Source organism: Loxodonta africana, chromosome 12 (genome assembly GCF_030014295.1).
Source record: "Loxodonta africana isolate mLoxAfr1 chromosome 12, mLoxAfr1.hap2, whole genome shotgun sequence".
Taxonomy (NCBI): Eukaryota; Metazoa; Chordata; class Mammalia; order Proboscidea; family Elephantidae; genus Loxodonta; species Loxodonta africana.
This window is the reverse complement of record NC_087353.1, coordinates 88142423-88254355: the sequence shown is the minus strand read 5'-3', so window position 1 is coordinate 88254355 and position 111933 is coordinate 88142423. Positions and strand designations below refer to the sequence as shown.

Here is a 111933-nt window from a genome sequence, read left to right as displayed (position 1 = left end):
GGTTTTGTTGTTGTTGTTTTACCCCATAGGATTTTTTTGCCTGTAATCCTTATAGAAGCAGACCCTCAGGTCTTTTCTCCTGAGGAGGGGCTGGGTTCAAACCACCAACCTTTTGCTTAGCAGCTAAGCACTTAACTGTTGTGCCACCAGGGCCCCCGAATGCCCTAAGCGTTGAGAATCCACAAAAAGTTCTTGCAGTGGGGGTGACTTGACCCCACTTGCATTTCCAAAAAGGCGGCTCTGGCAGCTGCGTAGAGAATGGGTTCAAGAGGGGGCTGGCTGGAGCTGTGGAGCCTGAAGAGGCAGGTGAGAGATGGTGGTGTCTGTGCTAAATCAAGGCAGTGGAGACTGGACATGAGTGGAATCAGGAAATTTCCAGGAGGTCAAAACAACAGTTCTTGCCAGCTAACCTAACTGAATCTCATGGCCTCATGGTTGCAAATATTCTTTTTTTTTTTTTAAATTTTTATTTTTTATTGTGCTTTAAGTTTACAAATCAAGTAGGACTCTCGTACAGAAATTTATAAACACCTTGCTATGTACTCCTAACTGCTCTCTCCCTAATGAGACAACACACTCCTTCCCTCCCCTATTTTCCTGTCCATTCGGCTAGCTTCTGGCCCTGTCTACCCTCTCATCTCCCCTTCAGATAGCTGCAAATATTCTTATCTCCATTTTCCAAGTGTGGAAACTGAGCTCTGGAGAAATGAAGTAACTTGCCCAGCAGAAGAGCACAGTGCTGATTCCAAAGCCCACGACATCAGGTCTTGTGCTGTGTACTGCTGAGTCCCCCAGTTCTGCAGTGGCACCCCAGGCTGTTGGGGTGTCTGAATGAGGAGGGTCCCAGTCCAGCCATAGCAGTTCTGCTTTTATCATAAATGGCAAATCTACGTAACATTTCAACAGAAGGGGTGGTTTTGTCACTTTAAAAACCCCTGTTGCAACAGATATTGGTGATGGTTGCACAAGATAATGAAAGTAACTGTACACAAAAAAAATATTAAATTGGCAAATGTTGTGTTATATACATTTTTATGACAATAACTTAAGAAAATACCGTTGGCTCCCTCTGCACACACAGGGCTGTACTTTGGCTGGTGGGTTTGAGTTCAGATTTCCTGGGTCCTACCACACCCAGATGCCTAGAAACATTATGTTTCATTCCTTTCACCTTGGTAGCCCCCCACTATTACCTCTGTGGCCAGGGTGCCTGGCTTTGCCCCTGACAATTGGCAGAGGTGCCTGGGCCAGCTCATTCTCGTGTGCTGTCTAGCTGTGCACCAGGTATTGAGGGAAGAAGTAGTAAAGCCCTTATGCAGTGCCAGGGACTCCTTCTGCCCAAATAGGGCGGCATCATGAGACACCAACAGTCAACTCAGGAAGAGAGACCCTCTTCTTATGTCAAATCCAAGGTCACAAAGGATGCCCATCCCAGACCCTGATCCCCCCTTCCTCCATAGCAGGTTTACAGAACAATCACCAGAGTGGACAGAGCCAGGAAATGGTTAACCCAGGGCAGAGCAGCAGAAGACAGTTGACCCATAGCCCCTGTGGTTGGGCAATGGGTCCTCTGAGGGCTGCTTTTGCTGACCTCCTTTTGATGCCACAGGGCTGGGCTGTCACAGTTTGACTCTTGCACACAGGTGGGGGTTGGGGGCTTGTTTCCTAGGGCTACCCAGACCCAGTGCCATTGAGTCAATTCTAAATTACCACAAACTGGGTGGCTTAAAGCAACAGAAATGTATTCTGTCACTGCTCTGGAGCCTGAAATCAAGGTGTGAGCAGTGTCATACTCCATTTGAAGACTCTAGGGAAGAATCCGTCCTTGCCTCTCCCAGCTTCTGGTAGTTGCTGGCTTGTAGCTGCATTGCTCCAATCTCTGCCTCCGTCTTCACATGGCATCTTCCCTCTAGGTCTCTATCTCTGTGTGTCCTCTCCTCTTCTGAGAACGACATCAGTCATATTGGATTTAGGGGCTCACCTTAACTAACTACATCTGCAAAGACCCTATTTCCAAATAAGATCACATTCTGAGGTTCCAGTTGGGCAGAAATTTTGGCGGGACACTATTCAATCTAGCACAGAAACTCAACGTAGGACAGGAACGGCACAGGTGGGAGGGAATCACTGGGCTCTGGGCTGTGGGGAACCAGGAATGGGCAGGCCCAGAGGGTTTGTCACTTGACAGGACCAGCAGCTGCAGGCACAGATGTGAAAGACTCTGGGATGTGGAAAACACCTGGGACTTATCCTGAGACCTGGAACCTAGTTCTGGCTTCTCTGTGTGCCCTTGGGCACTTCTCTCACCCTCTCCGGACCTTAGTTTCCTCATTTGTAAAATAGACAGGGGAGACTGCATCAGCACAGCCAACGGTTTTTCTAAAATCAGAAATCCCTATATGTGTGGGTCACATGATTTAAAAAAAAAAAAATCAGTTTTTTAAAATCAAGCAGGTAGTTCATAGACATTTAGGTATTGGGTTTTTCACATACATAAGTTGGGAAACTTATGTTTTTCTTTTACCAATAATCTTTCATGATGTCCTATGGTGGAATTAGCCTTGAACCGCTTGACATGATAGGATTAACATTCAGCTTAGATGCTGATGTCTAAGAGACCCCACTTGGTTAACTCAATTCCAACAGCAATCCCCCCCGCTTCAGTGTGAGACTAGTGGACTGAGAAGTTCCAGTGGAATCCCAGGCAGCCTGTAAGCTGGGGTCAGGCAGGTGTATTTGATCAGCTTGGTGCTCAGGCCTAGGGAAAGGATTCCAGTCAGAGCACCCAAGGCCAAGAGGTTAAGGTGGAACTGTTGGCCCCTGGTGCTAGAAGACTGAGGAGAGGAGAGGAGTGGCAGCGAGAAGAGGAAGTGGCAGGGCACCTTCTGCCTACCCAGGGAGGGAAGTGGGAACCCAGTGGAGGGGGAAGGAGTTGGTAGCTAAGGGTGGATGGGCCTAATGCTTGCTGGCCTCAGCTGCTTCTTCCCACCTGTCCACTGCCTCTGCCCTGGTGGTCCTGTGCTTCGGATTGAAGAGGGGCCCTGGAGTCCAGAAGCCTGGCTTTTAGTCCTGACCCTTCCTGTTAGTGTTTTATGATGTGGGGAAGGCCCATACTCTCTCTGGATCTCGGTTTCCTCATCTGCAAAATGGGAGTCTTTTACAGCCCTGGCCTTCCTTATGGTGGTAGCAGAACAAATGAGAGAATGGACTGGAGAGCACCTTGTCAATCACAAAGCTCTCTACAAACAGAAGCCATGGCCGCCATTAAACAATTATGTAACCCGCTGACTCAGAACTGTGCTGGGTTGGCTTTTGTCCCCGACTGGAAGTCAGAGAACTGGGCTCCGTCACTTACCTCCCAGAACTTACTTTCCTTGTCTGACAAATGGGTAATAGCTTTTGTACCCCAGCTTCAAGGAATTGTGAGAATTACAGAAGGTTATGTAGGTGCCGGAGATCTAATGTGTTGTTGTTCATAACAGTAATAGCACAGAACAAAGTTCATTCTCCTGGCCTGCACTTGCAGAGCCTCTGAAATCTGGCAACACCCTCCTATTGTAACCTTATCTCTTAGCAGGGACTCTGCCTGCCCAGGTTGTTCTCAAGGATATGGCTCCTTCCTTCCTGGGCCTCTCGAACCATACTTCTCAGCATTCAGCCATGCGCCAAGCTAACTGTGCCTAAATTAATGTCTCCAGGGGACTGCCCGCTCTTGGAGGACACTGGGTTGTGAGCATCTCAGTGACACAGATTGAGTGTCGTTTCATGTTTCCCAGCACTTGGTGCAAAAGCAGATACACAGTAGGCACTCCACAAATGGGAAATAGTGTTTTAAATGTTTCTGATATACTCACACATCGCACCCGGCCCAGGAGTGGTCTTATAGTTAAGGTTCAAAACTATGATTTTTTAAAATTGAAAGCGGTAAGAAGTCTGAAGTCAGGGAATGAGGTCAGTGACCCTGAATCCTGGGGAAAAAGAGCCAGCTGCTTGATGAGGAGTTGTCTAGGCGTTTGGCAGCAAGTCAGCCTAAGTGGTGGACAGACGTTGGGGTTACAGGACCTAAATCTTGTATCAAGGTCTCAGCTCTGTCATTTATTAGCTGGATTCCTTGGGTTTAAGAACAAGCTTCAATTTCCCCAGCAAAAGAAAGAGATTCCCGCTTTACTGACTCGCAGCGGTGGTGCAAAAATCAGATGCCATGTGTGGAAACCACAATACAAATTTTTATTGAAATGTGTGAGGTCAGAGCCCTAAGGATTCTATTACTTGTCGATTCCTCCAGTGGTTCCAAATAGGGACTGCAGAGGGCACTGTAGCCCCGGAGCCTGTTGCCCAGAGGGGAATTTCTCCTTTGGGTCCGCCCCTTCACTGTCTCCGCCCACCACAGCTCCACCCCTACGCGATACACACTAGGCAAATGCTCTCCAAACCCCAGCTCGACCTGCGCACAGTTTCTCCGCTTGCAAATTGCAAAACGTTCTTTCCCTTTGCGCATTTGCGGAAGCCCGGGCCATTTCTCTAACTTTTGTGATATGAGCATGACTGATCCCTATTATAGGAGAATGGCGAGTATTGGGGTCCAGGGATTTTTGTGACATCTTTTGCTGTCTGCGCAGGTCTTCCCTGGGTGGTACTTCCTGGCTGAGACATTACTTCTGGGAAGGAACCCGAAGTCGGTGGTCAGAGTAACGGGGAGAGTTACAGAAAAGTAGGAATTAGGAGTGGAAGTTGAGCTAGTTTGGTCTGTGCGCCCCCTTCAGGGGAGTAAGGGAGGTAGGGGGTTATGTGGGAAAAAAAGGCAAATGAGGGAAAGGGTGAGCGCTGGGGAAAATGGGGGCTCCTGTTCTCATGGCCTTGGACGGGTTCCTTTACTTCTTCTGTAATATGGGAATGAGAGAAGTAACTTCCTAGGGTTGGATGAGGAATAGTGAGGTCGTATGAGTGAACCGCCTAGAACAGCAGAGGGCACGGAGCAAGGGCTCTCCACAAAGGCAGCTCCCAGGGCACAGCTGTCTCCTGCACCTTCCTCCACCATCAGGGAGGAGCACTAACGGGGAAGGCCCAAGAAGGAAAGAAAGCAGCTGGGTTTAGAGGGGGCTTGTGTGCTTAGGTGGGAATGTGGTATTTAGCAGAAGGGACCCCTGAAAGAGGCAGGAAGTAATAAGGGACTAGTGGCCAGTGTTGGCAGCTGATACCACCCCCCAAAGGGAATCCTCCTCTTGGCTCTTGTTTCCTCAATGGCAGCAGCGGCTCACTAAAGGCTTGTCCTGGGCAGGGTTGGCAGCTGCCTACTGAGGAGCAGCCTTGAGTGGAGACACCTTATTGACCAGCGCGGGCAGAGCTGTGGCCTCAGGCCCAGTGGGGTCAAGAGGTCAGCCAGGCCATGTGAAGCGGCACGTAGGGCCTGACCCCCTCCACCCTGAATCCCCAGGCCTGCTGCAACTATCGGGGCAAAGCTAAGGAAATAGGGGGATCCCAGGGAAACAGAAAAGCCAAGAGATGTGGTGGTGGTTTCAGTTCTTGCCAGTGAGATTGAAAATGCAACACACTGAGACCCCATGAAAGCCAGGGGCCAGCCCTCATCCCATCTTCACGGCTCCCACCACCCCCTTGTCCAGTTGGCTTCCTGCCATGGGAGTCCCCCATCAGGCCTGAAGAATTCATGGCTTGCCACCTAAATTCCCCAGTTCATCCTGCCCCTGCTTAGTAGGAGCCAAAAAAGGTACTTTCCCTCCAAAGTAGGTCCTGGCCTCCCAATACATGCAAGGTACTGGGGTGAATTTAGGTGTCTCCCCAGCATGGCTCTGTCCCTGAGTTTAAAGCTGGTCTCCTCACAATTCCTCCTCTCCAGGGCCTCAGGATGCCCTGTGACATCCTTCGTTTGCACAGTTGAGCTCTGGACAGTTCTTCTGGGCCCTGAGATGTCACCACTGGCACTGGAGTGTCCCTTGGACAAGCTGGCACTGACTGGATAGCCCCTTGAAGGGGGTTGGGAGTGGTGGCAAGGAAGGCATGGCACAGGCAGCGGTGGTGATCGAGGTGGTGGACGTGCCCAGGGTCAGAGCACCTGGTCACCTGTCCCCTCTCCTGCAGGCCTCCCCTGTGTACAGCTTCAGCTTTCCCCGGAGGAAATTGGAGTAGATTCGGAAAAGTTTCCACAAAGTATCCACGGTGAATGTTTGGAGTGGAGCAGCAGAGGCTGCATCTGGAATGGAGATGGCTTCCTTCTGCCAAGGAGATAACGGGAGGTCACCACACTGCCAGGGACCCCAGAGGGAAATGGAGCTGGGGACAGAACCAGGGGGGTGTAGAGAGTACCAACATTCCTTGGCAGGGCCCCTTGTCTCCATTTTACAGAAAGGGCACACATAGTGTAGGGGTAGTCCACTCCTACTCACCTGGGCTCCCAGCGCCCGAAGCAGGGAGGTGAGGCTGCGCAGGCCGCTAACGGCTTTGTCCACGTGGAGCCGCAGGGTCCCTGAGGGCTGGGAGGAGTTGACAAATAGGGCTTGGCCCCGAAGGATGGCTTCTGAGAGCACAGCCAGGCCCTGCCAGACTTCCATGGCCTGCTGGCTGACCTGGAGGGACCAAAGACAGCTGGCTACACCATCCCCTCTGCTCCCCGCCGCCATTGCCCCAAGCACTAAGCTTAGCAAACAGCAAGTATGCAATAAGGTTTTTGAATGAATAATGGAATGAATGAATGGACTCTGTACAGCTCTCCTCTCTGCTGCTTCATTTCTTCTGTCATTCTCCCTCCCACCCTGATCAGGTTCTCAAAATGAGCCTCCCCAAGAGGAAGAAAGCATGAACTAACCTCCATTCTGTTCCAGGCATAGAAGTTAACCTTGGTGTCTGGGACGGTGATATTCTCACTCAAGCTGCAGTCTTCAGCACAGCCCATCTGAAATGCACAACTCTGGGGCTCAGGGACCCAGGGCTCCTGGCACCTGCCTGCCCACTGCAGGGCACCTTCCCGGTATATTTGGGGGGCCACTATCTTTGTCATAGTTATTGGGGGTCTGGCTTCCCCCTCCACCCCGGGACCCAGTGCCAGGAAGGAGTCCAGGTTCCTGGATCCAGAGGAGACACCTGCCCCCCTAGAAAAAGGTCTGTGGAATATGCTGGCGAGGGCCTCACCGTGGCATTCTCAGCCTCCTTGGCCTCAAGGATGTACCTCTCCAGGACTCGATTGTCACAGATGAGGCGTGAGGGGGAGCCCAGGACTGGGAGGCCCAGAGGAAGCAGCAAGAACAGCAGAAGCAGCAAGGCAGGGCATTCTAGAAAAGGGAGCCAGGTGAGCCAAGCTGAGTGGGCTGCACAGGGTGGAGGAAGAGGGGTGGTCTAGAGGGGCAGATTCACACACCCTGCTCCGCTGCCTCCAGCCCTTCCCTCTTGACCCCAGCGTTCCTGGCGCTCAGGTTCTGCCTCCCTCGCCTTCATTCAATCGCTGCCTCGCGCACACCCCACCCCCCAACTACCGGCGTCCACTTCTGGGGCCAAACTTCAGTCCTGGGTTGACAGAGGCTTCGCCTCTGGCAGCTCCGGGTTGTTGCTCCAAGACCCAGGTATCAGCTTGCTCCCCACCCAAAGAGCAGACCCTCTTCTCCTGGAACCCGCTAACCTGTCCCCGTCTCCAGGTCAGACTTCTGGCTTTCACAGGGACTGCCAACCCCTGCCACACGTGCAGGCTGCCCCACCCCCTCCCCCTTCCGGGCTCCTTGGCATGTCGTGGGTCCTTGAACCCAACCACCTCCTGGTCAATAGCCCCCGCGGTAAATCCCTAGGCAAACAAGGGTCGGGCCAGGCGGGCCTGAGCCGAAGGGACAGTCCCCCAGCCGGCGAGTACTCACCGTGCACCCCCATCTCCGTGCCTGCCTGGACCCCTCAGCGACCAGGGGCTCGGCCGGCACCCTTGCCGGGAGCCCTCATCCCGGGAAGTTCGGAGGGGTAGGGCCAGCCCCACTGGCTTGAAGGAAGGGGTCACTGTGCAGGGGGCGCAGGCACGTCGCGGCTGCCTAGCCAGGGGTCGGAGGACAGCGAGCACAGTGCCCCTGGCCAGGGTCCGGGAGGAAGGCGCGGCGAAGCGACCAGCCAGGGTTGGCTCGGGAACTCTGCGGCTCCAGCCGGGGGTCGGGGCTGTTATCAGCATGTGTGCGTGCGTGTGTGGGGGTGGGGGTAAGGGTGTGTGCGTGAGGGGTCGCCAGAGGTGGGGGCCACTCAGGGTCAGAGCAAGGGGCAGGACGCCTGGGTCCGGGGCTTGCCGGGGGCGGGAGCGAGGGCTGCTGCAGGCGCGGGTGCGGCCTGGGTCTGCCCGCAGGACTCCTGGGTTCTGGGAGCGGAAGGCAGTGGGGTGCGCCCCATCGGGTGGGCTGAACGCCGGTGCCTGGGAGAGGGGCAGGCTGGGGACGGACTTCTCCCCTTGGGGGTTCCCAGTTTGGGGCAGGAGCTCAGAGTCCCTGTCAAGTGGCTAGGTCTGGAAGCCCGAAGCTGCTGGCAGGGCCAAGCCAGTTGCCTTCCTTCTCACAATTCCAGTACATGTTTCTAGAAGCCGGTGTTGCCTGTGTCAAGGGATTTGACCGGGGCATATTGAGCAAGGAATTTAGGGTCCTTCTCCCCATCTCTCACTTTCTAGGACCCTGAAACACAGAAACTTAATTTTGGGGGTACAGAACACATAGTATGCAGGGGACACATGCTCTTTGACATGTTTTTTCCACGTTTGGCATAGGTTAGCCTGCATCGCAAGGTTCTTAAGAACCCTGCAGAGAGGTACCCCCAAGTGTAATGAGAGTTTGGATTTGCAGCCAAACCTTTGTGGCTTCTGGTAACCCCTGAGGCAGGGTATAAGCTCCCTGGACCGGGAGTCCAAAGCTAGCTGGCCTCTCAAACCTTGGAAAATGGCCTCAGACCCTGTACCTCAGTGTCCTCACCTGTCAAATGGGTGCAATGAAAGTATTAGCCCCACTTTACACAAGTTTCATAAAGAACAGAAAAAGTCCTATGAATACAGGTGTCTAGGTATGTATTCCTTTACTATCTACCCCATTTCACGATATTAGAGATATTTTATTCATGCATGCAATGCCTACTTTGTGCAAAACACTTGGCTACACACTTGGCAGGGCAAAAAGATGTGTTAAGACCTAGCTCCTGCTCTCCTGCAGTTCATAGTTTATAAGTAGAGATAACATGGGTACACACTGCAGTGTATAAAGAGTCACGTGTACAGATCTGAGCTGTAAGAATTTGGAAGAGCCAGCACTCACCTCTAGCTGGATGAATCAGGGAAAAATTGATGGAGGAAGTGACAAACAGCTCAGCCTTGAAGGGCAATAGGTAGGAGTGGGAAGGCAGTAGGTAACTATGGAAGAGGTATGAGGTGGGTTGGAAGGGGATTGGTTTAGCAAAGTGAATGGAGGGCGGGGCATGCTAAAAAGGAGTGTGGAAATTAGGTCAGAGCACTGGTTAGGGAGGGGCCGGGTTGTAAAGGGCCTTGAATGCCACTCTAAAGAATTTAGATGTGGTTTGGAAACAGCGGGAAACATTCATTCAAAAAATATTTATGGAGTACCTACTCTTAAGGAATCCCTGGGTGGTGCGATTGATTAAGTGCTCGACTACTCACAGAAAGGTTGGCAGTTCAAACCCACCAAGAAGCATCTTGGATGATCTGCTTCTGAAAGGTCACAGCCTTGAAAACACTATGGAGCACAGTCCTACTCTGGTGTTTTTACCTGCTCTTGGCCAGGCACCTGGGGATCAAGTATCAAATGAAACAGACAAGAATCTCTACCTTTATGGAGCTGACATTCTAGTGGGGAAATAGAGAAACACAAAAGTGAATAAGGGATAAATAGAGTATACCAAATGACAGTAAGAACAAGGAGAAAGGTCATTGAAGGGGAATCAGGAGTGTTGGGGAGGTTGCAATTTTAGGTGAGGTAGTCAGGGGAAGGTTGGAGGTTCAAAGCTACCTAGAGGTGACTCGAAAGAAAGGCCTGCTGATCTATTCCAAAAAATCAGTCATTGAAAACCCTATGGAGCAGTTCTACTCTCACACAAATGGGATCACTATGAGTCAAAATTGACTCAATGGCAACTTAAAAAAAAAAGTCAGGGATGCTACCATGAGAAGGTGACCTGGACAAAGGCCTGTCGGAGGTAAGGGAAGGAACCATAAGGTGTCTGGGGAAAGAGCAAGATCAAAGAGGGGTTCCGAAAGATGAATGGGAGTGGGGGCAGACAGAGGAGGCAGGGTTGTGAGCTACAAGATTCCTGGGGTGGTTCTGGCTGGAAGTAACAGGGACTTGACTTGGCCCAGAACCTGGCTCCCCTGCCCTCCACCTCACATTGTTCCTGCTCCCTGGGCTTCTCCCCGAGCCTGATGCCCTGGCTCCTGGGGCTGCATGCCCCCCTATACCCTCTGATCTTACTGTCCCTTTCTGAACCCAGGCGCCTCCCAGCTCCGCTCTGACCTCGGAGCCAGGTTCTGCTCCTTTCCCAGAGCCCAGCTGTGGGACATGCACACGCACGCTCACGTCCACACACGTCCGCGTGTGTGTACTGCCCGAACCCCGCCACATCCCCAGTGCTCTGCTCTCCCGGTCCCCTGGCTCCTGCGTCACTGCCCTGACCTGACCATGGAGATGGGGCCAGGGGCAGTTTGGGGTGTGGACACAGTCTGAGGAAAGGGTGGAGGAGAGGAGAGGAGGAGCCTGCCTCACAGAAACTTGTCAGGCCCAGAGCAAACCTCTCAGGCCCCTAATCCCCCTGCCTTCCAGAAGGGAAGGGAGATAGGCCATAAGCACCAGCCCCTAGATGCTGAGGCCTGCTAGAGAGGGGTGGCATTGGGGCTTTTGGAGAGAGAGCTGAGACTGCAGCTTGGGCAAGAAGGGATAGGAGAGGATCTTGGTCCACCCCACACCCAATCCCTAGGTTGTAGCAACCCTGCTAAGTGGACAGAGATTGGTCTGCGTTCCAACTTTAACCCAGGTGCTCTTGGCTGCTGCCCAGCAGGGTCCATTCATCCTTTCTTGATGGCAGGGGCCCTCTGATGCCCACCATCTCCTTGCCCAATGCCCACACCATCTGCCTGCTTGTATTCCTCTGGCATGGCACTAACCCAACCCTCCTCATTGACCTCCTAGTCATTCCCTACCCTGCCGTTAAGGTAACTTTCCCACTGAACAGCCATGTTTGCATCATGGCCCCTGAGCTGGAGTCTGCAATGGCTCCCCATTGCCTCAGAATTAAGACCCTCCATGTTCTGCCATCGACCTAACCTTCCAGCCTATTCTCCCACTTCACTCAGTCTCACTCGCTCCATCCCATGGACTCAGTTAGGCAGTTTGTAGCTCTTGACCCTTGCTCACTGTCTTAGTCATCCAGTGCTGCTATAACAGAAATACCACCAATGGATGGCTTTAACAAACAGAGATTTAGTCTCTCACAGTCTAGGAGGCTAGAAGTCCAAATTCAGGGTGTGAGCTCCAGGGGAAGACTTTCTCTCCCTGTCAGCTCTGGGGAAAGTCCTTGTCATCAATCTTCCCCTGGTCTAGGAGCTTCTCTGTGCAGGGACCCTGGGTCCAAAGGACACGCTCTGCTCCTGGCACTACTTTCTTGGTGGTATGAGGTCCCCTGTCTTTCTGCTTGCTGCTCTCTTTTATATCTCAAAAGAGATTGACTCAGAATACAATCTAGTCTTGTAGATTGAGTCGTGCCTCATTAACATAACTGCCTCTAATCCTGCCTCATTATCATCATAAACCCATTGTCATCAACTGGATTCTGACTCATAGGGACCCTGCAGGACAGAGTAGAACTGCCCCATAGGGTTTCCAAGGAGTGTCTGGTGGATTCGAACTGCCAACCTTTCGGTTCGCAACTGCAGCTCTTAACCACTACACCACCAGGGTTTCCTATTAACATCATAGAGGTAGGATTTACAACACATGGGAAAATCACATCAGATGACAAAACAGAGGACAATCACACAAAACTGGGAACCATGGCCTAGCCAAGTTGACACACACTTTGGGGAGACACTATTCAATCCATAACACTCACTCTGGGCCTTCCACATGGATTGCTCTCCCACACAATCTACCACAGTTCTTCAAAGCTAAAATCTAAGCACTACCGGACCCCTCAGCAGGAAGTCCTGTCTCTTTCCTTTGCACTTCTGTCAGTCATTTATGTACTCATTTTCCGCCTCTTACTGCCAGGGCCACCACATACAACTGTCAAGGTTGAGCCTTGCACAACTCCAGGGGGCACCGTTCATATAGACGCTGATGGGAATGGTGCCCTCTGGGGTCAGGCAGTGCAGGTGCCATGCTAATCAGAGAAGAGAATGAAGAAGGATATTTTATGGAAGGTCTTGTCCACCTTGTCCTCACCAAGCACCCAGCATGCTGCCTGCTGTTGGTCACTGCTCATGGGTGGAACTAGATTATATGGTCCCTCTACTCCAGACTCCTTAGTCAGAGACCACGACAGGGCGAAGAGAGACACTCATGCTCTGAGAGCTTGCTGGAACAATGCCTGCACAACTTAGCTCTCTGGGATCCCTGGGCTTGTGAGGCCTCCACCCACTTTCTAAGCAGGCAGCCACTGAGACAGGGTCTGAAAGGGATATCGTGACAAGAAGGTGGTGGTGGTAGAGACAGGCTCTGTTGCATGGATTCCTCCTGGCAGCCAATTTGGATTGAAAGCCCAAGGAAAAGCAAATTTACAGCCCCCCTGAGCTGTCCCAGACTCGCAGGCAGCACCAAGCTCCAGCTGCTTGCAGTCGGCTGGAGGAAGGAACTCCAGGCCTCTCCTCCCTCCTCCTTTCAAAGCAATGGCTTCTCAGCTCAGCTTGGGAGTTCAGCCAGTGGCCCAGAAGACCTTCTGTGCTGGGAAGTGAGGTGGCCAGGGCTTCGAAGGGTGGGATGGGGGAGGGCTTCCTGGCCCTCGGAGAACTGAGAAGGGAGCAAGATGCTAGAGAAGGGATTCCTGCCAAAGAACCAAATGAAAGTTTGGGGAAATTGAGGCAAGAGCTGTCTCTTGGCCACAAAGTAGCCATGCTGGAGGTAGAACCAGATACCCGAGCTTCTGTTTTCAGCAAGCAGCTCTGTGGCCCAGTGGCTTAAAGGTCTCTTCCAGTGAACAGACAGCCTGGATTGGAGGCCTCAGCTCTGCCACTTGCTAGTCTTGTCTTGGACAAATGACTTTATTTCTAACACTGTTTCTGCAGAACGAGGATGGTGAAAATGATAGTAATTGCCTCCCAGGGCTACCAGGGGATGGTATAATGCCTGGTAAATGTAATCTATCAACACTAGCCATTATTACTTCACTCCCTACTTCTTTATTCCATTTTTCCTTTCTTTGGAGGTCTGGAGACCAAATCTCCAACATATTCTTCAGCCTTCCTCCAGCATCCTCCATTGTGCCCTCTTGGGAGCCGGAGACAGATTTTTGGCACCGTATCTCTGGTATTGTAGCTTCTCCCACCAAGCAACTCACTGAGAAAAGTCACTGAAATAGTGGAGTGTGAACAGGGGTATCTATAGGCATATATGTTGACCGAACTTTGAGAAAATTGCTCCTGAACACAGTTGAATGAAATGGTAGGGGCAGAGGTAGAGGGGGAAGAGGGGAAGCGACGTATATCAGGACAGCCTCAAACTTAGCAGTGTATTCAAATTCTAGGGCCAACCAGGGATTTCTAAGCTTGCCCCATCAATGTGGGTTCCCCCTGGGGAGGCCCAAAGAATCCCCAAAGACCTTGGACTGAATGAGCACTTTAGGCCCAACCTAGAGAAGCCCTGAGGCATATGGGGTCACGTTCCTTTGTTACTTATCTCTTGAAGTCCCCAAATGTTTGCCTCCTTGAAGGAGGACTCGGGCTTCCAGACTTACCAGTTACCTCCACTTGAGCTCCAGAAACCCTTGCCCCAGTGGGGTTTCTGTGTAAAGTATCAGCCCACATCCTAGGAGCTCTAGCTCACAAGTACCCCTAAATATTCCTAAGCCCGCTCCCATATCATCCAACCTATATCAGAAGACCAAACCAAAACCCACTGCCATTGAGTCAGTTCTGACTCACAGCGACCCCATAGGATTTCCAAGGCTGTAAATCTCTACAGAAGCAGACTGCCACATCTTTTCCTGATGAGCCACTGGTGGTTTCGAACTGCTGACCTTTTGGTTAGCAGTCCATTGCTTTAAGCACGGCCCCACCAGGGCTTCTTATATCAGAAGACAGAGCTGGTAAATTGCCCAGAGTAGCTTTCATATCCAGTAAAAAATAAAATTAGAAAATCCTAACTTAAACAAACCAAAACACTACTTGCAATATAAACAGGAGGAATTTTGTTCTCTCAGGTAAGGTCTTCCTAGGTGTGCTGTTGTGAATACAAATGTTTCTTTTTGTTTCCATGAGGCTCAGTGACTTTTGAGGATTTTGCATGAACTCCACTGGGCAGCCCTATAGGCTCTTACCTCCCTTCCTACTTGAAGGAATATAGTCCAAGATCTAGTCACAGGACATTTATTGCAGCCTTAGAGGTATACTTAAACATCCATATTAAGCAAATATTTACCCAAATTGTTCATGGTTCACTGAGAATTGACAAATCACAAGGACCTATTGTTTGACCCCATAAGCATCCCTCCATCTGTAAATAACGAGCTCTTCGGCTCATGTCTAAGTTCATGAACTAGCACATAATTTAAGTACTTTCACTTCTGATCATGTCTTAGTTCATGAACCAGCAAATAATTTTAGTACTTTCAGGGAAGTGTATTTTTCTTGCAGCAAACAAGATTCATAGCCTTTGTGTTGGAAGGGACCTAGGAGGTCCCATGAAGGTGAAGGTCCAGCCTCTGCTTGCATACTTCCTGTGACAAGACATTTGGTGTTTCTCAAGGGAGCAGAGGCTTGTAATGGAGTAGACAACAAGCTGTCCTTCCACGCGCCCATCCATGCATTCATCCATCTCCTCTTTCATTCATCAGATATACTCACTCGTTACTGTAGTGGGCAATAAAATCACCTCTTCTAGAGGTTAGCTCATCAGTTTTATAACTAGAGAACAGAAAATTTAGGATCAATCAGGGACAGGCTTTGTAAAAAACTTCTCCCTATTACAAAACAACATATGACCATTGAAAAAATAGAAAACACCATTACACGTAAGTTAAAACCTCCCATAATGCCTTCAGGAAGATGGAGTCTTAAGTGACCATCTTCACAGACTCCTTTCTTGGAGGGATAACCTTTGCTTCATCCCAAGTCTCTGTAGAGCTGGTCATCTGTTCCCTGTGGAACTACATTCAACATAAAGCTATCATCCAACTCCTCCAGAGGTTGGGGGGTTTGTGGAAGACACCTGTCTTAGTCATCCAGTGCTGCTGTAACAGAAAAATCCCAACTGGGTGACTTTAACAAACAGAAGTTTATTCTCTCACAGTTTAGGAGGCTAAAAGTCCAAATTCAGCTCCTGGGGAAGGCTTCCTCTCTGTGTTGGCTCTGGGAGAAGGTCCTTGTCATCAATCTTCCCCTGGTCTAGGAGCTTCTCAGGACAGGGACCCCAGGCCCAAAGGACGCTCCCAGCTCCCAGCCCTTCTTTCTTGGTGGCATGAGGTCCCATCTCTCTGCTTGCTTCTATTTCCTTTTATCACTTGTAAGATAAAAGGTGACGCAGGCCATACCCCAGGGAAATTCCTCTTACATCAGATTGGGGCTGTGACCTGAGTAAGGGTGTTGCATCCCACCCTAATCCTCTTTAACGTAACCTAATCTTGCCTCGGAAACCCTGGTGGCATAGTTGTTAAGAGCTACGTCTGCTAGCCAAAAGGCAGGCAGTTCGAACCCACCAGGCACTCCTTGGAAACCTTATGGGTTCTACTCTGTCCTATAGGGTCACTATAGAGTCAGTATCAACTCAACAGCAATGGGTTTTTTGTATTTTTTAATCTTGCCTCATTAACCATAGGCAGAGATTAGGATTTACAATGCATAAGAAAATTACTTCAGATCACAAAATGGTGGACAGCCACACAACAGTAGAAATCATGGCCTAGCCAAGTTGACACACATTTTTGGGGGACACAATTCAATCCATAACACAACTAATCATTCTTCCCCAACTCTTGACCAAGTACCAGAACTCACCTAGGACAAAGTGCCGAGATGGTCCTAGGAGAATCATTACCCCATCTAAACTGGGGCCTGTCCTCTTCCTGGGTAGGCAAGTGACAATTAAAAGTCTGGCAGAACTAATAACCTGGAACTAGGAACACAAAATCACATTCTTCCTTTTTCCCCATCCCATTAAGAGGTCTAAAATAATTTTTTAACAAAATGGCTCATACTAACAACAGTTGCCAACATTTATTGAGTCCTTACAATTGCCAGAACAGTTCCAAGCACTACACAAAGTGTGTTTATAAATCTATCTGTCCTGCTTCTTATTACACTCTTAATCTCTTTAGGGCAGGACCAACGGTTTATACCTCTCCTGGCAGGTCTGGCACCTAATATAGACCCGGACATCCAAGCTAAAAAAACCAAACCCATTGCCATCGAGTCGATTCTAACTCATAGCAACCCTACAGGGCAGAGTAGAACTGCCCCACAGAGTTTCCAAGGAGTGCCTGGTGAATTTGAACTGCCGACCTTTTGGTTAGCTGCCTTAGCACTTAACCACTATGCCACCAGGGTTTCCATTGGGTCCTCAATAAACGCTTACGGATGGCAAGCAAATGTCTATACTCTCCTCCAACCTAAGAATTTGGATTTGAGTTCTGGCCTCTGGCGATCAGTTTCTGAAGTAGGAGGTCATTTCCCACTCATTGTGGGGTCTGCAACTGTTGAGTAAAAAGAAGGGCGGGGAACTGCATTTGGACACAACCCTTACCTCCATCCCCTTCCTCTGTGTCCCCAAGCTTTGATGGAAGTCACTTCAGAGAACCAGTAGACCGGAGAGGAACAGAGGCTGCAGTGGGCCTCCCTACAGAGAAGCGGGATTCCCTGCCCTCCCACCTCACACGGACTGCAGGGGATCAGAGACCCTTCCCACACCCCCTACCCACCCCCACATAGTATAGGGTGAAACCCAGACCCTCTCTTCCAGTGGCAACATCTAGTGGCTGTTTTTGCAGACCTGCCACTGAGGGAAGCCCCACTGGCAAGCAGTGAGTGAACATGGAGTAGAAACAACAAAAACTCTGGGAGAGGGAGCTGCCAAAACAAACCAAATGCAAAAGGGCTGCTTGCCACCACCTCAGCTGGGCCCAGGCCAGGAGCACAGACAGACAAGAACACATACGTGCAAAGAGACACATAGTTCCACCCGGCTCCCTGCTGAATCCCCACTCTGCTACTGGGGGGCTCCAAAGCAAGGGAGCCCTGCAGTCAAGGCTGATGCGGGGGGAGGAGGTGGCCTCATAGAGATCTCTCCAGCCTTGTCTCCCTCAAGCGTCCCCAGTGCCTCCTGCTTTCTAGCCACCCTGAGTGTCCTTTCAGTCCCAGAAAACATCCTGAACCCTCACGTTTGTGCATGCTGATTCCTCTGCCAGATATGCCCTCTCCCTTCTCTGCCTGGCGAACTCCTATTCATCCTTCAATACTCAGGTCAAAGGTGAAATGTGGACCCCCCCCCACTAGGCAGGTGGCTGTTTCCTTCTCCGTATTTCTACATCATGGCTACCTGTACTTTTTATATTACACACTTCACTTATTCACAAAAATTGTGCGTCCATCTTCCCTATTAGATGGTGAGCTCCTTGAAGGCAGGGATCATGCCATCTTATACTCATCTTTGTATCCCAGACCCCAGCTCACGCCTTGTTCACAGCTGGCACTCACCATGGGTTCAGCTGTATGAATGAAGCACTGGTCCTTCTGCAGAGTCTGCTTTCCCAAGTTGCTGCCAGTCACATGAAAGTCCCTCATCAACAGTAATACACAAGGCAGAGGAGTAAAGGTGAAAAATTAGGAGCCTGATCTTCAGACTTCCGAACCAAACTACCTCCAAGAACACTAGAGTTAATACACCATTACTAACCTTTAGATCAGAGTTGTCAAGCTCTTATGACCTTAATCAACAGTAAAAACAATTTACATCATGACTAGTACACATATGTACTTATAAACATACGCAGATGCAACTGAAAAAGCTGCATCAAAACACCACTTGCCCTTTTCATTTCTTTAAATAGGCTGTGATCCAGTAAATCTATTTCAAGACCCACAAATGGGTCACTGCTCAGTTTAATAAACATTGCTTTAGATGACTCTTGTTTGATAAATGTGAAAAATCAGAGGACTCCAGAAATAGCCAAACAAAAAAGTATTTACTACCTGTGTGCCCAGTAATTATTTTGGGGGGGAAGGGTGGGGGAGGTTCCCTTTCTTCTACCGTAGCCCAGAAGGGCCTGACAGGCTCTAGACCACAGCTGCTCAGAATATGGGCCCTACAGCTCCAGGAACTAAATGAAGCAGTTGGTCCTTCCCCACCAGAGCCTGGCACAAAGAAGGCCCCAACAGTCTTAACATTGCCTCCTTCATCCTTAAACCCTTTTCTGTGCTTGGGAACCATGATCATATCACCAGAGAGGAGTGGCCAAATGCTTCCCAAGCATACAACCATCCCAGCTGCATTTCAGTGGGTGAGCATATGCTTCCTCCTGGCCTTCCTGGAAGGAGGAAAAATCTTAAAGCAAACATTGGGATTGCAGGCTGCTGCATCTTGTACTAGTCTGTTTTATGTTACACGGTCGCTAATACAATTTATGCTTTCTGTGAAGGCAGGGACCATCTGGGTTTGCCTTCTGTGGCTAAACCCTCGTAAAGTTTCCTGCTCTTCCCTTCCAGGTACTCACAGGGAAGAGGCAGTAGCAGTGGGGTGGCAGGACACTAACACAACTTGGTACATTTTATTGTGTCAGATAATGGTTTACAGACCACAGAGACTCAAGATAACACCCTGCAGGAGCCCAACAAGAGACCACGCCCTCCCTCTCAACTCAGTCCTTTGGGCTGTGAGGGACTAGGCCTTTTCTGGAGGTCCATGACAGTACTCGGTACAAGGAGAGTCACATCTGAGCCTGGCTGTAGAGGTGGTGAGTGGATACGAGGTCCACCTTCCCTTCTGTTACTTGGGTGTGACCCTGAAGACACGGATATGGATGGCTGAGTTGTTGCGGATGCGGACTAGCGGTTCGCGTGTATCAGTTTCTGGTTCCAGCTCATCCACAAGCTCCACGGTGGAGGTATTGGCGGCCACCTCCAAGGACCCGAAGCTGCCTGCCTGCAGCTGCAGCGCAATGTTGATGGCGCGATTGATGGCTAGGCCTAAGCCGTGGATATACAGCTCATTGCAAGCGTTCTGACCCCGTGTCCCTCCGTTCAGCAGCTTCTGGCAGCGGGCCAATTGGGCCTTGAAATCAGTCTTCATGTTGACGTAGATGTCATTGGGCCTCCGGGGCAGGCGGTGGGGAAGCCGCTTCCGAAGGGTGTACTCCACTGGGTCCAGCTCCACCTCGACGGCTCCTCGGTTTTCTGCCATCTGTGTGCCCTGGCACGGGAAAGGGGCGGGATCAGAGATGGGTCACCAGCAGCTACGAAGCCGTTCCTACCCCGAGGATGCACCCGGGAGAGGCGCACATGACGTCCCTTTCCCTCCAGCCTCAGTCCCCTCCCACTTACCACAAGCTCCTGTAACTCCCCCACCCCCAGTTCTTATTCATTCATTACATCGCCCCAACCTCACGCCCCTCCAACGTTCCCCTTCCCCGGTTCTTCCGCGCCTACTCTCTTCGTTCCACAGTACCCTCCAAGCATACGCTGCCCGCTCTCAGCCGGGCCACTCAAAGGTTACGCCGACCCGCCCAAGTAGAGGGCGCTGCCCGCAACACGCAAGCCGCAAAGAAACGAAGAGAAGGGAAGAGGCGCGCAACACGCACGCCAGGTGGCAGGCGCCCCGTCGGCAAAGGGCTGCGCAGTGCGCATGTGCCCCCGGCCCCCGCGCGCGGCAGGCCAGCGAATCCACGAATCCTCTTCTCCCTCTCCCGTCTCCCCGCCCCTTTTCTGGCTATCGCGGGATGTGTTTGAGTAACGCGAGGCTTCCGGGGGGAGATGGGATCTACCACGTGTACACTTCGAAGGCGGGGCGGGGAGGGAAGGGGAGTGTCCCAAGACTAAGCGGGGGGCGGGACTAGAAGGGGGAGGGCCAGCTTCTCCAGGCGAGACTACACTCCCGGTTCAGCAGGGGTCCCAACCGGGGGCAGAGGAGAGACGAGGGGATTTTAGGAGCGCGGAGGGTGGGTTTCTTCCCAAAGATCGCAGGGAGGGGGGTGAGTACAGGAGAATGTGGTTGTGAAAGCGCCTGAAGGCAAGTCGGGGCAGTCCGATGTGGGCAGAGTTGGCAGAGCTGACCTCCGATCCAAGGTCCGCTATGGCCCAAAGACGGGCGGTGGGGGTGGGGGGGATTTAGAGTCAAAGCCAGGTCCCTACCTGGCCGGAGGACACCGGCCCGGAACTACCCCTAGGATTCATGGGTACCTGTTCCTCTTCGTTATTTTTGTCGGGCTGACTCCCAGGCCAGTCCTTGGGGCCCCAAGCTGAAAGCCGTAAGCCAAGGCTTCACTCCGATCTGGTCTTCGAATTCGGAGGGGTCAGGACGGTTCCCCGGGGGCACGCTGACCCACCCACATCCCTTAACCACCGCCCACTGGCTCTTTGCTGCCTGCGACTGGGGAGCAAGGCTCTGCGCCCCCTGGCGGAGGAGGTGGGAAGCAGCGCGGGGGATTCTTGGCTCCCCAAGGCCAGTGGGAAGGGTTTTCTGTCCCTGGGGGTAGTTTCTCTGCCCAGATCAGTGTAGTTTCTGGAGCGTTCTCAGCAGAAAGAGCGCTGATATTGGGTTAGACCTGCACTGAGCACCCGGAATGGAGCTCTGCTTGAATTCCCCATCACCGAAATGGGAGTGATAATTCCTGTCCTGCCATTGAGTTGCTCCAAAACTCAGTATAACTTTGAAAACTGTAAGCATACACATGTGAGTTAGCATTTTTGACCCCCAGCCACTCTCTGTTTGCTCAGGATGGTGTCAACCCCCATTTGACCAGATGTTGGAAAGAGGTCAAATTCCTGAAAACTTTGTTCCCAGCACTCTTTCAATTCTGTAATTCTCCTTTTGGTTCAGATTCTTTTGCTAACCACAAACTTGGAGTTTATGCAGTGGGGAGAGCTGGGAGGAAAGGTTGGCTCCAGAACTTATGCTCTTGGCCACAACACTGTTCTGCCTCAGAAGTAACATCCCAACAGGGTTTTGATGGATAAGTAGGAGTTCAGGCAACCAAGGAGTTTAAGTGCATTCAGGAAACACTGAACAGCATTTTAAGAACAGTGGAAGCATAATCTAAGGTTCCACGTCAAGAAACTAGAAAACTAAAGTCAAAGCAAGAAGATAGAAATAATAAAGATAAGAGCATAGTGGCATAGAAAACAGAAAATAGACAAAATCAACCCAAAATCTGGTCCATTGAAAAGATAAGGAATATTGATAAACCTCTAGCAAAACCAATCAAAAAAAAAAAGAGAAGCCACAAATTATGATCAGAATTGAAAGAGGAAGATAGTACTAAAGTTCTCTTAGCCATTAAAAGGATACTAAGGAAATAAGGAGGAAACCCTGGTGGCATAGTGGTTAAGTGCTACAGCTGCTAACCAAAGGGTCGGCAGTTCGAATCCACCAAGCGCTCCTTGGAAACTCTACGGGGCAGTTCTACTCTGTCCTATACGGTTGCTATGAGTCAGAATCGACTCAATGGCACTGGGTAAGGAAATAAGGAGCTCTGGCAGCACAGTGGTTAAAGCACTCAGTTGCTAATCAAAAGGTCGGTGGTTGGAACTCACCAGCTGCCCCGTGGCCTTGGAAACCCAATGGGGCAGCTCTGCTCTGTCTGACAGGGTTGCTAGAAGTTGAAATTGACTCCACAGCAATGGGTTAAGGGAATACACCCACTCCTCACTTGCTGACCTGGATGGGTTCCAAAGACCGGGTCGTTATTGCAAAAATAGGCATTACTTGAAAATGGAGGCAGACTACATCATTATGTAACTGCTAAGTTACATCATTACATAATTATCAAACCACTGAGAAGCATGCGTGGCCCAGCCAAGTTGACTCATGACCATCACAGGCAGTATTAGTCTCGCCTTGTACTTCACATTCGTTACTGCCAGATGTACATCCTTAATGTGCAAAATAGATAGATTTTTTACTATTATCATAAAAGCAAAGTGTTGGATAATGACATAGTCGATACTAAGGAGTTGGTGTAATATAAACAATTCTCCGAACACAAATTGAACAACTTATATGAAACGGTCCAATTTTTAGAAAACCACAAACTACCAAAACTCATCCAAGATAAAACAGATAATCTGAACAGTCCTATAACTATTAATTAAATCCATAGTTAAAAACCCTCAGAAAAAGAAATAGCAAGGCACAGATGGTTTCACTGGTGAATTCTACCAAAAGAAGAAATAACATAAATTCCGCACAATCTCTGCCAGAAAATAGAAGAGGTGGGAACACTTGCCAACTCATTTTATGAAGCCAAACCAGACAAAGAGTACAAAAAAAGAAAACTACAAACTGATATCTCTCATGAACAAAGACACAAAAATCTTCAACAACATGTTAGCAAATCAAATCTAGCAATATATAAAAAGAGCTATACGCACCACTGGAACCCCTGGTGGCATAGTATAGCATATAGCTACTAACCAAAGGGCCAGCAGTTCGAATCTGCCAGGTGCTCCTTGGAAGCTCTATGGGCCAGTTCTACTCTGTCCTATAGGGTCGCTATGAGTCAGAATTGACTCCACGGTACTGGGTTTGGTTTTTGGATACACACCACCAAGTGGGGTTTATTCCAGGAATGCAAGACTGGTTCAATATAAGAAACTAAATCAATTTAATTCACCATGTTAACAGGCTAAGGAAGAAAAACCACATGATTATATCAGTTGTTACAGAAAAACCATTTAACAAAACTCAGCACCCGTTGGTGGTAAAAACTCTCAGCAAACAAGGAACAAAAGGAATTTCGCCAGCCTGGTAAAGAGCATTGACAAAGTTAACATCATGCTAATAACGAAAGACTGAAAGCTTTTCTCTTAAAATCAGAAACAAGGCAAGGATGTTTTCTCTTACTACTCTTAACCAACATAGTGTTGGAAGTCCTAGCAGTGCAATAAGGCAAGAAAAGGATACAGATTGGAAAGAAAGAAATGAAACTGAATCTATTTGCTTATGACATGATTGTATACATTAAAAAATTCTAAGGAATCCACCAAAAGAAAAACTCCTAGAACTGGTAAATGATTATAGCAAGTTCACAGGATCCAAGATCAACTACAAAATCAATTGAATTTGTATACATCAGCAATGAACAATTGGAAACTGAAATAAAACAATACAATTTACAATCACTCCAAAAGAAGAAGGAGGAAGAGGAGGAGAAATACTTAGGTATAAGACTAACAAAACATGTACAACATCTGTATGCTGAAAACTACAAGACACTGATGAAAGAAAAAAGATCTAATTAAAGGAAGAGGTATGTCATATCTATGTATTGGAAGACACAACATAGTAAAGACACTGATTCTTCCAAGCTGATCTGTAGATTTAATGCAATTCCTATAAAAATTCCTGCAAGAGTTTTTGTAGGTATAGACAAGCTTATTTAAAATTTTACATGGAAAGGCAAGGAAGTAAAATAGCTAAAACAATTTTGAAAAACAAAGTTGTTGTACTCACACTACTTGATTTTAAGACTTACTATATAAACACAATAATCAAGACAGAGTAGTGGGATAGAAAGAAACATCCGTGGAACCAAATAGAGAACCCAGAAACAGACTTATACAAGTACAGCCATCTGATTGTTGACAATGGTGCAAAAGCAACTCAATGGAGGAAGGATAGTCTTTTCAACAAATGGGGCTGAAGCAACTGGACATCTATAGCAAAGAACTGAACCTCGACCCTATACAAAAATTAACAAAAAAATGGTAGTATATCTAAATATAAAACTTAAAAGTATAAAATTTGCAGGAAAAAGCATAGGGGAAAAAAATCTTCATGACCTAGGCTCAGGCTAAGAGTTCTTAGACATGATACCAAAAGTTTTTTTTTTTTTTCTTTTTCATAGAAGCAAAAAGTTGGTAAGTTGTACTTTATCAAAACTAAATCATATGCTCTGTGAAAGACCACATTAACAGGATGAAGAGACAAACCACAGACTAGAAGAAAACACTCACAAATCACGTATCTGACAAAGGACTTGTACCCAGAATATATAAAGAACTTTCTAAACCCAAGAGTAAGAAAACAAACAATCCACCAGAGATGTGAAAGACTTATACAATGAAAATTATAAAACACTGCTGAAAGAGGTTAAAGAAGATTTAAACAAATGGGAAGTTGTTCCATGTTCATGGATTGGAAGACTTAATATTATTAAGATGTCAATACTACCTGTGATGGTTACTCTTATGTGCCAACTTGGCTAGGCTATTATTTTCAGTGGTTTGGCAGATACTGTGTACTGTAATCACTTTCCACTCTGTGATCTGATGTGAGCAGCCAATCAGTTGAAAGGGGAGTTTACCTGGGGGTGTGGCCTGCCTCCACTATATAAATGGACTTCTGGTAAAACTGTCTCTCAATCCTGCACTCTTCTCATTGCCTGACCTCCGGTTCTTGGGATGTAAGCCTTAAGAAGTCTCTGGCCTCCTAGCCAAAGCAGTAAGACAAGAAAAACAAATAAAAGGTATCCAGATTGGAAAAGAAGAAGTAAAATTATCTCTGTTTGCAAATGATATGATCCTATATATAGAAAATCCCTATGAGTCCGCAAGAAAACTTCTAGAGCTAACAGAGGAATTTAGCAGAATTGCAGGGTACAAGGTCAACAAACATAAATCAGTGGGGTTTCCATCCACCAGCAATGAGAAATCTGAAAGGTAAATTAGGGAAACAATTCCATTTACAATAACATTTAAGAGAATAACTAGAAATAAATTTAATCAGGGATGTGAATGATTTATACAAAGAGAAGTATAAAACACTGCTGAAAGAGGTTAAAGAAGACTTAAATAAATGGAAAGATGTTCCATGTTCACGGATTGCAAGACTTAATATTTTCAGATGTCAATACTACCCAAAGTGATCTATGTGTTCAACATAATCCCGATCAAAATTCCAACAGCCTTCTTTACAGAAATGGAAAACCAACCCTGAACTTTATGTGGAATAGCAAGAGGCCCCAAATAGTGAAAGCAATGTTGCAAGAGATGAACAAAGTATGAGGACTCACACTTCCTGATTGTAATCAAAAAAGTCTGGTACTGGTATAATGATAGGCACGTAGACAAATGGAATAGAATTGAGAGTCTAGAAATAAACTCACACATTTATGGTCAACTGATTTTTAACGAGGGTGCTAAGTCCATTCAATGGGAGAAAGAAGAGTCTCTTTAATAAATGGCACTGGGAAAATTGGATTTCCACACGCAGAAAAATGAAACAGGATATGTTTCACACCATATGCAAAAAGAAATTCAAAATGGAATAAACTAAATGTACAAACTAAAACCATAAAATTCTCAGAAGAAAATGTAGGGGTGATGCTGTTGGGCCTAGCTTTTAACAACGGACTATCTAATAGCAAAAGCACAAACAGCAAAAGACAAAATAAATAAATGGAATCTCATACAAATGAAAAACTTTTGTTCATCAAAAGGCTTTACCAAAAATATGAAGAGACAATCTACCGACTGGGAGAATATCTACGGAAACTTTATATCTGATCTAGAAGCTAGTATCTCAAATATATACAAAACTTCAACAACTTAGTAACAAAAAGACAACCCAATCATAAAATGGGGAAGGGACTTGAATAGACATTTCATCAAAGAGGACGTTCAAATGATCACCAAACACATGAAAAGATGCTCAATGTCGTTAGCCATCAGAGAGATGCAAATCAAAACCACAATGAGATTATCACTTCATTTCTACTAGGACCTCTTAAGATTAAATAAATAAATAAAAGATGTTGGCCAGGATGTGGGGAAATTGGAACCCTTATCCATTGCTGGCAGGAATCCAAACTGGTACAGCCTCTGTGGAAAAGTGTGGCAGTTCCACAAAAAACTAAAAATAGAACTAGCATATAGCCCAGGAATTCCACTCCTAGGTATATACCTGAAAGACTTGAAAGCAGAGACTCAAAGAGATAGTTGTACACCAATGTTTATTGCAGCACTATTCACAATAGCCAAAAGGTGGAAACAACCTAAATGCCCATCAACAGGTGAACCGATAAACAAAATATGTTAATACCTACAGTGGAATACTACTCAGCCAGTAGGAGAAATGCAGTCTTGATACATGCTACAATACGGATGGAGCTTGAAGACATTAGGCTGGTGAAATAAGTCAGTCACAAAAGGACAAATATTGTATGGCCCCACTTATATAAAAGGATAAGAACAGGCAACTGTATAGAGACCCAAGTTTATTAGTGATTACCAGGGGTAGAGGGAGAGGAAAAGGGGGGCTATTGCTTGTGGAGTACTGAGTTTCAGTTTATGGTGATGGAAAAATTGCATTGATTAGGGGTTATTGTAAGTGCTGTCAATAAGTTGTACACCTGGAAATAGTCGAATTGGTAAAAGTTGTGTGACATATATTTGCAACAACAACAACAAAAAAGTAGCTGTCGAGGCTGCTTATGTACAACCAAATACCTCGTGGGATTTGGTTCCTTGGTTTGGAGGTCATGGTTTCGTGGGACATCCCAGAATTGGGTCTAATAGTGTGTTTAGTGCTTCTGTTCTACCTCCTAGTTCATCGCATAGTTCCCAAGTCTTAAAACCTTGCAAGTGGCCATCTAATGTACAACAATTGGTCTGTATTCATCTGGAGTAACACAGGAGGGAAAGTCAGGAGTAGGAAAAGGAAATGGAATGTATGGCTAATTGCCTCCATGAACAGCTGCCTCCTTTGCCACGAAACCAGAAGAACTGGATGGTGCCAAGCTACCATTACTGAATATTTCGATGAAAGATTCCATAAAAGAATCCTGATCAAAAGGGGGAAATGCTGCACAGAGTTTCAATTTTTTTATGGACTCTAGACTTCCTGGAGCCACGGAGGCTGGATGAACCCCTGAAACAATTGCTCCAAGATAATCTTTAAATCTTAAACCAAAAATATCCCCTGAAATCTTCTTAAAATCAGACAATAGTTTAACTTACCTAGTAAAGAATGTCTGCCTTGAGCACTGCGCTCTCTCAAGATTTATCTACATGGGATCAAACTGACAACAGCAACTTGAAAGGTTAGATAGGAAACTTAGGGGGCAGTGAGTTTATTAATGGGAGAGGAACAACTCAGAAAAGGAGAGTGAGAACGGTTGTACAACCCAAAGAATATAATCAATGTCACTGAACTGTACACGTAGAAACTGTTGAATTAACGTGTGTGTATATTCTCAAGAAAATAAATAAAATTTTTGAAAAGATTGATTTAGCTATTTAGGGTCCCTTGCCCTTCCATACAAATTTGAGGATGGGCTTTTTCATTTCTGCATGGAAAGCTGTTGGAATTTTGATGGGGACTGCAGTGAATTTATAGATTGCTTTGCATAGTATTGACATCCTAACTATAGCAAGCCTTCAAACCCACAAACATGGAATGTCCTTCCATTTATTTAGGTCTTCTTTGATTTCATTTAGAAATGTTTTACAGTTTTCTGTGCACATGTCTTTCTCCTTCCTAGTTAAAATTATTCCTAGGTATTTTATTAGTGGAAACCCTGGTGGCGTAGTGGTTAAGTGCTACGGCTGCTAACCAAAGGGTCAGCAGTTCGAATCTGCCAGGCACTCCTTGGAAACTATGGGGCAGTTCTACTCTGTCCTATAGTGCTGCTATGAGTCGGAATCAACTCGACAGCACCGTGTTTGGTTTTTTTTTTTTTTTTTTGCCTATTGTAAATAGTAATGTTTCCTTAATTTTCTTTTCTACTTGTTCATTGCTTGTGTATTAAAAACCCAACTGCTTTTTGTGTGTGGTCTGTCTTATTAACAATACACCTAACATTTGCAGACCAGTTTACCCCTAATAGTGTGCTTTATTGAGGCATTCTCTCTTCCTGTCCTCACATCAACTCCACCAAGTGGCTATTATCCAAATATAAAGAAAGTTCCACGTTGTTTGGGGTTATGAAATTGTCAGGCGTACTTTTAACTTTAAAGCACTGTGACAAGTGCTTTATGATACAAACCACCCCAGACAGAGAGGTTAACCAACTTGCCCAAGGCCACAGTCAGTACAGGATGGAAGCAGCGTGGGAGTCCTCACTCTGAGCCGCTGCATTTTCTAGCCTGTGAGCAAGCAGCTTGCCTGACCACATAGAAGGAGCAGTGGATAATAGAAAGCTGCTGTTCCAAATCCCCGAAATATTGCCACCCTTGTTACGTAGGCCGATCAGAAAACTTAATTCATGGCCAAAAGTAATTCTGAATGTAATACATTAATGTTAAGGCCCACTGTGTCTGAAATAATTTACTACAAGCACAGTTTAGGGACATGGCAAATTGAGTTCCTTTACGCGGCCTTTTGCTTTGGTTCTTTGGGAAAAACCAGCTTGGGAGATTTTCCCCCTTAAACTCTTTTTCCTAATTTTTCGGAGAAGCAATGTGGGCGGGGGCTCCCAGGTTATTTTCTACCCCAAACGGTGTATTACTTTTGCCCAAGGGATCTTCTAGGTTAATTGACATTTCCTGGGTAAACTGTAAAAGCAACTTGATGGTTTGATACTTTCGCCTGATAACTAACAAGACCTGAGTTGATTGACATTGCAGGGGTTGACTGAGGATTGGTTGAACTGGTCTGATGAGGGAGGCCTCGCCTTGTAACTGACAAGGATCAGGATATATAAATGGCTGAACTGCAGAAGTTTTGAGAGGCCTCCTGGAAGAGAGAGGGAGATACTGGCTAAGAGCTGCCCAACAGAGAAGCAGAGCCACGTGGGAACTGAGTGATCTTGAAGCTGCTACACTGGCTGGGGTAGTTAGCAGCAAAGAGGCCTACTTCTGAACAGTTGCTATGCGGGCGGTTAACTGGCCCAATTAGCAGCAAAGAGGCTGAAGGCGGATAGCCTGAAAGCAGAGCACCCAACAGCAGAGAGGTCCAACAGCAGAAAGTTGCTGCTAGCAGAGCAGCAGCTAAGAAAGCTGACTAGGCTGTTACACTGGCTATGAGCTGGGCCAGTTAGCCATGGAAGAGCCGATGGCAGAGAGGTCTGACGGTACAGAGCTGCTACTAGCAGAGCAGCAGCTGAGAAAGCTGAGCAGGCTGCTATACTGGCTATGAGCTGGGCCAGTTAGTGGCAGGGAGCCTGACAATGGAGGGGCCTGCAAGGCAGAGAAGACAGCCACCTGGCAGAGAAGCCACACCCAACTGATCACTGGAGGCCTGTGTGTTTCCTGACACGGATCCTGCGTTCTTGGAACTTCCAAGCTGATACGGTCCTGAGTTATATAACCTGTTAACTTTCCTAATAAACCGCATAACTGTGAGTATGGTCTGTGAGTTCTGTGAGGCCACTGCAATAAATTATCAAGTCCTGCAGAGAAGTAGAGTGTCACGGGGGGAGTGGCTGGTGTCAGAAATTATGGAGAAAGTGGGGAGGCAGAGTTATAGCTGAACCTCCGCCCCACTGGAACCAGTTTTGTGCTGATCCTGTTTCTTACTCCTCAGGAATTTAGACAACTTATGAGGCTTTGCTTTAATCAGGAGCCCTGGTAGCGTGGTGGTTAATAAATCAGCTGGTAACCAAAAGGTCAACAGTTTGAATCCACCAGCCACTCCTCGGAAACCTTGTGGAGCAGTTCTACCCTGTCCTATAGGGCTGCTATGAGCCGGAATCGACTTGACGCAACAGGTTTTTTTTTGTCACTTTAATGAACTATCACCACATTGCTCAGGCTGTGTGTCTTTTCATGGTATTTGACACATGTTTTACAAGTGTTGATATCCAGCTAAATATAAACATTGGCAATTTAGGTGGGTGAAGTCAGTCTCTGTAATAAACTGATTTAACAACAAGAGAGTCCTTATCTCTTTACATTTCATTGAAGGAAAACACCACAGATGAACCTGGCATTATAAAAAAGGCAGAGATTGGCTGTTAGTCTTGAGACCTCCCTTTTATCTCAATTAATCATCTTAACTAAATCTTTGTTAAGTTCAAACGTTTGCAAATTGAAAACAACCCAGATCAAGACATTCTACAGCATAGCACCTGAATAAACAAAAGTATTTTAGGTCCAAGTGACTGTTTTCATAATACCGGATGGGAGATTCACAGTTCAGATTTAATTGTTTCCTTCCTCAAAGAGGCAGCCTATACATTCAGTGTCATCAGAAACAGCCCTCCCACTTTAGAGTCGGGGAGATTAAATGACTTGCAAAATGATACACAGGGGATCCTGCGCAATCGCCCCAACCTTCTACCCTGGAATCCAGTGTGCTGTCCTTATTATGCTACATCCACAGTGGTTTCTACTCTCAAACGCAGACTTTCACAGCAGCATTCCAGCCCCTCAACTTAAGTTTCACTTCATTTCTTGTTCAACTAGCGGTTCAGGATCCTCTGCTCTCATCAGCGCGGACTGTCACTCTTCACAAACCTACACACACTTTTCCTACCAGTTGCCATTGAGTAGAACTGCGCTCCATAGGGTTTTTATGGCAGTGACCTTATAGAAGCAGATGGCCAGGCCTTACCTCCAAGGGGTATCTAGGTGGGTTCGAACCACCAACCTTTTGGCTAGTAGCTGAGTGCTTAATCATTTGCACTACCCAGGAACTTCTGCACTTTTCCTAAATCTATCCAAATCCTGCCCTTCCCACCAGATCAGCTCAAACAGCCAGTGTCCTGGCTGCTTCCACCCCACAGAGACCCACCCTCTTTCTCCCTGTATAATCTCTTTACCATAGTTTACAATCTCGTTTGCTTATTAAATTGAGAGATTAGGCTGCTGGTAACTTCAACCACCTAGAACATAACTCCAATCCAGAAAAGTAAACCACCAACAAAAGCTTTTAAGTAGAAAAAACAGTGGCCATACACTTATTTTATTCTAGCAGTTCTCTGACTCAAGCTGTGTTCTGCTGATACACATTTTCATAGTGTTAACTGTCCTGAATATTGCGTTTCACAAATCACATTAAACCAGAAGCCCCTATTAGCTAACATTTGTGGAGTGTTTGGCTTGACGAGTACCATGCTAAATGCTTTAGGATACAAACCACAAAAGACAGGTTAACCAACTTGCCCAAGGTCACAGTCAGTAAGGGATGGAGTCCTTATTCTTAACCACTGCATTTTCCAGCCAGTAAGCAAGCAGCTTACAAGACAAGCAAGACAACACAGAAGCAGGAAAGCCAACAAAACTTAAAAAACAGACACTGCCTGGACTCTCTGTTGACCCCAAACTAAAACCATTCCCGGAGCCAAATCTTCAGACAGAGATGACTGTACTGTAAGACATAAAATGATACTCCCGAAGACTGTGCTTCTTAGTTCAAGTAGATAAAAGTAGATACGTGAGACTAAATTGGCAGTTCCTGTGTAGAGGTGAGATGAAAAGGCAGAAAGGGACAGGAGCTGGTTGAATGGACACAGGAAATACAGGATGGAAAGGAGTGTGCTGACATAGGGATAGCAACTAGGGTCACATACCAATGTGTGTATAAATTTTTGTATGAGAAACCAACTTGAGCTATAAACTTCCACTTAAAGCATGCTTAAAAAAAAAAAAAAAAGACTAAAACTACAGTGCACAGAAGCAAGAGGGTGCTTACTGAAGGAACAAAGGGCCTTCGAGATCACTCCTGAAGTCCACATTCTGTTAAGGTACCACACAAGGGACTCAAGTTCCAAGTCATGAACTTACTTTCCCGTCATGAAAAGGATTACATTGTGTTTGGTAACAGCTGTTTTAGAAAGTGGGAAAGTAAAGTCTACATTCTGGAATGACTTCCAAAGAAAACGACGAACACACACGCAAAACTTTTTCATCCTAAAAATTTCAGCGATTCGGAGGAGTCATTCTTGAAAACCTCTTTTTTAAACAAACGAAGTTTCAGCCTAACGTCTCACATTTACATAGTAGTTTGTCTCTTTCCAAAGCTTTCACATTCACCTATTTAAATTCTTACAGCAATCAATGAAGGGAACGCGGGGGTGGGTGGTGGGAACAGCATTAACACCCCTCTGTAAAAAAGACGGCACTGTTTGTTTTTTTTTTTTTTTAAATAAAAAAGAAGCTGGGGCTCGAAACCTTCAACTCATTCGCCCGAGATCTAGAAGCTGAACCAGAAACTCCAGGTCTCACAAGCCACTGCCGCCTGGGACTGTTTCTAAGTGATGAGGTTCTTCGCTTATTTCACATATCCCAAGATGCATAATGCACATTTCTCGATTTTGTCTCTTTCAATCCAGGCGGGCTTCCTGAAGGAAGCCGACTGGTCAGGAATTGGCGAAGATGCCACTAGCCCTGGTCTCAGTCCCGAGGGTCCCGCGTCACGTGCCGGGGGTACCCCCGGGAGCTCAGGGAGAACCCCGGGGGCATCCCCCCGCCCCGCCAGCAGCAGGCCTCACGTCACGTGACGAGCCAGGCTCCCGGGTCACGTGCCGGGGCGTTCGGCGGGGCGGGCGTCAGTGCCGCGCCCCTCTGGACACGCGGGGAGCGCGCGAGGCCGTGCGGGGTCCGAGCCCGCGGGAGCCGCGGAGGGCGGTGGCGGCGACGGCGGAGGGGGCGGCCCCGCGTCCCCGCGTCCGCGTCACGTGGTGCGAGGCGGGCAGCCATCTTGCTACAAACACAAACAGAGAGGAGCGGCCGCCGCGGGAGCGCCAGCGCCCCCTCCCCCGCCGCCGCTGCCCGCCCGCCGCCCGCCCTCCGCGCGCCGCCAACGCCCCGGGACCGAACCTCGCGCCACCCGCCCGCGGTAAGCGCTCGGCGGCTTCGTGGACCCCGGCCCGCAGCCGGGCCTGGGGCAGGCCCGCCCCCGACGCCGAGGCGGCCGCGCGGAGCCTGCGAGAGCCAGAGCGCGGGCCGCCGGCCGGACCCTCCCCCGTCTCCTCCCCGAGGTCGCCGTCGCCTGCCCGGTGCGTCCGCCCTCTCGGCCCCTCCCCGACGCCCGCCGGCGGACCCTCCCCCGAAGCGGGCCGTGCCCCCGCGCGCCCTCAGAGCCCAGGGCCCTCCTGGCGCCGCTCGCCCTTCACCCCGCGCACCTGGCGCCCCCTCCCTGAAGGGCACGTTGTCCTCCCCGGCCCGGCCCGCCTCCTCCCCACCCCCGCGCTGCTAACGGTCGCCCCTTCGGGCCCTTCCCAAATTCTGCCCGGGGCGGCGAGCCGATCTCCCCCGGGGGCCTCATCCCACCCGCTCGCATCCTCCGCCGGGCCCGCCGAGGGGGTCCCCGACCCTAATGGTCAGCTCTTCACAGAGCCCGTGCTGTGTGACTGGCGCTTCCTGGAGATTTTCCCCAACACGCCTCGGTGTTCTTGTGGGAATCAGCTGGGCCTTGCGGGGCTTAAAGTCCAAGCGTTCATGACTTTGGAAGCCTTTTCCCGTAATCAGACATCTCGACTGGTTCTTCACTAAAATTTCCTTTCAGCAAGCGACGTTAGTGCTTGGTCATTGGGGTCTCCTTCCTCCCAGTTGCTTGTCAGTATTAAACATCTTCTTTAACAGAGACTCTTTAATCCTTCACCAAGCTAGGCCCTCACACGCACCTCCTCAGCCCATCTCCCCTGATGCGGCAGCTCCTTGGCCACAGCCCCTCAGGTTTTGCATTTTTTCAGGTAACTGCAGAGAGACCCTTATCTTTATCACTTTTTACTCAGTCATTACCAGAATTCCCAGTAAGCTTCCAGGTTTCTTCCATCGAAGTGCTTGGCACTGATAGATGCTAAATGCATACTTGGCTGGCTCTTGCCTCTGCCCACCCCAGTTTTACTCCTCTCTTGTTTCTCAAAGTCCTGTTTTCCCAAAGTTCGTGGGCTTCCCCCCAGCCTCTCCCACAGCCCCTCCAGGCTAACACGCCAGTTTCAATTTACCCGCTGCCCCTTTGCCTTGGGAAGTGAAACCATCAGTACTAATAGGCCAGTCCTGGTCTGCTTCTCCCAATATGAGTTGTCTTTGATTCTTTCCCATTTCTACTCTTCCCTTTGCAATCCCAGGCCACCCACTCTCCACCCTAGCTCGTTTTATTTCCTAGATTGTTTGGGTCTGTGTCCCCATTGTCATGTAACTGGGAAAGGTTTGGGGGCAAATCCGCCCTCTCCTCGGGGGGCAGGGGCCTGTAAGGTCTCCTATGGTGACTGAAGTCAAGAGAGTTGAGTGCTTAGACTTCTGGACTAGCTTTTTCAGCTAGTGGGTGCATTAGTGTTGTGTGTGATGCGATGGATAAAGGACCCAGTTTGGCCTGACTTTTACATCTGTGGTTGGAGTTTGGGGTAGAAAAAGTAGCCATATTTAAGAGGAGAGAAGGTGAGAAGAGGCTGCGTGAGGGTTTAAAAAAAAAAAAAAAAGTCTGACAAAATAAAAATGGTTTTAAACACACAAAGTATGCCTGAGCGTTTGGGACAGTTAACTGTTGCTGGGTGATCCATCTCCAGTCTGGGATGGTGCTGAGGGAGGTTGGGAAACCCTGTTGAGCAGCTGCAGCTTACTTTCCTTATTTTCCCTGGCTGGAGCCCCAGACTGAAAAAGGAAAAGTGTGAAAACACTCTAAAAACTGATAAATAGTATACAAATGCCAGGTGGCATTATTATTTACCATGAGGGCTTAGAGCGTAGAGAGCTGGGGCCAGCCAGAAAGAACACAGGCTTGTACGCCCCTTTTAAGCCTCACCGTTCTCACCCAGTGGAGAATCTTTCCATCCTGAGAAAGGGCCGAGTCACCTTCGCAGACTTGGGGCTGGGCGACTGCTCCAGATGCTGGGAATTTGGAATTCTCCTGTTAATCGTGGTACCATGCTGTGCCAAGGGCCACTGCTCTGGATTGGGCCAATTTTAGAGGCGATGGGGTGTGGAAATAACGGTCTTTACTTAGTGGGTATCGGGACCACTTGTTTTTGGGTCTTTTCCTTCTCTTGAGTTCTGAACTCTGCCAGGCTTCCTTCTGTCCCCTCCAGCCTGTGTGAGGACCAGTGTATGTCCTCTCTGCTAATCTCCAGCAGGGGGCAGCCTTTTAATGGCAGTAATTCCCATGCTAGAGCAGTGAGCAGATGCTCTTGGGTATTGTTGGTAGGTGCTGTCAAGTCAGTTTTGACTCATAGTGACCCCATATGATGGCAGAACTGCCCCATAGGGTTTTCTGGGCTGTAATCTTTACAGGAGCAGGCCACCAGGTCTTTCTCCACCAGAGCAGCTGAATTGGTTTGACCCACCCAAGTTTGGTTAGCAGCAGAGCACCTAACTTTTGTACCACCTGAGTGTGTATTGAGGCCCAAGAAAGAGAAGAAATGGAAGGATAGGGAATGGGCAGATGTCGTATGTGGTAGGCATACTGAGGCAGTACAGAGAGGTAGTGGATAAGCTGGAAGGGGCCATGTGAGAAAAGCCAGGAAAATGTAAGGCAGAAAAGAATGCGGTCCCTAGTTTTCTGCTGTCTGTCTCTCCAGCTCTGGCCTTCATAGGAAGGGGATCCAAATGCTTTGTTTGAGAGTTTGTGATAGAGAAACTTTTTCCCCCTTTAAGCTATTTTCTCAAGGCTTTCTCTCCTGGGACAGTATCATAAGGGAAGGATTTTCCCACTGTTCACAGGAGAGAATGAACTGAGTAAATGTGGCTTTTGTCCTTTACCCTTCCTCATAAACACAGAACGGGCATTACCTGTGTTCACACGGAAGAGGAGGGTTTCTTAACAGTGGCACACTTGACTTTTGGGGCCAGATAATTCTTCGTGGTGGGGGTTGTCCTGTACATTGTTCAACAGCATCCTTGGCCTCTACCCACTAGCAGCCAGTAGCAACCTTTTTCCCAGTTGTGGTGATGAAAAATGTCCATCAAATACCCCCTGGGGAGCAGAGCTGCACCTTGTTTTGCGGGGGGGGGGTGCCATCTGTGCTGCTTGACAGTGGTTCATTTGGTCTGAGGAAGGATCAGGCAGCCATCCAGCTTCTGGGACCCCAAACCCCTCTCTGGCAGGTCCTAAAGACTTGAACTTTGACTCCTAGCTTCTCCCCAAGAAGGTGGGATGGCTTTGGCCTTTTCCTGCCCAGGGGCTCTTTGTCTCCCCTGACTGCCTCCCTTGCCTCTGCAGTTTTCCTGCTTCTCATGCTTGTTTAAGCCACTTTTTCTCTGCTTGTTGCTTACACCAGGACAGAAGGTGAAGGCAAGAAGCAGAAAGCACTGAGGAAAGCTGCTGTTGCCACACCCTGGGAGTGTGGGGGGGGTTCCCATTTTTCTGTTTCCCTCTCGCTGCCCCTAGCCAGTCCATGTCTATAGGATGAGGTTTCATCGCTTTGGAAGACAGGGGCTCTTCTAGAGCAAACTGGCTAGTGAGGAGTCTCAAACTACCTCTCTTGAGGTTTGTTACGAAGAACATGGGGTGTTTTTTTTGGAGTGGGGAAGACTTAGGCACACAGTAGGTTCCCCCTGAATATCTTCAGGGTTGTGGAGTAGAGAAAGAGTTAGCTTTACTCCGTTTTTCTGGGAGACCTCCTTTACCTCACTGGAAGGAAGAACTTTTCGACAGGCTTGGCCTCTCTGGTGGCCTTGTGAGGTGTGGCACGCGCCACATGTGCCATCACCAGAAACGTCCAACAGAGGCTGTCTGTGGAAGAGATGCCGCTGCTGAGGGGAGGCCCGCCTCGCTCTAGCTCATCTCCGAAAGCTGCTTTTCACCCCCAAGTGCTGCAGTTCTGTGTTTGTCACGCAGTTTTACTTTGTCTTCCTACTGTCGGCCATAGATAAGACAGCCTCTTTCCTTCAAAACCTTTGATGAAACCCTTTTCTCCTTCTTCCCAGGATTAGCGAGTCTTGGAGTTGATGGATACAGTGGTGGAGATCTGCTCCAGCCTCCCTCCCAGCCAGTGACGGAAGCTCTTGCCTAGCTCTGTGAGACACCACCTTCACCTCTGCTCAGGCGCCAACGGGGATGAGCCTCCTCCCATGAGTCTCCTCTGTTGTTCTTTAGAGGGACAGAGCGCTGTTGCTGCCTCTTTTGATATCGGCCTCTTCTGATATCAGCGATAAAGTAACTGATTTTATTTCTACTTTGTGATGGGAGAAGCCGTTCCCCAGCTTTTCTCATAATAACGTGGTTCACTTCTTGGATATTTTCTTCTACTTGTCATCGGCTTGTCCTGGGGCAGGGGGCTCAGGTGTTTATTCCTGTTTGGTGTACCTGCCCCTGGATGTGTCGGCCCAGGCTTCCCTGCCTGGAGCCTGAAGTGTGTGCCCCATCCTTGGTCCTGGGATAGTCTTCCCCATCTCCCTTTTAGTGGGTGTCTCCCCAGGCCGAGTACCTGCGCTCTAGCCACCAAATAGCCAACCCTGATTTTTTTCATATGGGAAGTAGTTTTGTCCTTAGATTTATTTCTCATTTTCCTCTCCGTAATTAACCTTTTCTGGGGTGGTTTTCCCTTTGAATGGTTCTTTACTTGTTTTTATCTCAGTTCTGAGTGTCTATATGTACTTTAGCCACTTTCCTTAGCGAATGCTGTACCATACTTTCTATCTCAGCCTTCAAGGAGAATGCTGATGACCTAGAGACTATGCTTGGTGGGTTCTCTGGCATACCTCTGGCATTTGGCTTCTTGCATGTCCGCCAGGGACCCTCAGTGTTGGCTGAATGAACTAACTGCTCACGAGGCAGAATGAAGGGGGACAGAGATGAGAAGGACCGGGGGCTGTGGTCTTCTGTGCTGGGTATCAAGCAGCCTTCAGGCAGCCTGTGGGCTTCTCCACTTATACAGGACAGGAGGGCCAGAGGTAGGGAGTCCCATCTGACCCATTAATGTAACCCACCTCTTCCCTTTGTTTCTGCTTAAGGACCTTTACCAGTTGTGAAGGTCCCTCCCCAGTCACTGCTGAGGTCAAACTAGTATCCAGTAGCTTGGGAACCCTAGTTCACTCAGCACAGGCCCCGCCTTACTTGCTTCTGGGGCAAGGCTGCCAGGTAAGTCTGAGGCAGAGGGTGGGAGAGATTGGTACCTGCATGGAAGCCCCTGCAGAGGCTGGAAGGAGCTTGAACTTCCCTGTTTTCTCCCTTTCCCCAGGTCTTTCCCCCGTATTGACTCATTTCTGATTAACTCATGGTGTGAGTTGCCACTTGCTGGCTCAGGTGAGTCCTTTAGAGCCCAGGTGGCCCACCCCCCAAGCCTGTCGCCTGTCCCTGCCAAGGTGCCGTACCTATTTCTGACCTTCTAGAGGTTCTCTGGGCTGCTCTTCTCTAAGGTCCTGCGTCCCCTATACCTCCACAGCTATTGGAGAGTGAACGCCAGGTTCTCTCTCTGCTTATTCCCTCCGACCTCGAGGAAACACGCCCAGCTCCGCAATGGCAGCAGAGACCCTCAACTTTGGGCCTGAGTGGTGAGTCACATGTGCTCTGGGTGGCATGGAGAAGCAGGATGAAGAATACGGCTACTGTGACAGCACTCCTTCTGCTTTTTCTCTGTACCTTTCCTAGGCTGAGGGCCCTTTCCAGCGGGGGCAGTGTGGCATCCCCACCCCCATCCCCTGCCATGCCCAAATACAAGCTTGCTGACTATCGTTATGGGCGAGAGGAGATGCTGGCCCTCTACATTAAGGAGAACAAGGTGGGTGTGTGGGTGGTGGGCACAGGAGGTATATGACCAAGTGGCTTGTTTAGCCTTAGCCATGGAGAGGGCCTAGGAGCACATGGTTTTTCAGCACTCCTGCCCTAAATGACAGGTCCCTGATGAGCTACAGGACAAGGAGTTTGCTGCGGTGTTACAGGAGGAGCCACTGCAGCCCCTGGCATTGGAGCCTCTGACTGAGGAGGAGCAGGTGGGGCCAGGCGGGGGACCGAGGCAGCCGGGTCCTGGGAAGGCGGCAGGCTGCAGTCGAGGTTGGGTTTGGGGAGGAGCTGGGACTGACGTTGGGAAGATAGATGGTGGAGCTTGAGGTTCTGCACGAGGGCTGGGGAGTGGTTCGGTGCCTGGGTCCTCACTCCCACCCCTGGCTCCCTCCTCAGAGAAACTTCTCCCTGTCAGTGAACAGTGTGGCTGTGCTAAGGCTGATGGGGAAAGGGGCTGGCCCCCCCCCAGGTGGCACCTCCCGTGGCAGGGGCAGCACAAGAAGCCGAGGTAGAGGGGGTTAAGTGTTGTAGGGGGTGGGCAGAGGTGGTGCCCGTGGTTTTGAGGTGTGGCACAGTTATCTGGTGGTTTCCCATCACCTAGTTTTCTGTACTGATCTCATGCCTTCTTCAGGCCGTGGCCGCGGTGACAGCTGCTTTTACCAAAGAAGCATTGAAGAAGGCGATGGGGCCTTTGGACGGAATCCCCGGGAGATCCAGCGTAGCCAGAGCTGGGATGACAGGTACGGGCTGAAGGAGATGTGGCATAGAGGCAGAGCGGAGAGAAACTCAAGGGTTTAGGTCCTGGAGTCCCATGGAGGGAGGCTTGGGTTTTTGTCATGAGAGGGGAACAGTGGACTTAACCAAGGAAAGTCCTTGTCAGCGATCTGTGTGCCCTCTGAGCCCTTGTGGTCTCATTCTCCCCCTTTACTTTATGATTCTCTTAGGACTCATTTGTCTCTGTGATCTTCTCTTCTGTGCCCCAGTGGGTTCCTTTCCCATAAGCTTGACTTTTCCCTAGTTTCTGCTGCCCCTCCCATCTTCCACCTTTCTCGGGCACAATGGACGAGGTGCGCAGAGATCCACAGTTTGAGGCGGGGGTGGGCAGCAGTGCTTTGACCAATGCCTTTACCTCCTGCAGGGGCGAGAGACGGTTTGAGAAGTCAGCAAGGAGGGATGGAGGTATGGAGGGAGGTGAGGGTGGTGTGCAGGGCCTCAAGGTCATTGTGAGGAGGGGACAGGACTGAAATGGATGATCCCAGTTAGGGAAATGTTTCTTGAGGGGGGTGGGGCAGGAGAGCCTGGAGCTGTGCTCTTCATTCACCAGCAAGGTTTGATAGATAGTGGGAGTCTTTTGGGTATCGTTCCTTCCATCCTGCTAATAGTACTGTTTTTCCCCTACCCCCGACTCCAGCACGATCTGGGTTTGAGGAGGGAGGGGCTGGTCCTCGCAAGGAACATGCCCGCTCAGATAGCGAGAACTGGCGTTCTCTACGAGAGGAGCAAGAGGATGAGGAAGAGGGCAGCTGGAGACTGGGGGCAGGCCCCCGGCGAGATGGCGATCGCTGGCGCTCAGCCAGTCCTGGTGAGATTGGGGCCAGCTGTGCATTTGGGAGGGGGGAAGAGCAGGAACTGTCCTGTGAGGATGGGCTCCTGTGGCCAAGAGTGGGGAGCAGACAGCTTTCAGGAGTGGGGGTGGTAAGGCCGCAGTCCTGGAAATGGTAGTTGTTCCTAGGGGTATTCTGGTGGGCAGCAGAAGGGTGGAGACTCTGGCTTGACTAGGATACTGACTCTCCTCCCCCTCCAACTTCTCCTGCCCAGATGGTGGCCCCCGCTCTGCTGGCTGGCGGGAGCATGGGGAACGGCGTCGCAAGTTTGATTTCGATTTGCGAGGGGATCGAGGAGGGTGTGGTGAAGAAGAGGGGCGGGGTGGGGGAGGCAGCTCTCACCCTCGGAGGTCCCGAGGGCCTGACGGCTTTGATGACGACAAGGACGGGCTTCCGGAGTGGTGCCTGGACGATGAGGATGAAGAAATGGGCACCTTCGATGCCTCTGGGGCCTTCTTGCCTCTCAAGGTATCTGTGAGGAGGCGAGGGAAAGATTTTTATTAGAGGTTGGTGGGTTGATTTGAGACCTCTCACTCACACCCAATTTCTGCCTCTTTCTCTTCCCATCGTATCGCCTAACACCATGCAGAAGGGCCCCAAGGAGGCAATTCCTGAGGAACAGGAGCTGGACTTCCAGGGTCTGGAGGAAGAGGAGGATGAGCCTTCAGAAGGGCTAGATGAGGAGGGGACTGAGGCAGGTAAGCCTTCAGGGTAAGAAGGAGGCACAGCAGCCTTGAGCTAGGCCGGCTGGGCAAGGGGTCCCTCACCAGGCTGAGTACTGGCTGCCCAGCCACCTCTACAATAAAGCTGCTTAGAAACGAGAGGAAAGCAGGTGCTGACAGATACGGGGGAGGAGTCTGGAAACAACAGAGCTCTGTCCTTAAAGGCAGCGTCTCAGACAGAAGTCACACATAATCAAAATGACTTGTGAGAACCTTTTAAAGAACTGGTATTACACGGTATTGCTACGTACAGCTCTGTACAGTGATGTGCCACATGCGTCGTGTGTCCTGCATTGTACAGGACAAAAGAGTAAGTGAGCAACGTTGGAGTCTTTGGTGCTGAATGTTGGTTGAATTGACCAAAGTTAAATGGGCGTGAGATGGACCCAATGCCCAGAGACCTGAGCTATGGCCACAAATGGAGGGTTTGTGGTAAATCATTTTTAAGGCCTTATAGCTCTTTGATTTTGAATTTTGGTAACTACTCTTTCAGGTGGGAAGGAATTGACCCCGCTTCCTCTTCAGGAGAAGTCGTCCAGCTCCCCGTCCCCACTGCCCACCTTGGGCCCACTCTGGGGAACTAATGGAGAAGGTGATGAAGCTGTGGAGAAAGAGCTGCCAGCAGCAGAAGGTAGACAGGGCAAGGCCATTCCCTCTGTGTACACTGGGGTTGGTGGAGAAAGTGCTCCCTCCCCTTGTGCAAAGGAGAAGCACAGGACATTTTGTTGGCTAGAAATGGCTAAAGCCTGTGTTTCTGGATCGATGGTGGATGGGGGACTATCTTTGCCCCATGCCACCTTCCTTTTTTCACTCCTTCTAGGAGACGATATGAGAGGAATCCAGCTAAGCCATGGGGTGGGCTCACCCCCTGGCCCACCCGGAGATCTGGAGGATGATGAAGGCTTGAAACACTTGCAGCAGGTGTGAGGGGGTCCTAAGAAGTGCTAAGGCTCCTCCCCTGCAAGGGACAGCCATTCGTCCTTCTGTCCCCGTCCCTCCCCCAGATTCCAAACTTCTCCCATTTCTGTCCTGCCACATCCATGACCTGGGCTGACCCCAGCTGCAGCCCTATCCCGACGTTGCTGTCATTGGGTGGCTGAGGCAGATCTTTCTTTCCGGGCTCCCAGGAGGCAGAGAAACTGGTAGCCTCCCTGCAGGACAGCTCCCTGGAGGAGGAGCAGTTCACAGCCGCCATGCAGGCCCAGGGCCTGCGCCACTCTGCAGCTGCCACGGCTCTCCCCCTCAGCCATGGCGCTGCCCGCAAGTGGTTCTACAAGGACCCACAGGGGGAAATCCAAGGTACTTGTGGAGCGCAGGCAGGAGGCAAGGAGGGGAGTGCCAGGGAGGCCATTCTTACGCAGGGGTATGAGGCTTGCCTCCTGGCCCCAGTGTTTGTTCTTCACCCTGCTTCCTGTCTCCGTTGGTCCAGGTCCCTTCACAACACAGGAGATGGCAGAGTGGTTCCAGGCTGGCTATTTCTCAATGTCACTGCTTGTGAAGCGGGGCTGTGATGAGGGCTTCCAGCCCCTGGGCGAGGTGATCAAGATGTGGGGCCGTGTGCCCTTTGCCCCAGGGCCCTCGCCACCCCCACTGCTGGTAAGCATGGGAAGGAAAGTCTGGGGGACCGGGAATGGTGGGGGGTACAGAGCAGGAGCAGGTGAAAGCTGCAGGACCTCGGCAGAGCTTGTCCTGCCCTTCCTCCCACTGTTCGCACTGGCAGTGCTCTCGCCCCTCGCAGGGAAACATGAATCAGGAGCGGCTGAAGAAGCAACAGGAGCTGGCGGCAGCTGCCTTGTACCAGCAGCTGCAGCACCAGCAGTTTCTTCAGCTGGTCAGCAGGTAGGGGGGTCTCGGAGGGACTTGAGATTAGGGTAGGGGCACTGGCTGGGGTGTGGCCCTACCCACCCTTCCGCTGTGTCCCCACAGCCGCCAGCTCCCACCAAGTGCGCTCCGGGAAAAGGCAGCTCTGGGAGACTTGCCGCCGCCGCAGCAGCAGCTCACAGCGTTCCTGCAGCAGCTCCAGGCTCTCAAACCCCCCAGGTCCGTGGGCCAGTCGGTCTCTGTGGGCATCCCTGTGTGACTGTGTCTCTGTACAAGACCAGGGTATGTGAAGGGGCAGATGGGGAAGATGAAGAACGGATTTAGGGTCCTGAGAATCAATGGTTTGCCTCTCAGAGGTGGGGACCAGAACCTGCTCCCGACGATGAACCGTTCCTTGTCGGTGCCAGATTCAAGTCCCCTCTGGGATGTACATACCTCAGCCTCATCACAGTCAGGTGTGTGGCCGGCCAGACCCCGCCCCCATCTCTCCCAGTTCCTTGCCCCCGCCTATCTAGCTCTCCCTCCCTTGGCCAAGTAAACAGGAGAGACCCCATCTTGAATTCTTGACGCTCCCACCTGTCTTGGCAGGCCTCCTTCCCTCCCCTGGCAGTCCCAGGATGAGTAGGTTGCCCCACGTCTGTCCCTCACCTCAGTGCTGCTCTGTGCGACTTTTATGGGTGAGGAGCCAGACGGCTGGACAGGACCAGAGGGGCTGGAGTTCCTCCTGAAGCTGCCTTTGCCTCCTGCAGGTGGTGAGGCCAGTCTTTGGGACATACCAATTAATTCTTCAACTCAGGGTCCAATTATAGAACAGCTCCAGCTGCAACATAAAGTGAGTAGGCGTTTCTGGGGCTGGAGTCCTGGGTGTCAAGGGCTGGACCAAGGTGGAGTCCCTAGGCCAGGTCTCCCAGGTCTCACATTTAATCTTGTTGACAGTGTCAGTTCCAAGAGCGCAGAGAAGTGGAGCTCAGGGTGAAGCGGGAAGAGGAGGAGCGGAAGCGCCGGGAGGAGAAGCGACGCCAGCAGCAGCAGCAAGAGGTTCAGCAGAAGCGGCGGCAGGAGGAAGAGGAGTTGTTTCGACGCAAGCAGGTGGGGGCCCAGCTGAGCCCCGTGGGATGGCCGTGCTTGGCTGAGGCCGGCTGCCGTCACCTGTCTCTCTGGTTCAGGTGCGGCAACAGGAGCTGCTGTTGAAGCTGCTGCAGCAGCAGCAGGCGGTGGCCACAGGCCCCGTGCCCCCTGCCCCCAGCTCCCCACCCACACTCTGGGCTGGCCTGGCCAAGCAAGGTCTCTCCATGAAGACGCTGCTCGAGCTGCAGTTGGAGGGCGAGTGGCAGCTGCACAAGCAGCCCTCGCCTCGGGAGCCGTCGCGGGCCCAGGCCCCCAACCACCGTGTGGTGAGCAGGCTGGGCCCTTCCTGTTGACTGGGAGAACCTTTTTGGGCCCTCGGGAACCCTGTCTGGTCAGCTTCCAGTTTGATATGGGGGAGGGGGATCACTGAGCCCAGATTCTTCCAACCAAGGCCCTGGTTTCTTATCTGACTTTGAAGGATCCCTTTCTCTGTAGTCCTCACCTCACCCACCCTCTGCCACCTAGACAAGCCTCCCTGTCTAGCTTTCTTGGGTACCCTTGTTTGGGCCTCCCTGACTTCCTGCCATCTGTAACAGCTTGGGGGCCTGAGTACTGCCCCGCTGTCTCAGTGGGTAGCTGAGACTGGGCCGCTGTGGGGCGGGCCGGACAAGAGCGGGGGCAGCAGCAGTGGCCTGGGACTCTGGGAGGACACCCTCAAAAGTGGTGGCAGCCTGGCCCGAAGCCTAGGCCTGAAGAACAGCCGGAGCAGTCCGTCTCTCAGGTGGGTGCTGGGGCCTGGAGAGTCACTGTAGGTCAAGGGGTGGAAGGATATGGAACACCTGAGCAGATGTGTTGTCTCTGAACCACTCCCCTTTCGCCTCCCCTCAGTGACTCGTATAGCCACCTGTCAGGTCGGCCTGTGCGCAAAAAGACAGAGGAGGAAGAGAAGCTGCTGAAGCTGCTGCAGGGCATCCCCAGGCCCCAGGACGGCTTCACCCAGTGGTGTGAACAGATGCTGCACACGCTGAGCACTACCGGCAGCCTGGACGGTACTGGCAGGTGGACCCTGGAGGCTGGCTGGTCTGGGGTCAGGGGTCCCAGACCTGGGTCAGGTGGGCCCTGATAGCCCCATCCCGCCCCATAGTGCCCATGGCTGTAGCGATCCTCAAGGAGGTGGAATCCCCCTATGATGTCCATGATTATATCCGTTCCTGCCTGGGGGACACATTGGAAGCCAAAGAATTTGCCAAACAATTCCTGGAACGGAGGGCCAAGCAGAAAGCCAGCCAGCAGCGGCAGCAGCAGCAGCAGGTAAGGTTTCATAGACCCTTGGCAGGTGGGCAGAGGTGGCCCTGCTGCCCTCCCTCTTACCTTCCCTCTCTGATGCCTCGCAGGAGGCTTGGCTGAGCAGTGCCTCCCTGCAGACAGCCTTTCAGACCAACCACAGCACCAAACTTGGCCCTGGGGAGGGCAGCAAGGCCAAGAGGCGGGCACTGATGCTGCACTCAGACCCCAGCATCTTGGGTAAGTTTGGGGCTGCGGCGTGGAAGGAGGCTCTTTGTTCAGCACAGAGCAGAAGTCTAGGGGACAGACCTCCAACCCAGCTTCCTCCCTGGCTTCAGGGTACTCCCTGCATGGATCTTCTGGTGAGATCGAGAGCGTGGATGACTACTGACCAGCCCGTCCCACCAGCCGCCTGGGCTGCAGCCCAGGGGCAGCGGCAGCAGCTTGGACCCTTGGGTCTCCAGCCTGCAGGCTCCCCACAAGGAGCATAGGAGGAGGCAGGGGCAGGGTCCCCAGCACTTGTTACAAACCACACGATGCACCTTAACTCACCCACCACGAGGCACTTTACAGATTGGGGGGAAGGGGTTTTTTCCTTTTTTTTAATTTTAAAGAACATTGAAGAAAATGTTAGGAGAGACAAAAGAAAAAACAAACTAGACTCTAAGCACCTCTGCCCATCTGGAGATAGTGGGGGTGACAATGGAAGGTCCACAGAGTTTTTTTTTTTTTTTTTTTTTTTAAGAAAAAAAGAAAACGAGAAAAAAAAGACTGAAAGAAAAAACACACTGTTGTTTTGGGGCAGTGGGGGACACAGGCCCCTTGGATCTGTCCTGCCTTCCCCCCCCCACCCCCCCGAGGCTGCACTTACCCTCCCTGCCCCTGTAAGGTGGGCCATTGGGGTAACTGGAAGCTGGGGGGCCAGCAGTTTGCACAGCGAGGCCCCCTCGGAGCCCCGCCTGCCGGACCCGCTGTGAACGGCTCCCTTGTTGCTGTGACTGTGGCGGAGGTGTCCAGGGTGGGGGCCAAAGTAGCCCCTTGGCTTTGCTGCTTTGGGGAAAAGTTGCACAAATTGGGTGAGCTGCCTCTACTACCCAGGCCAGGATCCTGTGCTGGCTGATGGGTAGATGGGACAGGCCAGGCCGGTGCCAACCTCATCTGGCTGTTGGCGGCAGAACTCTGACTCTGGCCCTGGTGAGGGCTTCCCCCACCACTGCCATTTGGGGGGAGGGCCTGGGCATGAAGCTGAAAGCCCCAGCTCCCTGCCTTGCCACATGAATGTATTCTTGGGGCCACAAACCTCTGCCTCACCCCTGAGCATGGAGAGGTGGGAGCGGGTGATTCCTCCAGGACCCAGAAAGGTACCACTTAATGGATTGAGTTGTTTCTCCTGGAAGGGGGCAAGCAGAGGGGTGTAGAAGGGCAAGGGAGGGGGCAGCTTGGGGCTTAGGGTTACGGGGGGGGTTGCCAGGGGTTTAGGTGGCATAGGGAGCCCCCTCCCCTGCTGCCAGCTGTGTGGAATGTGGACCACTCAGCTCTGCTCCAGCCCCCTCTGTTGACCAAATGGGAGAAGAGTAAGTGACCTCTCCTTCCCTCCCTGCCCCTTGACAAGTTCTTTAATGTTGAGTGAAGTTGGGGGTTAGAAGTGTCTGTCTCTCCTAAGTCAGGGGTAGGCTGCCCTTTCTATTCCTCACTGACTTCGAATGCCTAATCACTTACCAGGTTTGTCTCCATCTTTGTTTTGGTTTCTCATTTAACTTCTCCCATCGACCTCATTGCTCAGAGTGCAGTATTAGGGCGATGTTCTGCCACTGCCTCCCCTCCACGAATGTATTTCTCCTTCCTGCCCTGGAGAAATGGGGAGTGGCTTCTCCCCCATTTTTCTTTCCTAGTCCGACCCGAGTTTTTTTTTTTTTTTTTGCACCAAAGTGGCAACTGGGTCAGTGTTGGGGGATAAAGCTGGCCTTGGGGGTTGAAGGGCTCCCTCCTCCTGCTTCTCCCTGGTTTCAACAGTGTTAACGTCCGTGAAAAGACAATATTCTCTCTAAAGCAATAAGGGGGTGATGGGCCGGGGGGAAATGTCTTGCTGCTGCTGGCCCCCCAGCTCCCCCTTTCCTCCCACCAGTATTTGGTGGCATTAGAGGGGTGGGGGGACTACTGTTGTGACTGAATGTAACCCCCCATCCCTGCCGCAGCCAATGCAGGGGGAGGGGCATGATAACTCTTCCTGTCTCTTCCTTCCCCTTTCCCCCAGCTGAAGAGACTGAACTTTGGGGGCCCTTGAGCCTGGAGAGGCCTTAACCCTGTGAGGAAGTGTAGGGGGAGCCCTCTCCCATCCCCATCACCTTCTGAGAGTGGTCAATGTTTACAAGCCCCTGAGCCCCCCAGCCCAGGGACTCAGACTCCATTGCTGTCCTTTCCGATCCCAGTCTTCCTGGGCCCTGGCTGCTCTCCAGCCCTTCCTGGGGTTGGGGTTGGCACAGGGGTCATTCTGTATTCCCTTGTCGGCCTTGTCCCCGTTCCTGCCCACCCCCTCCCTGCGTGATCTCCCTTTCTTGTACCTGCCTCTGTAAATACCCCCTTCCCCCCAATAAAACTTGGTGTGTGTTCTTCCTCTGTGCCTCTCTTGCTGTCTTGATTTGGGGAAAGGGGACACCAGAGGTGAGGTGATGAAGGCTGGGAACTAAAAGCTATGGGCAGGGGCAGCTGTGGACAGCCAGCCTAGGCAGGTGAGAGATCAGAGGGCTAGGTGTATTTAAGAACATCTGGCTTTGCCTCCGCCTGTTGGGTACTGCAGCTTTGGCCTGAAGGAATGTGGAGCTTAGGAGCTCCCCCGTGACCCCCAAACGTCAGACAGCAGAAACCAAAGACACAAGGGTGGAGACCAGGTACAGAGTTGGAATTGGTTCCTTTATGGAAAAACTGAAAATATAATAAAAATTAAAATAAAACCAGTTTTAAAAAAGCCAGCCTCTGGAGTTCCCACCTCCTGCCTCTGGCCCTCCAGAGGGGTGAGGCCCCAACTCCAGGGCAGCAAAAGGAAGAGGGCTCTCTGCCCCTCCTCTTCCCCCATTCCATCCCCATCTTTATCTCCGCAGTGGGGGCCCCGGGAGGAACCAAACCTGGGTGGGGGAGCAGGGACCCAAGGCCCCATGGCTCGCCGGGGAGGGAGGCTTGGTGCACCCAGCCCCAAAGCTCCCGGCCTGTAGTGTGGGCATGGGCAGGGCCCCTCCCGGCCTGGGCCCAGTTGGGGTTGGGACTGTTAGTTCCAGATCTTGAGAAAGGAGTCCCAGGAGCCTGTGGCCACAGCCATGCCATCATCAGTGACCCCAAGGCAGCTCACACGGTTGTCGTGGCCAGCGAGGACACCTGTAAGGGAGGGCACATCAGAACTGACCTTGCCTGACTTCCCCAGCCCCCCCACCCTGCCCACCACCCAAGCCTCACCTGCACGGTCGCCCTTCATGGCATCCCAGATGTTGCAGTTGAAGTCATCGTAGCCAGCAAGCAGCAGCCGGCCACTGCGTGAGAAGGCAACAGAGGTGATGCCACAGATGATGTTGTCGTGAGAATACATGAGGAGCTCTTGGTCAGCTCGTAGGTCAAAAAGGCGGCATGTAGCGTCGTCAGAGCCAGTGGTGAAGGCGTAGCCATTGGGGAAGAACTGCAGAGCAGGGTACCAGCGTGAGATGAGGGTACAGGGTAGGGCCAGGAACTTGGGAGACAAAGGACCCACCTAGCTCTGGCCCCAGAACTTACGGCCACAGCATTGATGTCGGATTCGTGGCCAATGAAAGTCTGTCGGCACATCGAGTCCCTCACATCCCACAGCTTGATGGAGGCATCACAGGCGCCTGACACAAAGGTGCGGCCATCGGGGGCCAGTGACAGGGACATCACATCTCCACTGTGTCCTGCAAAACCCACCGTCTGCTGGCCTGTCTCAATGTCCCACAGGGCACTGGAGAGGTGACAGGAAGAAGGATCAGATGGAATGAAGGAGATTCCCTGCCTCCCTACCCCTCCACCAGGTGAGCCTGGTTCTCATAGAAGTCTCTGTGGAAGGAATCCTGGAGCCACTAGGTCACAGAATCCTGCTCTTGCCCCAAGTCAAAGAGCCTTAGCTGGGAGAGGGGACCCTCCCCCACCCCCTTTAGGGCCATCAAGAGAGGGAGGCTAGGCGTTCAGAAAGAAGACTCTGCCCTGACTTCTCTTCAAAGTGTATATACTGCTAAGGACTAAGGCCAGTGACCCCTGAGGCAGTAAGTGCTGGTTAGCCCAGACACCCCAGCAGGGCCTTACCAGGTGGTATCCCCGGAGCTGGTGATGATTTGGTTGTCATCCAGAAATCGGCAGCACGACAGGTATCCTGGGGAAAGGGGCTGGTGAGCCAGGTCTCAACAGGGAGAGCAGTGCAGCCCCTCCCCAACAACAGTGCCCATGTCCTGCCAGACTCCTCTTACCAGTGTGGCCAGGCAGCTCCCGGCTGACCCTGACATTGCCCTCACGGGTCTTGAGGCTGTAGATGGAGCAGATGTTGTCCAACCCCCCACAGGCCACAAAGTTCCCTGAGGGTGCGTAGGCACAGGTCATGACCCAGGAGGAGCGCAGTGGGATGGCATGAACCTAGGGAAGAGGGGCAGTGCCAGGGTCAGAGCCAGCTAGGATCCTGCAGCCCAGCCCCATCCTGCCTCAGGGACTGCCCTACCTTGTTGGTGGTGTAGCTGTCCCAGATGATGAGCTTCCCATCCTGGGAGGCGCTGACCAGCAGCCTGTTGGAGAGCGGCAGGGGAGAGGAAGAGGGGTCAGGGCACGAAGCCCTTCTCTGGAGGCAGGATACCCTCCCACTCCCCCTTTTTGGGGGAAGCTCTTCTGAGACAACTTCCAGCAGCAGCCCAGGAGTTCCTGTTGGTATAATCCTTGTTTCCCCAGAGCTGGTGGGGATGTTTGGGAGTCATGATCTTCCCAAACGTCCTGTATCCTGTATGTCTTCCAGAATCTTTCAGGTTGCCTTTCACCCCCACACTCTGCCTGCTATAAAGTCAGCCCGGGAATACAGAGCCCCAACACAACCACACACACACCTTGAGTCTGTTCCCCAGTGCATGGCATAGATTTTTGCCAGGTGCCCACGGAGGGTCCTCCGTGTCCTCATTTGGATTCTCCCCACTGGGTCCAGCCCAGCTGTGATCTGGAGGTTGAGGTGGAAAGTTCAGAGCGTTTCAGGCAGGAGGACCCCATTGATCGGTATGCCTCAAACGATAGCTCCTCCCCTAAACCCCAATTCCAGCCCCGAGTTTCTCTCACCTGGGTCAGTGTTGAATCCCCACATGCTTTTCGGGCATCCTGTAAGAGATGGCAGGGTGAGTCAGGAGAGAAAAAAGGAGGAGGGAGAGAAAGAAAATAGAAAAGCAAGTGAGAATGAGACATTGAGAGATTAGGGTACTGTCCTCCCAAAAAAGCCCTCACTTGGCCCACTGCAGGGCACTGGACAGAAGTGCACACAAACCCCGGGGCCCGCTCAGCCTCCCCACCCCAGCCTGCCAAGCCCTCACCCGGATCTGGTTCCGGAGCTGCTCGGCCTCCTGTCTCAGTTGCTCCAGCTCACTCATGGCGCCGGGCCCGTGGGGCGGGGTTGGGGGCGGCTGGGGGCCGCGGGACGGGGGCTGGGGGAGGCAGCTCCTCGCCGCTGGCCCGAGGCCTGGGGGATACAGGGCTGACGTCAGGCCCCAAGGCCGCCGGGGAAGAAGGGGGGAAAGGCGGGGTTGAAAGCCGCCCGGAAGGGGTAAGCACCGGGAAGGAGGGGGAGGGGGCAGCAGCCAGGGCCGCGGTCCCAGGGGTAGAACCCGGGTCTCTGGAACAGGAGAAATGTTGCCGAAGAACGGCAGACTTCCCCAATCTTCCTCCCGCCCCCCGGAAACAAAGCGGGGAGTGCAAGAGGAAGCGCGGGGGAAACCCCTCCCTCGGACAGCAGTCCTGGCGGGACAACCGAGGCAGGAACTGGGGGTGGTGGTGGGGGGGGGTCTCTTCGAAAACAGACCTGGTGTCCGCCCCAGCCGGTACAGGCACCGCCCTCCAAGCACCTAATTTAAAAAGGGGCGGCGCCTCTCTAAATTCACCCCCACGCGCCGCACACCCTACACATCTCAAGCTTCGACTGGGGGTAGGGGAGACCGGAGGGGGAAGCTGGGCTGCTCGTGGAGTTGCCTAGGCAACCGTCACCCGGACTGAGAGCACCTCATTGGTGAAGTGCCCCCACCCTAGCCCCGTTGCCAAGGCAACCGCATCCGCCGCAGAGACCTGTAGAGTGGGTGACCCCACCCCCGGCCCCGTCGCCCCCGCCCGGACCAGCCTCCCGCCCCTCCCCAGAACCGGCCAGGGTAGCTGTTTACAGGATTTGAGAAAAGCCGATTGGGCACTAATAGGTTCGGGACGGCTCACCCCGGATAATCTCCGGGCCGGCTGCGCCCCATTAGCCGCCTGCAGCGGGTGGGGGCGAGGGCAGCAAGCCGCTTCTCTCTCCCGGCGCCGAGGCCGCCCGCCTCGCCGCGCCCGCTGAAAGCCCGCGGGAGTCGCTCTCGAGTAATTAGGGCTGGGAAGAAAGGTGTCCGGCCCCGAGGCACAGAGCTGCTCTCTCCCAGGCGCCGGCGGCGGCGGGCGGGCGGCCCCAGGCGACCCAGCCCCTGAGCCCTGGGTACCCCAGGAGCCCATCCCGCAGGCTCAGCGCCGGAGCCCCTGGGGCCTGGTTGGCCCTGCTCCAGGGCCCGGATTCCGCCCCCCAACCCCCGCCGCCCTCGGACACCTGTGTGATCTGGCCATGCACACTGCACTCTGCTGACCCAGACGTCCCCCACCCAGCTCCCACTTCCCCCAGGCCCTGGGCGTTCCTCTTCCCCACTGACATTTCCCCTCTGTAAATTCAGCTTGCTACGCCAGCGACCGGGGATGCCCCTCAGGAAGAAAAAAAAAAAAGAAGGGTGGCAGAGGACCTCCCCACAAACTCCAGACAAAGCCCCTTACATCGGCGAGCAGCCCAGACCTGGTGGCAAGGCCAAGGGCCCCGGGCAGAAGAAAGCAGCAGGCCAGGAGGAAGCCGCTGGGGGCGGGGACGACTCTCCCACGCGTCAGTCCCCATCACCCTCCAGGGCCCCCGCAGTAGACCCCCATTCTGGGGACCCAGCAGTCGAGGCCCCAAATAAAAATGGGGATGCCACCGCCTCCGCAGGTCCGGCGGGGCGAAAGGGAGATGACAGGGGAGGGTCCCCGGATCCGGCAGCTGGAAGGCGCCGGCCGCTGCCGCGCTGCGAGGCGCAGTGGGCCTGGCTCTCCGGCCCCCACGACCTCCATTTTGCCCAAAGAAAGCTGGGGGGAGGGGAGGGAAGGCCGCCTGAGAGGTAGGCTTGGGGCGAGAACCAGTAAAGGGAATTGGGTGCCGAAGTCTCGTAAGGTTTAGGGTAGTGGAGCCAGAAACCACTGGCAGAACCCAAATCGGGGGTAGGGTGGAGACGAAGGGAAGGGTGGCCTCGCGGCCTTGCTTGCCTCTTCGAGGATTCTGGAGTTTTGCGAGACGAATGAATACCGGAGGGCGAAACAGGAGGACACGGGGGTGCTACCCAGGAGCAGGCGAGAGGGTGGTGGTGGTGAGGGAAGGGGGCGGGACGGGGCCCATAGGAAGCCCCTAATTTGGCCCCCCAACTTCTGCGGAAGAAAGAGGCAGGCGGGGCTAGGAAAGGGTCTGGGGTCCTGCAAAAAGCTGCTGATAATGCAGGGAGCGCGTGCATTATTAAGGGGCCAGGGTCCCCCAGTTCCCCTTCCGGGTTTGGAAGCGACGGGGCCAGAGGAAGGGAGGGTAGGTCTGGGGAGTTACGTCCGCTCCCAAGAGGCTAGACCGGAGAGACAGAAGGAAGAGAAATTCGCCCAAGGGAATTTGGGGCTGGGGGGAATGAGGACTCCTTTCGTCAGCGGAGGTACCTGTGGCGGTGGGACTCTGCGAAGGGGTCGCTAGAAGAGCGCGGGAGGGAGGTCCTGTCTTCCTCCGCGGCGGAGGCGGCAGCGACGCGGATGGATTCCCTCAGTCACCCAACTCAACCGTCCAGCACTGCTCTCCCCAGAGCGGAGGGATCCCGCCCGCTAGTGACGCGGTCGTCCCCGCCGCGCCCAGAGTCCGGTTGGACGAGACCAACTACTTAATGTGGGGCGGTAAGAAGAGAAAATACCACCTAAAGTGCAAGGATGGACTCAGTCTTGGCAAAGGTATTACTCAACACTATTTCGACGCAAAACGGACTAAACTAAATGGTTTTCTTCCCTAAAAGGAGCAATACATTCTCCTTAGGACTTGCAGAGGTGGGACTTGCAGAGGTGGTACCGGCATAGGGGAGGGTGAAATTGCACAGTGGTCACGTGACAGGCCGTTTGCCCCTCCCACACTGGGCGGCTCCAAACTGGGAACAGGAGCTCTACGCCCCAGTTCTCCATTGACCACGCCTCCCGGCCTGCTGATGCCTCGCTCCTCCTCAGGGGGCGGAGCCAGAGAGATGCGGGCCTGCAAAGGGCAGGGCCGGCCACGAGACGGCAGAACAGCGCTTCCAAGTCACTGAGTAGAAATGGGTGGGGGCCTGTGCCGGCCTCTGGGGATGCTGTAAGAAGGGTTCTGCCCAGGCAGTTCTCCAGTGTTGCCAGGGGGCTTTTATAGAGCTCTTTACACGACGGCGGAATCGACTCGACGGCAGTGGATGGGTTTTACACGACGGCACTGGTTTTTTTTTACAGGACTGCTTGACTCTGTAGTAACAACTCGTGTTTATTGAGTTCCATACTTATTTAATCCGCATGACGATCCTTGTGAGGTTAAGTACTAGCATTATCTCCGTTTCATAGTAGCGGAAACAGATACTTAGGGCTGCAGAATGGAGACGTGAACCAAGACAGCCTTAACTTTACTATGCGATTGTATCAATACTGGCCTCTTGATGCAATCCCCCTGTGGCTCATCACAGGCTTCAGTCTTCAGTTCCCCCATCTGTAAAATGAGAGTATTGATGGCTACCTCTCTGCAACTCTCTTGGACTGTTATGAGATCTCCATGAATTGGGAAAATGCTTTGGAAAGTTCAAGTCAACAAATAGCTTTCATTGAGTTCTTGTGCAATTTAAAAGTTAAAGTATTAAAATTGACCTCTGTGAAGGACATTACCAACAGGTTTTCAAAGCACATTTTTTTAAGACAATAAAAAGTCACATTCTTAGTTATGCACAAATCCTATTTGTGTGCATCTACCAATTCAATGAACCATCAACAGTAGGTAATAGATGTCAGTAACATGTTAGCATTTGGAAGGGACTTTACAGATCATTTATTTCAATTTCCTCAATTTACAGATGGGCAAAATGACTTCTCTAAAATCACTCAGAAAACCGCCTAGGATAAGAACCAAATTTTGTTAATCTCACCAGGGGATCTGGCACTGCTCCTCTCACTTTGTTTCTGTCCTAATATACTTCCCTGTTTTAATTCATTCCACAAATATTTATCGAGCCCCAATTTGGTATCAGGCACTGTCATAGGCAGTGCAGATACAACCATAAACAACATGTGCACTATCTTCTGCCTGTATGGGGCTTATGGTAAGGAGACAGATGGCAGATAATCATTGAATAACAATTAGTGCTGATTGCCTGGAAGCATCATTCACTGAGACAAGAACACTTGAGAGGGGACACATTTGGGGAGGAAGATGAAGAGTTTTAGGTTGGAAGGTGTTAGGTACAAGTTGCCTATGAGACATGCAAAGAGAAATGTTCAATAGGCAGCTGTAGAAGCAGCTCTGAGGCTCAGTAGAGAAGTCTGGGTTGGAATAGAGCCTTGGGAGTGAGTGGGATATTAGAGCAGATGAAGTGATAAAGAGGTTCAAGGAGAAAACGAGATGGCCTAAGACCAAACCCTCAGGAACTCCAACATTTAGAAGTCAGACAGAAGAGAGCAAGATGCCAAGAATAAAATCAGGAGAAGGTGGAGTTCCAGAAATCAAAAGAAAAGAGTGTTCCAAAAAGGGAATGGTAAACTGTGTTGAATGCTGCAGAGAGATGAAGCAAAACTGGACTGAGAAGTGTGCATAGGATTGAGCAGCATGGAGGCAGGCCTCGGCTAACTTTGTCTAGAGCATTTGCAGTGGATGGTGGGATCAGGAGTATGCTTACAGTGGGCTGAAGGTGAGTGGGAAATGAGGCAGTGGGACCACCAAGGGTGAGTGGGAAATGAGGCAGTGGGACCACCAAAGTGGCCAACCCTTTGGGAACCTTGGCTTGGAGGGGGTGCAGAAAGATGCATCCGCAGTGGGAGGAGATTACAGTCAAGTTATTTGTTTTTTGATGGGAGTTCCTGGTGCTTGTTTCGATGCTGCTGGGAGGGACAGGAGAAAAAGAGAAGAAGGATACAGAGAGGTAGGGGATGCCCAATGGATGACCAACTTCCCTGAGAAGGCAGAAGCCCCTTAGCATGTGTGGAGGAACTGACTCCAGTGGATTGTTGGGACACTTCCTCCTCCCTCTGACTGTTCTTTCTCAGTCCTCTCCTTGGCCTCCTCCTCCTCAGGGCACCCTGTAAACACTGGTTTCCCAGGATCCCAACTTCAGCCTCCTTCTCTTCTCTTCTCACTCTCCATGTTATTCATTGGTGATTTCATCCATTACTGTGACTTTAGCTACCCTAGTTGCTCATAATTCTCAAACCTCCATCTCCAGGTCACATTTTTCTCCCCATATGCAGACTTGGTGTATGTCCGATTGCAGATTGAGTATCTCCATTTGGTTGCTAATGGAGTCAGCTTATGCCAGCTCATACCAGCTCACAAGAGCCGATTGTATACTTCTCTTCCCAACTCCTTGATTAGTGAAGTCATATTGGTGGTAGTAACTTGAAATCAGTCATGGTGAGAGTATTTACACCATGGAAGTCAAATGCTTCAGATCAGGATTCTCCACGCCCCCAAAAAAGATCGTTGTTAAAACATTTACTACACCTCACTGCTCACAGATATCTCACACTTGACATATTCAAAACGAAATTGATCATTTTCCACCCACCTCACTCTTCCCCACCCTGTTCTTCCCTTGACCCAGTTAACATCGCCATGCACCCAGGAGCTTCCCAATGGATAGTGAACTAGTTAGAGTCCAGTCTAAGGAGCTACAACATCCACAACAACAACAAAAAAACAAACCCATTGCTGTCGAGTCAATTCCGACTCACAGCCACCTATAGGACAGAGTAGAATTGCCCCATAGGGTTCCCAAGCAGTGCCTGGCGGATTTGAACTGCCAGCCTTTTGGTGAGCAGCCTTAACTCTTAACCACCAGGATTTCCGCTATAAAAAAGAGACTCAAAAATATAGTGGCTTAAGCAACAACTCCAAAGTAGACAGACACTCCAGGACTGTGGAGGCATCTCTGTCATCCTTAACATAAGCTTCCATCTCAGGGTCCAAAGTGGCTCTAGCAGCTCCCACCATTATATCTGAATCTCATCCATTGAGAAGGGAGTTGAGGTAGGAAGTACAAGTCCTTTTTGTTTAAGAACACCACTAACTTTTACTCAGAAGTTGGCCAGATGCAAGAAAGGCTGGAAAATGTAATATCTAGCCATGTACCTAGCTAAAACATTAATAAAGAAAGAAGGACAGAGGTATTAGAGTAAGGCTAGCAGTCTTTCCTTGGAGAATAAATCCTGTCAATGCTACCTCTTAAGTATTAAATCCATCATTTCTGCGCATGCCACATACCTTGGTTTTTGCCTGTTTCTTTCTGATCAACCTTCCAAATTGTTGCCAGAGATATATTTCTAAAATGCAAATTGGGTCATATAACTTTCCCATTCAAAACCGTGTAGTAGAAGGCCAAAGCCTCTTTATGGGACACACAGACTTGGTCTTGTTCCCCCTATTCAGAATGCCTTCCACCCCCACTCCAACACCACTTCCTTATCAGCTGGAAAAATTCAGGTCATTTCCCCAGGCTTCTTTTAAATATTGCCTCTTCTGTGAAGCACTCCTTAACCTCACTGTTATTGGTGCCCCTCTGCAATGCTGGCTTCATTCCTATTGCAGCCTTTATTTATTCCTGGGCATTTGCCACCTGCACTAGGCCAGGGGCTCCCTGAGAAGCCAAGGAACTTGGTTTACCTGGCAGATGGCTGGGTGAGAGTTCGACAAGCAATGGTCAGGTCCCCACAAGATGCCAACTCATTTCTAAGCTGTAGGATCAAAGGGCCTGTTCCTGCCACCTTGGAATCATTACCAGGGGCTCAGGTTCAGCCAGTCTGAATGCGGGCATGAAATGTGAGAATCTCCAGCTGACTTTATTGAATTAATTGTTTCATCATCCATCTTCCTGGATAAACAATAAACTCTATGGATCAAGTTTTATGAGCCATTTTATTCCCAGTGCCTATGTTTTTTATCGGGTACATAGGAAACCCTGGTGGCATAGTGGTTGAGAGCTATGGCTGCTAACCAAAAGGTCGGCAGTTTGGATCCACCAGGCACTCCTTGGAAACTATGGGGCAGTTCTACTCTGTCCTTTAGGGTTGCTATGAGTCGGAACTGACTTGATGGCAACGGGTTTGGTTAACGGGTTATCATTACATAGGGAACATTTATGGAATGAATAAAAGCATGACAACATTTGCCCCAGGGTAAGCATTTTTCACATGCTTTGGTTCAAATCCCAGCTCTGGCACTTACCAGATGGGTAACCTTAGGCAAGTCACTTAACCTCGCTACACTTCTGTTTCCCCAGCTGAAAATGGGTATAATAATTAGGCCGTTATTAGGATTAAATGACTTATTATTTGCAAAGCATTTATCTTATTCGATCTGTATGCTGAGAAAGTAATCCGAGAAGCTGGACTATATGAAGAAGAATGCTGCATCAGAAGTGGAGAAAAACAGCATTAACAGCCTGCAATATGCAGATGACACAACCTTGCTTGCAGAAAGCAAAGAGAACTTGAAGCACTTACTGAAGAAGATCAAAGACTACACCCTTCAGTATGGATTGCATCTCAACATAAAGAAAACAAAAACCCTCACAACTGGACTAATAAGCAACATCATGATAAACAGAGAAAAGATTGAAGTTGTCAAGGATTTCATTTTACTTGGATCTACAATCAACACCCATGGAAGCAGCAGTCAAGAAATCAAAAGATGCATTGCATTGGGCAACTCTGCTGCAAAAGACCTCTTTAAAGTGTGGAAAAGTAAGGATGTCACTTTGAGGAATAAGATGCACCTGACCCAAGCCATGGTATTTTCAATTACCTTATATGCATCTGAAAGCTGGACAATGAATAAGGAAGACCAAACAAGAATTGACACCTTCGAATTGTGCTGTTGTCAAAGAATATTGAATACACCATGAACTGCAAGAAGAACAAACACATCTGTCTTGGAAGAAGTACAACCAGAATGCTCCTTAGAAGCAAGAGTGGCAAGACTTTGTCTCACATACTTTGAACATGTTATTAGGAAGGACCAGTCCTTGGAGAAGGACATCATGCTTGGTATAGCAGAAGGTCAATGAAAAAGAGGAAGACTCTCATCATGGATTGAATTGTGTTCCCCCAAAATGTGTGTCAACTTGACTAGGCCATGATTCCCAGTATTGTGTGATTGTCTACCACTTTGTCATCTGATGTGATTTTCCTAGGTGTTTTAAATCCTACCTTTATGATGTTAATGAAATGGGATTAGCAACAGTTACTTTAATGAGGCAAGACTCAATTTAAAAGATTAGATTGTGTCTTAAGTCAATCTCTTTTGAGATATAAGAGGAGTGAGCAGAGAGACAGGGGGCTCATATACCAAGAAAGCAGCCCCAGAGCAGAATGTGTCCTTTGGACCTGGGATTCCTGTGCCGAGAAGCTTCTAGACCAGAGGAAAATTGATGACAAGGACTTTTCCTCGTGAGAAAGAACCTTGCTCCAAAGAAAGCCTTCTCCTGGAGCTGGCACCTTAACTCAAACTTGTAGACTCCTGGACTTTGAGAGAATAAAATTATGTTTGTTAAAGCCATCCACTTGTGGTATTTAGTTAGAGCAGCCCAAGATAACTCAGCCAGCCCTCAGTGAGATGGATTGACACAGTGGCTGCAACAATGGGCTCAAACATAGCAATGATTGTGAGGTGGCACAGGACCAGGCAGTGTTTTGTTCTGTTGTACATAGGGTTGTTATGAGTTGAAATCAACTAGATGGCACCTAACAACAACCATAACCTTGGTCAAGTCACTTAACCTCTCCATACCTCTGTTTCCCCATCTGCAAAATGGGGATAATAATCACGTTATGAGGATTAAATGACTTATTGTTTGTAAAGTGTTTATAACAGTGCCTGGCACATAGTAGATGCTTTGAATTTGCTAAATAAAGGAGCTGACCTCTGATTACTTTTCCAATCTCATTCCCCACTGATGCTACTTTCTCCCACCAACTCATATCCAACCCTCCTTCTAAACTGAGCTCCTAACTATTCCCACATAAACCCTTATGTCAGAAATATTCATGTCTCAGCACTTTTGCACATGCCATTACCTGCATAGTTCATGATTCACTTCAAACTTCACTTCTAGAAGCCTTTCTGGACTCTCAGAGACAGTCCCTCCATCCTCTAGGCCTCTGTTGCACCTCATTTTCATTCATGTCTGAGCTCCCCATTGCACCAAGACTCCCTGAGAGCAAGAATCTATCTTATGTACCTCAGTATTCTCACACCTAGCATGTTCCCTGGAACACAGTCAGCATAAAAAAATGTTTGTTGAATCAATGAATGAACAAATTAAATACACTAACTACCTTCACCTTAAACACCTCCATAATAGAGTAGAATCTCATGTCAGATCCCATGACAAATGAAAACTGGCTACAGTTGACGGGGACATAAACCAATTCAGTCCTATACTTAGAAGACTGTAGCTTTTTCACCAGCCTTGAGAATAAAATTCTCTTCTCATTACCAGAGAGTCTAAAGACTTCTAACTTATGCATTATAATATTAAAGCCTCAAAATCTCCCCAGGGACATTCTGAAGACCCCATCTTTATGGAGTAGTCCTGTCGCCCTACTCTTAGCCAGACACTTGACTATGGTATCACATTGAGTCCTCACCACCAGGTGTTCTACAATGGAGGACAATGAAGCTTGAAGAGGAACACAGAGTTGTTATGAAACAAGGTCTTCTCTCAACTGGCTGATAAGAGGATCTAGATTCTAGTCCTGGCTCTGCGCCCAGTGAGCTGTGGGACCAAGACAAGGCCCTGCCACTATCTGAAGAAACCCCTGTAAAATCCACAGATTGGATCAATGATCACTAAAATTTCTCCCAATTGGGGCAATTTCTGAATCTGGGGGTGGGCGTGGTGCAGGGGAATTGAAAAGGTGAACTCACATGGGAGGTGAAGCAACACCATTGTCAACAGGCCATGCAGGCCATGAATCAAATTCTTTGGTGTTCTTTACTCCTCACTTCAACACTTTGAAAGATGAAGAAATGCAGGCTCTAAGAGGTTTAGGGGCTCATTCAATTCATACAGGCCTCAATTTATAGAGAGGCCAATGATTGGCCAGGGTCACTCAGGAGAGTCTCAATCTCCCAGCTCCTGGGTCAGTGCCTTCTCCCCTACATCTGACCCTTCCCACTGCAGACTGGACCCCTCCAAGCCTGGTGATCCAGACCTGGGCCTGCAACCAATCCAGGGCACATAAGATGTCACTGTTACCAGTAGGGAGCCACTAAGCCAGCTGAGATCAAATGTCCTTCTGGTGGGGAAAGGTAAGACCTCTTCCAGAGTGGGTGTCTGGTGAGCAGAAACTTCAGGGGCATTGTGGCAGTCACACAATTCCCTCTCTCTGTCATCTCCGGTCTTAATGTTCCCCCCGCCAACAAGCAGATGGAAAGGCCCTCAATGCACATGTATACACATGCACATAAGTACACACATACACACACGTATGCACGTGCACACATATACCAACACACATAAACATGGACATACAAGCACACAGCTACACACAAATGATCATACAAGAGTCTCTGGCTAACCCAGGCTGTCAGCACTGCTCCTTCCCTTCACTATTAAAATCACTGTGGAGGTGGTGTCATGCCAGGAGCCCAGAAGAGGCTAGAAACCTCCCAGTAGAAAACCAACTTGCTTAATAAATGCCTCCAGAGCAGAACAACGGGCTGAAGAGAGAAGCCTTGGGAAAGGAAGCTAAGGCTGGATTAGCTGAGGTCCTATGTGTGAGTGGGTATGTGTGTGTATGCACACGTGTATGCGTGTGTACGCATGTGTATGTGTGTGTACACATGTGCATGTGTGAGGCCCAGGCATCAGAGAACAGGGGAGAAAAAGAGAAAGCCATCAGAAAGACAGGGGTGGAAAGACACTGGGAAAGGACGAAAACACGCACCACCCCCCCCCCCGCCCCCGTACCTCTTTCCCTTCTTCTTCCCTCCCCTCCCTCTCCCTCGATTTCTTTCAGGCCTGGGCTTTGCGGACCAGAGCTCTGGAGCAAGACGGTGGACGACTCTCCAGGACTATGGCGCCCTCTCCCCCTGTCCCCTTTAAACAAATAAAGGAGCAGGGGCCCCACCAGTCACCCACCGGAGTGCTGGTCTCCGAATGGGCGGGGTGTCCATCTCTTTACTACTGTGTGGGCCTATCTCTTATGGTCGGTCTCTACACCCTCGCTGTTCCCCTACCTCCTCCCCTCAGCCAGATGTTGAGGAGTCTGCCCCTTTAAAGCAGCGGCCCCCGGCGGGGTTATTGTCTTGCTTAGCAGCCAATCGGCGGCGCCGTTGGGGGCGGGGGATCTGGCCCTCCGATTGGCCGCCTCACGCCCCGCCCCCGCCCGGGATCCCGGGAGCTGTCCGGACGCCTCGGTGCTGATCCCGCCGCCGCCCACGGGCCGCGAGCTGCTGAGAGGGCACTATGAGCGGGGGCGTCTACGGCGGAGGTGAGCGAGTCTCGGGCTTGGGGCTTTCCAGTCCGGCGCGGCCTCGCCCGCAGCCCTGAGGCCCGAACCTGCGCGACCCAAGCTCCAGGCACCCTGGGGCCTGTCAACTCGACGCTCAAGAGGGCCCAGCCCAGGGCTTGGGTCCCATGCCACCCCTGCCTTTAGTCCTTCCCGGACGCCTCTCGCTCTCCGGGCCAAACTCTCTACCATTCAACCCACCTCTTCAGGGACCCCAGCCCCTTCCTTCCCCGCCAAAGACAGTGGCCTGAAGAAGGCCACTCAGCAAGACGGGATTCTGGCTGGCTTGACTCCCACTCTCAGCACCCTGGATTCCAGGCTGAGCTCCCACCTGCCCCTGCGCGGGATGAAGGTGGCGAGACTGTGGCTCTGCCCTGACCTCCTCTCGGAGGTGTCCAGGCAAGAGAGTTTGGAGGAGGCCCCCTCACAAGCCTGTCTCCTCGCACAGATGAGGTGGGGGCGCTGGTCTTTGACATTGGCTCCTTCTCGGTCCGCGCTGGGTACGCTGGGGAGGACTGCCCCAAGGTGAGTCTTCCAGCTCCCTTCCCAAATCCTAGGGGCTCCGGACTCCCCTCCAGGCTTTACAGTGACCTAGGGCTCTCACAGACTCGCAGAGAAGCTCTGCAGAGGGAAATGTGGGCGTAAACCTCTGGCGGGCTGAGGGCCTTGCAGTGGGGCAGGACCAGGGCAACAGGGTGATCCTTCTCCCTGCCCATCCTCCCCCCTCAGGCTGACTTCCCCACCACGGTGGGGCTGCTGGCCGCGGAGGAGGGGGGCGGGCTGGAGCTGGAGGGGGAGAAAGAGAAGAAAGGGAAGATCTTCCACATAGACACCAACGCCCTGCACGTGCCTCGGGATGGAGCGGAGGTCATGTCGCCCCTCAAGAACGGCATGAGTAAGGGGCCCCACCCACTGCCTCCCAACACAGACCCGGAGCTCACTCCCCACGCCCCGGGACACAGCACCCACACCCACGGAGTACTCCTTACAGCTGCCCAAGTCCCAGTGACCCCCTCACTGTTTCCCACAGCTGCCTGGTTCCCAAACCAGGGGCTGCCAGATTCCTGGGAAAGAGGCTTTTCTGCCGGAACTGGTCCCACTTCCCTTCCCCTGGACTTGGCTTCCTTCCCTCCTCTTTCCTTCCGGTCCTCTGACCGCTGCTTGCCCTCCACTGTCTCTCCACGCTGTTCTCCTGGCCCCAGTCGAGGACTGGGAGTGCTTCCGTGCCATCCTGGATCACACCTACAGCAAACACGTCAAGTCTGAGCCAAATCTGCACCCAGTGCTCATGTCCGAGGCGCCGGTAAGTGCCTCGTCCAGCTCCTAGTCGGGCCCTGAGACCCAGGCGCTTCCTTTCCGCCATTCAGCTGTCACCTCAAGTTGCCCCCATCAATCAAGCCACCTCCTCCCTTTTTAGGCTTTCCTTCCAACCCCATAGATCTTCAACCATTTTTCTTCCTTACTGCCTTAGTCTTCATTTCTCCTCATCCCGTGCTCTATCCACTTGCCCTTCCCCCAACCAGCCTTATCTGCGGCCCTTTCCCCACCAAAAGTCCTTTTTTGAACTTTTAACTTAATTTTTTTTAATTTTTATTGTGTTTTAATTGAAAGTTTATAAATCAACTCAGTCTCTCTCATAAAAACTTATATACACCTTGCTATTTTTTTACATACTCCCAATTGCTCTCGCCCTAAGGAGACAGCCAGCTCCGTCCCTCCACTCTCTTTTTTGCGACCATTTCACCAGCTTCTAAAACCCTCTACCCTCTCATCTCCCCTCCAGGCAGGAAATGCCAACATAATCTCAAGTGCCCATCTGATCCAAGAAGCTCACTCCTCACCAGCATCCCTCTCCAACCCTTTGTCCAGTCTGATCCCTGTCTGAAGAGTTGGCTTTGGGAATGGTTCCTGTCCTGGGCCAACATTAACTTAATATTTTTGTCAACCTTATGTATGCTCATAAAGAGTCAGTTTGCTTCATAAAGTATGTTAAGAAGAAAACTAGTTCCTTCCATTTCTGCTTTTCCAACGGGCATAGCTTTTATCTCATTTAGCTAAGTCTTTTGGTATTTCCTTTCATATCTCTAAATATCATGGTTAAATTGCTGCTTGTGAATTTTTTTTTTTTAGTTTTAGACATTATCTATGAGCTTCCCACTACAGGAAATTAGTATTTACTTCTCTTTCCTTCCCCAACCCACACCACACACATTTCTCATTCCCCACCTTTATATATAGTTGTATTTTAGTTTTTTTTTTTTTTAAGGTCAATATTCAGTGTTTACACTTTATTACAATGTATGGTAATAAGGATTGGGACAGGCAATAAACCATGATTATTTTTCCTTTCCTGAACAACTTTTTGTTTTTTCTAGAACTGAAAATTGTCTTGGTTTTTATTTTCCTTAGTTTTTAATCTACTTATTAATAACATGTCCCTAAATTATTCATCAGTAATCTATAACTCCTCTCAAGACATTAATTCCATTAGGTAGTCTATCAATTTCATCATCTGGAAGACATCTCTCCAGGAGCCCATTGACCTGCTCCACTTTGGACTAGTAACCCTTTACACATGGGACATAGGTGTCATCCTGGCATCTTTCTTCACCATCATTTTGAGGAATTCTTTTTCTTCTTTCCTGTAGTAGAGGTCCATTTTCTGTATCCCATGATTTTTTCTCTTGATTTACTCCCTTGTTTTTATGGAGCACAACCTCCAGTAGCTTTTTTAGAAAGATCATGGGAAGTAAATTTTTTTTGATACCTTGCATGTCTGACCTTGGATTAATAGCTTGGTTAGGTATAAAACTCCAGGTTGGAAATAATTTTTCTTCAGAATCTTAACGACAACTTTCCATTATCTTTCAGCATATGTTGCTACCATTGAGAAAGCTGAAGCCATTGATTCTTGATCCTGTGATGTGATACTGTTTTCTTTCTGAAAGTTTATAGAATCTTCACTTTGTCCTCAATAGTCTATAATTTCACAGTGATATGTATTGATATGGGTCTATTTTCGTCATTGCTCTAGGCATTCAGTATGTCCCTTCAATCTGGAAACCATGTCTTTCAGTTCAGTGAAAAATCTAAAAATTACCTATTTGACGGTACATTTCTTTCAATTTCCTCTGTTCTCTCTTTTGGGAATCCTGTTGCTTGGATTTTTTGCCCCCTAAACTGGTCCCATTATTATTATTTTTAATCTTTTGTCTTCTATTTTCCATCTCTTTATCTTTTTGCTCTAATTTGCAGAAGTTTCCCTAAACTTTACTTCCAACCCATCTATTCAGTTTTTCATCTCTGCTCTTGTAGTTTTCATTTCCAAGAGCTCTTTATTTCCTGTGTGTCACTTTTTTTTTTTTACTGTGGTAAAAACATATATAACAAAACTTTTACCATTTCAACATTTTTTCATGTACAATTTAATGACATTAATTATGTTGTGCAACCATCACCGCTATTTGTTTCCAAGTTTTTTTCATCACCTTTAACAGAAACTGAGCTTCCCGTAAGCAATGACACCACATTTCTCCCTCCCCTCAGCCCTGGTAACCACCAATCTGTTTTCTGCCCCTATGGACTTGCTCATTCTGGATATTTCATATAAATGGATCATGTAATATGTGATCTTTCGTGTCTGACTTACTTCACTTAGCATAATGTTTTCAAAATCATCCATGGTGTGGCACTAATCAGTACTTCATTCCTTTTTATGGCTGAATAATATTCCACTGCATGTATTTACCACAATTTACTTATCCATTAATCCATTAATGAACATTTGGGTTTCCATATTTTGGCTATTGTGAATACTGCTTCAATGGAAATTGATGTACAAGGATTTGTGTTTTCAATTCTTTTGGGTATAGGCCTAGGAGTGGAATTGCTGGGTCATAGGGCAATTCTATGTTTAGCTTTTTGAGGAGCCACCTAACTTTTCCATAGTAGGTGCACCATGTTACATTTCTACCAGCAATGTAAGAGCATTCTAATTTCTCCACATCCTTGCCAACAATTGTTATTTTCCATGTTGTTTTTAAAATTATTATCATCACCATCCTAGTGTGAGTGGTATCTCCTTGTAGTTTTGGTTTGCATTTCCTTAATGGCTAATAATGTTGGACATCTTTTCATGTGCTTGTTGGCCATTTGAGGGTTTATGTCTTTTAAAATTGCTCCTTTACTATAATTTTGATGGGATCTTGGAAGGGAATAAAAATATGTTTTATTCAATCCACTGTTTTATCCAGAAATTGTCTTCCTCAATGTTCATGCCCCTGAGATGATTAGAATGGGGAAGAGAGATGTACTGGGGGCTGGGAGAAGGACTGTAAAAGGACGAGCACTAGGCCAGGATTCAAGAGACTGTGACTCTAGATCAACTCTGCCAAGAACTTTCTGTGTGATCTTGTGCAAGTTACTTCTGTTCTCTGGGCTTTGCTTCCCTCAGTTAAATTTGGACTATGATCTTTAAAAATCTTTGTAGTTCTCACATTTTTAATGTCTCTGTGGGTCAAGAGGTGTGACCTCTGTCCTCCAGTCCAAGTTACATGTATATATGTGTGTGTGTGTTAGTGTGGGTGTACCTGGATCTGTGTCTCTCCCTTTCTGAATCCTCCCCTCCTGCACTTTCTCCCCAGTGGAACACTCGGGCCAAGCGAGAAAAGCTGACAGAGCTGATGTTCGAGCAGTACAACATTCCTGCCTTCTTCTTATGCAAGACGGCAGTGCTCACCGCGTATCCTCTGGGTTGAGCTGCTCTGCCTGGGTGGAGGGCCAGGGTGGGGCACCTGATGCTTTGAGATGGGGCTGAGCCTGATTCTGTGAAGATAAGTGTCTTGGATAGGCAGTCACCTCCTTTAGCCTCATTGGTGCAGAGGGCTGTTGGGCTAAGTGCCTTGAGGTAGCCAGATCAGAAACCCTTTCCACCTTTTTTGGATCAGGCGAAGCCAGGAGAGGTCTCCAGGAAAAGAGACAGCTGGACAAGCAGACAGCAGAAGCTAAGTCTGGATGAGGAGGGAGGGATGCATGACACTGAAGAGTTTTCTTCCCAAATAGCAATCAGTAAACATTTATTTTTTTTTTAAAGGATTTGCCTTGCATTGAACCCTATGCTAACTAGGCATTGGAGCGATATGGACCCTAACTTCAGGGAGCCTCTAGGACATAAGGCCAAGAATAAAGAGAGGCTGGGAGCTCAGCAGAAAGGAAGAGAGGAAGGAGCTGTCACTCAGACAGGGAGGAAGTGACTAGGGTTTCAGGAGCCTTTCTCCAGGAGATGGGTCATAAACCAGAAAGAGACATTTGCAGACTGAAAATGAAGCCTGGACCTCAAGGGAGCAGAGAATGACCAGGCCAGACCTCGGTCCCAGCCCCTTCACTTGCTGCTGCTGTCTCTTTGACCTACCCATCCTATGCCAGCTTTGCAAATGGACGCTCCACGGGCCTTGTGCTGGACAGTGGGGCCACTCACACCACAGCCATTCCAGTGCATGATGGCTACGTCCTGCAGCAAGGTGAGGCCTCGGCAGGGCTCAGGGCTGCCATGGAAGAGACAGGCCCTGACACCCGCTCCCGTTCCAGGCATTGTCAAGTCACCCCTGGCAGGGGACTTCATCTCCATGCAGTGCCGGGAGCTCTTCCAGGAAATGGCCATTGACATCATCCCACCTTACATGATCGCAGCCAAGGTGGGGTCTCTGGGGAGCCTCAGAGCTACAATCACAGGGTTCTGGGCACTCATTTTATGACTGTCAACCCACTGACCCATCAGATATCACAGCAGAGAGCAACAAGTTCCCCAGAGAACCCCGAGTCCAGTTCCTCGTTTTACAGTTGAGGAATCAGAGACCCAAAGGTGTTAAGAGGTTTGGCCAAGGTCACGCAGTCACTGGGGCAGGATGTGTGAGGGCTATGATGGTGGGTTCTGGGGTCCAACAGACCCAGGTTCCAGTTCTGCCTCTGCCATTTAAGACCTGTGTGACCTAGAGCACGATTTTAAGTTCTCCGAGCCTCAGTTTCCTCTCCTGTGAAGTGGAGATAACAGTAGATATGGCTGTTGTGAGTGTTAAATGAGCCATTACAAGCGAAGGGTCCACCCTGGGCCTTCATGCAGCACACTGCTCAGTAAAAGCTGTTCTCTTAAGTCTCTGGTCTCCCGCTGTATTTTCTGCACCCTCAGTTTTCTCTGCACTGGAATCTTTCAGATCAGCTGTACTCCCTGCATACGCAGCATGCAAGCGGACAGGCTCTCTCCATCCTCTCCCCTCTCTTTTTTGGGGAACAGAGCTTAGAACCCAATGCCAGTGGACTGCAGAGTCAGCCAAGTGCTGGGGGTGGTCAAGGTAGGCCAGGCAACTGTGGGCTGGGGAAGAGTGCTCACTAGGCTTTGCCTCCACAGGAACCTGTACGGGAGGGTGCTCCCCCGAACTGGAAGAAGAAGGAGAAGCTACCCCAGGTTTCCAAGTCCTGGCATAACTACATGTGCAATGTGAGGCACTGGAGAGGGCCCCCAGACCCCTTTCCCCTGTCCCCTGTTCCTAGTTCTCTGCCACGAGTTGGGGCGGGGGAGGCAGAGACCCTGCAGGTGGGGTGGGGTTGGGGGTCTCGGGAGAGAGGCCATGCCCTCACCACCACCCCGGGTTCTCAGGAGGTGATCCAGGACTTCCAGGCTTCTGTACTGCAGGTCTCTGACTCTCCTTATGATGAACAGTGAGTGGGGCCCAGGCCTGGGGGTGGGAAAGAGGGCAGAACTGGGGGCAGGGGGGACTTCTGGTGTGGACCTTTGGCCCTTCCTGAGCTCCCCAGGCACAGTCTTGCTCCTTTCTGGGCAGGGTGGCTGCACAGATGCCCACAGTGCATTATGAGATGCCCAATGGCTACAACACAGACTACGGCGCTGAGCGGCTCCGCATCCCTGAAGGCCTGTTTGATCCTTCAAATGTCAAGGTCTGGCTGGGTGGAGGGCACCAAGGTGGGGGCTGACTGAATCCTGGAGGGGTGTGTGTATGAAGGACTGCAGGGGGCTGGGGAGAGGAGGGAGAGGGCCCAAAGCCCAGGTCACCTTTTTCCGCAGGGCCTATCAGGGAACACCATGTTGGGCGTGGGCCATGTGGTGACCACCAGCATTGGCATGTGTGACATTGACATCCGCCCGGTGAGGCCAAGGCAGAGACTGGGCTAAAGGGGTCCAGAAGTAGTGGGGAGGTAGGGAGGGACTGTTCCCTGCATGCTCACCCCTTCTCCCTGCCCCCAGGGCCTCTATGGCAGTGTCATTGTCACCGGCGGGAACACACTGCTTCAGGGCTTCACTGACAGGCTTAATAGAGAGCTTTCCCAGAAGACCCCACCGGTAGGAGCCCACCCCTGACCCAAGGCCCCAGACTTCAGTCCTGGCTTAGCCCTTCAGGACTGAATCCTGCTCCCTGCTCAGATGTTAGGTGTCCTGGCCACCAGAGGAGACCCCTGCTCCTGTGGCTTCCCAGCCTTCCCCTCCACAGTCCTGTCCTTTCCCAGAACCTGGGTATCTGCTTCCCCCAGCCCCTCTTTTTCCCCAGAGCATGCGACTGAAGCTCATCGCCAGCAACAGCACAATGGAACGCAAGTTCAGCCCCTGGATTGGGGGCTCCATCTTGGCCTCACTGGTGAGAGGGAAGGGCCTGGCCTAGGGCTGAATGCAGGGAAGAGGCAGGCCCAGGCAGCGCCCACTGCCTTATCTACCTCCTCGTTCGTTCATTCATTCATTCAACAAACATTTGTTTTTTTAAAGATCAGAAAAGTGAACGTTCGGTCAGGACACAAAGAGGAGGGGGGCAGGATGCTGGAGAGATCAGTTAGGATGAGATTGTGGTGGCCTTGAGTGCTAGAGTGAGGCACCACTGTACTTGGTTACCAGAGGGGAGACGCTGAAGGTTTGGGGTGGGGAGGGATGTAATGATCACAGGCATGAGTCTTTGGGGATCAGGGTGTGAGCTGGAGGCAAGGGACCTGGAGAGGAGGCTCTTTCTAGAGTCCTGGAGTCATTGAGTGGGTGGCAGTGGGGATGGGGTGTACAGCAAGGGGCAAATAGAAAAAGAAGGCAGAAGAAGGAAGGTTTGAAGGCCGTGGGTGGTAAGATCAGTCTGGACCTGCTGCTTGAATAGAGGCAAGATGGTAAGCAGGAAGCTTAGAGGTGCAAACCAGATCTGGCAGGTGTCAGCCACACAGAGGGGACAGTGAGGCCATGAAACAACAAGGAGAACATCCACTAAAGGGGGGAACCCCTGGAGAGAGAGAGGAGAGGGTGAAAAAGCCAGGAGACCAGGAGTGTGGACTTAGCTCAGGGCTGGGGGCATGTCAGCCTCACAGGGTTACTGTGGCCTCCTGTGTGCTTGAAGTAGACAGCCTGATACAGTGCTGCCTTCATGAGCAGAGGCAGTCTACAGGGTGAGACAATTAAACAGGAAGTCATCACAAAGTGTGAGAGCATTTCTTCATGGGAGGGGCAGGGTGCAAGGACCTCATCTAGTATGGAGGTCATGGAGGGCCTCCAAGGGGAACTGGCATTTTAAGCTGAGGTGGGAAGAGTGAGTAAGAACTCATGAGGCAAAGAGGAAGTGGGTGCTCAGACTGTGGAAAGAACCCAAGCAAGGCCCACAGGCAATAGGGAGCCATGTGGGACCTGGGTTCAGAAAGCTCACTCAGCTGCAGAGCAGAGAGGGGATTGAAGAGGGCCAGATGGAAGGAGGGAGAGAGTGCTGTGGTCTCCACTCTGACTGGGGTGAGGCTGAGGGGTGGATGTCAGTGGGCAGAACTGGGAGCTTATCAGGTGATACTACTGACAGAACGTGGACACTGTTTGGACATAACAGGCAAGAGAAGGAAGGCGTCAAGGATGAGGCCCAGGATCCCCAGCTTATGGTAGGGGGTAGGGCAGTGCTGTTCAACAGGGACGTAATGTGAGCCACATAGGTAATTTTCAATTTTCTAGTAGCAATATTTAAAAAGAGTAATAAGAGACAGGTGAAACCAAGTTTAATAATGTATTTTACTTGGTCCAGTGTGTCCAAAATATTATTCCAAAGTGTGATTCATACAAAAATTATTAATAAGGTATTTTACACTTTTTTCTGTATTTAGTCTTCACAATATGGTGTATATTTTATACTTGATAGCCACATGTGGCTAGTGGCCACCCATAGTGGGCAACACAGGTCTAGAAGGTGAGCAAGACCAAAGAAAAAGCAGGTTTGGGTGGGGCCAGGGGGAAGATGGTGAACTCAGTTGTGGACATGTTGGGTTTGAGGTCCTGAAGGACACTCGGGTAGAGGTCAGGTGTTTTGTTCTGGAACTCAGTGCTAGATCTGACTGGCAAGAAGAGACTGAGTACAGAGGGGTGTTAGCGCATGAGGTAAAGCCATGGGGGTGGATGACAAGGGCCAGGAAGATGTTTTCTGTGGGCCGAGAGGAGAAATGGGGGCAGAAGCCAGGGATACCTGGACACTAACCTTGAGGCAGAGACAGAACAACCATCAGAAGGGACAAGTCTGAGATGTTCAGGGCAAGAGACCCTCAAAGGGCAAGTTTCAGCAGGAGTGAGAGTGGGGAGCCAGCTCCATCCAGGCGTTTGGTGGCCTCAGACAAGTGGAGTGGAGGAAAGATTTTCTTTGGAATGAGGGAGGCTTGAGTGTTTGTGAGCACCGATGTCGCCATGGTGGAGGAACATGGTAAAGGAGGAATGTGGGGGGCATTGGGGGTGTGGGTTGGCTGGCCTGGGTCTGTAAGCTCCACCACCCAGCACAAGGATAGTGCCTGGCCCAAGGCAAGTAAGGATTCAATAAATACTTGTTGAATGAATGAATCTTTGATTGAATGATATGAAAAAAAAAATTTTGGGGGGGGGTATTTATTCTCCCTCTGAATGCGAAGGCGGGGCCCGAAGGATGGGGCAGGGAAGAGTTGGGGAGCTAAGGGGAAGGGCAGGAGGAGGGCTTTCGAGGGCACAGTCCCTCCTGCCCTCCAGGATCCCCTGACGGCGATGTGGTCCCCACCACCCAGGGCACTTTCCAGCAGATGTGGATCTCCAAGCAGGAATACGAGGAGGGCGGGAAGCAGTGCGTGGAGAGGAAGTGCCCCTGAGGGCGGCCCATCCCCAGCGGGGGCGGAGACGGAGCGCCAAGAGCTTTCCCTGGCCGGGTCCCCACAGAGCAAATCGAAGCGCCCTAGCCTCCCAAGCTCCCCTCCTCTTCCCCTTCCCTCTCGTCCTCTTAAATTGTGAAGTTTCTGGGTTAAAAGGAGTAAAAATGTTTTAGAAAAAAAAAAAAAAGTTTGGCTTCCTTGGGACGCCTGGGCACAGTGTGGCGTGGGGGGTCGGGAGCACAGCCCGAGGAGCCACGGCGTCCTCAGGTTTCAAGGGGCCACGAGTCTGGAAGAATCACGCATCGAGGACCGGGTGGAGCCGTGGAACAAGGCCGCGACCTAAAAGCCGAGTTAGGGCGGGTAGGGAGCTCCTGCAGAAGGAAGGCTGGCGGATGGCAAGATGGAGATTCTTCTTGTGTCCCCTCTGGACCCCAGCAATCTCCCCAGAGGATGCTGAGGCGGGGGCGGGGCCTAGAGGAGGGCCAGCCCGTAGGAGCCGAGCCTGGGCGGGGCCGGAGGCGGGACCTGGTGGGCGGAGCCTCGGCGCAGGCCTCGCAACTTAGGAGAGGCATCGCTGAGGCACACCAGGACCAGCAAGCAGCTCAGGTGAGCCGTCGCTGCGCTGCTGTCTGCCTTCCAGGGGTTCGTGGTAGTGACAGGAATCGGGCAGGAACTGGTGGCACTGGTGCGCCCCGGTAACTCAGTACTTCTCTCCGGACCTGAGTGGCTCAGCTATTCCAGAGCTGCTTCTTAGGGTCTTTGGCCGGGGCTTGGGGGCCTGCCCCCCCCAATGCCTGACACTGTAGGTAAAACTTAGTGGCTTGTTCCTATATGTGTTTCTGGGGTGAGGGTATGTGGCGTTTCATCAGACTCTCAGAGGGTCCAAGACCCAAAAGAGGTAGAAACCTACTGTGTGATCCAAGTCTTCTTCTGGTCACCAAAGAGGAGCCGGTGCTCAGGGAGGGCCATGACTTGTCCAAGGTCACTCAGTTCTGCCCGCACCTTGGCCAGGGCTCTTTCCACCTCACCCGATGCCTCGTGGGCCCTGACCCACAAATCCCAGACTCTAGGACCTCCAATCCTGGAGCACTGGTCCCTACCTGACCATGGCTTCCACCCATACCCTCTCCCTGTCCAGCAACTAGCATGAGACAGACATGAACATAGCCAGGCCACATGCCCTGGCTTATGCCACTGGGGCAGGCACCAGGGCAGGGAAGGCAGCTAATGTGTTACAGGACCTGGACAGGGAGGGGGCCTGCAAGCCAGATGAGGCGGTGGCAGGTCTTCATGGTGGCTCTTCCAGGGGAGTGTAGGGGGCTTAGGAAGGGGTCCTCAAAGAAGGGTGGTGGAAGCAGCAGAGGGGAGGGGGCATCCATATCCGCATCCTCCCCAGCCATCAGCTCCCTTCCCCCACTCCTGACGGGAACTGGGAGGCCAAAGTCTGCCCCAAGGTCAAAAAATTGATTGTTTTTCAGGGAAGGGGCAGGAGTGGGGCTTTGGAGGGTTTGGCAGGGAAAGCACAGCCTCTCCTGCTCTGGCCTGGGCTGGGGGGCCATATCTGGAAGGTTGGGCTGAGGCCAGGACTTGCCCCCACCCTTGGGGGGTGAGGAACGGCCAGGGCTCAGGCTCCCTGCCTGGGCTGATAAGGGGCCTTTCTGGGGCTCCCACAAACGGTTTATCACTGGGGGGGCAGTCTGCAGGCTTCAGGAAGGGGCATGAGCATGGAGCGGCTTTGGGGTCTACTCCAGAGAGCGGTAAGACCAAGTGGGTTGGGGGACGGCTTAGGCCTCACAAGGTCCCTCAGCCCCCTCTCTAATCCCCCAGGCTGGGCCCTCTTGGCCAGTGTCCTGGCTCCTCCCCTCCAGCTTCTGACCCTCCCCTCCACCCTGCCTCACAGACCCTTTCACCCCACCTTGTGCTCATCTGGCATCCCAAAGCTGCTGACCTATTCTTGCCAGATCCCTCTCCATCTCCCAGACCTCTTCCCTCAATCTCATGCCCACCCTGCCCCCCACAGCAAGAGCTGTCCCCACGAACCTCTCAGACCATCTATAAGCGTGTAGAAGGCACCCAGCAAGGTCGCCTGGAAGAAGAAGAGGAAGACGGGGAGGAGGGGTCTGAGCCTCCTGCACACTTCTGCCCCATGGAGCTGAGGGGCCCTGAGCCCCTGGGCTCTAGACCAAGGCGGCAAAACCTCGGACCCTGGGCAGCAGCAGGACGAAGGGCCATCCCCTACCTGGTCCTGACAGCCCTGCTGATCTTCACTGGGGGTGAGAGTGAAGGGCCTGGGCTGGGGAGATTGCTGGGGTCCAGAGGGGACACAAGAAGAATCCCCATCTTGCCACCCACCAGCCTTCCTTCTGGGCTACGTGGTCTTCCGAGGGTCCTGCCAGGCATGTGGCGATGCTGTGTTGGTGGTCAACGAGGATATCAACTATGAGCCTGGCCCTGACTCCCACCAGGGCCCATTGTATTGGCGTGACCTCCAGGCCATGTTCCTGCGGTTTCTGGGGGAGGGGCACCTAGAGGAAATGATCAGGTAAGGAGCAGCCTGTCCCCTTCCTGCCCCTCAGATGTCCTCCCCGCCTCCACTCAGACTTAGTCCCCCTTCCTCCTCGCCCAGAATCCTGATGTCTGGGCCCCCTTCCAAATCCTTTCTACCTGCCTCCCTGGCCACCGTGTTCCTTGGTCCTGGGAAGAATGGCAGGCATCCGGAGCTGAGAAGAGGGAGGGCAGGTGTGGTGGTAAGGCTCCAGAGGGCTCAGGCTCCGAGGATGGGATGGTTTGGGAGATGAGGGAACTGACTTTCTGAATAAGAACAGAGGGGCCCAGCATCCAGACAGGCAGTAGAGCAGACCCAGAAGGGCCTTGAATGCCACATGGAGGCACTTGGATTTTGATCTGTGGTAGCTGGGAGCTCTGAGAATGGCCATTTTAGGGAATCAGAAAAAAAAGCAAGCAAGTGCATTTGTGGGCATGGACCACCCCTCCCTGCTTCTGCATCGTGGAGGTGCCAGCCAGGCGCAGACTGAACTGAGCAGGCTTGCAATGCATAGTAGGAGCAGCTGATGTTTCTTTTGTCCTGCTGCAAGGTCATCCTGCCCTACTGGGAAGGAGCTGCCCAGATAGGTCCAGAGAAGAGGTCCATAGCCCTCCTTTGGGTCAGGAAGAGCTTTTCAGTGAATTCTCCTGGATTTTCTAAGTAGATAATCATGTAAGCTACAACACTCCGGTTCAAAACTGATCATGGGGGTGGTGCAGGAATGGGCATAGTTTCTTTCTGCTGTGCCCAGGGCCACCACGAGCTGGAGGCTGACTCAACAGCAAGTAACAACAACATAGATAAAGAAGCATGTCTTCTTTTCCAAGGCTTATGCCTTCTCTGTCTTCATTTCTTTTTGCGTTGGAGAGGGTGTGAATGGTAATTGGTGATAGTAGCAGTAGCTGTCCTTGTCTATTTCCTGATTTTAACAGGAATTTTTTTTTTATAATCTTTTATCATTGAGTACTAACTATGCTGCAGACATCCAGTAAGTTTAAAATCAGACTAAGGAAGTTTCATTCTATTCCTAGCTTACTGAGACTTTTTTTTTTTTAATGATTAGGGAGGGAGAAACAGGTATGGAATTTGTTTTTAAATGTTTTTTGAGAATGTATCGAGGTGATTTTTGATTGTATGAGCTTTCTTCTTTAATGTTTATGTAGTAATTTGCATGAATAGATTTCCTTGCCATCAATGCTAAGCGTGATCAAGGTACATCACTCTTCTTTTAATAGACTGCTGGATCCGCCTTGCTAAAAGACCTTAAATTTGTGGCATCAGCAACTGTCACAGCTTTTTATTTTCTTGAACAGCCCTTGAGAACTTAGGTGCAGGCTGAGCAGGTGGACAGGTTGACAGGTCTTGGGGTGGGCTGTGGCACTGTGGGTGCCATTAAAGGGCAGGGAGGCAAGAGAGTAGCAGTGAGTGGGGTGAGAGCAATGAAGCAATGGGCCATCTAGGCTGGAGGCGGAAGGGAGGGAGCCAGAGAGGAGCTGATAGACCTGGAGAAACTGTAAAGTCTGGAAAGCTCAATGGGGCTAAAAGAACAGGTATAGTGAGGGTAAGGGAGAAGGTGGACCTTGAAAAGCTCCAGTCAGAGAAGGAGATTCTAGAGACTTTAAGATTTATCTGGTTAATTGTGCCCTATTTATCTTAGAGTCCCCAGCACCAACCACGGTGACACCCAGTAGGCGTTCAGTAAATCCTCAGTGAATAAATTTTCCAGAGGTAAAGTTCTAGGTAAGGACAGATCCAGGGTGTGGTCAAGGGAGAGGGTGGCTGGAGTGGATGTTACAGCCTGGCATTGATGAGGTTAGTCGTTTGCTTATTTCGACAAATATTTTTTGAGCACCTAACATGTGGCAGGTACTGGGCTCAGTTCTGGTGGTGCAGTGGTTAAGAGCTCAGCTGCTAACCAAAAGGTCGGCAGTTTGAATCCACCAGCCACTCCTTGGAAACCCCATGGGGTAATTCTGCCCTGTCCTATAGGGTCACTATGAGTCAGAATCGACTAGATGGCAGTGGGTTTGGTTTTTTTTTTTTCTTACTGAGCTAACTAGGTGGTGGTGATATAACATAGAACAAACAGTTGGGACTTTGCCCTCATGGAGTTTACAGTCCATTAGAGGAAATTGATATTAAACTAATAATGACATTAGTGACTGCAACATTATCACTGAGATCATTGTTTTGAAAGTAAAGATGTGAGGAGTGACTATAACAGGAGGCTTGATTTAGATCGGGGGTCAGGGAAGGCTTCCTTGAGGAACTGACAAGTTACAACCTGAGGAATAAGTAGTTTGCCAAAAAAAAAAAAAAACCAGAGTAAAACTGCCCCATAGGGTTTCCAAGGAGAGGCTGGTGGATTCAAACTGCCAACCTTTTGGTTAGCAACCATATCTCTTAATCACCACGCCAGTCAAAGAGGAGGTGAAAAACCATTCCAGGCCAGGGAAGAACATTCACAAAGGGTCCGAAGCAGGAAGACTGTGGCCTATTCGAGGAAGTGAAAGAAAGGCCATGTGGCTGGCAAGGTGGACATGGCTAAGGCCCTAAAGGGACTCATTAGCTCCATGAACTGTTTGGGATTTTATTCTAAGTGCACAGAGAGAGAACTGAAGAGTTTTGAGCAGAGAGTCTCACGATCAGATGGGGGTGGGGCATGGGTTGTTTTTTCATGTCAGGTGCAAAGAATAGAGTTGATCATACTCCTCACATTCTACTACAGTGTCCTCATTGGTCAATATAAGGCCTTTCCCTGTTTCATTTCTCCTCCTTCATCCCTGAATGCTCCTCCCACTCCCCACCACGATGTGAACCTCAGCCAAGTGTTTGATGTGTCCCCTAAATACGGATGTGGCTTTGTCATATATGTGATGCAGTTTTCCATGTCTGTGTAGATTTAAAAATATGAATGTTTCTGTAAAATTTCTATGTGTTCATTATTTTAAAATGTAAACAACATGGAAAAATTCAAAGAAGAAAGTAAAAACAATAACCACCCAAGATAGCTATCTGTAGAATGTGTGGGTTTAATTTTATTGTGGTAAATAATATAACCAAAAAAATTGTTTTAACCACTCTAAGTGCATAATTCAGTGACATTAATTACATTCACCATGTTGTACAACCATCACCAATATCAGAAGCTTTGCATCACCCCAAACAGAAACTCTGTACCTCTTAAGAAACAATTTCCCTTTCCTGCCTCTTCCTCACCCCTGCTGACCACTAATAAACTTTTGTCTCTGCCTGTTTGCCTATTCTACGGGAGAAAAGACCTGGCGATCTGCTCCCATAAAGATCACAGCCTAGGAAACCCTATGGGGAAGTTCTACTCTGTCCTGTAGGGTTGCTATGAGTCAGAATGGACACGATGGCACACAACAACAATTTGCCAATTCTAGATATTTCATATAAGAGGGATCATACAATATTTATCCTTTTGTGTCTGAATTATCTCATTCAACATAATATTTTCAAGGTTCATCCATGTTGTGGCATGTATCAGAACTTTATTCGTCTTTACGGAGGGATAATATGACATTGTATTATAAGCCACATTTTGTTTATTCATTCGTCTGTTGATGGACACTTCAACTGTGTCCACCTTTTGGGTATTGTGGGCTGTGTCCATGTTTTGGCAATTGTGAATAATAACTACAATGAACAGTGGTGCGCAAGTATCTTGAGTCCCTGCTTTCAAGTTAAGGAGTGGAATTACTGGGTCATACATTCTATGTTTGACTTTCTGAAGAACTGTCAAACTGCTTTTCACAGAGGCTGTACCATTTTATATTGCCACCTGCAATGCACAAGGATTCCAATTTCTCCTTGCCAACACTCGTTATTTCCTTTTTTTTTTTTAAATAATAACAATCCTAGTGGGTGTGAAGGAGTCCCTGGGTAGTGCAAATGGCTAATGTGCTTGGGTGCTAACCAAAATTGGCTGTTTGAGTTCACTCAGAGGCACCTCAGAAGAAAGAGCTGGCGTCCCACTTCCAAAGATCAGCCATTGAAAGCCCTATGGAGCACAGTTCTACTTTGACACATGGGGGGTCGCCATGAGTTGGAATGGCAACTGGTGGTGGTAGTGGGTGTAAAGTAGTACTTCAGTGTGGTTTTGATTTGCTTTCCTAGTTGATGTGATCATCTTTTCATATGCTTATTGGCCCTTTGTATATCTTCTATGGAGAAATGTCTATTCAAGTCCTTTGCCCATTTTTAAATTGTGTTGTTTGTTTTTGTTGTTGTTGAGTTGTAGGAGTTCTTTATATATTCTGGGTGTTAAATCCTTATCAGATACATGGTCACCCATTCTGTAGTTATTTCTTCATTTTTTTGATGAACAAATTTTTTAATTTTGATGAAGTCCAATTTATTGATTTTTTTTGCTTTTGTTGCTTGTGCTTTTGATTTCATGTCTAAGAAACCATTGTCAAAAATAAACTTTGAAGCTTTATCCCTATGTTTTCTTCTAAGAGTTTTATGACTTTAGGTCTTATATTTAAGTTAATTTTGAGTTAATTTTCATAGTGTGAAGTATGGGTCCAACTTCATTCTTTTGCATGTGAGATACAGTTGTCCCAGCACCATTTGTTGAACTTGACACACTTCCCCCTTGTGGATGTGGCATGCTTGTTGAAGATCAGCTGGCCATAGATAAATAAACATAGGTTTATTTCTGTACTCAGAGTTCTATTCCATTGGTATACATGTCTGTCCTTACACCAGTACCACACTGTTTTGATTACCACAGCTTCCTAGTATGTTTTGAGTCAGAATCGACTTAATGGCAATGGGTTTGGTTTTGGTATAGTACCTTTTGAAATCAGGAGGTGGGAGTCCTCCTACTTTGTTCTTTTTCAAGATCATTTTGTCTATCTGAGACATCTCACAATTTCATATGAATTTGAAGACCAACTTTTCCATTTCCACAAAAAAGGCTGTCGGAATTTTGACAGGGATTGTGTTGAATCTGTAGGTCACTTTGGGTAGTACTGACAGTTCACAATACTAGCTTTTACAATCCATAAACACAGGTTGTCTTTTCATTTATTTAGGTCTTCTCAAATTTCTTCCAGCAATGTTTCATAATTTTAAATGTTCAAGTCTTTCACCTCTTTGGTTAAATTTATTCCTAGGTATTTTATTCTTTTAGATGCTGTTGTAAATGGAGTTGTTTTTCTTAATTTCATTTTCAGATTGCTCATTGCTGGTATATAGAAACACAACTGACTTTGGTGTGTTGATTTTATACCCTGCAATTTGCTGAATTCATTTATTAACTCTAGTAGCTTTCTGGTAGATTCTTTGGGATTTTCAATATATAGGATCACATCATCTGCAAATAGAGATAGTTTTACTTCTTCCTTTCTGATTTGGATGCCTTTTATTCCTTTTTCTTGCCTAATTGCTCTCAATAGAACTTCCAGTACAATGTTGAATGGTATTGATGAAAGCAGACATCCTTGTCTTGGTCTTGATCTTAGGGGTAAAAGCTTTCAGTCTTTCAACATTGTGTTAGCTATGGGTTTTTCATAAATTCCCTTTGTCATATTGAGAAATTCCCCTTCTATTCATAGTTTGGTGTTTTCATCTTGAAAGAGTGTTGAATTTTGTCAGATGCCTTTTCTGCATCAATTGAGATGGTCGTGTCGTTGTTTTACTTTGTTCTGACAATGTGGTGTATTAAATTGATTGATTTTCTTATATTGAACCACCCTTGCATTCCCAGGATAACTCCCGCTTGGTCATGGTGTATAATTCTTTTAGTATGACATTACATTCGGTTTGCTAGTATTTTGTTGAGGATTTTTGTAACTATGTCTCATAAGGAATGTTGGTCTGTAGTTTGCTTGTGATGTTTGTATCTGGTTTTGGTGCCAGGGTAATGCTGGCCTCATAGGAAGTATTCCCTTCTCTTCTATTTTTTGGAAGCATTTGAGAAGGACTTCTTCTTTAAATGTTTGGTGGAATTCACTAGTAAAGTCGTCTGGTCCTGAAGTTTTCTTCATTGGGAGGTTTTTGATTACTGATTCAATCTATTCACTTGTTATATGTCTGTTCTTCCTATTTCTTCTTGAATCAATTAGGTAGTTTTTCTGTTTCTAGGAGTTTGTACATTTCGTCTAGGTTATGTAATTTATTGGCATACAGTTGTTCATAGTATTCTTTTATAATTCTTTTTATTTCTTTAGGGTCAGTAGTTTAAAGTTTCTGATTTTTGTTAACTGTATCTTCTCTGTCCTTCTCCAGCTAAAATTTTGTCAATTTTATGGATCTTTTCAAAGAACCAATTTTTTGCTTTGTTAATTCTCTTTGTTTTTCTATTCTCTACTTCATTTATCTCTGCTATAATATTAATTATTTCTTTCCTTCTGGTAGTTTTGGGCTCAGTTTGCTCATCTTTTTCTGATTCCCCAAGGTGTAAAGTTAGGTTATTGATTTTAGATCTTTCTTCTTTTTCGGTGTAGGTGTTTACAGCTATAAATGTCACTCTGAGCAGTGCTTTCACTGTATCCTATGTCTTAGAATGTTGTGCTTTCTTTTTCATTTCTTTCTAAGTATTTTCTAATTTATTTTACGATTTGTTCTTTGACTCACTGATTGTTTAATAGTGAGTTCTTTAATTTCCACATATTTGTGTATTTTCCAGTTTTCCTTCTGTTATTGACTTCTAGTTTCATTCCATTGTTGTTGGAGAAGATATTTTGTATGATTTGAGTCTTTTTAAATATGAGACTTGTTTGTGACCCAGTATATGGTCTATCCTGGAGAATGATCCATGTGCACTGGAGAAGAATGCGTATTCTGCTATTATTGGGTGGAGTGTTCTAACGGGGAGAGGGCAAAAAAATGTAGAAGGTGCACATTATTTGCATAAAAATATGGTATGTCTCTTAAGTCTAGTTGGTTTATGGTGTTGTTCAAATCCTCTGTTTCTTTATTGATCTTCTGTCTAGATGTTCTACGCATTACTGAAAGTGGTGTATTGACGTCTGAGCTGTGATAGTAAAACTATTTCTCTTTTCAATTCTGTCAATGTTTGCTTCATATATTCTGGGGACTCTGTTGTTAGGTGCATGTGTATAATATATTACCTATTCTTAATGAATTGAACAGTTTATTATTATATAATGTCCATCTTTGTCACTTGTAACAGATTTTTACCTAAAATTAATGTCTGTTTTGTCTGATATTAATATAGCCACCCCAGCTCTCTTTTGGTATTTGCATGGAATACTTTTTTCCATCCTTTTACTTTCAGCCTATTTTTGACTTGGATCTAAAGTGGGTCTCTTGTAGACAGCATATAATTGGATCACGTTTTCTTACCCATTCTGCTAATCTCTGCCTTTTGATTGGAGATTTTAATCTGTTTACACTTAATGTAATTACTAATAAGGAAAGACTTCTGTCATTTTGCTATGTGTTTTCTGTGTGCCTTGTACCTTTTTCCCCTCATTTCTTCCAATACTGCCTACTTTTGTGTTTAGTTGATTTTTTATAGTAAACCATTTTGATTCTCTTGTATCCTCATATTTTTTTTAGATAATTTCTTTGTGATTACCATAGGGATTTCATTTAACATCCTAAATTTATAACAATCTTGTTTAAATTGATACCAATTTAACTTCAATAGCATGCAGAAACTATCCCTATACTGCTCCTCCCCTCTTTATGTTGTTGTTGTCACAAATTATATCTTTATATATTGTGTGCCCATAACATAAACTTGTAATTATTTTTATGCATTTGTCTTTTACATCATGTAGAACATAACAAGTAAGAGTTAAAACCAAAATTACCATAAACCTGGCCTTTGTATTTATCCATAAAGTTACCTTTACTGGAGTTTTTTTTTTTTTTTCCCCCCTTCTTATGGCTTTGAGTTATTATCTGGTGTTCTTTATTTCCACCTGAAAGGCACCCTTTAGCATTTCTTGTAGCACAGGTCTTGTGGTAAGAAACTCCCTCAGTTTTTGTTTATCTGGGAATGTCTTAATTTTGCCTTCATTTTTGAAGGACAGTTTTGCCAGTATAGAATTATTTGTTGACTGCTCTTTTCTTTCAGCCCTGTAAATATGTCATTCTACTGCCTTCTGGCCTTCATGGTTTCTGAGGAGAAATTGGTGTTTACTCTTATTGAGGATCCCTTGTATATGATGATTTGCTTCTGTCTTGCTGCTTTCAAGATTCTCTCTTTATCTTTGGTTTTTGAGAGTTTGATTATAAATTGTCTCAGTGTAGATATCTTTGGGTTTATCCTACTTGAAGTTCATTGAACTCCTTGGATGTGTAGATTCATGTCTTTTGTCAAATTTGTGAAGTTTTTGGCTATTATTTCTTCAAATATTCTTTCTGCCCCTTTCTCTTTTCTCCTTCTGGGACTCCCATTATGCTTATGTTGGTCTGCTTGATGGTGACCCACAAGTCCTTTAGGCCCTGTTCACTCTTCTTCACGCTTTTTTCTCCTCAGACTTGATAATATCATATTTTATCTTCAAATTCATTGATTCTTTCTTCTGCCAGCTCAAATCTGCTGTTTAATCTCTCCAGTGAATTTTTCATTTTAGTTGTTTTGTACTTTTCAGCTTGAATATTTGTTTGGTTCTTTTTTTATATAATTTTATCTCTTTATCAATTTTCTCATTTTGTTCATGCATAGTTTTCCTGATTTCCTTTAGCTCTTTGTGCTTATTAAATACTGTTGTTTTAAAGTCTTTGTCTATTAAGGCCACTATCTGGGCTTCCACAGGGATGGTTTCTGTCACTTTATTTTGTTCTTTTACATGAGCTAGTCTTTCCTATTTCTTTGTATGCCTTGTGATTGTTTGTTGAAAATGGGACATCTGATTATTATAATGAACCAGATTCTTCCCCTTCCCCACGACTTGCTGGTGTTTGTTTGTTTGTTTGTTTCTTAATTGTTGAAGGCTATAGTCATCTGTTTAGTGACTTCCTTTTTTTGCAAAGACTGCCTTCATAACATGTGTGGATTCATAAACATGTTTTGTACCTTGTATTCAGGTATTCAGCTAGTGTTTTGGCAGAGATTTCCTTGAATGCCAGGGTTGAGGGGGCTCTCATAGTCTCCACAAATTGTCTCTGTGCTCCTTCAACACTTAGCTAGGTTTGTCCTGAGCCTAGGGATCAGCCCAAGGTAAGAGTGTAATGTTTCCTCAGGTAGTTTATGAGCATGTGTCTTGCCCTGGACATGTGTGTGTGTCTTTCTCAATTTCCCCTTACACATGGTTCTTTAGAAAGCCTTAATTTCCAAAAGAAACTCTTCCCTTAGCCTTTCCTTCCAGTCTTCTGGTGCCTACTGTATGCCTTAATCGCACTGGTTAGCCCAGACAGCTACAGGCAGTAGTCCACAAACTCTGTCCTGCATGAACTCTGAAACAGACCAAACCAAGATGAGAGCCTTGCTTCAGTCCTTTAGCAGCCCTGACACAGATTAGGACAGACACACAGTTATTTGCAAATAAAATCTTTTCTGCTCCTTCTAAGCCAGAGACCAGGCTCCCTTTCTGGGAGTGCAGTTCACTGCTGCTTTAAGATGACCACACTGAGCTGGCAAGATGGTGGAGCATATAGAAAACCAAAGCTTTCCTACATTCAAGTGTCACCTTTTGCTTATTTCAGCATTTGCTTAGTTGCTAGAGCCCTGGTTACACAGTGGTTAAGAGTTTGGCTGCTAACCAAAAGGTCAGCAGTTCAAATCCACCAGCCACTTCTTGGAAATGCTATGGGGCAGCTCTACTCTGTCCTATAGAGTTGGTATGAGTTGGAATTGGCTTGACAGCAGTTGGTTGGGTTTTGTTTTTGTTTGTTTCCCCTTAACTGATTTCCAGAGTTCTGACAAAGTTGGTTCTGCCAGTTTCTGTTTGTATATTTTGGTGTTTTGTGGAAGGATGGGCACATGCAGCTGCTCACACAGTCATCTTGCTCTAGACCAGTGTGTGTTTTCAATTTAGATAAACTTTTTAAAAAAAAGAACACTATGCTTTAAAGGTCAATCTGGATTGCAGTGTGTAGATGTAGCTTATTCTTTCTTACTGCTGCACAGGTTCCAAGTGCTTATCACCATATTTTATGTACCAGTTCCATTATAATGGACACCTATGATGAAATGCAATTGAAAATGAACACTTGAACTCCTGGGTGGGGGCTAGATTGGATGGGAACAAGAATGAAACTGAGGAAGCCACTTAGACCATGGATTGCAGCACTCCTCATGAGAGCTGAGAGCATAGTGGCTTAGACTAAGGGTCATCATCCACGTGGATTTTGAAGTACTACAGAAGCATAGTGGACTTCAGTGTGGAGAGGAAAACAATAAGCCAGACACCAAATGCCAAAGTCCTTAATGAAAGTGGACAAATGACCAATTGGTTAGAACATAACAGAAGTGAGGAGGCGTAGAGGGTGGTAGAGCTGGATGGCATGGACTTCAATGGAATAGAGTTTTACCTGAAGAGAAATGGTTAGAAGTTTGAGAAGTGGAGCCAGAGGCACAGGAGACATGGCCTTTTCCAGAGAGAGCCAGGCTTCTGTCCAGGCAAGAGGTAGAAAAGGTATTCTGTGATGATGTTGAGGGGTGAGGATAGTTAGTTTGCCATGGAAAGGGTGCAGGTGGAACCGGGTGAGAGGAAAGCCATGCAGGGCAGCCTATGGCAAAAGTGAAATGGAAGAACAGGGATAGTTCAGGTGACAAAGAGGCTTGCTTGTTAGGTGGTGACTATGGAAGAAAAATATGGAAGAAGACAGGGTTAAATCTCCAATGAGACAAGTGATCCCATAGTTCCACTGGGTACCTTGGTGACCCAGGTGGAGCATCCAGAAGTGGGGGGGGTGGTCTGCTGCCTCTGCCCAGTGTTTTCACGCCTGGGCAAAGCTCAGGTGAGTATGTATGTATTGGGGGGGTGGCATGGAGGGGAGGTGTGTGGACAGTAGATAGGTTGGTGAGTTTAGTCTGAGCCAGAAATATCCTAAGAAGTGGTGGACAGGACCCCTAGCTATGGGAAGCTAAGATTTTAAGCAGAAGGATGTCCTGGACACACTCAGGGAGGCAGCCTCGGTGGCGATGGGAGAGAATGAGTCAGAAGAGCTTGTTCTGAGAGTAAGGAGCTTATTCTGAGAATGAGGAGCCCTTCACAGCCCACAGGCAACCTTACGTCTCAGGCGTCCTTCCCTACTCTCTCCCTCTCCTCCGAACTGTTGCAGTCAAGTGGATTCCGACCCTACAGGACAGAGTAGAACTGCCCTATAGGGTTCCCAAGGATCTGGTGGATTCCAACTGCCGGACGTTTCGGCTGGCAGCTGATCTCTTAGCCACTGCACCACCAGGGCTCCCCATCCCCACCGGGCGTTGAGAAGTCATAGCCCCGTTCCCCTCCCAGGCTCCAGTCCTGTCCCAATCCCACCTATCCTTGCTCAGGCAAACCAGCTCTCGGGAACGAGGGGCCGGCTCGGCCGGGATGGCCGCCCTGGCTCAGGACATCCGCGCAGAGCTCTCCCGACAGAAGCTGGACCACGTGTGGACTGATACACACTACGTGGGGTTGCAGTTCCCGGACCCGTGAGTGCCAAGAGGCGGGAGAGTGGGCCGGTGGCGGGGGGCAGCAGGGGGCGGGGCGCTCACTACCCCCGCTCCTCAGGGATCACCCCAACACCCTGCACTGGGTCAATGAGTCCGGGAGGGCCGGGGAGCAGCTGCCGCTGGAGGACCCCGAAGTCTATTGTCCCTACAGCGCCACGGGCAACGCCACGGTGAGCGCTTCCTGCCCCACCCCCGGAATGCGGGCTGCTCTCGCCCTTTACCTGGTGCGGGGCAAGGGACGCGGTGAGCGCGCCTCAGCCATCCCTTCATCCCCAGGGAGAGCTGGTGTACGCCCACTACGGGCGGCTGGAGGACCTGCAGGACCTGCAGGCCAGGGGCGTGGAGCCGGCGGGGCGCCTCCTGCTGGTGCGCGTGGGGATGATCAGCTTTGCCCAGAAGGTGAGGGTCCTGGGACCGGGGATGATGAGGAGCGAGGAGGGTGTAGGCCGGAGGAACCAGAAGGTAAGGGCAAACGGGAAGCATCTAGAAGACCGAGAGAATGAGAAAGGAAAGAACCAAGTGGATTGTAAGAAAATGTTGGCAGAGAACAGCAAAATCAGGAGGTCCTGGGAGTCAGGTGGGGTGTGGGGAAGAGAACACTGGACAACTGTGGGGGGCTGCCAAGGCACTGCAGGCAGGTGGGGAGGCCAGTCAAGAGGATGAGCACACTCTTTCTCCAGGAGAACTGTGGGAGCCACAGTTGCAGATCAAAGGCCCTCCCATTTCACTTTACTCCTTTCTCCTGCCCTTATAAATCTGTCTTCTCTGGAGAAAGAATTCTATGGCCACCTCCCTTTGCCAGGTGGCCACTGCCCAGGACTTTGGGGCCCGAGGAGTGCTCATATACCCTGACCCAGCAGACCTCTCCCCGGACACACACAAGCTAGGCCTGTCCAGCCACCGGGCTGTGTATGGACATGTGAGTCTGGGGGTCCCAGGGCGGCACCTCCTTGCCTTCGTCAGGGCTGGCACGCTACTCTCCCAGGAACTCAGGCCACAGTTGCAGTGTGGGTACCCCTCTCCCTACAGGTGCACATGGGAACTGGGGACCCCTACACGCCTGGCTTCCCCTCCTTCAATCAAACCCAGTTTCCTCCAGTCCAGTCCTCTGGCCTCCCCAGAATCCCAGCCCAGCCCATCAGTGCAGACATTGCCTCCCGCTTGCTGAGGTGAGGGGTGTCTGGGGCCCAGGAGAGGAGGAGGCAGAGAGGGAGGCTGCAGCTAGCCCATAGAGTGACTTGGGGTGAACTAGAAAAAGGTGACCCTTCCTCTGGCGGACACAGCCTCTGGCCAGGGCCCACAGTTTGGTGAGTGGAGACCCAGCTGGATCTCAGTCACAGACCCTACTTCTATTTGGCACTCTTGAGTAGGACGCAACCTGCACAACTGTTTGGGACCCTGGCTGCACGGCTCCCTCTGCAGAGGCAGAGACCTGGAGGAGAGGGTGGGAAGGAAAGAGCAGAGAAGGGGCTTTGGGCCCTTTGGTGGCCCAGGTCTCTCTGCTACTCCAGATCCTTTCTGCCACACCCCTCTACAGGAAGCTTGAAGGTCCTGTGGCCCCCCAGGAATGGCAGGGACACCTCCCAGAGTCCCCTTATCACTTGGGCCCCGGGCCGGGCCTCCACCTAAGTGTCAACAACCGCAGGGCGGCCACCCCCATCAGCAACATCTTTGGCTGCATTGAGGGCCGCTCCGAGCCAGGTGTGCTCCCTTGACCTGCATCACCCACAACCTGAGAGAAGTAACTGTTCATAAGCTCCCCGCCCCCCCCCCCAAAGATAGGGTTGTGCAAGGCCCAGGGGAGGGCAGGAATGGTGCCCAGGGGACGGGAGGGCAGCTTTGACTGGAGGGTGCAGCAGGCGTTAGTAGGGAAGAAGGCTGGCAAGTTGGGACTGGGACTGATGGGAGTGGCAGTGAGGAGACCTCCCAGTTCACCCTGTCCTCAGGTTGAATGGGCAGTCTTCCACAGTAGCAAGTTCCCCTGGCACTGGAGGTAAACAAGCATAAGGTGGATGATGTTATAGCAGAGACTCAAGTATGAAAGGAGGTCAAATTGGATAGATGGCCCTTTCAAGCATCACCAGATGTGGACAGCAGTGGGGAATCGAAGGTTCTTTAGAAGGAGAGCAGGGTGATGGGAGCAGCCCTTCAGGAAGAAGAGTGTGGCACCTATTAGTGGTGAGGGAGAGGCGCGGGGAGGCTCAGATGAGGATGCTGGTGGAGGGTGGGGTGGAGAGGGATTTAAAATCTGTCAGGACCTGGTGACCAGTGGGACATGGCTGACCAGGGAGGGAATGACTCCAGGCATCCCGCTGATGGAGCAGGCTGTTCAGGGAGGGTCAAGGGAAGAAGGGGCAGGTTTCATTAGGGACTGCAGGGCTGGGGTTGCAGAGAGATGTCAGGGGCTGAGTGATGGAGATTGGTCGAGGGCCAGGAGAGCTGGAGGCACCTGCCCCCCTAGCGCGGAAGGAGAAGTGTTCCGGTACTTACTGCCAGTGTAAGAGGTGGGCCCAAACCATACCTTCCCCCAGATCACTATGTTGTCATCGGGGCCCAGAGGGATGCATGGGGCCCAGGAGCAGCCAAGTCTGCTGTGGGGACGGCCATATTGCTGGAGCTGGTGCGCACCATATCCACCATGGTGAGCAATGGTAAGGTTGGGACCTGGGCTGGGCAGAGGTGGGGCTGTGGTCTGAGCCAGAACTGGGGCAGGATGGCAGTTAGGAACACAGGCTGGAAGAACACCAGCTGGAGCCTCAAACCTGGGCTCCAAACTTGGCTCTCGCATGTTCTGTGTGCCCTGGACAAGTCACTTCACCTCCATTTCTTCATCTAAAAATGAAAGTAATCATAGTATTCCATGGGCCTGAGTGAAGATTAAGCAGGAGAATGTTGGGAGGGAAGGAGGGGCCCCAGGGGACCAGGACAGAGGGAGAACTAAGAGGGCTTTGCTTGGCCCCCAGCTGAACCCATCGTCCCTACCCTCTACCCCTAGGCTTCCGCCCCCGAAGAAGTCTTCTCTTCATTAGCTGGGATGGAGGCGACTTTGGGAGTGTGGGCTCCATGGAATGGCTGGAGGTGATGGCGGGGTCCTGGGCAGGGTAGCAGGGCAGTGGAGAGAGGCTCGTGGGGTTCATTCTCTACTCCCCTTACCCACAGGGCTACCTCAGTGTGCTGCACCTCAAAGCCGTCGTCTACATAAGCCTGGACAATGCAGTGCTGGGTGAGCTAGGGCAGTGCTACCATCTGGACCCCTCCTGCCCACCCCTGTCCCCAGAGGCCAAATCCTGAGCTGGGCTTATTCCTCCCTCTCTTCAGGGGATGATAGGTTCCATGCCAAGACCAGCCCCCTTCTGACCAGCCTCATCCAGAATATCCTGAAGCAGGCAAGAGCTAGGCACGCTGGGAGCAGGGGAGGCAATGGGAGAAGGGAAGCTGGTGAGAGCTCAGCCTGACCTGTGCCCCCACCCTGCCCCCAGGTGGACTCTCCTAACCGCAGTGGGCAGACCCTTTATGAGCAGGTGGTGTTCACCAACACCAGCTGGGATGCTGAGGTGTAAGTGGGGGTGAGAGAGGCTGAGGTGGTGGGGTGAGGGAAGCCTGAGCCCACCGGCCCCCCTAACCTGCCTACTCTCAGGATCCGGCCCCTGCCCATGGACAGCAGTGCCTATTCCTTCACCGCCTTTGCGGGGGTTCCTGCCGTTGAGTTTTCCTTCATGGAGGTGAGGCTTCCTGGCCCCCGCCCCAGAAGGCCAGGCAGTCAGCCTGCCTCTACCGTGCCCCTGCCCAGCCCTGGCTCTGTTACCGCAGGATGACCAGACGTATCCGTTCCTGCACACAAAAGATGACACATATGAGAACCTGCACGCGGCGCTGCGAGGCCGCCTGCCTGCCGTGGCCCGGACTGTGGCCCTGCTCGCGGGGCAGCTCCTCATCCGGCTCAGCCACGATCATCTGCTGCCCCTCGACTTCGGCTGCTACGGGGACGTCGTCCTCAGCCACATCGGCAGCCTCAACGAGTTCTCTGGGGACCTAAAGGTCCAAGATGCCAAGCAGCTCCCCACCTCTGGGGGTGGGGGGCGCTATATCCCATTAAAATGCTGTTTAGGCCATGGGGTCTGGCCCCTCCTCACCTCAACCCCTGCAGTCTTGGTCCCCTTGGCAACCTGGCCCCTTTACCCCGGGCCCCAGGCACCTAAGCCCCTAGGGCTCCGCAGGTACCCTCCCAGGCCCCGGGATTTGTCCTCCCCAACCCCCCAGGTCCAGGGTCTTGTTCTCCTCTACCCTCAGTTCTTCCCCAGCACTCTGCGCCCCTATCCTCCCGTCTCCTGCCAGCCCCGGGGTCCCAGCCTCGTCCCACAACGGCTTGACCCCCATCCTAGCCCGGGGTCCTGGCCCGTCTCCGCCAGGCCCTAGCTGCCTGCCCCAGCCCGCGCCTCCGTCCTCAGGCTCGCGGGCTGACGCTGCAGTGGGTGTACTCGGCGCGGGGAGACTACATCCGGGCGGCGGAGAAGCTGCGGAAGGAGATCTACAGCTCGGAGGAGAGCGACGAGAGGCTGACGCGCATGTACAACGTGCGCATCATGCGGGTGAGGCCCCGCCCCACGCCCCCTGCACCCAGCTCCCTGCCGCCCCGCCTCTCGGCCCCCATGGGACCCCTCTGCTTGCGTCCTCACGTTGCAGGCTGTCTTGGGGCTGGGCTTTTGGGGCCCTGGCGCGACCTGGTCTCTGTTCGCCCAGCCTTCTTTTCCTGCCTGATACTTTTGTCGAAGGGACGCTGCAGACTGACTGGTCCCTGTCCTCGGGGCTCGCCTAGTCCTAGACACAATACTCTCAGACTGGCCAGGCTGGGAGGACCTTAGCGGCCACTGAGGCAGCCCCTCAAAGCGAGGAAATGAGGGGGCAAGCCTCTTAGCCACCGTCACCTGGCCAGAGGGAAGCAAAACTGGGATGCCCCCCACCACACACACATCCCCCTGCTGCCCCCCCCCCGGAGAGAAAAAGCGTGTACTCAATGTTCCACAGTACAAAAGGCTCGAGGTGCAAAGGGCTAAAGAAATTCAGAGAATGGAGAGCTTTTTCCCCTCTAGCACTGAAATGGGTGAAATCCAGAAGGGCTGCCAGGAGGAGGTGTCATCTGAAAGTTGTACTCGATTTTATTCCCTGGCCTAGCTCTTCGGCTTAATTTTGGATACTTTGCAGTCCCCACTGCATCTCCAGTTACACGGCTCATCTTCCATTCCCTCACCCCATGAATTCAACTTGTCAAACCTTTGATCTTGGGAAATGGGTGGTAAGGACTGGGGGCCTGAGAAAAGGCCTATGATGCAAAATTTTTAACAGGACTGCCCTCAGTGAGTGTGGGGTCACTCATGGTACAGAACACCCTGTAAATACACGCAGGGAACCCATAGCGTACACACTGAGCCCCCATGCACACACGCCCACACAGTTTTCAGAGCAAACATGTCTGTCCCTTGCAGGTTCATGTTCTTTTTCCCACTTGCTTTTTCTTACTTATGCACCTGCCTCTCTCCCTTGCCATCATTCATTCCTTCTTTCTATTTAGAAATCTGTCCATCTTGCTCTTTCTTCCTTACTCTTTTCTCCTGGTCTCTGTCATTCTCCTCAGTCTCCTCTTCCTCCCCTCCTTCCTGATCTCTCCTCTTTTTCCCTTTCCTTTGCCCCCTCTGCTGAGCTATGTGCAGGGCTTTGAACCTGTTCATTGGAGCTTAAACCGCTGCTGAGAATTCGCATTTCTAACAAGTTCCCAGGAGTTGCTAATGCTGCTGGTTAGAGACCAATTCTGAGAACCACTGGTAGGGCAACAAAAATCCATTGCCACTGAGGCAATTCCGACTCATAGTGACCCTGTAGGACAGAGTAGAACTGCTGTAAATCTTTACAGAAGCAGACTGCCACGTCTTTCTCCCAAGGAGTGGCTGGTGGATTCAAACCATTGACCTTTCCGTTGACAGATGAGCACTTTAACCACTGTGCCACCAAGGCCCCTACTAGTAGAGCAGTGGTTCTCAAAATTTATTATACGTAAGCATCACCTGGGGATCTCATTGAACTGCAGATTCTGATTCAGTTTATCTGGGATGGAAATGAAATTCTCAGCAGAGGTTCCAACTGGAATGAATTGGTTCAATGCCCTGGCTGTGTTTGACCCTGGGGTGAGAAAAGGGATGGGGCATGTTTCATTCTTATTCATAGACCTTGGTTTAACCTCTCCTGTGTAACCCCAGAAACACAAAAAGACACCCCCCCTCCCCAGCTACCTTCCAAAGGGACTAAAGGATCAGACCCAGGGAACTTCATGGTTCTGGACCAGGAGTTGGCAAACTAGAAGCCTGCAGGCAAAATTCAGCCTGCTACCTGTTTTTGTAAATAAAGTTCTATTGCAAAACACAGCCATGCTCAGTGGTTTACATATTGTCCATGGCTGACTTTTGTACTGCAGTGGCAAGGTCGCCACAAAAATCACATGACTCGCAAAGCCCCACATATTTACTATCTGGTCCATCACAGAAGAAGTTTGCTGACCCCTGTTTTAGGCCATGACTTGGCATTGAAGAACAGACAACTTGGGTTGGTGTGGAGAAAGGAGGACTTTCCAGGGCAGAGAGGCCCAAAATAAGGGTGTGGCAGTGAAACAGGCCTGGCTTTCATGGTGCAGTGGTTAAGAGCTGCGGCTGCTAACCAAAAGTTCGAATCTACCAGCTGCTCCTTGGAAACCCTAAGGTTCTACTCTGTCTGTAGGGTTAGTATAAGTCAGAATTGACTCTACAGCAATGAGGTTTTCCTTGGGAGCAGGGTGTGGACCAGCAGAGCCAGAACAGAGGTCCTGCGGAGAAGCAGAGGGAGGCACCAAATGAGTTAGGAATCAACTGTGGAGAGCCTTAAGTGCCAGGGTCAGAGGTTTGGATTTTTAGGATTTGGACATCAAGAAAATGAGGAAGGTTTCTGAGCATGGAAGTGATGTAGCAAAGTGGAGTTTTAGGAAGGATTTTGGCTGGAGTGTAGATGGCCTGAAGATGGAAGTTAATGTGGTAAGGGTGGCAGCAGATATCTGTAGGAGGGAACCAGACTGATGTGAGGCATTTGGAAGGAGAAATGGACAGACTGGATGTTGGAGGAAGAGGAGGAGGCTGCCGTTTGTTAAGGGTCTGCCACGTGCCAAGTGCTTTGCTTCATTTTCTCTGATCCACTCACTGCTGTAGAGTCGATTCCGACTCATAGAGACAGAGTAGAACTGCCCCATAGGGTTTCCAAAGCTGTAAATTTTTATGGAAACAGATTGCCACATCTTCCTTTCGCGGAGTGGCTGGTGGGTTTGAACCGCTGACCTTTCGGTTAGCAACTGAGTGCTTAACCACTGTGGCACCAAGACTCCTTTTCTCTCATAGTCTTCCCTAAAATCCTGTGAGATTGCTAGTACTGTATCCAGACACTAAGGCCACATAGTAAGTGGTGGAGCTGAAATTAAAACCAGGCAGGCTGACCCCAAAGCCTGTGTCACCCTACTTCCACCTTTGAGGCGAGAGCCTGACAGCTGGGGATGGCCCTGGTACTCAGAGGGAATGTGGGAGTGGGACTCAGGAGGTTGGTGCTGGTGTGTAGGGGGTTATTATGTCCAGGTTCCCCACCCTCCCTGGGCCCGGTGGGCTGAGCGATGGAGACTGCTGGAGGGCAGGATTCCAGTGGATGATATGGCGAATAGACTTGGGAACTGTTCCCACAGAGGTCAGAGTTGAAGCCAAGGGACATGAATGAGCTCTGTGTGGCATTAAAATCTTCTTTGGGTCTTACAGAGATACGAATGGGTGAGACCACCTCTAGCAAGCCTGATTCTGCTGGAGTCATGGCAGGCAATAATTTAAAAATCTTCCCCAGGTGATTCAAATATACAGCCAGGTTTGAAAACCACTGGACTGTAGGCAAAGAGAAGAGCAGAGGGTGAAGGTCACCCCTTCAGACCTGCCCACAGTAGGGAGCAGAAGGAACCAGAGAGGCTGGCAGAAATGGGGGAGGAGAACTAGACCAGTAGTGAGGCAATCTCAGGCAAGGCAGAACAGCATCTGAGTCAGAGGGTGGCTGTCCCATTGACCTTTGACTCCGGGCTGTAGGGGTTGGCGGAGGTGGTGTGTAGAGGAGTGGTATCAAGAAGAGGAACAGCAGGACAATAGATTATTATTTGAGGCTTTTAGCAGGGAAGTGACTGAGCCAAGAAGGAAGGCTGAGGAGACCCAGATGCAGGCATGGAAGCTCTAGAGATAGAAAAGGATAGAACTCAAAACAGCTGAAGGGTGCATTCCGCTCAGATATTGGTGATGTCACAGAATGGTCATTCCCTGATTGGGTAACCAAAGGGAGGTGGGACTTAGGGAAGCTGCTGAACAATATTAAGTACTTAAAACCAGTAACCGGTTGTCGTGGAGTCAATTCCAACTCATGGGGAGCCCATGTGTGTCAAAGTAAAACTATGCTCCACAGGGGTTTTTTTTTTTTAATAACTTTTATTAAGCTTCAAGTGAACGTTTACAAATCCAATCAGTCTGTCACATATAAGTTTACATACATCTCACTCCCTGCTCCCACTTGCTCTCCCCCTCTTGAGTCAGCCCTTTCAGTCTCTCTTTTCTTGACAATTTTGCCTGCTTCCCTCTCTCTCTATCCTCCCATCCCCCCTCCAGACAAGAGTTGCCAACACAATCTCAAGTGTCCACCTGATATAATTAGCTCACTCTTCATCAGCGTCTCTCTCCCACCCACTGACCAGTCCCTTTCATTTCTGAAGAGTTGTCTTCGGGGATGGTTCCTGTCCTGTGTCAACAGAAGGTCTGGGGAGCATGGCCGCCGGGATTCCTCCAGTCTCAGTCAGACCATTAAGTTTGGTCTTTTTATGAGAATTTGGGGTCTGTATCCCACTGATCTCCTGCTCCCTCAGGGGTCCTCTGCTGTGCTCCCTGTCAGGGCAGTCATCGATTGTGGCCGGGCACCAACTAGTTCTTCTGGTCTCAGGATGATGTAGGTCTCTGGTTCATGTGGCCCTTTCTGTCTCTTGGGCTCTTAGTTGTCGTGTGGCCTTGGTGTTCTTCATTTTCCTTTGCTCCAGGTGGGTTGAGACCAATTGATGCATCTTAGATGGCCGCTTGTTAGCATTTAAGACCCCAGACACCACATTTCAAAGTGGGATGCAGAATGATTTCATAATAGAATTATTTTGCCAATTGACTTAGAAGTCCCCGCAAACCATGTTCCCCAGACCCCCGCACTTGCTCCGCTGACCTTTGAAGCATTCATTTTATCCCGGAAACTTCTTTGCTTTTGGTCCAGTCCAATTGAGCTGACCTTCCATGTATTGAGTGTTGTCTTTCCCTTCACCTAAAGCAGTTCTTATCTACTGATTAATCAATAAAAACCCTCTCCCTCCCTCCCTCCCTCCCCCCTTCGTAACCACAAAAGTATGTGTTCTTCTCAGGTTTACTATTTCTCAAGATCTTATAATAGTGGTCTTATACAATATTTGTCCTTTTGCCTCTGACTAATTTCGCTCAGCATAATGCCTTCCAGGTTCCTCCATGTTATGAAATGTTTCACAGATTCGTCACTGTTCTTTATCGATGCGTAGTATTCCGTTGTGTGAATATACCACAATTTATTTACCCATTCATCTGTTGATGGACACCTTGGTTGCTTCCAACTTTTTGCTATTGTAAACAGAGCTGCAATAAACATGGGTGTGCATATATCTGTTTGTATGAAGGCTCTTGTATCTCTAGGGTATATTCCTAGGAGTGGGATTTCTGGGTTGTATGGTAGTTCTATTTCTAACTGTTTAAGATAACGCCAGATAGATTTCCAAAGTGGTTGTACCATTTTACATTCCCACCAGCAGTGTATGAGAGTTCCAATCTCTCCGCAGCCTCTCCAACATTTATTATTTTGTGTTTTTTGGATTAATGCCAGCCTTGCTGGTGTGAGATGGAATCTCATCGTAGTTTTAATTTGCATTTCTCTAATGGCTAATGATCGAGAGCATTTTCTCATGTATCTGTTGGCTGTCTGAATATCTTCTTTAGTGAAATGTGTGTTCATATCCTTTGCCCACTTCTTGATTGGGTTGTTTGTCTTTTTCTGGTTGAGTTTTGACCGAATCATGTAGATTTTAGAGATCAGGCGCTGGTCGGAGATGTCATAGCTGAAAATTCTTTCCCAATCTGTAGGTGGTCTTTTTACTCTTTTGGAGAAGTCTTTAGATGAGCATAGGTGTTTGATTTTTAGGAGCTCCCAGTTATTGGGTTTCTCTTCATCATTTTTGGTAATGTTTTGTATTCTGTTTATACCTTGTATTAGGGCTCCTAGGGTTGTCCCAATTTTTTCTTCCATGATCTTTATCGTTTTAGTCTTTATGTTTAGGTCTTTGATCCACTTGGAGTTAGTTTTTGTGCATGGTGTGAGGTATGGGTCCTGTTTCATTTTTTTGCAAATGGATATCCAGTTATGCCAGCACCATTTGTTTAAAAGGCTATCTTTTCCCCAATTAATTGACACTGGTCCTTTGTCAAATATCAGCTGCTCATACGTGGATGGATCTATGTCTGGGTTCTCAATTCTGTTCCATTGGTCTATGTGTCTGTTGTTGTACCAATACCAGGCTGTTTTGACTACTGTGGCTGTATAATAGGTTCTGAAGTCAGGTAAGGTGAGGCCTCCCACTTTCTTCTTCTTTTTCAGTAGTGCTTTGCTTATCCGGGGCTTCTTTCCCTTCCATATGAAATTGGTGATTTGTTTCTCTATCCCCTTAAAATATGACATTGGAATTTGGATCGGAAGTGCATTAAATGTATAGATGGCTTTTGGTAGAATAGACATTTTTACTATGTTAAGTCTTCCTATCCATGAGCAGGGTATGTTTTTCCACTTAAGCATGTCCTTTTGAATTTCTTGTAGTAGAGCTTTGTAGTTTTCTTTGTATAGGTCTTTTACATCCTTGGTAAGATTTATTCCTAAGTATCTTATCTTCTTGGGGGCTACTGTGAATGGTATTGATTTGGTTATTTCCTCTTCGGTGTTCTTTTTGTTGATGTAGAGGAATCCAAGTGATTTTTGTATGTTTATTTTATAACCTGAGACTCTGCCAAACTCTTCTATTAGTTTCAGTAGTTTTCTGGAGGATTCCTTAGGGTTTTCTGGGTATATAATCATGTCATCTGCAAATAGTGATAACTTTACTTCTTCCTTGCCAATCCGGATACCTTTTATTTCTTTGTCTAGCCTAATTGCCCTGGCTAAGACTTCCAACACGATGTTGAATAAGAGCGGTGATAAAGGGCATCCTTGTCTGGTTCCCGTTCTCAAGGGAAATGCTTTCAGGTTCTCTCCATTTAGAGTGATATTGGCTGTTGGCTTTGCATAGATGCCCTTTATTATGTTGAGGAATTTTCCTTCAATTCCTATTTTGGTAAGAGTTTTTATCATGAATGGGTGTTGGACTTTGTCAAATGCCTTTTCTGCATCAATTGATAAGATCATGTGGTTTTTGTCTTTTGTTTTATTTATGTGATGGATTACATTAATGGTTTTTCTGATATTAAACCAGCCTTGCATACCTGGTATAAATCCCACTTGATCAGGGTGAATTATTTTTTTGATGTGTTGTTGGATTCTATCGGCTAGAATTTTGTTGAGGATTTTTGCATCAATGTTCATGAGGGATATAGGTCTATAATTTTCTTTTTTTGTAATGTCTTTACCTGGTTTTGGTATCAGGGAGATGGTGGCTTCATAGAATGAGTCGGGTAGTATTCCGTCATTTTCTATGCTTTGGAATACCTTTAGTAGTAGTGGTGTTAACTCTTCTCTGAAAGTTTGGTAGAACTCTGCAGTGAAGCCGTCCGGGCCAGGGCTTTTTTTTTGTTGGGAGTTTTTTGATTACCGTTTCAATCTCTTTTTTTGTTATGGGTCTATTTAGTTGTTCTACTTCTGAATGTGTTAGTTTAGGTAGGTAGTGTTTTTCCAGGAATTCATCCATTTCTTCTAGGTTTTCAAATTTGTTAGAGTACAATTTTTCATAATAATCTGAAATGATTCTTTTAATTTCATTTGGTTCTGTTGTGATGTGGTCCTTCTCATTTCTTATTCGGGTTATTTGTTTCCTTTCCTGTATTTCTTTAGTCAGTCTAGCCAATGGTTTATCAATTTTGTTAATTTTTTCAAAGAACCAGCTTTTGGCTTTGTTAATTCTTTCAATTGTTTTTCTGTTCTCTAATTCATTTAGTTCAGCTCTAATTTTTATTATTTGTTTTCTTCTGGTGCCTGATGGATTCTTTTGTTGCTCAGTTTCTATTTGTTCAAGTTGTAGGGACAGTTCTCTGCTTCTGGCTCTTTCTTCTTTTTGTATGTGTGCATTTATTGATATAAATTGGCCTCTGAGCACTGCTTTTGCTGTGTCCCAGAGGTTTTGATAGGAAGTATTTTCATTCTCGTTGCTTTCTATGAATTTCCTTATTCCCTCCTTGATGTCTTCTATAACCCTGTCTTTTTTCAGGAGGGTATTGTTCATTTTCCAAGTATTTGATTTCTTTTCCCTAGTTTTTCTGTTATTGATCTCTAGTTTTATTGCCTTGTGGTCTGAGAAGATGCTTTGTAATATTTCGATGTTTTGGACTCTGCAAAGGTTTGTTTTATGACCTAATATGTGGTCTATTCTAGAGAATGTTCCATGTGCGCTAGAAAAAAAAGTATATTTTGCAGCAGTTGGGTGGAGAGTTCTGTATAAGTCAATGAGGTCAAGTTGGTTGATTGTTGTAATTAGATCTTCCATGTCTCTGTTGAGCTTCTTACTGGATGTCCTGTCCTTCTCCGAAAGTGGTGTGTTGAAGTCTCCTACTATAATTGTGGAGGTATCTATCTCGCTTTTCAATTCTGTTAAAATTTGATTTATGTATCTTGCAGCCCTGTCATTGGGTGCATAAATATTTAATATGGTTATGTCTTCCTGATCAATTGTCCCTTTTATCATTATATAGTGTCCTTCTTTATCCTTTGTGGTGGATTTAAGTCTAAAGTCTATTTTGTCAGAAATTAGTATTGCTACTCCTCTTCTTTTTTGCTTATTGTTTGCTTGATATACTTTTTTCCATCCTTTGAGTTTTAGTTTGTTTGTGTCTCTAAGTCTAAGGTGTGTCTCTTGTAGGCAGCATATAGATGGATCGTGTTTCTTTATCCAGTCTGTGACTCTCTGTCTCTTTATTGGTGCATTTAGTCCATTTACATTCAGGGTAATTATAGATAAATAAGTTTTTAGTGCTGTCATTTTGATGCCTTTTTATGTGTGTTGTTGACAATTTCATTTTTCCACATACTTTTTTGTGCTGAGGCGTTTTTCTTAGTAAATTGTGAGATCCTCATTTTCATAGTGCTTGACTTTATGTTAGTTGAGTCGTTACGTTTTTCTTGGTTTTTATCTTGAGTTATGGAGTTGTTATACCTTTTTGTGGTTACCTTATTATTTACCCCTATTTTTCTAAGTAAAAACCTAACTTGTATTGTTCTATATCGCCTTGTATCACTCTCCATATGGCAGTTCAATGCCTCCTGTATTTAGTCCCTCTTTTTGATTATTGTGATCTTTTACCTATTGACTTCCATGATTCCCTGTTATGTGTATTTTTTTTAATTAATCTTAATTTGTTTGTTTTTGTGATTTCCCTATTTGAGTTGATATCAGGACGTTCTGTTTTGTGACCTTGTGTTGTGCTGATATCTGATATTATTGGTTCTCTGACCAAACAATATCCTTTAGTATTTCTTGTAGCTTTGGTTTGGTTTTTGCAAATTCTCTAAACTTGTGTTTGTCTGTAAATATCTTAATTTCGCCTTCATATTTCGGAGAGAGTTTTGCTGGATATATGATCCTTGGCTGGCAGTTTTTCTCCTTCAGTGTTCTGTATATGTCGTCCCATTCCCTTCTTGCCTGCATGGTTTCTGCTGAGTACTCAGAACATATTCTTATTGATTCTCCCTTGAAGGAAACCTTTCTTTTCTCCCTGGCTGCTTTTAAAATCTTCTGTTTATCTTTGGTTTTGGCGAGTTTGATGATAATATGTCTTGGTGTTTTTCTTTTTGTATCAATCTTAAATGGGGTTCGATGAGCATCTTGGATAGATATCCTTTCGTCTTTCATGATGTCAGGGAAGTTTTGTGTCAGGAGCTCTTCAACTATTTTCTCTGTGTTTTCTGTCCCCCCTCCCTGTTCTGGGACTCCAATCACCCGCAGGTTATCCTTCTTGATAGAGTCCCACATAATTCTTAGGGTTTCTTCATTTTTTTAAATTCTTTTATCTGATTTTTTTTCAGCTATGTTGGTGTTGATTCCCTGGTCCTCCAGATGTCCCAGTCTGCATTCTAATTGCTCGAGTCTGCTCCTCTGACTTCCTAGTGCGTTGTCTAATTCTGTTATTTTATTGTTAATCTTTTGGATTTCTACATGTTGTCTCTCTATGGATTCTTGCAACTTATTAATTTTTCCAGTATATTCTTGAATAATCTTTTTGAGTTCTTCAACAGTTTTATCAGTGTGTTCCTTGGCTTTTTCTGCAGTTATCCTAATTTCATTTGTGATATCATTAAGCATTCTGTAAATTAGTTTTTTATATTCTGTATCTGATAATTCCAAGATTGTATCTTCATTTGGGAAAGATTTTGATTCTTTTGTTTGGGGGGGTTGGAGAAGCTGTCATGGTCTGCTTCTTTAAGTGGTTTGATATGGATTGTTGTCTGCGAGCCATCACTGGGAAACTAGTTTTTCCAGAAAATCCGCTAAAAAAAAAATGCAGTCAGATCTCTATCAGAGTTCTCCCTCTGGCTCAGGCTATTCAGATGTTAATGAAGCCGCCTGGGGAGGGTGGGGGAGGGAACAGAGAGATAGGAGAGTAGCACCTCAGAATATAGCCAGAGTTGCTTGTCTTGCTTGGAATGACTATTATATCTGAGATTCCCGCAGGCGCATCGCCTATGTGTGCTGGCTGTGTGGAGATTGCCCCCGGGGGGTCTGGCCCGCTGGAGTCACGGTCAGATCCTCCGCTTCCAGCCCCACGCCCAGCGTCAAGGCTCCCCTACTGGGACGGTGCACTCTCGACTCCAAAATCAGTCGCTGCCTCCCAGGGACTTCTCGTCCCTCCAGCCGCGTGGCCGTGCCGCCTCCGCGAACCAGTTGGGCCTCCTCCTGGGGTTAGTTCAGATGGGTGAAGCAGCTCCCCGTGCTTGTGCCGTGACCGAGTGTCCCGGCTGGGACGCTGTTCTCCCCGCTCCAATACCAGTCGCTGCCTCCCGGGGACTTCTCCTACCAGCTGAGTCCCACGCCGCCCGCGTGACCCAACTGGGCCCCCTCCCGGGGTTAGTTCAGGGGGGTGGGGCAGCTCTCTGTGCTTGTGCCGTACCTGACTGGTACGCTGGCTCCAGGCTCTGGAAACAATCGCTGCTTCCCTGTATTAGTTCGTTCTCCATCTCTAAATCTGTGTTTGTTGTTCAGGGTTCGTAGATTGTTATGTATGTGATTGATTCACTTGTTTTTCCGTGTCTTTGTTGTAAGAGGGATCCGAGGTAGCGTCTGCCTAGTCCGCCATCTTGGCTCCGCCTCCACAGGGTTTTCTATGGCTGATTTTTCTGAAGTAGATCACCAGGCCTTTATTCCATGGTGCTTCTAGATGGACTTGAACCTCCAACCTTTAAGGTTAGCAGCCGAGCACATTAGCCGTTTGCATCACCCAGGGACTTCACTAGGTGAAAACCCTATGGAGCAGAATTCTATCTTGACACACATTTTATGACTCAACAGCAGTTGGTGCTAGGTGCCGAGTTTGGTTACAAATTGCTAGCAGGAAGTAGGGGTTGTTCAGGCTTTTGCTCTGGGGACAGAGACCCCATCCAACCTGATCTCACTCTTGATGCAGGTGGAGTTCTACTTCCTGTCCCAGTATGTGTCGCCGGCTGACTCCCCATTCCGCCATATCTTCCTGGGCCGTGGAGACCACACGCTTGGTGCCCTGCTGGACCACCTACGGCTGCTTCGAAAGGGTGACTCCAGGGCCCCAGGGGCCTCCTCCCCTGGGGTAGAACCCAGCCTAGGCTTCCAGGAGAGCCGCTTCCGTCGACAGCTGGCCCTGCTCACCTGGACGTTGCAGGGGGCAGCCAACGCACTTGGTGGGGATGTCTGGAACATCGACAACAACTTCTGAGGCCCACCAGGGGCCCCCCATACCCTTGTCCCCATCTGAGATCACATCTTCTCCCCACTTGAGTGATTTTGGGGTGACAGAGGTGTCCACGCACCACCTCTCATTGCTGACCAAGATTCTCACTAGCCTTTTCCTGTCCCTGCACAGCCCAGATCCCAGCACATAGACATGCACACATCCCTGGCTCTGCCAATGTAGGAGTAGGTGAGCAGTGCCTCCCGTAAAGTGATGGTCATACTGTCAACTAATCAAAGAGCAGTATCTGCTCATTCACAGACCCTTCCCCATGCCTTGAGACCAGCCTTGAAGGTTTTGTAGACCCTGGGGTCTGGCCCAGCTGTCAGTAGAAGAGCTTGCTAGACCTTATAGTCAACAGGTGGTCTGTGGTGTGAGAGGCATGGGTTTTGGACTTCAATAAACCACCTGGTGAAATCCTGTTGTCTCTAAGCATCTTTATGCTACCTCTTCACCCTCACCCCCACCCAGTCATCCCTCCTTTGAGACCTAGAGAGGGGCTGGGCAGAAGGGGCCAGAGGGGTATTGTTCAAAATGCTGCATCCATAGGAAAAACTCTGAGCTGTTCCTGTTACCTGAGGAAATAGTGAAAGCCTATTCTCCAAAGAGGTCCCCAAGTGGTGCAAAAGATGTGTGTTCGACTACTAACCTAAGGGTTGGTAGTTCAAATCCACCCAGCAGTGCCATAGAAGAAAGGCTTGGCAATCATTTCCATAATGATTACAGCCAAGAAAACCCGATGGGGCAGCTCTACTCCGTAACGCATGGAGTTGCCATGAGTTGGAATCCAACTTGATGGCAATGGATTTGGTTTTATTCTAAAAAAAAAATGGACTGAAACATACCAGTGATCATGAAGATGACACAGGACTGGGCAACATTTTGTTTTGTTGTACATGGGGCCACCATGATGAGTCAGAGCTGACTCCATGGCAACGAACAACAACAGTCTCCAAAGACCACCCCCATGGAACAGCAGACTGGTTCTGGATCTTCTGCTGGGACCAGTGCCAGCTACATAATTTCCAAGGCCCAATGCAAAATGAAAATATAGGGCCCCTTGTTCAGAAAGCAGGAACAAAGCCCCTTTCTTCCAGTCTCTCAGCTTGTCATGGTGTTTTTTTATTTGCTATGTAATATCGCGCCCCCTCAGGCCTGGAGATGCTCTCACGTGAATGGAGACCCTCACAAGCACCAGGAGTTTTGCCCCACAACTTGGTACACAGAGTGTCTGTGTCCAACCAAGACCCCGACCCCAACCCTGACCCTCCCCGTGCCTGGGCCCAGGCCTCTGCTGGGGAAAGAGGGTAGCAATTATGATCAGGTGAAGGCAGGGGAGCTGGCAGGGAGAACCCATTCACCGGAGGTGGAGAGGCAGCAGAAGGCAGGACTCTTAGCACATACTCCATTGTCCCATAAGACTTCACTTAGAAAGCACAAATTCAAAGACAAAATTATTAAGAATTTCAAGACAACAACTACAGGGCATTAAGCCCCAAGTGCAGATCCCCCTCTGAGCACAGAGCCCCCTGAGACTGAAATGGTCACAAAACCATTAGATGATCCCTACAGGGACATCTCTCCTCGCAGGATCCCCTTTGGTCAATCTTCGTGAAGGTGGAGACGATAAGGTCTGAGTCACATGAAGGCAGGGAATTACAAGTGCTGCTGTTACCACTTTCCTTTAATCATAGGCTCAGGAGGGTGTTTTCCTGGTTCCCAGTCTAGGGCAGCAGCATAAATCCAGGGGCTCATTTCTCAGGCTGCTTGGTTCTGTCTTGCTCCCAGAATAGGGTGAGAGGTCTTACCCAGTTCCTCAGGTAACTGGTAAGTGAAGGCCTCTTAATCTAAGGCTTAGGATACTCCAGCCCCTTGGCTCCAGAGTGAAACTACCCCTTCCTTAGCTACCCCTGAGGCTTCATCAGCAAACTTCAATTATTTGCTTCCTTGAAATACAGCCCAGAACAAACTTCCCAAAGTGATTTCTCAGCTCTTCATCTTGTCCATATGCTCCCTGTGATGGACAGAATAATGGACCCTAAAAGATGTCAAAGTCCTAATCTCTGGAGCCTATGAATGTTATTTTACATGACAAAAATGTCTTCCCAGATGTGATTTGGCATCTTGAAATGAGGAAATTATCCTGGATTATTGGAAGGAGGGCAATTTAATCACAAGGGTCCTTGTAAGAAGTGATAGGAGAGTCGATAAAGAAAGGAAATGAGACAACGGGAGCAGACGGTTAGTCAAAAATGGATTTGAAGATGCTACACTCTTGGCTTTGAAGATGGAGGAAGGAGCTACAAACCAAGAAATGCAGAGGGCCTCTAGAAGCTGGAAAAGCCAAGGAAACAGATTTTCCCCTGGAGCCTGCAGAAGGAATGCAGCCCTGCTGACACCTTGGTTTTAGCATCATGAGACGAATTTTGAACTTTTGACCTCCAGAATTGTAAGAGAATAAATTTGTGTTGTCTTAAGACACTAAAACAATTTGTGGCAATTTGTTACAGCAGCAACTGGAAACTAACATACTTCCACTTCAACTGCTGTAAACTCAGTATTATTTTCTACAAAATTCACCTTAAACCATATGACTCAATAATCCCAGTCCTAGGTACATACCCAGAAGAAGCGAAACAAGAACACTAACGGAAACCTGGACACCAATGTTCACTGCAGCCCTTTTCACAATAGCCAAAATGTGGAAACAACTGAAATGTCCATCAGCAGGTGAATGGACAAACGAAATGTGACACATGCATACAATGAGATATTTGCTGTTATTGCCTTCTAGTCAATTCTGGCTCATGGCGACCCCATGTGTGCAGAGTGGAACTGCTCCGTAGGGTTTTCAAAGCTGTGACCTTTTGGAAGTACATCACCAGAACGGTCTTCTGGGTACGTTTGAACGGCCAGGCTTTCAGCTAGTAGTCGAGTGCTTACGGAGAAATGAAGTCCTGATGCACGCCACAACATGGATGAATCTTGAAAATATGCTGGGCGAACTAAGTCAGTCTCAAAAGGGCAAATAGTTTATGCTATGGATTGAATTGTGTACTCCAAAAATATGTGTTGTAAATCCTACTATACCTGTGGTTATAATCCCCTTTGGGAATAAGGTTTTCTTTGATATGTTAATAGGAAGTATTAGTATAGGGTGTGTCTTAAATCAATCTCTTCTGAGGTATAAAAGAGCAGATTAAGCAAGCAGCAAAAAAGCACAGGTGGGGGAAAATAGATGCCACGCCACATGATATCTCCAAGGAACCAAGAAACTGAAGCCAAAAAGAGACAAGGGCATTCCCCTAGAACCAACAGAGAGAGAAAGACTTCCCCTAGAGCCATTGCCTTGAATTAGGACTTCTAGCCTCCTAACCACCACTCATTTGTCAGTTGGTCATACTGTAGTGGCTTGCATGTTTGTTGTGATGCTGGAAGCTATGCCACTAGTATTTCAAATACCAGCAGGGTCACCCATAGTGGACAGGTCTCAGCGGCACTTCCATACTAAGACAGACTAGCAAGAAGGTGATCTATTTCATAAAAAAATTGGCCAGTGAAAACCTTATGAATAGCGCAAAACATTGATATAGTGCCTGAAGATGAGCCCCTCAGGTTGCAAGGCACTCAAAATACGACTGGGGAAGAGCTGCCTCTTCAAACTACAGTTGACTTTAATGACAAGCATAAAGTCAAGCTTTTGGGACCTTTATTTGCTGATGTGGCAGCATGACTCGACGACAATGTTTTGTTTTGTTTTTCCAGAAGAACGAACAAATCTGTCTTGGAAGAATTACAGCCAGAGTGCTCCTTAAAAGCAAGAATGGCGAGACTTCGTCTCACTTACTTTGGACATGTTATCAGGAGGGGATAGTTCCCTGGAGGATATCATGCTTTGTGAAGTAGAGGGTCAGCGAAAAAGAAGATCCTCAACAAGGTGGATTGACACAGCGGCTGCAATGATGCGCTCAAACATAGCAAAGATTGTGAGGATGGCACAGGACCAGCCAGTGTTTCATTCTGTTGTACAGAGGGTTGCTGTGAGTCAGAACTGACTTGATGGCACCTAACAACAATAACAACAGCCTCCTATACTGTGAAAATAAATTGTTTGTTAAAGCCACCCACTTGTGGTATTTCTGTTATAGCAGCACTAGATGACTGAGACACTATATGAACTTACTTATATGAAATAAGCAAATATACAGAAACCAAATTATTAGTGGTTATCAGGGGTGAGGGAGAGGGGAAGTTTTAGTTTTTGCTTAGGGGACATTGAGTTTACGTTAATGGAGGTGGAATAACTTGGAAAAGGATAGCAAAAATGGTTTCACAACTTGAAGAATGTAATCAATGTCACTGAATTATACATGTAGAAAGCGTTGGTGAGAAAATTTACCTTAAAAAAAGTCTGTGTCTCAAGCCTCTCCCACCTGCATAGCTGCCCCCTCATGGTTATATCTCAGCAAGTGCTCCTGGCCCCATCAGCAAGGCCTTTCCATAGCAAATGCTAGCAGGGACATTAACCTGTTTGATACCTCGAATAAATTTTTGGGACCTGGGCACAGCCAGCTCATCATGAATAGTTATCACCTACACACAGGTTATTTGGTGAAAGGGGCTTTCTGGCCATGGTGAGAGCCCTTCCCATACTCTTAGACACAAACTACAGACCCCTTTCTCTGCAGGCTACCGGGGCCACACCCCACTGGGGCTAGCCTAGGGTGTGGGAGGAACAAGACTCCTGGGGCAGTGGGGCAGGTCCCAAGGCCTCCAAAGTAAAGCTGGAACCACTGATAACCTTCCAGTGGCATAACAAACTGGGTCTGTCTTAAAACGATCTTGCTCTTTCCCTCCAACAGACAATCTGCTCAGGGTCACTGGCTCCCCTTCTTCTTTTCCTCCCCCTTGTCCTGCATCTGCCTGAGGGCAGGTGGGCTGGAAGCCTGCCTTTTGAGGAATCTATTCTATTTCCCTGCTGGGTGAAGGCGAAATTATGTCGGGCAATGCCATCTTCCCCCATCTTGGCAGAGACCTTCGTGTTTCTGATCTGTTGGAGTTGAACTCTTAAAAAAGAGATTAAATACAAACAACGAGGCAAAAAGGCAGGAAAGGATTCTAGGGGATAGTAAGCATCCAGGCAACGCTGGCAAGGGGCTCAAGAAGGTAAAACTTGAGTTCTACAGCAGGCAGGGGCCAGGTGGTATTTTTGTTTGTTTCTTTCTTAGATATGTTGGTTTAGGGATAGGAGCGTATTTTAGAGCTAAAGGCGATCTTAAGAATGAACTTACCCAATTTCCTCATTTTAGAGGTAAACATTGAAGCTCTGAGAGATGAAATGACTTGCTGAAGGTCACACAGTTTTCCCAGGGCTGGACCAGCACTAGACCCCAGGTGCTCATCCCCTGGGAACCGGAGTGGGAAGAACCGGAGGATGTCTGGGTGCCAAGAAAGAAGGGGAAAGAAAGGGGTATGTTCCCGACATTTCTCACTTTAGTTTTAAAATTTATTCAACTTGGAAAATGAGTACAAATCCCTGGGTATTTTGCCGGGGGCGGGGGCGGGGGCGGCGGGAGCGCCGGAGGAGAGACAAGAAGGAGGGAGAAGTGAGTAGGAGTTGGGGCAAGTCTGAGCATCACAGTGGCTGTCTCAAGTCCCTCCCCAGGGAGGCTGGGGTGGAGGCTGAGCAGGGAACTTAGGTCCGGAGGAACACCATGGTGAGGAGGCCTGGAGAGGGGAGAACGCAAGAGCAAAGTCAAATGAGCAGCCTGGTGATTATCAGCCCTCCCCCGGCCCTGGGTCCTCTTTCTCTGAGGCCTCGATCCCCGAGTCACTACTGTACTCACCCAAGACATAGGCTGCCACCAATTTCTGTCCCAGGGAGACATGCAGGACTTGTGGCAGCTGGCTGCCAAGTTCATCCTGGAGTGGGAGCAGCAGGAATGCCACAGAAACAACACCCGCCAGCAAGAAGAGGAGGAAGGAGCTGGTGGCCAGTTGTGGCTGGGCATCTGGGAAACAAGGTTCATCAGAACTTCCAGCCCCCATTCCTGTCCAACCCCAGGCCTGACCCAAGGTCCCACGGAGCAGGCTGAAGATGGAGGGTGGATCCACTTTTTATTGCCTGTCCAGGCCACTTTGTGCATACTCTCCCTCCCTGGAGCCTCTGTCCCCATAGCCTCAAGAAACCCTCTTCCTCTGGCCCCTCAGCAATCTTTTTTTCTTCGCTCTGCCTTGACTAGTCTTCTGTGTACCTATCTGACAGGCAGGAACCTCCCTCTATCTTCCATATGCAGCACACATCTTGATACAACATAATTGGTCCATACGTGTTTCTGATTGAACTGACCTCAGCGGGGACATGATAGGAACTACTAAAGTTAGAGCTAAGGAAGAACTTCTCTAAGTAAAAGCCAGAAACCAGAGAAACTGCTAAGTCTTTTCCTTCTAACCTGACAGAAAAAATATCAACACACAAGGAATGTTTCCACCCAAAGGCAAAGACTGAACCACAACATGGCTTCAAATCCAGTCCAGGTCATCTGGAGGCCCATCCTAGTTCCTCCCTCCCTACAGTATTCAAGAATCCCCATCCCCAACTCACTCTCCTGGAAGTGTCTGGCCGAGGGTGGTGGTGTCCAGGCAGGAGGCCCTGGGTGGGGGGCTGAGTCCTGCTGTGCCTGAAGCTTGAGGGGGTAGGCTGGAGCTTTCAGAACCGAGGGGACGTCCTTGCGCCCTACCACTCGGCCGTCAGCTCCCTCCTCAAACAGCTCAATGCGGAAGCGGTCCTGGACGTCATAGTGGCTGGGAATGGGGGCCACATGGCGAATCACACTGATACAAGGTAGGAGAAAGGCCCATTGAGAAGAAGTGAGTGAGAGGCAATGCCCCCAGTGGATCCAGGCCCCAAAGCTTCTCCTCACCCTCCCAGGAGCCTTTTCCTCAGGGATGCAGACAGAAGGCGGGGAAAAGAGGTTGAAGAGGACCAGGTTTTAGACTTAAGACAATGGCACGGTAATACAGATAAAAGTGGCAGTGGCCCTGGTTTCCAGAAGCCTCCCCCACCCCAAAACTCACATATCAATGCAGGACTGAGGCTTCACATATCCTTCTGCGTCAAACACTGTGTATTTGGCAGGTGCTGTGCAGAGGACTAACGGGTAAGGACACAGAAAGAAACCTACTATTGCTTCACAGACAAGCCGTCCTGCGGAGGAATACTAGAGTTCACCTTGCTCTTCACCCCAGGTCTGGATATGACTCCTCCAGCCCACACGGCCCCCCAACGCCCTGCCACCCGTCCCCAAATCCCTAGCCTGAGACCGCCCACCCTTTTACCTCGGAAGCGAAGCGCAGCTCCCGTGGGATTATAGAGGGTCAGCAGTTGTCGGGGTCCGCTCCGCTGGTCCGCCCTGAATACTAGATCCGGGGGAAAAACAAGGACCGGGACAACGGGTCCCAAGGGAGGAGGGGCGCCCCGGGACCCCGGCCCAGGGGCCCCCGGACCCACCAGCTCCTGGTCCTGGGGCGCCCCACGGCGCATGCAGGCTCTGGGCGGTCGGACATCCGAGGGCAGAGCTCAGGGGACAGGGACTGGAGTCCAGAGCTGGGGGGCGAAGGGGGCGAGAGGGGACAGGATGAGATCGTGGGGCGGGGTCTGGACTGATGCCGCCGCCGCCGCCACCGCCTCGGAACTCCGCTAGATGGGCCTCTAGTAGACTCAGACCCAGGTGCCCCAAACCGTTGCCGTTTCCAACTCTGCACTAGGTCCCTTTAGACCCCGCCCCTATGTCCCATCTAGCTGTTCACGCCCACCCGGCTAAACCCTGCCCCTGGCTTCTCTTCAGGCCCGGCTCACCATCTCCATAAATCCCGCCCCTCGTCAGGCCCCGCCCCTTCCGGGTGTACCGGGCCGCCCCCCCTTCCGCCAGACTGCGCCTGCTCCCGCGGCCTCTTCTGGAGCCGCCTTTTACGCCTCCTGTTCTCTCGAACACCTGTATCTGTGTCTCCGATCCCTCCCTGAGCGCGGGCAGGACCTCCTTAGTCCTTTCGCCTCCGAACAGCCGCTGGTGGTATTATTCTTGCCTTTTGTCACAGCACCTGCCAATCAACTTGTGGCCAGACCCAGGATGCCATCTTCCCAAGAGTCCTCCCTCTGGCGCCTGTGATTGGCTCGACCCGAGTGATGTCACCGTTTTACAGGCGTCTCTGGTTTAGAGTGCGCCTGCCCTGTAGTACGCGGGAGAAGGCGGGGCTGGGAGCTGGGCTTTTGTTCCTTCCTCCCCAGTCTGAGACGGCCGAAAATACTACATCTCACACAAGGAAGCACTCTTACTCCCACTCCAATTCAGGGCTCACCCTAGAAGCCTCTGCAGCAACCAAAGCCTGTTTTCTAAAGTACTGGTTGGAGGTAAGGAGCCCTGGTGGTGCAACGATTAAGGTCGGCGGTTCGAACCCACCCAGCGGCTCCTCGGGAGAAAGACCTGGAGATCTGTTCCGGTAAAGATTACAGCCTTGGAAGCCCTGTGGGGCAGTTCTAGTCTGTCACACAGGGTCGCTATGAGTCGGAATCTACTAGGCAGCGTACAACAGCAGCTGGAGGTTGCTTCCAGCTGGGATTGGGATCTTAGCCCAGGACTCTTCTGTTTCCTTCCTTCCTGCACAGGCCTGGGAAACCACATTTGCACAGAGTATTAAGAATTACCAAACCCTGCCAATTACATCATCCCAGCAAATCTTCAGCTTCATTGTTACTCCCCTTTTTTCAGATGAGGAAACAGCCTCAGCAAGGTGGTAAATCTCACCCTACAGTCAGTTAGCAGTGGAGCCAACACAAGTTGATCTTAGAGCCTTTCCTGACTGACCATCCTATCAAATGTGGAATCCCCCCTTCGTTCTATCCCCTTACCATGCTTTATTTTTCTAATAGCACTGTTTGGCATCGTATGTTT

General features: G+C 49.5%; 7 protein-coding genes across 16 annotated transcripts; 4 read left to right on the top strand and 3 right to left on the bottom strand.

The window, feature by feature from the left end:
- Window positions 1–18903: 18903 nt before the first annotated feature.
- Window positions 18904–20791, bottom strand: POP7 (POP7 homolog, ribonuclease P/MRP subunit). Of its 4 annotated transcripts, none has more exons than XM_010601799.3 (2): window positions 20561–20791; window positions 18904–19574 (listed from the first exon to the last, which is right to left on the bottom strand). In XM_010601799.3, the coding sequence occupies exon 2, from the start codon at window positions 19563–19565 to the stop codon at window positions 19152–19154; it is 414 nt and encodes a 137-aa protein (XP_010600101.1). In that variant the 5' UTR covers window positions 19566–19574; window positions 20561–20791; the 3' UTR covers window positions 18904–19151. The 4 variants fall into 4 exon arrangements, with proteins under 4 accessions (XP_010600101.1, XP_010600099.1, XP_003422535.2 ...); XM_010601797.3 differs by lacking the exon at window positions 20561–20791 and adding an exon at window positions 19765–20008; XM_003422487.4 differs by lacking the exon at window positions 20561–20791 and adding an exon at window positions 19811–20008.
- Window positions 20792–38583: 17792 nt separating this feature from the next.
- On the top strand, window positions 38584–46158 carry GIGYF1 (GRB10 interacting GYF protein 1). 3 transcript variants are annotated; one of them, XM_064295885.1, is made up of 24 exons: window positions 38584–38692; window positions 38790–38919; window positions 39035–39130; window positions 39318–39429; window positions 39553–39661; window positions 40060–40100; window positions 40333–40503; window positions 40740–40993; window positions 41115–41223; window positions 41741–41878; window positions 42068–42168; window positions 42375–42546; window positions 42677–42843; window positions 42986–43086; window positions 43174–43287; window positions 43423–43523; window positions 43818–43900; window positions 44005–44157; window positions 44235–44462; window positions 44733–44917; window positions 45025–45185; window positions 45281–45447; window positions 45531–45660; window positions 45759–46158. In XM_064295885.1, the coding sequence occupies exons 1-24, from the start codon at window positions 38658–38660 to the stop codon at window positions 45809–45811; spliced, it is 3111 nt and encodes a 1036-aa protein (XP_064151955.1). In that variant the 5' UTR covers window positions 38584–38657; the 3' UTR covers window positions 45812–46158. The 3 variants fall into 3 exon arrangements, with proteins under 3 accessions (XP_064151955.1, XP_064151956.1, XP_064151954.1); XM_064295886.1 differs by having other exon boundaries at window positions 42968–43086; window positions 45561–45660; XM_064295884.1 differs by having other exon boundaries at window positions 42968–43086.
- Window positions 46159–48309: 2151 nt separating this feature from the next.
- On the bottom strand, window positions 48310–53548 carry GNB2 (G protein subunit beta 2). Of its 2 annotated transcripts, XM_003422489.4 has the most exons (10): window positions 53392–53548; window positions 50976–51121; window positions 50728–50766; window positions 50505–50611; window positions 50129–50192; window positions 49884–50046; window positions 49723–49789; window positions 49180–49381; window positions 48868–49084; window positions 48310–48789 (listed from the first exon to the last, which is right to left on the bottom strand). In XM_003422489.4, exons 2-10 carry the CDS (start codon window positions 51030–51032, stop codon window positions 48683–48685), a joined length of 1023 nt encoding a protein of 340 aa, XP_003422537.1. In that variant the 5' UTR covers window positions 51033–51121; window positions 53392–53548; the 3' UTR covers window positions 48310–48682. The 2 variants fall into 2 exon arrangements, with proteins under 2 accessions (XP_003422537.1, XP_064151957.1); XM_064295887.1 differs by lacking the exon at window positions 50976–51121 and having other exon boundaries at window positions 53392–53546.
- Window positions 52628–72996, top strand: ACTL6B (actin like 6B). The gene is made up of 17 exons (XM_064294806.1): window positions 52628–52814; window positions 53383–53619; window positions 62223–62430; window positions 62596–62855; window positions 62897–62973; window positions 63148–63343; window positions 63651–63751; window positions 67092–67189; window positions 67873–67967; window positions 68035–68141; window positions 68852–68941; window positions 69101–69162; window positions 69285–69399; window positions 69527–69607; window positions 69707–69802; window positions 70008–70094; window positions 72487–72996. The coding sequence occupies exons 1-17, from the start codon at window positions 52628–52630 to the stop codon at window positions 72565–72567; spliced, it is 2178 nt and encodes a 725-aa protein (XP_064150876.1). The 3' UTR covers window positions 72568–72996.
- A 21-nt stretch (window positions 72997–73017) lies between these two features.
- On the top strand, window positions 73018–78414 carry LOC111748867 (transferrin receptor protein 2-like). Its single transcript, XM_023541739.2, has 3 exons — window positions 73018–73262; window positions 74395–74840; window positions 74923–78414. The coding sequence occupies exons 1-3, from the start codon at window positions 73018–73020 to the stop codon at window positions 75111–75113; spliced, it is 882 nt and encodes a 293-aa protein (XP_023397507.2). The 3' UTR covers window positions 75114–78414.
- An 8144-nt stretch (window positions 78415–86558) lies between these two features.
- On the top strand, window positions 86559–104087 carry TFR2 (transferrin receptor 2). Its single transcript, XM_023541747.2, has 15 exons — window positions 86559–86699; window positions 86779–86890; window positions 86997–87119; window positions 87523–87639; window positions 87750–87889; window positions 88258–88421; window positions 89252–89371; window positions 89716–89798; window positions 89880–89943; window positions 90039–90106; window positions 90200–90276; window positions 90358–90442; window positions 90531–90758; window positions 91169–91309; window positions 102683–104087. The coding sequence occupies exons 1-15, from the start codon at window positions 86599–86601 to the stop codon at window positions 102965–102967; spliced, it is 1908 nt and encodes a 635-aa protein (XP_023397515.1). The 5' UTR covers window positions 86559–86598; the 3' UTR covers window positions 102968–104087.
- A 4379-nt stretch (window positions 104088–108466) lies between these two features.
- Window positions 108467–111152, bottom strand: MOSPD3 (motile sperm domain containing 3). 4 transcript variants are annotated; one of them, XM_023541759.2, is made up of 7 exons: window positions 111068–111152; window positions 110524–110588; window positions 110321–110458; window positions 110060–110135; window positions 109587–109816; window positions 108829–108993; window positions 108467–108709 (listed from the first exon to the last, which is right to left on the bottom strand). In XM_023541759.2, exons 2-7 carry the CDS (start codon window positions 110546–110548, stop codon window positions 108678–108680), a joined length of 666 nt encoding a protein of 221 aa, XP_023397527.1. In that variant the 5' UTR covers window positions 110549–110588; window positions 111068–111152; the 3' UTR covers window positions 108467–108677. The 4 variants fall into 4 exon arrangements, with proteins under 4 accessions (XP_023397527.1, XP_023397526.1, XP_023397525.1 ...); XM_023541758.2 differs by having other exon boundaries at window positions 110977–111085; XM_023541757.2 differs by having other exon boundaries at window positions 110321–110588; window positions 111068–111126.
- Window positions 111153–111933: the final 781 nt, after the last annotated feature.

Bases quoted from the DNA above. Each gene is read 5' to 3' on its own strand.
- GIGYF1 (XM_064295884.1), top strand. From the start codon at position 38,658: ATGGCAGCAGAGACCCTCAACTTTGGGCCTGAGTG. The intron at 40,994-41,114 runs GTATCTGTGAGG...AACACCATGCAG, and splicing joins GGGCCTTCTTGCCTCTCAAG to AAGGGCCCCAAGGAGGCAAT. The intron at 42,547-42,676 runs GTACTTGTGGAG...CCGTTGGTCCAG, and splicing joins CCCACAGGGGGAAATCCAAG to GTCCCTTCACAACACAGGAG.
- ACTL6B (XM_064294806.1), top strand. From the start codon at position 52,628: ATGCCACCGCCTCCGCAGGTCCGGCGGGGCGAAAGGGAGATGACAGGG. The intron at 69,400-69,526 runs GTCTGGCTGGGT...CTTTTTCCGCAG, and splicing joins TTGATCCTTCAAATGTCAAG to GGCCTATCAGGGAACACCAT. The intron at 70,095-72,486 runs GTGAGAGGGAAG...CCCACCACCCAG, and splicing joins GCTCCATCTTGGCCTCACTG to GGCACTTTCCAGCAGATGTG.
- GNB2 (XM_003422489.4), bottom strand. From the start codon at position 51,032: ATGAGTGAGCTGGAGCAACTGAGACAGGAGGCCGAGCAGCTCCGGAAC. The intron at 50,767-50,975 runs GTGAGGGCTTGG...CATCTCTTACAG, and splicing joins AGCTCCGGAACCAGATCCGG to GATGCCCGAAAAGCATGTGG. The intron at 49,790-49,883 runs GTAAGAGGAGTC...CCCTTTCCCCAG, and splicing joins GGAGCTGCCTGGCCACACTG to GATACCTGTCGTGCTGCCGA.
- MOSPD3 (XM_023541757.2), bottom strand. From the start codon at position 110,525: ATGCGCCGTGGGGCGCCCCAGGACCAGGAGCTGGTGGGTCCGGGGGCC. The intron at 109,817-110,059 runs GTGAGTTTTGGG...ACCTTGTATCAG, and splicing joins CCTCAGTCCTGCATTGATAT to TGTGATTCGCCATGTGGCCC. The intron at 108,710-108,828 runs GTGAGTACAGTA...TCCCCTCTCCAG, and splicing joins GGTGGCAGCCTATGTCTTGG to GCCTCCTCACCATGGTGTTC.
- LOC111748867 (XM_023541739.2), top strand. From the start codon at position 73,018: ATGCTGAGGCGGGGGCGGGGCCTAGAGGAGGGCCAGCCCGTAGGAGCC. The intron at 73,263-74,394 runs GTAACTCAGTAC...CTAATCCCCCAG, and splicing joins GGTGGCACTGGTGCGCCCCG to GCTGGGCCCTCTTGGCCAGT. The intron at 74,841-74,922 runs GTGAGAGTGAAG...GCCACCCACCAG, and splicing joins CCTGCTGATCTTCACTGGGG to CCTTCCTTCTGGGCTACGTG.
- TFR2 (XM_023541747.2), top strand. From the start codon at position 86,599: ATGGCCGCCCTGGCTCAGGACATCCGCGCAGAGCTCTCCCGACAGAAG. The intron at 87,120-87,522 runs GTGAGGGTCCTG...TCCCTTTGCCAG, and splicing joins TGATCAGCTTTGCCCAGAAG to GTGGCCACTGCCCAGGACTT. The intron at 88,422-89,251 runs GTGTGCTCCCTT...ACCTTCCCCCAG, and splicing joins TGAGGGCCGCTCCGAGCCAG to ATCACTATGTTGTCATCGGG.
- POP7 (XM_003422487.4), bottom strand. From the start codon at position 19,840: ATGCTTGGAGGGTACTGTGGAACGAAGAGA. The intron at 19,575-19,810 runs GTAGGCGCGGAA...TTCCCGTGCCAG, and splicing joins GGTACTGTGGAACGAAGAGA to GGCACACAGATGGCAGAAAA.